At 33.6% G+C, this 120,020-nt stretch overlaps 12 protein-coding genes, 1 long non-coding RNA gene and 1 other non-coding gene across 24 annotated transcripts; 5 read left to right on the plus strand and 9 right to left on the minus strand.

The window, feature by feature from the left end:
- Positions 1 to 4,999: 4,999 nt before the first annotated feature.
- Positions 5,000 to 5,071, minus strand: TRNAD-GUC (transfer RNA aspartic acid (anticodon GUC)). Its single transcript has one exon. It is a non-coding gene; the product is annotated as a tRNA-Asp (tRNA).
- A 3,210-nt stretch (positions 5,072 to 8,281) lies between these two features.
- LOC144566980 (binding partner of ACD11 1-like) lies at positions 8,282 to 12,122 on the minus strand. Of its 3 annotated transcripts, none has more exons than XM_078316988.1 (6): positions 11,918 to 12,122; positions 11,312 to 11,415; positions 11,141 to 11,216; positions 10,547 to 10,630; positions 9,409 to 9,675; positions 8,282 to 8,656 (listed from the first exon to the last, which is right to left on the minus strand). In XM_078316988.1, the coding sequence occupies exons 1-6, from the start codon at positions 11,921 to 11,923 to the stop codon at positions 8,438 to 8,440; spliced, it is 756 nt and encodes a 251-aa protein (XP_078173114.1). In that variant the 5' UTR covers positions 11,924 to 12,122; the 3' UTR covers positions 8,282 to 8,437. The 3 variants fall into 3 exon arrangements, with proteins under 3 accessions (XP_078173114.1, XP_078173113.1, XP_078173112.1); XM_078316987.1 differs by having other exon boundaries at positions 11,312 to 11,433; positions 11,918 to 12,086; XM_078316986.1 differs by lacking the exon at positions 11,918 to 12,122 and having other exon boundaries at positions 11,312 to 11,572.
- A 2,699-nt stretch (positions 12,123 to 14,821) lies between these two features.
- On the minus strand, positions 14,822 to 16,594 carry LOC144566981 (binding partner of ACD11 1-like). 2 transcript variants are annotated; one of them, XM_078316989.1, is made up of 4 exons: positions 16,425 to 16,565; positions 15,819 to 15,940; positions 15,648 to 15,723; positions 14,822 to 15,137 (listed from the first exon to the last, which is right to left on the minus strand). In XM_078316989.1, the coding sequence occupies exons 1-4, from the start codon at positions 16,428 to 16,430 to the stop codon at positions 14,919 to 14,921; spliced, it is 423 nt and encodes a 140-aa protein (XP_078173115.1). In that variant the 5' UTR covers positions 16,431 to 16,565; the 3' UTR covers positions 14,822 to 14,918. The 2 variants fall into 2 exon arrangements, with proteins under 2 accessions (XP_078173115.1, XP_078173116.1); XM_078316990.1 differs by having other exon boundaries at positions 14,833 to 15,137; positions 15,819 to 15,922; positions 16,425 to 16,594.
- Positions 16,595 to 18,130: 1,536 nt separating this feature from the next.
- LOC144567827 (uncharacterized) lies at positions 18,131 to 19,558 on the plus strand. The gene is made up of 3 exons (XR_013515517.1): positions 18,131 to 18,338; positions 18,445 to 18,498; positions 19,056 to 19,558. It is a non-coding gene; the product is annotated as an uncharacterized LOC144567827 (long non-coding RNA).
- A 2,668-nt stretch (positions 19,559 to 22,226) lies between these two features.
- On the minus strand, positions 22,227 to 109,880 carry LOC144566983 (5'-methylthioadenosine/S-adenosylhomocysteine nucleosidase-like). The gene is made up of 9 exons (XM_078316992.1): positions 109,876 to 109,880; positions 25,406 to 25,512; positions 24,817 to 24,883; positions 24,617 to 24,708; positions 23,964 to 24,070; positions 23,747 to 23,821; positions 23,439 to 23,513; positions 23,051 to 23,143; positions 22,227 to 22,648 (listed from the first exon to the last, which is right to left on the minus strand). The coding sequence occupies exons 2-9, from the start codon at positions 25,500 to 25,502 to the stop codon at positions 22,451 to 22,453; spliced, it is 804 nt and encodes a 267-aa protein (XP_078173118.1). The 5' UTR covers positions 25,503 to 25,512; positions 109,876 to 109,880; the 3' UTR covers positions 22,227 to 22,450.
- Positions 26,352 to 29,083, minus strand: LOC144567431 (putative xyloglucan endotransglucosylase/hydrolase protein 30). The gene is made up of 4 exons (XM_078317567.1): positions 28,796 to 29,083; positions 28,371 to 28,471; positions 27,309 to 27,517; positions 26,352 to 27,098 (listed from the first exon to the last, which is right to left on the minus strand). The coding sequence occupies exons 1-4, from the start codon at positions 28,974 to 28,976 to the stop codon at positions 26,570 to 26,572; spliced, it is 1,020 nt and encodes a 339-aa protein (XP_078173693.1). The 5' UTR covers positions 28,977 to 29,083; the 3' UTR covers positions 26,352 to 26,569.
- Positions 34,926 to 39,414, minus strand: KAN2 (Homeodomain-like superfamily protein). Its single transcript, XM_078317568.1, has 6 exons — positions 38,585 to 39,414; positions 37,612 to 37,688; positions 36,839 to 36,884; positions 36,603 to 36,741; positions 35,381 to 35,444; positions 34,926 to 35,275 (listed from the first exon to the last, which is right to left on the minus strand). Exons 1-6 carry the CDS (start codon positions 39,138 to 39,140, stop codon positions 35,162 to 35,164), a joined length of 996 nt encoding a protein of 331 aa, XP_078173694.1. The 5' UTR covers positions 39,141 to 39,414; the 3' UTR covers positions 34,926 to 35,161.
- Positions 58,633 to 60,836, minus strand: LOC144567526 (dolichyl-diphosphooligosaccharide--protein glycosyltransferase subunit DAD1). 2 transcript variants are annotated; one of them, XM_078317680.1, is made up of 6 exons: positions 60,674 to 60,836; positions 60,415 to 60,504; positions 60,221 to 60,268; positions 59,489 to 59,576; positions 59,321 to 59,364; positions 58,633 to 58,935 (listed from the first exon to the last, which is right to left on the minus strand). In XM_078317680.1, exons 2-6 carry the CDS (start codon positions 60,493 to 60,495, stop codon positions 58,852 to 58,854), a joined length of 345 nt encoding a protein of 114 aa, XP_078173806.1. In that variant the 5' UTR covers positions 60,496 to 60,504; positions 60,674 to 60,836; the 3' UTR covers positions 58,633 to 58,851. The 2 variants fall into 2 exon arrangements, with proteins under 2 accessions (XP_078173806.1, XP_078173807.1); XM_078317681.1 differs by having other exon boundaries at positions 60,415 to 60,495; positions 60,674 to 60,781.
- LOC144567527 (cellulose synthase-like protein D2) lies at positions 79,907 to 85,710 on the plus strand. 2 transcript variants are annotated; one of them, XM_078317682.1, is made up of 5 exons: positions 79,907 to 80,239; positions 80,740 to 81,282; positions 81,952 to 82,316; positions 82,537 to 83,344; positions 83,743 to 85,710. In XM_078317682.1, exons 2-5 carry the CDS (start codon positions 80,776 to 80,778, stop codon positions 85,507 to 85,509), a joined length of 3,447 nt encoding a protein of 1,148 aa, XP_078173808.1. In that variant the 5' UTR covers positions 79,907 to 80,239; positions 80,740 to 80,775; the 3' UTR covers positions 85,510 to 85,710. The 2 variants fall into 2 exon arrangements, with proteins under 2 accessions (XP_078173808.1, XP_078173809.1); XM_078317683.1 differs by having other exon boundaries at positions 79,945 to 80,058.
- Positions 87,651 to 89,952, plus strand: CRR22 (Pentatricopeptide repeat (PPR) superfamily protein). The gene has a single exon (XM_078317795.1). The coding sequence runs from the start codon at positions 87,711 to 87,713 to the stop codon at positions 89,763 to 89,765; it is 2,055 nt and encodes a 684-aa protein (XP_078173921.1). The 5' UTR covers positions 87,651 to 87,710; the 3' UTR covers positions 89,766 to 89,952.
- LOC144567621 (bark storage protein A-like) lies at positions 90,336 to 94,640 on the minus strand. Its single transcript, XM_078317796.1, has 6 exons — positions 94,218 to 94,640; positions 93,799 to 93,866; positions 93,447 to 93,602; positions 93,109 to 93,309; positions 92,686 to 92,862; positions 90,336 to 90,751 (listed from the first exon to the last, which is right to left on the minus strand). Exons 1-6 carry the CDS (start codon positions 94,435 to 94,437, stop codon positions 90,575 to 90,577), a joined length of 999 nt encoding a protein of 332 aa, XP_078173922.1. The 5' UTR covers positions 94,438 to 94,640; the 3' UTR covers positions 90,336 to 90,574.
- Positions 97,691 to 101,830, minus strand: LOC144567528 (bZIP transcription factor 1-B-like). Of its 6 annotated transcripts, none has more exons than XM_078317687.1 (13): positions 101,717 to 101,830; positions 101,522 to 101,635; positions 101,211 to 101,276; positions 100,721 to 100,801; positions 100,480 to 100,560; positions 100,331 to 100,390; positions 100,090 to 100,253; positions 99,940 to 99,994; positions 99,649 to 99,691; positions 98,821 to 99,035; positions 98,553 to 98,630; positions 98,180 to 98,305; positions 97,691 to 98,086 (listed from the first exon to the last, which is right to left on the minus strand). In XM_078317687.1, exons 2-13 carry the CDS (start codon positions 101,576 to 101,578, stop codon positions 97,994 to 97,996), a joined length of 1,119 nt encoding a protein of 372 aa, XP_078173813.1. In that variant the 5' UTR covers positions 101,579 to 101,635; positions 101,717 to 101,830; the 3' UTR covers positions 97,691 to 97,993. The 6 variants fall into 6 exon arrangements, with proteins under 6 accessions (XP_078173813.1, XP_078173811.1, XP_078173815.1 ...); XM_078317685.1 differs by having other exon boundaries at positions 101,211 to 101,282; XM_078317689.1 differs by having other exon boundaries at positions 101,722 to 101,740.
- LOC144566982 (uncharacterized) lies at positions 107,004 to 109,879 on the plus strand. The gene is made up of 2 exons (XM_078316991.1): positions 107,004 to 107,689; positions 108,347 to 109,879. The coding sequence occupies exons 1-2, from the start codon at positions 107,081 to 107,083 to the stop codon at positions 109,412 to 109,414; spliced, it is 1,677 nt and encodes a 558-aa protein (XP_078173117.1). The 5' UTR covers positions 107,004 to 107,080; the 3' UTR covers positions 109,415 to 109,879.
- Positions 109,881 to 118,322: 8,442 nt separating the features above from the next.
- Positions 118,323 to 118,893, plus strand: LOC144567799 (uncharacterized). The gene has a single exon (XM_078317981.1). It carries the CDS (start codon positions 118,399 to 118,401, stop codon positions 118,798 to 118,800), a length of 402 nt encoding a protein of 133 aa, XP_078174107.1. The 5' UTR covers positions 118,323 to 118,398; the 3' UTR covers positions 118,801 to 118,893.
- The last annotated feature ends 1,127 nt before the right edge of the window (positions 118,894 to 120,020 follow it).

Here is a 120,020-nt window from a genome sequence, read left to right on the forward strand (position 1 = left end):
TTTTGAATAGAAAAATATCGATAGTTTATGATATTAGTTAATATGGATATTTTGAGTCGCAATTTGAACTTTGTATTGGTTCAATATGAATATTATAATTTTTTAATTAATTTGATGTTTGTTTTTTTGAAAGAAGTGGCATAGCCACCGATTTCCATTAAAATGAAAATCACAAATTTACACAAACAAAAGTATAACACATACCTACAAAAGAGATTACGTACCAAATCAACACAAAATAACCTAGAGCTATGGCTAATCACAAAACAACCAACACCTACAACTATAACCTGCAACAAACAACAGTAAAGTAAAATGCAAGTGAAATGATCAGTTAAAACGACTTTCTGTTGAGATGCCCAAAAGAAAGCAAGTGAAATGATCTTGGAAGATTTAATATTCAAAATATTGCCATCACGAAAAACTATCATGTTTTTATCCAACCAAATTGTCCACAGTACTGCCCCTCTAATTATTTCCACTAGGTTTGCATTCTTTAAAGGAATATGATAATCAAGTTTTCATAAATTGACCACCCCTAAACAATCAAAAACAAAATTATTATAAAAAGCAATCTAGCTCCCAATAAAATGGGCCACCGGATAAGACACAAAAAGATGGTCAACGGATTCCAATTGACACATTTTTGGTCTCCCTGCCAACCTCGAACAGCCAAGTTCACCTTAGTGAGAATCCTATTTTGTTTGAGTAATCACAAGAAAATTTTAATTTTTAAGGGAATAGTAGCTGCCCAAATGGAATCAAAATCTGTTATATGAACACCTCCAAATTCTAACCATTTATACATAGAATTCACTGTAAAGTTACCATGAGTTGTCCACCTCCAGACAATCTGATCCAAATCAGTACCTAAGCGAAAATTTGAAAAGTGTTCTACTAAAGAACACCATTCATTAAGTGTATTACCATTCAACTGTCATGCAAAACTAATATCTATAACATTATTTCGAAACACATCAGCAACTAATATATCCTTGTCATAAGCTATAAGAAACAGATTAGGATAAACATCCGATAAAGGTAACTCACCTGTCCATCTATCCAACCAAAAATGGACTAAAGTATTTGTCCCTATTTTCCAATCAGAACTAAACTGAACAATCGATTTAATGGAAAGAATATCTTTCCAAAGAGCTGATTGTACTCTATAATCACCTATAAGAGAATATTTATCAATTAAAATCTTTTTCTAATTACCCTATTCGTGTGCATCATAAATCAATCATTTGGCTATTAAAGCCAAGTTCATCTTTTGTAAATCCAAAACACCAAGTCCACCCTGATTCTTGCTACAACAGACTCTATCCCAAGTGATAAGAGAGTGTTTTTTCCTAACTGTATTGCCCCCATACCATAAAAACTTTCTTCTAAGACGATCAATTTTGTATCTAATTTTACTTGGCATTTTATACAAAGACAGCCAATACAAAGGTATAGCTGAAAATATATGATATAATTTTTATAAAAATAAAAAAATGCTATGTAGCATAACTTTCGCAATAGCGACGCTATTCGCTATAGTTTTTTTTATAGGCTTCCCGCTATGACGCGATAAACACTATTTAAAACCTTGTTACATGTTATTCTAGGGTAGTGCTTAGAAAGTCACCAAGTGAATCTTGTTTAAAACTACAAATTTCTCGTGAATTTGAATTGTTGTACTATATTATTGAGGTTTATTTACATCAAATTAAAAGAATATAAAAAATGATTTTGTCATAATTTATATTTATTTGTAACTATATTTTTTAAACAAAAAAAATTACGAACTAGTCTTATAAAGTTATAAGTAAAAGTGTTTCTTATCTAGCTTTATTGATGGGATGATCAAAACTATTTTTTTAATATTGTTTCCAATAAAATGCGACATACAGAGAGTAGCTCAAAAAAATTAATGAGATATATTTGTATTAATTAAACGACCTTGGACATATTTGACTAGAATAATTTAGTAACATGTGTCTTAGACTTGAAGAAAAAAAAACAGGATAGGTGGCTTAGACTAATTTGATAGCAGATCCGTGCACGGAAACAATTAATGATTATATATGTGTCACTGGCAATATAAATAAGGAACTGTTATATACTTATACTGACAAAGGTATGGCAGAGGATAACACACTCGGAATTAACTTAGAACTGCATATTTTGCATTTCATCAACCCTAAAAAAAATGTTGACCAAATAATAAATTATCTGCAGAACAGTTTTGTCTAATAATTTATTTGTGGGGTAAAAGAATCTTTTAAACAATAAGGAGAAAATCTCAGACCTCATACAAATCATGGTTAGGCACTTGTTAGTTAAGCATAGTTGGGATTTAGATATCCACTTGGGACAAAAATGTAGTGTACTTTATTTATGAGTGCATGCTGCATGCCTCCGTGCAATTCAAAATCAAAATAATTAAGGAACTGTTCTTTGACTGTCAATTAAAAGATTTCCGACAAGAATGCATCAAAACGAACTAAAAAAATGGAAAATTCAAAGCGTTTTAATATGCACACATCACCCATGAGATTATTTCAAAGCTTAACACTGGTGAATGTTTGGAATATTATAGTTATCAGCAGAGTTTTAATAGCTTGAATATTTCAGACTGTTGACTAAATTTTCCAAAAGAAAAAAAAAAAATAAGTATATATTTTGTTAAAACCAGAGTTTATTTTGCTTCAAATAAATATTTATTTTTATGTAGATAAGTGTGTATTTTAGGATGGTTTGAATAATTAATGAGTTCGAAAATTCAGGACATCAAATAATTTAAATGGTGTTAATTTTTCTTGAAACAAGTGGTCATAATTTTAGCCGGACAAATATGCATTTAGAGATGATTGAAACAATGAATTAGAAGTTCAAACCACATAGAATAATTTTGGATTTGGATAAGTATTTATTTCGGTTTAGACAAGTGTGCATTTGGAAAGATTCTACATGAGTATAAAGTTAAAAGACGGTTATCAATTAATAATTGTTATACTAAAATATGAAAGTTTTTATTTTGATTTATTAATTTGTGCATTTAGTATAGTCAAATATATATATATTAGGCTAAAGTTAAGTGTGCATTTAACATGAGGGAAAGTTATTGCTGTAAACCTTATAATGAGCTTATCAGATATGATTAAACATGTTTTTTTACTATCAACAGGATTTAGATTGACACTTTCTTTGCATTGTAAGCCCTATATCACTTGGCATCTTAAGATTGTTATTATAAATAATCTTCAAGGGATTCCTCCAGTAATTAAATTATTTATTGGTAATCAAGTTGAACACTCAAAGAAGGAATGGTACAAGGAACCCCCCCCCCCCCCCCCCCCCCCCCCCCCAAAAAAAAAAAAAAAAAAAAAAGGGTCCTATGTAAGATTGACAACCTTTAATTCATATCGTTCTCAATGTGTGATGTTTCTTTTTGTCATGGCTCATGCAAAATTAAATGATTTGGCATAAGCAATACAATATGATGGCCAAATATAAGTCTGATTTAATATGGCGAGTCGCCGAGTTGGAATGCAATAATAAATTTATTTTTAATGTAAGAACTAAATAGTATTGATTTATGTTAGTTAATAATTGAAATACTAATAGTAGAGACTACTTTTCAAAAAAAAAAAAAAATTATGTTTGAATGTTAATAGAAATAAAGGGGGTATGTTTGAATTTTTTTTTTATTAAGAAAGGAAGCGTCTAATTGTCCACAGCTTTTTGTCCACCATTTGTCCACAGCTTTGACTTGCGCGAATACTGTAAAATTACTTCTACATGCTATATAATTATACAATATATCACATAAAATATATCAGTTAATCACAAAACATCCAGCAACTATTTGAAGTGGTCCCATGATAGTTAGAAAAAGATTACAACTTGCACAACATGACAAAATAAATGTACTTTCAAACTGTACTTTCGGAAATTACAGTTATAGGAAGTTATTGGCAGTTAGAGTTAGTTATTAGCGGTTATTGGCAGTTAGAATTAATTATTAGCGTCCGCACTGGGTTGAATCTTGTATACTGTAAAATTGAATATTGTATACAGTAAAATTTTCAATTGAATCTTGTATACTGTAAAATTGAATCTTTTACACAGTAAAATTTACAATTGAATCTTGTATACTGTAAAATTGAATCAGCAGAACTGTAAAATTGAATCTTGTATACAGTAGAATTTTCAATTGAATCTTGTATACTGTAAAAGTTAAATCTTGTATACAGTAGAATTTTCAATTGAATCTTGCATACTGTAAAATTGAATCTTGCATACTGTAAAATTGAATCTCGTATAATGTAAAATTTTCAAATAATACTGTAAATTTTCAATTGAATCTTGTATACTGTAAAAAGACAGTTAGATGGGAGTGGATAAGATTGTGGACAAATGGTAGACAAAACCCAGTGGATAGAAACCTTTTCTCATTTTTTAAATGTAGGGAGGTGTTTGAGACTTGGATACAAATGTGACGAGTCCTTTGTTTTTGTTTTTTTCCTAAAATGATTTATTATTTGTGAGATATTAATTTTGATTCTAGCGACATCAAGCAATAATTATATTATTTACTGGTAAGTTGACACGGTTTGATGATATAATATATAAGAATGAACTCTTTAGAGGATTTCTTATTACTACAAATTTTAAAACCAGAGACATTAAGCAAGTCTCAGTTATAATTAAATTTAGAGTAGAAATTTTGGTTTTGTGGACTCTAACAATCGCCATCACCTCTAACTTGTCAATGTGAATGTTGTTTGATCCTGCGATATTTTCACAACTTACCTAATCTGTTAGAGGTGATGGCGATTGTTAAAGTCCACAAGTGGTGAAAGTTGTTCGTTATTATTTTATAATGGTCCCTGAGAGTTGTTCGAGATCCAAAAGTGGACGGAACCAATTCGCGTAACACAGAGCGTTAGCTCATTTATTCTCACATATTATGGGATAAATTTTAATTCATCTGAAAGAAAAATTTAACTAACGCCGTTGCCGGGGATCGAACCCGGGTCACCCGCGTGACAGGCGGGAATACTCACCACTATACTACAACGACATAGTTGTTATAGCAGCGATAATGTTATTAATAACATCAAACAAAAGGGAATTTAACGATTCAGATCTATGTAATGTAATATAAATCGATTAACGGTTTTCGCACAAAATAACACATTCCCGGGCATGATACCATCAATAATAACAGTACTTGACACGTACTCGAATAAATGAAATGTCTTCCTAAAGGGAAACGCTAATAGAAAAGAGAAATAGAATTTTCAATATTCATTATTGTCTGTTTTTGATACATGTACATTGAGGTATTTATAGAGTATACATCCTCTTGTATAACAGAGATCTAACAATGATTAATTGCCAACCGAACATCTAACAACTATGATTAATATCCATTCTTATATTAAGCACATAGATATTCTGATCTGTCAATAATTTTGATTAAAAGATGAAATTTCAGATTGAATATTAACCCTCCGATCATATATTTTGATTCTATGCATCTTTTTTATGTAATTTTACGTGCAGAAGTCTAAAATTAACTCATCACACGTACTCTCCATATGCAAATTGTATAATTTTTCTATTTGTTCATAATTTCTTTCTATTTTTTAAATGTTATTTGAATTGATTGATAATTGATTAATCATGTCTTCATTTTTTTTATATCATTTAAGGAATGTAATTTGTCATTTAATATGTTGTTTTGTTTGAGATTATTTTTATGAAAATATGTCAAGAAGATATATATATAGAGAGAGAGAGATGGGCTACGGTGAGTTGCGAAGTAAAGCGACTATTTTACTTCACGCTCATATTTTGCGATTTTAAAGTTCAAAACGTCGATCCGAACCGTTCATCTTGTTCTCCATATTGAAATGTGGTTGGAAACCAAATTTTACATTTTTTGGAATTTTTTTACTATTTATTAAACAATTTTGAAAGTCGCTGATCTGATGGTCCAGAAAATTTTACTGTTTTTACTGTTCACAGCAAAACAGCAATTTTAAAAAATGCTTAATAAATAGTAAAAAAATTTCAAAAAATGTAAAATTTGGTCTCCAAGCACATTTCAATATGGATTAAACATCTAACGGTTCGGATCGGTCGTTTGAACTTTCAAAATAAAAATACGGCGTGAAGTAGAAACGCGTTTTACTTCGCAACTCACCGTAGCCCATCTCTCTCTCTCTCTCTCTCTATCTATATATATATATATATATGAGGAGGGTTCAAATGCACTCTATCTTTCAAATCTTTTTTCTCCGTTTTCAAAGTCCAAATAGTCAATCCGAACCGTTAGATGCGATCTACATATTAAGATGTGCTTGGAGACCAAATTTTATATTTTTTGGAATTTTATTACTATTTATTAAGCCACTTTGAAAATCGCTGATTTTACATTTTCTAGACCATTAGATCAGCGATTTTTCAAAGTGGCTTAATAAATAGTAAAACAATTTCCAAAAAATGTAAAATTTGGTCTCCAAGCACATCTTAATATGTAGATCGCATCTAACAGTTCGGATTGACTATTCGAACTTTGAAAACGGAGAAAAAGGATAGTGTGCATTTGAACCCTCCTCTCTCTCTCTCTCTCTCTCTCTCTATATATATATATATATATATATATATATATATATGTGTGTGTGTGTGTGTGTGTTGGCTACTCTACTTCCATAAGCATATGTGAGCAAATGCTTATAACTCGTTTTTACGTTTTCAATATCCAAATGGTCAATCTAAAGCGCTCAACATGTTCTCCATACTAATATGTGCTTGGAGACCAAATTTTATATTTTTTGGAATTTTTTTACTATTTGTTCAGAATTTTTCAAAATAGTCATAAAAAATATTAAAAAATAATAATAACAAAATATGAAAAATCCTGTTTTGAAAAATTCTGAAAAAATAGCAAAAAATGTAAAATTTGGTCTCCAACCACATATTAGTATGGAGAACATGTTAAGCGCTTCAAATCGATCATTTGGACATTGAAAACACAAAAACGAGTTAGAAGCATATGCTCTCATATGCTTATGAAAGTAAAATAACCAACCTCATATATAGATATACATATATATCAGGGTTCTAAATAGCTAGCTATAGCTTTTTCGAACCATAAACGCTAAGCTATGAGATAAAATTGCGCTAACTCAGCTACGACCGCTATAGCTATAATAGTTGACCACTATTACCGCTATATGAGACCCGCTATAGCTACCGCTATGCTACATGATTTTTTTTTTTGCAATTTATATGGACTTCTGTACTTCTATTCTTATTTCTAATGCTACATGGTCTTCTACGATAAGTATACTAAACCAAACTATATGCTTCTATTTTTATTTGTGATTTATTCTATCATTCTATATCGAGAAATATTCAAATACTAATTCTTCATTTTGATTACTCTTTTTATAGTATTCATTTGTAAAATTATTATCGTTCGTTTCAATTGAAAGCTGATTTTGATTATTATTATAATTATAAAATGTTTAAATATGTATATTGACTTTATTTACCTTATAAAATTAATTGCTCTTTGTCTATTATAATATGCAATACCATGAAGTATAAACTATTAAATAATGTTACTTTTTAGATTTTTTTCCTTCTTATTTGCGTAATTGATAAAAAATATAGACTTGGATTAGTTGTCATTTAGTTGTTACATCAAATCTCTAATATTGATTATGTTGATAATTAGTAGAAATATAGAATATAAAGTTTGAAAAGGAAAAATCGCTATGTGTGATAGTTTCCGCTATAGTTACGCTATTCGCAATGGCTTTTTTTTTTGGTCTCCCCGCTATGCCGCTATAATCGCCATTTAGAACCTTGATATATATGTGTGTGTGTCATTTAAATGTTATTTGAGGAATGCTATTTACATATAAATATTTAAAAAAATATTATTTATCAATTAATCTAAACTTCTTATAAAAATATGTCTTTTATATGATATTTTTTTTTTCCTCTCGTAATATATCTCCGTTGCAACTAGTTCCCAAACATCTCACGGAATTAGTATCTGAGTCGCATAACAGCTTCTTCAGTTATGCTTCTTCATTGCCTGATCTGGTTGTCCAGTAAGCTCATGATTGGAGGCGTCCATTGCAATCCTATTACTTCCAAGCTAGATTCTTACTTTCCTGAAAAGACCCATCATTCCATCAAAGTTAACCGTATTCCCAAAAGAAAAAAAAAAAGGTCTGTAAAAAGAGCAGAAGATATGAAGTAACAAATAACCTCACAAGAGAAAAGGTCTGTAAAAAGAGCAGAAGATATGAAGTATAACAAGAATTCACCCAAAACAAGAGTTACTTCAACACCTCCATCATCAGACCCACAAATAAAACACAAAACTTTATACAATAAAAATAAATGAACTACAAAAGCAAGCAGATCAGTGGGGCCCACTACCAGAACCCTTGTGCTGCTCCTCGGCAGCCATCTTTTCCTTGGTCTTGTTGCTGACATCACTGGCGGCCTCAGTAACCTTGCTGAAGGCGCCGGAGACCCAAGAGACGCCTGTGAAAACGAACCGGTTTTTCATTATGGCTGACCCTGCATTGCTTGCGCTCTGCTTTGCTGTAGCAAGTGCTGACCTGGTCTTTTCTGACACCTGGAAAAGAGGTCCATTAATCCATGTCTATGCATCACCTAAAAAACCTACTACCATATAGGTGTTACTGGCTAATTTAATTGACCTTTGTTGCTACATTTAACAAACATTTCTCTGCCATTTGCAGCTTACACACAACAGCCTTTATACTTGTAAGCAACACCCAAGTGCTAGAAACTAGGTCAACTGAGCAAAAAAATGACTTCGATGCTCCTGACCTTTCTTTGATGCAAATCATTTATTAAATATATCACATAAACTTTGATGTTCAAATCTTTCAGCCAAACCCTCTTAATTTAGAATAAAATTTAAATCAGCAAAGTCATCAACAACACAGTATTTTACATTTTTTATTACACAAGACTTAAAAATTTGATATTATATACAAATACACAATGAACCCATAATGGGGTGGCTAATAGTTGCAGGTATGAGAACTACTAATATGAAATTATTTGCTGAAATGATCAAGCCTTCGATAACTTGTGAGGCTAAACCACAAAACCAAAGCGCAAAAAATTCAAACCAACAGGGTTCAATTGTTTACAAAATAAAAGAGTGGCAACTTCATTTTGGTGCTTAGTACTGAAAGGCCCAAAGAGCCGAAGCTTTAAGGGCTAGAATCTCAGGCCTATATTTCCCCTCAGAGGCAGGTCCAATAGTCCAAAACCAGCACCAAAAAGCCCAAACAAAGAAACTACTGTAAGAAATAGTTACACCTTACAAGCACATAGGTCCATATCAGCAAGTACCTGGAATTTGTCGTCGACCTCTCTGACCTTGCCATTGACAGCTGAGGTGCCCATGGAGAACTTCTCACTCAGCCCAATCTTCCTGTCCAGGGTAGCCACCTTGGCAGAGGCGGTCGATGTCAGCTGGTGCTTCTGGTCAAACGACTTGGCTTTGCCCACAGCGTCTTTTCCCAGGACAAATCCCTTCGCCAGCATTGTGCTCACCACATCCTCTGCCTTCTGCACTGCATTTGATGACGTAGCAGGCTTTGATGTGGGTCCTTCTGTCTGAGAAATGAAAGGTTATCTAGTTAGATAAATAAGGAAAGAGAAAGAATAAATGGAGAGGTTAAAGAAATGGTTTTGAGGTCTCATATGACCCTTAATAATTATAGAGCTTTTGACAAACTGTTATAGCATCAGTACTGCATTGATGGGGTTTTGTACTGGTTCAGATTTTTTTTTTTGAATTGGATGGTTCAGATGCTATAGCAGCTGCTGGGAGGGGTGTTTCATTTGGCAATTGTTTGAACCAGACCAGAATTAGTTGAAACAAACTATATTTTCATCTTGCACATATATAAACCAAGCCAAACCAATTACACAGAATTTTAATATGGTTTAACCAAATCAGTATGAAAACTATGTTAAAAGCAATAATATAGTTAGTAACTAGCTATTTATGCATAAGTATGCTTAATTTTGCAATATTAGGATCATATTAACAGTACATTAGGTTATTTGGACAGTTCAGTTATTTTGCTTTTCAATAGAAAGAGCCAAACTGAAAGCCAAGAAACCCAACCATCATAACTGGACCGAAACAACAAAACGTAAGTGTTTTGACCAAAGAAATTTTGGTTCTTCAGCAAATTTATCATATACCTCATGAACACTCCAAGTTGCCGTTTGAGATCATTTTCGTTTTCGTTTAGTGGGCTTTATTATCATTTTTTTTTTGCTTGGCGGGGGAGGAGGAGGGTGGCTGTCTATATGAGTTCAACCTTTTGCGCAAGTTAATTAGGTTAAGAGTAAACAAAGTTAACTTCCCATAATAAATGGAAATAATTAAACAACGGCTAACAAAATAATAGATAGTAAAAGGCAATATTATATTATTCAGGTAACTGTGGGATGTAAAATGGCAAAAGAACATTACGTAAGGTGGAGGAGAGGAAGATGGCGGCGGCTTGTATTCTGGGGCTGCAGTTATTATAACAGACATATCAACAATTGTAGCCCCCTGGAAATACAATAAAATAATGATGGAAAATTATCAATAAAAAAGATTAATTCAAACATACATCTAAATTAGTAGGGGAAGAGGCAGAAATTTTCAAAGGGGGGCAGTGTTAGCAAGCTTTTGAATTATACGCATTCATAATTGTTTGAATTTACCATCTTTAACAGTATGGAGGTCAACAGTGGAGGCATTTAGTCAACAATGTGGGTCAATCATGGTTAAAACAATAAATTTTTCCAAAAATTTGAAAAATAACGCATAGAAGCACAATTAATTGAGATTATAATGGGGGTCAATTGACCCCCATTCCTCTTAACTGGATTTGCCTCTATAAATTAGCATCTTAATAAGAGTCCTGAAATTTAATGATAGATACTGGTACTGTGAATTTAGATGCTATTTCTCTCTACCATAGATTTTGTGGTTAAAGAGGTGGATGGAATATTAATTAGGCTTTAAACTTTTCTCTGTTTCGAACAACTTTTAAAAGCAACTTAAGAAATGACTCACAGAAAGGAGAAGTGCAGTGTCAGCTCCCTGAGCATCCTTAAAAGTCACATATGCAATTTGAGACCATTCATCACCGCTACAAAAAGAGATTATCCACACTAGGATCTAAGATCAAATCATGGAACTCAAAACAACAAACTATCAAATCAAATAAATGGATTTGAATTATACCCTTGCATCTCAACATGCTCGATTTCCCCCGAGAAGGAAAAGAATTCCCTGATATCTTGCTCTGATGCACCATGAGATAAATTTGAGACCTTAACCGTCCTTACCTGAAAATGTTCATTCAACTTCACAACCATTTAGTTAATTAGCTACCACACTCCCATGCAAACCTCAGTTATGTTTTCTAAACTAATAAAGCCATCAAAGTAACAATTTCAACATATTTCTCAGAAAAAGTTCTTCCATACTGAATTATTGTTTTTTTTTTTTCGCTTGACTTGGACAATATAGGATATTTTTAGTTACAATTTTTTGGGCTTATTTTTACCTTTTTGAAGGATTAATTATAATTTCGAAAACAATAATTTGTCATTTCAACTTCCATATAATATATGGACATGACTAAGTCGCGAGAAGTATAGAAAAGTCTAATTTCAACACTAGTAAAAAAAAGAGTCCACTTCAATCTTTGAATCAATTAGATCTCTTTTTTGTTAATTAAAATAAAATACTAATCGCAGTTCAATCGCCATGAACTGCGAAGCTGCGAATATCGAATTCGTGCTCGATTAAAGACGGAAGAAGGAGAGAAAACGTAAAAGTACTAACCGACATGGGGACTTGTTGGTGGTTAGATGCAAGATCGCTTGAACTATTAATCGCTATTGGAAGTAAACCCTAGATTTGAGAGAGAAGAAATAGAGAGGCTCCCCGGCTGAAAGAAAAAAGAGCAGCGACTGACGAATGAAACAAGCAAGACCGGAAAACAAGAGAGAAGGTGGAGAGCTACTTACCTGATTTTCTCCATTTAAAACGACAGGAATCGTCTGTTCATCCTATGATTATTTTAGCTGATTGTCTGTGGCAAGACGTGTATACTTTTAGATGTTGAGGAGGATGCCCACTTAATATGAACACCCAGAAAAATGAAAATATGAATGGGCCCACGTGACCGCGTTACGTTATATTGTTTTAAAGATAAAAAAAAAAAAAAAAAAAAAAACTGCAGCAAAATAGAATTAAGAAAAATAACAGAAAACATAATTTTATTGTTAAATTAAATTAATTTAAGCGCAGCACGATTGACCCGTGTAGGGCCCAGAAGAATCCTCCGACTGAACAGATGCGAGTCCGCATCGTCTGCATTAACTCAAAAGAGCATCTTTTGAGTTAATAGATATCGACCGTCCGATTGTAAACGGAGCCCGTCCGGCCTATGTCTAAAACATAGGAGGTCTTCAATATTAGTGCGGATTTAATTCACACGAATCTTAAAACTGATCGGATGGTCCAGATGGATTAACTCAAAAGATTCATTTTTGAGTTAATGCAGAGGAAACGAATTCAACAGAGTACATTGCATTGCATACGTCATAAAAAAGTTATCTTAGCCGCAAATAATCATTAGGATCCCTAGATTCTAGAATAGGTTACCTCTGTTCAGCTTCAGCCTTCAGGGTAACTAATTTATTTAGAGTCCGAATCTGCTGTTACAGGGACCTGAAATTTAATATCAATCGTTCAAATTTTTTCTGCACAGATCTTGAAAAAAATAAGTTTTCATGCACAAATCTCGAGAAAGATCAACGGTTCAGATTGGAATTACAGGTCCTGTAATTCCTCAAGAATTACAGCAGATTTATTTTCATTTATTTAATTTTAAACACGAGTGTTTAAATGTTTCACATTTTTTTTGTGTGTTTTCAAGATGTCTTTATTATTTTATAAATATAAAATTTATATTTTTAAATAAATAATAAGATAGGTCATAGGTGTGATTGATATTATTATTTTTACATACATATTAAAATTTATCGTCTTTTTATATGAACCGGTCAAGTGCCCGTGCGTTGCAACGGGGATCGAAATATTATTTTGATTAATTTTTTAAATGTGATTAATTTAGGGCATTTTACTTTAAATTGATCATCAAACTATGTGTAAACATAACATTAACAGTAGAGGCTTAGAGCCCAATTAACCATTGAGGGAGTTTCACAATATAGGGTTGTTTTTGCAAGATTTAGAATTTAGGGTATTTTTTTTACAAAATTGTGCCCTACCCTGACAATAATTAACAATCTAAGAAGCTATGAATCTTTCTTCTTATTTTTTTATAATAAGGAATCTTTCTACCATTAAGATTCTGGACAGTATCCCTTCTTTTATTAGTTGCCTGAGTTACATACCCAACCACATACAACAAAGCTATTATTTGCTTACACTCTAAATAATTAATTTGGAGAAAAGAGCTCTGCTGATCTGTACATCTTGTTGGTTCGAAAATATAAGAGAATAATGCCAAATGTCTACCCTAGCTTTTGAGCTTGCCTTACATTACATATACTGCTAATAGAATTTGGAAGCTAATCATTAACCAACAACAAAAGGCTGTGTGCAAGTTCCTCCTTTCTTTCAATTTATCTCTATTTTTGTTTCATGAATAGATTTCAGTTCAAATGCTCAAACTAAAAAAAAATAAAAAAAAAATTAAATGTAAAACTTCACAGAATTGCTTTTCCAGTTGAAATACAGGCCCATTATTCTTAGCTGGGCCCACATGTCTAAGGAACATATACATAAAAAGAGAAAAATAAAGGAACAGATACAGGCCCATTATTTTCCACATGGCGTCGTCGGAAAAGAGAAAAGGAACACGCAGGTTGCGTGGGGAAGGAGGAAAAGAAAAGGACGCGTTTTCTGTCTCGGGGAAGGAAAAAGGAGAAAACGCGTGAAAAAAGGAGATTTAGGTGATACAATTTCTGTGTGGTATTGTATATAGCACGGATCTAACTAACTAAATTTAGACTTCTACACGTTTGATAACAGAAAACAGATACATAAAATCAGAATTAATGATTAATGGCTAAGATTGAGATCTGTTTTGATGAGTGGCTGAGATTTATAGAATGAACGGCTCAGATTTCCTCTTGACAGATAGAAGATTGGATTCCAATAAAATATACGTGATTTTAGTAGTCCGGATGACAAACTGTTATAGCATCAGTACCGCATTGATGGGGTTTTGTACTGGTTCAGATTTTTTTTTTTGAATTGGATGGTTCAGATGCTATAGCAGCTGCTGGGAGGGGTGTTTCATTTGGCAATTGTTTGAACCAGACCAGAATTAGTTAAAACAAACTATATTTTCATCTTGCACATATATAAACCAAGCCAAACCAATTACACAGAATTTTAATATGGTTTAACCAAATCAGTATGAAAACTATGTTAAAAGCAATAATATAGTTAGTAACTAGCTATTTATGCATAAGTATGCTTAATTTTGCAATATTAGGATCATATTAACAGTACATTAGGTTATTTGGACAGTTCAGTTATTTTGCTTTTCAATAGAAAGAGCCAAACTGAAAGCCAAGAAACCCAACCATCATAACTGGACCGAAACAACAAAACGTAAGTGTTTTGACCAAAGAAATTTTGGTTCTTCGGCAAATTTATCATATACCTCATGAACACTCCAAGTTGCCGTTTGAGATCATTTTCGTTTTCGTTTAGTGGGCTTTATTATCATTTTTTTTTTTGCTTGGCGGGGGAGGAGGAGGGTGGCTGTCTATATGAGTTCAACCTTTTGCGCAAGTTAATTAGGTTAAAGAGTAAACAAAGTTAACTTCCCATAATAAATGGAAATAATTAAACAACGGCTAACAAAATAATAGATAGTAAAAGGCAATATTATATTATTCAGGTAACTGTGGGATGTAAAATGGCAAAAGAACATTACGTAAGGTGGAGGAGAGGAAGATGGCGGCGGCTTGTATTCTGGGGCTGCAGTTATTATAACAGACATATCAACAATTGTAGCCCCCTGGAAATACAATAAAATAATGATGGAAAATTATCAATAAAAAAGATTAATTCAAACATACATCTAAATTAGTAGGGGAAGAGGCAGAAATTTTCAAAGGGGGGCAGTGTTAGCAAGCTTTTGAATTATACGCATTCATAATTGTTTGAATTTACCATCTTTAACAGTATGGAGGTCAACAGTGGAGGCATTTAGTCAACAATGTGGGTCAATCATGGTTAAAACAATAAATTTTTCCAAAAATTTGAAAAATAACGCATAGAAGCACAATTAATTGAGATTATAATGGGGGTCAATTGACCCCCATTCCTCTTAACTGGATTTGCCTCTATAAATTAGCATCTTAATAAGAGTCCTGAAATTTAATGATAGATACTGGTACTGTGAATTTAGATGCTATTTCTCTCTACCATAGATTTTGTGGTTAAAGAGGTGGATGGAATATTAATTAGGCTTTAAACTTTTCTCTGTTTCGAACAACTTTTAAAAGCAACTTAAGAAATGACTCACAGAAAGGAGAAGTGCAGTGTCAGCTCCCTGAGCATCCTTAAAAGTCACATATGCAATTTGAGACCATTCATCACCGCTACAAAAAGAGATTATCCACACTAGGATCTAAGATCAAATCATGGAACTCAAAACAACAAACTATCAAATCAAATAAATGGATTTGAATTATACCCTTGCATCTCAACATGCTCGATTTCCCCCGAGAAGGAAAAGAATTCCCTGATATCTTGCTCTGATGCACCATGAGATAAATTTGAGACCTTAACCGTCCTTACCTGAAAATGTTCATTCAACTTCACAACCATTTAGTTAATTAGCTACCACACTCCCATGCAAACCTCAGTTATGTTTTCTAAACTAATAAAGCCATCAAAGTAACAATTTCAACATATTTCTCAGAAAAAGTTCTTCCATACTGAATTATTGTTTTTTTTTTTTCGCTTGACTTGGACAATATAGGATATTTTTAGTTACAATTTTTTGGGCTTATTTTTACCTTTTTGAAGGATTAATTATAATTTCGAAAACAATAATTTGTCATTTCAACTTCCATATAATATATGGACATGACTAAGTCGCGAGAAGTATAGAAAAGTCTAATTTCAACACTAGTAAAAAAAAGAGTCCCCTTCAATCTTTGAATCAATTAGATCTCTTTTTTGTTAATGAAAATAAAATACTAATCGCAGTTCAATCGCCATGAACTGCGAAGCTGCGAATATCGAATTCGTGCTCGATTAAAGACGGAAGAAGGAGAGAAAACGTAAAAGTACTAACCGACATCGGGACTTGTTGGTGGTTAGATGCAAGATCGCTTGAACTATTAATCGCTATTGGAAGTAAACCCTAGATTTGAGAGAGAAGAAATAGAGAGGCTTCCCGGCTGAAAGAAAAAAGAGCAGCGACTGACGAATGAAACAAGCAAGACCGGAAAACAAGAGAGAAGGTGGAGAGCTACTTACCTGATTTTCTCCATTTAAAACGACAGGAATCGTCCGTTCATCCTATGATTATTTTAGCTGATTGTCTGTGGCAAGACGTGTATACTTTTAGATGTTGAGGAGGATGCCCACTTAATATGAACACCCAGAAAAATGGAAATATGAATGGGCCCACGTGACCGCGTTACGTTATATTGTTTTAAAGATAAAAAAAAAAAAAAAAAAAACTGCAGCAAAATAGAATTAAGAAAAATAACAGAAAACATAATTTTATTGTTAAATTAAATTAATTTAAGCGCAGCACGATTGACCCGTGTAGGGCCCAGAAGAATCCTCCGACTGAACAGATGCGAGTCCGCATCGTCTGCATTAACTCAAAAGAGCATCTTTTGAGTTAATAGATATTGACCGTCCGATTGTAAACGGAGCCCGTCCGGCCTACGTCTAAAACATAGGAGGTCTTCAATATTAGTGCGGATTTAATTCACACGAATCTTAAAACTGATCGGATGGTCCAGATGTATTAACTCAAAAGATTCATTTTTGAGTTAATGCAGAGGAAACGAATTCAACAGGAGCAGGAGTATATTGCATACGTCATAAAAAAGTTATCTTAGCCGCAAATAATCATCAGGATCCCTAGATTCTAGAATAGGTTACCTCTGTTCAGGTTCAGCCTTCAGGGTAACTTATTTATTTAATTTTAAACACGAGTGTTTAAATGTTTCACATTTTTTTTTTTTTTTTGTGTTTTCAAGGTGTCTTTATTATTTTATAAATATAAAATTTATACTTTTAAATAAATAATAAGATAGGTCATAGGTGTGATTGATATTATTATTTTTACATACATATTAAAATTTATCATCTTTTTATATGAATTAGAAAAATAATCAAGGTGTCTTTTTAATTATTCACATGAGTGTATTTTATAAATTCTAGATAATAATCAAAATATTAAAATTTCATATATATTTTAGAATATGTATAGAAAAATAATATTTTTATTTTGATGTTTAAAATTTAATTTTTAAGTTATTTTTAAACATATAGACATAATGATGATATTTCAACCATCTCTTCAAACATAATCAGCGAAATAAATGTAGCCCAATTGTTGAAAATAATTGAATATATCATGGTTGCAAATGGGATGAAGCAGGACCAGGAAAAACTTGACAGAGGACTCAAATGCTTATAGTTTTTGTACACATAATGTGGCTTGGGATTATGAAAAGTTAATAAAATCTAATATTCGAATAACAAAAATATCATTAGGGGCATGTTCGCCAGGGTTGAAATAAGATAATTTAATGGAATTAAAGAATTATTCTTGCTGAACAGGAAAACAATGAGTGGGAATAAAGGAGCGGAATAAAGAGGTTTTTCCTCTTTTCTCAATTCCGAGGGAGAGCTGGAATTGAAGAATTAGGCTAAAAGTGGTGGGAGAATAGAGCATTTTCCCACTTTTTACTCTTATTTCACTATTGTAGCACTTTAGTTATTATTTAATATTGTTTCATTCTTCTTCTTCTTCCTGCACGTTTCCAGAGGAGAAAAACCTTATTTCTCCATCTACTCCAATCAAGATATCCGATGATTTGTTGAGCGATTTGTGAAACTAAAAGTACCAATGAGATGAACGTGAATTCTTCTTTCAAATGAGATCTACCTTGTTAAAGCAATTTTAATACTTCGTAACCGTCACGCTTGATAGCCTCTTTGTCGCTGCTCCGTCGAATCTCCACAGGTAAAAAGACTACTTTAATTGTTTATTACAAAGTTAGAATTTTTGTCGCTGCTCCGTCCAATCACCATGGCCTTTTTGAACTAATATTTTTATTTTTGCTATGCAGCTTGTGACGCTCGAATCATGAATTTTATTATTGCTTGAGTCTGGAAGCTTCATTGTAAGTTGATTATGGTAATTTAGATTTTTTTTTTGTTGTTGTTGTTGTTTCTTTTACTTTTATTTTGTGAAAATTTCTTAGTTGTTAGTACTATTGACGATAGTAAAAAATTATTTTTACTTTGAATTGCATGAAAACAAATTATTTTTAGTACTTAGATACTTTGAAATTGGTCTAACCAGCAACTTAGGTTTATTACCCTGATGCATAAATTTATTATCAGGTCAACTTCAATTTTTACTTGATTCCAAGGATGAGTGGTATTTCATACTTTCGCAAAATTTACCAATTGTATTGTCTTTAGCAATATTTCATACCAATTGTACAGTGGAGGTGGGTGTATCAGTTATTCTGGTACAGAAGGCCTTGTAAACAAACAAATTAATTTAGAATGATTGAAATGGCAATTTGGTACCTCGTATTAGATCATTACCAGTACCAACCTCAGGTACACAACCTACAATTGTAGAAAAAGTCTTTATTGTCTAAGATACACAATGTAGAAGGTATCATGCATATATATTTTTTTAAATAATTTCTCTTTATTTTTTTCGAAGGATAAGTTTCATGGATTCAAATATAAGTTCATCAAGTGCAAGGATGGGTGGCAATGGCAGAAAGAAGGGGTCTGGGAAGGGTGCAAACGACCAATCTGAGCTAACAAATGAGAAGTATCGAGCACCACAATCTCCAGAATTTACTCGACAAGAGACTGAACTACTTATAATTCTAGTAGGTGACAGGTTAAAAGCAAGGAATAATAGAAATGAAGGCAGCCTTGACCCTACTCCAGACGACTGGAATTACATTGGAAGCCAATTTAACTATAGAAGTGCTCAAAACAAACGTCACGTGCAAGTTTTGAAATTGTTGGTACGACATGTGTTAAAACTGTGCCTATAATATTATTTTTATTTCATAATTTTTTCCCAGCCAGGATAGGTACTGGTATTTTGAGTTTAAATGTAGTTGCATAGGAAGACAGAGAAATGTAATTTGATCTTAGGAAGTGTCTTTTAGGTAAAAGAAGGATGATTGTAACAGCCTAAGGGCCTTTGTCTACACGAAAAAATAATAATAAATAAATAAATAATAATAATTTTATCTGTTAAACTTGTGTTCAACATTTTACTGAAAATTATAATCAAGTAATAGCATTCAACGTGTGTTGTTGTATTAACAAAACTCAACAAGGGCATAGGAGTCATTTCCTAATATTCTTATATTTTAGTAATATTCATTTTTACTATTCCAATCATTGAGTTTACCAAACACAATTGGAATAGAAAAGAAGAGTGATCAATTCTCAATTCCACAATTCCTCTATTCTCTTACTATTCTATGGCTTGCCGAGCAAACCCCTAGATGAATTCACATGATCTTTGTATGGTTGCAGGAAAAGGTATCGGTTGTTTGATTTCGTTTTCTCCACTTAAAGACAAGTTGATGAGAGACCGACATTCACAATAGCATCTGCATTTCAATTGCAAATCAAATTATAAATGTCGATGTGATTATTACAACATCGGTTACAAAAATATGAAATGATTGTTTATTTAGTAAACTTATTTAGAAATGGACTTTTGATGCCAACATTTGTTATTTTTTTTTATAATTGCCAGTAGTAAGGATGTAAAATTAAAATACAATATATTAAATTATTGTATGAATCTTACAAATTAGAATTGAGGGTTAACCAATAACCAGAGAAGCAGATTGCTTGAAATTATTTCAGAGAATTGATAAAGTTGTTGTTTTAAAAGAAAAATAATATCTTTGCAATTATATAGATAAAAAAGTTCTAACATGAACTATTGTTTAGCAGCTCCCAAAAATTTTACACTTTTAATTATTTGTTACCTATGAATCTGTACAAGGATTATCCCTGTTAATTTGCACGGCACTCCTTCAGTTGTGAATACTGAATAGTGATGTTTATTCAAGAACTTTTAAAAAATATATATATCCTTTTTGCTCTTTCTTAAGAGCTAAGACATTGCTTTCTAGACCCCAGAGTCTAGTCTGACAAATAGTTCTTTAAAAGCAACTAAATAAGAGAATAATAATACCAAGGTTATTATTAAGACTATGTAACACTAAATTATTATTTTTTTATTACGTTAACATCAAAGAACATAATTATATTTTAGGAGGAATATAATTATTTCATCCCCCAATTATATTCCCAGTATTAAGCATTCAAGAGAAGAGAGGCCCAGCAGTACCTTACGATATATAAAATAATTGTCTGGATTTAATTTCAACCGGACTAAATGAAATTCGGAGTCTGCTTTAAATTTCATGCCAAGTTAAAGAACATACTGAATTTAGTAATTCTACCTTAGGTAATATCAGTGTTGTAAATAACTGTATGCGGTCGTCGGACGGACGGGGTACCGCCAAGCGATTAATCGGTATGCGGCCGATTAATCAGAATTATGCAGACAATTTAACGTTTTTATTAAATTTATGTATATATATCATAACTTATTAAAAATAATTTATTTAACTCATTAAACTTATCAAATAAACTTAATTTAACTTAATTTCATTATTATAACATGACACTACACTTATTTTTTTTAACGCATAAGCACTTTACATGTGTCGGTAACACATTTATTTAATGAAAAAATCAATTCAAGAGTTAAACTTTTTTCAAATACTAATAACATATTATGTGAAAGAAATGAAACATTCTAACATAAAATCACTAAATTTAGTTTATAATAACAACTTAGATAAATGAATATGTCGTACTAATTGAAAAAATTATATCAGTAATTAGTAAGAAAAATATATGATAAATAAATAGAAGAAAAATTAATCAATTTTAAAGTAAGTAAGAAGAAAAAACATATATAAAAAATATTGAATGTATGTTCAAGCACAAAAAAAACTGCAATACATAATTTATAAAACTTATTATCACACACTATCACATAAAAAAAAAATCAATTTTAAAAAAAAATTACTGAAATAAATTGGAATAAACGGGAATAATCAACCGATTAATCAGTAAAACGCCTGATTAAACATTTTCCACCTCAAACATAGCTCCGTTAAGAGTATGCGTGACGGTTTAGCCACCACTGATTAATCGGCCGTCACGGACGTTTTTTACAACAGTGGGTAATATGAAGATACGGATTCTAGCAGAGTGAAGTAATCAAATCACAGGAATAGCAAAAATAAAATAAGAGGTATGATAACTAGGCCTTATGGTTTACTGGGCTTAACAAGTATTAAGGGCTCATGGATCTTGTTGGGTTGGGGAAGGCCAGTACCTATGACCGACTTAAAAACCTTTCAAAACTTCGTATGTACAAAGTACACGATCTTTGAATCAATGCGTAAATTCTTACATTTCTACAGAAAATATTGCATGTGAAGAAGAATAAACAACAATAATTAAGTCTTTAGTTTCAAACAAGTAACATCATATATATATTTTTTTAAGGCAAACCAAGATTTACCAGCTTGTCTTTTAAGGTGTGCTTCAGAACCAGCGTCCGTAGAGGAAGGAGAAGGGATGGGCTATCTCCGAACTGTAAATCCTACATTATGAATCGGGAATGACAAATTTCGCCAAAAACTAACACCACATCTCTCATTTCTCTCCTCCGAACAATTAACTTTTGGACAATCCGTCGTTTTCAAGCTCTCTCCTTCCTTTCCTTTAATGAAGAGATTCTAGGATATGGAGCACACCCTTAGAAAACTAGATCTCAAGTAATTCACGAAAGAGTATAAATAAATAAATTTGAACTGAGGGCAAAAACCCAGAAGTTAATACAACATCATTAAATTTTCAAATATCTAAGAGCATCTTATATATCTCGAATGAGCTCATCTCCCCTCCGATTTCAAGCCACTTCAAAGGCTCTCCCAATTGAAATCAAATTATTCCTCACAAATAAAATACACTACAACTGTCTATCCGACACAGTTTCTAAAGATCCTCTATGCATTTTCCACTAATAAAATCTACAGCTTGGGTCACGGCTTGGTCTAATGCCGCAGTAACAATCACCAAATTTTGCAAGAATTCTTCAGCAGTCGGTTTTTCTCCATCTATAATGTCAGTCACAGCTTTCACAAAGATGGCGGGTACTGATAGTAAGTCCGCTACATAGGCAACAGCTGCTCCCTGGATGATCACGTAAAAACAAAATTCTTATTAAAAAAGTAGCAAAATATTTTTAATATACCCCTTCAAAACATGTAAATACAATGCATGCCCCTGCAAAATGAAGGATCACACATACAATGCGGATGCATCATTTCTCAAAAGGGATACAGCAAGCCTTATTAATTTATATTGTATGTTTTTGTCTGGAAAAGAATAATATATTTACAAAAGTAAAACAAAATGTTGACTATTGGTGAATCAGAACTTATATGTTTGGTTGGTTATACAAAAGATAACAGAAAGTTTAAGAATCGATCATTTAAATCACAAAATTTTAAAATTTTAAATATTTTTACAAATTCACATATTTAAATGGATTAAATAATATGTATTTATAGGCCTTCAATAACGTGAAAGTACCTCCATATCCTTGAGAGTAGCATCATTTGCCAAAATTGCCGACTCATCGTGAGGTGACATGTCCAATGAATCACCAGTTGACAATTTACCAACCTAACAAGAAATTAACTGATCATTACTAATGGTTTAAAAAAAAATATCGCAGTGAAATATACTGTGCCAGTGAGAATCACTGCTGATAACCAAACCAGATAGCAAATTTTTGTTTCTTGTTGTTGGTTTGTTGAAGGCAGGAATAAAACATTAAATTAAAAAGAACTAACAACAACAAAGACAACTCTAATAATAAATAAATAACTCTATGTCACAATCTCATGTGGGTTTAATCTGGTTTATATAACCAGTAAGTCCCAAATGGAGAAAGTGAACTAGTAGCAGGGGCATCTACCTTTAAGTTGAGTTTTTCAAGAAGCTTGGGACAGGAGAAGGTTTCTTTTGCGCCGATCCCATACAAATCAAAAACCTACATTATTCCATTTCAGAAATTGCAACATAACTAAAATGATGACACTGCTATAGAAGAAAATTAGATAAAAAAAAAATAAGGTGCTAAGAATCCAAAACCAAAAAAAAAAGTCCAATTAAGAACCTTAGGATTAACAATTAGGGTTATCTGATTACTATTCTTGTTGCAATTTATTTTCCAATAGATATTTCTTTTTTTCATTATGAAGTGACTCCTGGATGGAAACTCACAGGAATAGGTATTCTTCTGTCATGGAAAGCAACTGCCGAGGTAAGATATACCTCTCCAACAGATGCTCCTTTGGCCTGTTTATCCGCAATCAAAGTAAACAAAATTAAAGATCATATATTACAGAGAAATTCATCTATTAAAAAGAATGATCAAACCGCATAAATCAGTGAATAATATTGATGTTAAAAAGAGGGAAAGAAAGATAGATATGCATACTTTGAAGCCACCAGCCGTACCAGCATTAATAACAAGGTCAGGTTTGAATGCTTGGATGGAAGCATATGTAACAAGAGAAGCTGAAACAGTACCAACACTATCAACTCCTGAAAAATGGCCACAAAACAGTAAAACAATCTATATTTCACAAATGTGATATATAACAGGTACATAAATTAGCTCTTTCAATCAGGGACCAGTATGTACATGTCTGTACAAATATCACATCATATAAATATGAAACAAAGAGTAACGGTTTCCTTTCTCCTCTTTCTTCCTCAACTAGATACTCGAGTCGAGTATCAGTTGATATCTAACTGTAACAGAATCAAAACCTTCAGTACATACAGTAGTTTATATAGCCTAAAGGGCGATTTGTACAGAAGAAATCTGGACCATTAGAATAATCTTGACCGACGTATCTGAACTGTTTATAGTGTTTCTTAGTAACCCTCAACACCCACCCACTCTACTTGTCAGTTACAGTTGAAAACACCTGACTCATACCTGTTACTAATTAACTATGCTGTCCCCCAAATAAAAACAAAAATAAAAATTGTTCTTAATCAACTCCTCAGATAAGTATTTTTATTGTTCTTAATTTTCCCTACTGCAACTCCTAAACCATATACCAGTAAGTATGAGAAACATACCATGAGCTGGATCTTTCCCCGGCCAAATTAGGTTGATGTAGAGGTCCTTGTATTTGCCACAATATCTAACCCATGGGACCCCTTTAGGAAACCTACAATTTTTACAACCAAATTGAAGTAAAGCAACAACCAAAGAAAGTAATAGCAGTGAATAAACCATGGAAAGCAAAAGTATTGAAATTTGAAAGTACTAAATTTACATTGATTTATCACTGTCTTCAACAAGTTCGAACTTGCTCACAAGGGGTGCTGCTTCAGTGTGCATAGCTACAAATTACAGAACCAAACATAATGAAACAACTCATCCAATATACTAATCTCTAACAATGGACAATAATTCAATTTTTCACATTTCCCAGTTATGAAAGGAGAGATAATTTTCCGAACCCGTATCCTCTCAGGTATTGCACAATTATTGCAGAGGATCACTTACTTTACGGTTTGAGATTAAATCTCAACCGGCTTGGGATTCGGGTCACTGTAGGGGCCCCATTTTTGGGCTTTGAGATTCGTGCCAAGTTAAAAAGTACGGTTCAGATCTAGTAATTGTAAAAGATTCCCTTATCAGGTATTGGAGAGGATGTGAATTCTAATTTTCCAGGGGCAATAGCCCAAACAAATTATTTTTTATTTTGAGAATTCCTATAAATGTACAACCTTCTCCCAAGGATCCTCACGATTCCAAGCACACACGATTATACTACTTAAAGATCAGATATCGCACGGGCTATTTGCGAGAAGGACCAGAACTCAGCAAAAAAAATAAAATGAAATACAAAAAAGGAGAACCTATGACGATGAGAACAGTGGAGATAGGCGCTCCGGCGGAGGCGGTCTCCTCCACCTCCGGCGGCGGATTAGCGACTATGTCCTCTGGGGGAGCCATACTTTTCGAAACGAATTTGTTCTCTGAGTTCTCTCTCGCTCTTCAGAGAGATCAAAGCTGATTGTCTACGAATCTACGATTGTTTCTTTCCTCCACGTGGAGCCTAGTTAATCGTTGATTTTACTCGCGTGGGCCCGGCGGCGCCAATAAGAACCTTAATCCCTAAATATAGAGAGTCAGCAAGACACTCCGCGTTAACGTACCATTTGAGTTAGATCCGGACCGTCCGATTAGAATCCAGTCCACACTTGTAATGCACGGGACCTTGAATATTCGCGCGAATTCCAATCAGACGGTTTGTATGTAAACTCAAACGGTATGTTAATGTAGTGGATAAGAATTCCGCTCAAGTGCCTGTCATGCTAGAAGAAAAATATATCCTTTCTCCCTGGATCGTCCAGTACTATTATTTTTCTCCCTGGATCGATGACAACGCAGCCAACTCTATTAAATAAATATAGTTATTGATCAATATTAAACAGAGTTCATATTATTAGTACTTGATTTTTGTAATTTTAGATTGACGAAACCTTTCTAGGGTCATCTCGACTGGTACTAACTGATTTTTTACCTGGGCAGCTGGGCTAATGCGCAGATGGACCTGCCGGATTTGCTTTTGTAGGCATACATACCTGATAGATCTTGAGTCGTATGGGCCGGCCGCTACTGAGCAATAATGCTCAACTGGCCCTTTTCCTGTTTTGGTTGCAGTATTTCGGGTTGGTACTTAAGACGGGTACGGGGTACCAGTCAAAATATACATTACTTTTCTTCTTTTTAATATATAATAAAAGACATACTGCTTTCTTTCAAAAAAAAAAAACATTTATAAATCGTCACACAGCTTCATCCCAATTTATAAATCGGATCTAACATTTGCATTATGCTAATCCACCAATACAATTTAAGTTTGTTGAGCTTTAGCAAACACTATAGCACAAGTACTAACGATTAACAATTTTTCAACATTTTTTTGAACATGTTACCGGCCAACTCATACGAATGACATGAAATAAGCTGCATCCGTCAAGCAACAGAATCAATGTACGTACACATGCTCTCAATTCTCACATAGACGAGTGCTTGCTAGGATCAGGATCAGTAGCCGTTGAACGCCTAGCACGGCTGCTTCTGTGCCGACGGTGATGACTGAACTTGAGGTGTCCACTCTCCTTGAACCTCCTTTTCTCTGCCTCTACAATCTCACACTCTGGCAGCTTCTCGGGATACCTCAACGTGTCATAGCACACAGAGTAAGTCATAAACTTCTCACGGAATGCACGCATTGCCTTCCTTTTATCCGGGGTTATGACAGTCAAGCCAGTGTTCATCAGATCTGAATTTGCTGCCGTGCAATTTTCGGTGGAGGTGGGGAGCATCTGGATGGGGTCCACGCGACAGCCAACAAGGGAAAGATCATGAAATTCAGAAGTGAAGGGGCTGTATTTGTAGTTGACCTTGTACTTTCCGCCTGAGGTTGCCCAGTTGGATGCATCCCAGATGGTAGCATAGAGCGACATTGGCTTTGATGGGTAGTCGCCTCCCATGGCCTCAGTGCGGCGTACCTCCCGGATTGGCATTTCATCAATGTAGAAGCTGTTTATAGAAACATGAAAATTCAACCGAGTTTGGCTTAATTTCATCAGATTGCCAATATCTTGATAGTAAACCAAGGATTTGGGTAATGAGATACTTGGCTCGATTAAATGTCAATTTGGGATTTTGAATTTGCATTTTGTACATAGTAATTAATGCACAAAAATATGGAAGATAAGCGAGAAAAACGTAACTAAAAAAGATTCATACATGATGGTCTCATTCGTCCAAAGAATAGAGTAGCGGTGGAATTCCTTGGTGGGGTCAAATGGCATGAGATAGCGCTCCTCACGGCCTCGGCTGGTGCTGCCATTGCCGTAGATGTTTGTTTGCACCCTCCATTCCTTTCCTTTAATGTTTCCCAAGAACTCAAAGTCCAGTTCGTCATGAGTTTTCTCAAACATGTCCCCGTTGGAAGTCTGATTTTATCAAATTACAACACTAATCAGTTCCCTGTTAGACACTCGCAAGAACTAATAAAAAGTAAAGCTGCAGGTTCTAGATTACTTATTCATTTATTTATTTTAAGAGAAAAGGTCTCATTTAAGTTTAATCCATCCATAAAACGTAACGAAAGCATATTGAGGTTTTCCTTTAACAACAGAAAACACATTGTTAATATTAATAATAACTGATCCAGAAGTACTAAAAGAAAGACTAAACACAGTAAAACCTGTCGACCAGCTTACTGGTACAGCTGGGACTTTTGCCACAATGAGACAAATTTTCTTAATTAAACAGTCTTTGGGCCTAACTGGTTTCCTGTGACATTAATTCTGTTTTCAGTACAAGATTAGGTAGAATTAAAAAAGAAGACAATCCGTTACTAAAAGCTCTAATATTAGCAACCTCTTAATTTAGTAGTAATCATCCGCACCGGATAAAACTACCTCTTGACAACCGTGTGGATAATATAAAAACTGTTCCGGTGTTTATGCTGCAATCCATGGTTGTTTTTGGATAATTTCTAATTATACACATCAAATATGAATTATGTTATTTTTATGCCTCGCTATACAAATCATCTGTCTATAATTTTCAAAGTTCTTTAGATGCCATAGAGTTCTAATTTTTGTCATCTGTATCATAGCAAAAGAGTACAATTGACAATTTTAGGACATCATCTAAAATACAAAAAGTACAATTGACAATTTTAAGTATTCCGATTCTTTGCATATATATAGCAGTCGATATAAATGAAGTAAAATAGAGTAATGTGCCCGCAAGAAGAGAAAAAAAAAAAAAAAAACAGAGGAGAACATTCAGACTTACGTAGAACGCAACAACCACACCGGCGGTGTAGTCTGATGGCAGTTTGATTAATGCACTGAACAAGCCATGCTGGTACATGTCCGATGAAATGAAGCCCGAACCTAAAAGATTTTTCCTTAGAAATGTGAAACTAATTTTATAATAATCATATGGTACAAGCCGCATTATTAGATGTATTCAATCTCTTTTCTTAAAAATTGGTATACTCTTAGTAAATTCAGTGTAAATTTTGTTTTTCTGGTACAACTTGAGGTGTGTCAAACAAATCTGCATTAAAACAACTCACAGAAAAGAGAATAAATAATTATAGATCATCTCGCTCGTTCCTGCAAAAATAGGTATACAATGACAATAACATACCTTGTATTGTTTTTTACTTTTTAGGATGATATTTTTGGATTCAGGCTAACTGACTAAAATCATACCGCTTGAACGGTCTAGCAGGAGGCGAACATGGCGGTCGTCGTCCGAGCGGTGTATATTATGATGTCCGAAAAGCGGCGAATACGCCTCATTGAATGCAAGAGTTCTTGTATTGATTGCCATGGCAGAGGAAACAAGCCCAGATAGCATGATAGAGATCAAAATTTTAATTTTGCAATCCATGTTGAAAGATTCTTCTTTTCTCAATTCTGTTGTTTCCAAACCTTTTCTTTTTCTTCCTTCAATTTCACAAATTGCAATCCTCCTTCCTTATTCCAGGAGGAGATGGAAAGAGGATAAACTCGCGTTCTCTTTGTATTCTAATTCTATCGCTTTTGTAACGGCATTGGAGGTGGGATCTGTTGTAATCGAATGGTACAGTAAGCGTGTAGTGGGTGGTGTAATTAGACCTGAACCAGACCTGTTACACGGATTACTCCAGTCTAATATTTGAGAAAAGCCCAAAAAGAAAGACTCGTAATTTTCATTAGCTGGATTGATCTGTTAATTTTGTTAGAATGCAATGGGTTTGACAACCTCTCTCGGTTTGTATTAGTTATTGAACATGCCGTTTATAACTTGGGGTACATCGTATTAACCGAAAAAAGCAAGGGGAAAAAGGATAAAGATGTTTCTTTGGATTGAAATTAAATTAATTAATAATCTCATGCCAGCTATGCATTACAAAAATTTGGATTAGAATTACATTGGCTATAAAAAATTTACAATCTCAAAATGTCAACAAAAGAAAATGCATCCAAATAGATTATTTTAATTTTGGAAAAGACATTTAAGAATCATAGCCACCATCTTAGGCCAAGTTCGGTAAACATGGCCCGTTTTGAAAAGGCAACAAGTGGTGGATTCAAATTCAAATAAGTAAACAGGAGATCATTTCAGCAGTAATATATATCTAATATATGTGCCATTAAGGAGGCCTAACAAGCCGACAAGTAAGATAAACTCCTAAAAATGGGCCGGCTAGTAAAGCCCAGTTAAAATAGGAGCGCCTGGTATTTGGGCCCCACCTACTTTTGTAAACATATCTGAAACAAAAGGCTGTGCTTGTTGTGTGTTTGTTTGTGGGCCTGAATTTAAAATCCATCTTTTACATTTTTTACAAAGATGAAAATTTCACTTTGGGAAAAAGTGGAAATGTGACTGACACTGATTTTGTTGAACGAAATGCATGGGGAAGGAGCAAAGGGCCACAACTGAACTCATAAGGAGAGCATTAAATTCTCTGCGGCATGTTCCGCGTGTCTAATCGTGTAGCGAAGAAGGTAACATTTAAAACTTCTGAAAGCAATCCGTCCGTGTGTATAAATTATAATTAGTTAGAGGGTTAAAGGAAACAGAGAATCGGAAGGCGTGCGAGATAAATAAAATGTTGGTAGTTCAGCTCATCAGCTGGGGTGGAGCGGTGACAACGAGGGGATGAAAGATGCGTCAATTCAGTGTCTGACAACACAGCACAAACGGCCATGGCGTTGGGATAGTTGGATAGTTGCATAGTTGGATGGATAGACAGCAGTAGTAGGATTCAAACACCAGTGCTACACAATGTACATCCCCTACCTTTAGCCTATTTTGTCTTCCTCGTCTCGTACCCGGCGAAATAATAGGGGGGCATTTCCTCTAAATTACTGTAATAATCATTTTCTTGCATCAACCCACCACACCATTCTTCCAATAGAACAGAGCTCATGCTGCTTATTAATTAGTATAATTATTTTAACAAGTTTAAATATAATCCATTTAATATGTAACTGAGACGGGATACAAGACCTTGCTTACAATTATATTCAAATCCAACTCCTTCAATATCTATCCGAATTTAAATAAACTTCAAATAACCCACCAAAAAAAAGAGAAAAAGGTAATGTCCCTGGGCTACAGTCCCTCCAAAATCCCCGTGTATAAAAGCCTTCCTTTTTTAGCTTAGTTCTGACGCGTTTTTAACTGCCACAACTGCCATAATTTCAACTGCTATAATTTCAAGTACACTATGTATGTTTACATAATAATATGTGTATGTTTACAGGATAATATGTGTATGTTTACAGGATATTATGTGTATGTTAACAGAAATAAAATGTAATGTTTACAGAATTATATGTGTATGTTTATAGGATAACATATGTATGTTTACAGGATATTATGTGTATGTTCACAGAAGGTGGTCCCCAACAGCTGTCACGCGTTTTTATGTTTACATGATTTGTTGAATTAGTTTACAGGATTTAGTATTGATGTTTACAGGATTTAGTATTGATGTTTACATAATTAGTTGAAAATTTTCGGGAATTTTTGAGGAACTGGAGTTGGGAGACTGTTAGCTGCTTCCCAAAAAAAATTACATTAATGATCAAATCAGTCATTTTTTTTCTATTTTTTTTCTCTATTTTGCTACTAAATATTTTTATTACCAAGTATATATGAACAAACAATGCTGGTAGCCACTACCAACCGTTTAAAAAAAAAAAAAAAAAGAGTATATATGAACAAAGCTTCTTAATTAAATTTGATGGACTAAGAGTATCCAGAAAATTTGGTTCTAGTAGAACAATAAATTGGGGCCTGCCATTAATTCAGCTATATCATCATGGGGTAATGATTCTTTTATAATTTGAAATGGGGCCCACCAAGCTGCAAATTTGAGAGATGGAGAGAGAGAGACAGACAGAGACAGAGACGGACAGAGATATATAGAGAGAAGGGAAGAGAGAGAACAGGAGTTTTGTTTCTTTGTGAGTAGCTAGCTGCTGCTCTCTTTAAAGCTGTATCAGTGGCTGTACCATGAGGTCTGAAAAAAGATAGTGCTTCTTTAATGACCAGATAGATAAAAGGTTAAATGCAATAAAGAGCGGGGAGTAAGGGTGAATATTAAAAGTTTACATCTTATTTATATTTATATATTGCAAATAAAGCTTGTTACTTTGCTCTTTTTCTATTAAATTGTTTTGCTCCCCAGCAATTTCTCCCTAACTTTACACCAAATTAAAAAGTGTAATTAATCTGTCAAAAATAAAAAAAATTGACTGTCTAATTAAATGACTAGCAAAAAGCAAGTGTATAAAGAGAAAGCATAAAAAAAATTCATGCCATGCCAAAAAAGAGAGGAGCAAAATTATTATTAGGTTTAAAATAGTTATTTAATCAAATAATTTTCTTGTAGGAGGCCACAAGTTAGGTAACCATCACCATCTAGGATTAATCCTAGGGTCATGCCCGAGCAGTTAATGCGGACATATTGTAAATTCGTTGACGATATATATGTCTATGTTGGTTCAAATTCATCTTGGCTCAATAAAATTACTTTATATAGTGGACTTTGAATCTTTTATTCACTATTTACAGGGGCAGTATTTTTAAATGCGCATGTACTGCATATGCGGCTACATATGCATATGCAATTGGAAGCCGCATCTATAATTCCTTGTAATCCATTTTATTTGGTTTTGAATGTGCGGCTTCATATGCAATCTACATGTTTGGATATGCGGATGCGGTTGCTCTCAAATCCAATAAAGTCCCACGGAAATATTGCGTTAGAGTAGACTTGAACCCATGACCTATGGGGGGTGTGGTAAAAAACACAAACCATTAGATTAAAACACTATTGTACTATAAATTAGTTTTATTTATATATATTCTTTTAACAATTCATAGTAAAATCACATATTACTTTCACATTGAAATATGCATATGCAGATATGCGGTATGCAGTGGCTTTCCTCATGCATGAACAAAATCGCATTTAAAAACACTGCCTGATGAAGGACATAATATCGCTATTTTTGAGTTAGCGCTAACATGGTTCCCTATATTATGTTTAGACACGTTTTCTAATGTAATTTCAATCTTGAATTAGCGGTTATTATGTTATTCCAACAAAATGTTGAGTTATTGTTGGATTAGTGGCCATGTTTTAACTTGAATAAGCTACTAACTCAACTATTATGCTCCTTTTATTTAAAAAATACATCTCATTGATATACATAACAAACTTCTATTGCTAAAAAAATATAAAATATAAAAGTTACAATCAGTGTTGTGAAAACTGTCCGTTTAGGCTGATTAATCGGCCAATTAGTCGTTGGCGGTAGCCAAACCGTTATATATTTTTCCGACTAATCAGACGATTATTCCTGAATATGACCAATTATTCCTGATTAATCGCTTGGCAGTACCATGTCCGTCCGATGACCGCATACCGTTATTTACAACACTGGTTCCAATAACATTCCACAAAATGTATGATTCTCTTTAACTTTTTTTTATTATGTTTGATTAAATTGTCTTTTAAATTGACAATTCAACCCCATTAATAATTACATTTGTGATTGAAATAACATTAATTTACTTATAATATCTCCAAAAAAAAAAATACTCAACAATATTGCTCACAGCTATGAAAGGAGAAGAAAAGGCAAGATCTCTTTGATGAATGTGTGGCTTCTGATCACAGAAGTGCATGTGTGGCTTCTGATCAACAAGACTTTACGAACGTGAAGTATATATATATATTTCACATTTAATAAAACATATATGGCCTTCATTTCAATCGGAGCACGTTAGTTTTTATTTATGTAAATACATATATAGATGGTGATGTTGAAATAGAACAAGGAAATTAAATTAATTAATATGTTAAGTGACCCATAATGATTTTTGTCCGTTTAATTAACTTCATTTGAATTAATTTTGTGGAAAATAAAAAGAACGAAGATTAAATTATTTGTGGAGCAAATTCAAGGACGTGTATGAAAACACAGAAAATGCGCTTTGTACGTGCAGTTTTGAGAGATAAAACAAAGTAAGTCAAATATAGGAAGAAAAAGCATAGAGCTGCACTGCTGCAGCTAGCAGAATCAATTCAAAAGGTAGCAATAATTGCATTAAAAGGTAGAAGGCCATGCAAATATGCAATGCAGGTGCAAATATGAAATAATAGCCTTCTCTCTCTCTCTCTCTCTCTCTCTCTCTCTCTCTCTCTCTCTCTCTCTCTCTCTCTCCTGACACGTGACTACGTGTGTGATGGATGTATGGGTTGATTTATGGGCGTATAAATATAACCCAAACTCTGACTAAACAAGGACCACCGACACTTTTGTCAAGTAAATGTCCCAATAACAAAATTTTATATGATAATAAATAATGTTTAATCTAAATAAATGAGTAAATATTAGAAAGTCATGTTTACGTGTTTCGTGCATGTATATATTGTAGATTTTTATGCATATCTATACATGTCTTAGACAAGTTATATGATCGATCAGCTGGGTTCATGTAATAATTATAGAACCTTGATTTGTTGATTACTGACCTTACAAAAAAAAATATAAAAATGGTCAAATAATCATGCACAAAATATATTTCGTATAATCTAAAACAAGTTAAATCACTAATTCTGTGATTCAATGAAAAACACTGCGAACATGCTTCTCCTGAGCTAAAGAAATTCTCTCATTTTAGTGTCTAACTAACGACAGTACAAATGGAGTCACAGTCATGAGCCCTTTCACCACAAATTGAAAAATGATTTTGGAACTAAGAATCTCCATAGAATTAATTAAATGTGAGAAATGGAGATATGTTACGATTAGGATGAGGTGCAAGAGCTATATATCCAAAATTAGTTTTCGAATGTATATATGCTTGATGTCAAAGATTCTCGGTATTTAATAACCACAAAAGAAGTGAAATATAATAGCCTTTGCTTTCCAGCCATAGCAATTGACAAGTCAACAACCCGGACCTTAAAATTATTGCCAAATTGGAGTTGAATTAATTGCTGCCAAATAGCAAGTTAAATCACTTTCTGCCATATATATTTAAATAGAAGCATTATCGATCGTTTAATACAGCTCAATAACTAGCTAGCTAGGTTATGTTATGGAAATGACGATAAATAACTGTGCTAGTTTTCTTTACAAAAGATCTCTGTTTTTGAGATTTCAAAATTTCACAAATTCATCCCTTTCTTTTAGTTCTCAAGAAGCTTTGGAGCAAAGCACAACACGTGCAAGAGACAATGAACTTTCACCTTTTGTGCTTTATATCAGTAAAGCAAACAAAAGAAAAAGAAAGAAATTATCCCCTCTTCTCGTTTAATCAACTCTTTGAACAGGAAGAAGTAATACTTTAAAGCGCTTTCAAAAAAGAATATCTCCATGTCTACGACATCAATCTTTCTTTCTACAAAATATCCATAAATTCATCATAATCTTCATCATATCAGCTTGCATTGCATATGCCCTAATGGTGATGCTTTCTATATATCATCACACCATTAAATGGTTATTCTCAGTCTCCGTCCGGTTTCTAACTAACTAATTATGGATAGATTAAATATATCAATTATATCAAGGCGACCTTCCTAAAGTGAATTCAAGATTAGGTTTGATTGCAGGACTCGATAATTCGGACAGGCATGACGAATTCATATCTGATTTTTCCATGCTTTTGGATGCCATTTCCTGCATAGCCATGCATTCACACCAAGAGAAAATAACAACTTAAAATGAATGAAAAGGTCCTTCAAATAATGCAAGTCATTGAAGAAAAAAAGAGCATGCAGTTACCTTGTATGTTTCTGTGTTTGAAATAAGGGGCTCATTTGCCGAATCATTACACCAGTGTGCCTTACTGTAAAATTAGAGAAGATAAACAATAGCAAATTCAATCAGCAAACGACTAACCTTTTATTTCTGCATTAATATATAATCTTATTCTATTTCATTGATACATCACATTTCAGACAAAAATAAGCATAAAAAGATCCATCTTTTTAACTTTTTTTTACTTTGGGTATATACAAATTTGAAAAGCATTAGTGCATTGTTTTATACTTTTGTTCAGGACATCAGGTCATGATATATGATGACAAGACTAAAATGATTTGCTATATATTGCTTTTAACCTTTTACATCCATTACAAAAGGAAAGGAATTTGATTGAAGTGTGAGGGAGAAGCTAGGAGAGCCTTTTTCATGTAAAACGCAAAAGAGGTTCCCTCTGCCAGAGCTTGCTTCTTTTGTCAAAATCCTTTTTAATGTTTGCAACTTTGCATTAAAATACTCAAAAGTATCATTGAACCATCATATATTTTCATTGTTTCAACCCGCACAAGACAACTGGAACAAAGCCAAGGTCTCTTCTCCTTTTTGTGAGTAATAACATGGAGATTGATGGCAGAGAGAGAGAGAGAGAGAGAGAAATGGACCATGAATGAATGTGACAAGGCAGTGGACCTAGGAAATGGCGCACAGCTTTTGAGATAGACTCTAACCTAACGTCTGTGCAGACTCTCTCTCTCTCTTTGTTTTCTTTGATCAACTCTGTGCATACTATATCATCGGCTTCTTGGAAATATAAATATATGTATTGGTCAAAGATATCTCACTTTTTATCTTTTCTATATGTTGGTCATGAGAATAGAAGGGCTTGATGTTGCTTCTCTTTTAATATAGTTAATCTTCGGTGATTAGAATCCTAGGTAAATGCAAACAAAAGTAACGCAACGGAACCATCCATCCAACTAGTACAAGTTAATTAAGTATGCATTTCAATTTTCTTCTCTTCTCAAGTTTAGAATTTAGAAATCAATAAATTTAACAAACAATGAAAAATGAAACGAGAATTTTTTTGTTGAAAATTAATTAGTGGTTTCAAATACCTACTAACAATTCCATTGACACGAAACAAGAAATTAATAACAAAGAACTGCTTGTATCAAGTAGAATAAATATTCAGGGCAAAAGAGGTACATAATTCAAATTTTAAATATGATAGATATATATGTACCTTGAGGAATTGCTCCATAGAGCGCCATTGCTAGTAACACTCGGGCTGTTAATCGCCGTTCTCTGATCAGAATGAAAGAGTGAATCGACCAAACTGTCATCAGAAATCTCTCCAGATGACCCATTTTCAAATCCATCGCCTTGCCACAGAAACACATAAATTTTAGGAAATTAACTAACCATGACATAATTAAAAACATATGGTTTCCTTTTCTTGGAGTAGGACATGTAATTTACCTGAAGATAATGTCGGCTTATCAGTATTCTTCACAGTGCGATACATCTACAACAATTAAAAAATGCAAACAAATATTACTGTTAAGATATATATATTCCATTAGTATTTGTTAATACAAATAATATGCATGGAATAAGGTACTAGCTAGTTACTGTCATCAAACAAGTTCTAGACTTCTAGCTAGTTGTAGTTCGCTTCAAATCTCATCAAGTAATTAAATTGCATTACTATCTACTCATGATAGAATAACCATTATTTGTTCACAACGTTTTCTTTTCACCAATATGCAAATCCATTAAACGTTAATTTTCAATTGTTTTTTTCTTAGGATAAGTATGTGACATAATTGCACTTGGTACTTGTACAGAAATTGAATATTAGGCATGCACCACAGAGTATCCTTTCAACTTTTTTTTTTCAGAAGGAAGCTTTTCTGCTTCTCTGGTCAAAAAAGCTGTTGCAAGCATACTTCTTTTGATTGTACAAAGCATACTTCTTTTGTTATTTGTGCAGTTGTGCTAATACACGCTATGAATGAGTAATATAGAGGACAGAGAGAAAAAAAACAAAGTTACATCAAGGAAACTAGAGAAGTTCTCTTCTACAAGCATGGATTGATTGTTTTGCTCCAGAAATGACTAAACCAACTATCAACAGAAAAAAGAAACTAGCTAGCATCTAAAGAGAAACAAACAATAATGAGATGCCCACTGGAGGCCCCATTTCTTTTATTCTCTTTTAAATATATTTTGGAATTTGTTTACTGAATTACCTGCAAGTGAGATTTCACATGGGCCAATGTGAGATCCTTCACATCCATTAGCTCAAGAACAGATTTTGGTGTGGCTCCTGGGTTGAAATCAAATCAAGACAAATAGAAACAGATATATATCATTCACCTCAAAAAAAGAAAAAGAAACAGATATCATTTTCACAAGATCCTAAAACAATAAAGCATTACTGCTCACACTTAAAGTTTAACGAATGCTTATCAACCTAATTAAAGCTCATTTGATTAATATATAAGACTACTGACTAATTAAACTGTACTGGTTCTATTTCTAATTATAAGTATTCATAGAAAACTGCAAAGATGATCTCCTTGGATCTCTTATAACAAAAGTGACAACGGACCAAGGGAAAGTTTTAAAAGAAAAAAATAAACAAGAGAACACCTTCAGAGAAAATAGAACTGTAACATATTGTAAGTGACGACTGCACACTCATGCATAGTTCATTAAATAATTTATTTAGGAAAAAAAAATAAAAAAATAGGACACAACATATATAGCTTACTACACAATCCATAATTATTAAAATAGAGCCTAAATCAAAACAACTGCGGATAGTATCTCATAAAGCAAATCCATGTCCCTAGCTAGATGCCTTGAATAAGTAATAATCTAATACTCTTCGTTAGAAATATTGTAACGTCGAGTACTTTCAAGTTTCAATTGATGGAAATAAAAAAACTATCAAGGTGTGTGGTGGTTTATATATGATATCTGCTAGATCACAATCTAATTTTAACAAAAAGTAACATTTCAAATTGAGAATAATGGAAGAAACTTGGGTCCCGTTTATTCAATTCAAAAGAAAAAAACAAACTTTTTTGTTTCAAAAGAGGAGAAGAAAATTAGGAAATCACAAGTAAAACATCAATATCAATATAAGAAGCCATCAATTAAACAAATAGAAGTAGGTAGCGTAACAAAGGAGGAAGAGAAAGAAAGCTACAAACATACTCTCATGGCCTCCCAAGAGCTCAACCGCATGCACAAATCGTGCATGAAGGGTAGTCGTCCACCTCATCCTTGGCGCCCGTACACTGCGCTTTGGTGGAAATCTGGCCATGAACCTCGATTTTGTTGCCGGCCCGGGGCCTGCACCAAACGGCACGAAGCAATTGGTCGGGTTTGGTGTACTGTCGCAAAGTTGTGGATGTGCAGGAGCAAAAGGAAAGGGGTAGTAATTAGGCGTGTGTTGATAAATTGGAATTCCCTTAATAGGCCTGAGCATGGGGATGTCTTGATGGTGCAGTAGAGATGCATTGTGGTGGTGGTGGAAATGGAGGTGGAGGTTATTATTTGTTGCACTGGAGTACTGCGAGGGGTTGGAGAGGGAGAGATCAAAGGCGTTTATTTGTTTGGTTTTGTTCATGGAGGAGGAAGAGGAGGGTGAATTAGCGGTGCTGTTGTCTAGGGTTTTTCTCCAAAACCTGAGATTTATGTTTTCTTCTTGATCTATGCTCGGAGGGCTGATTTGGAGTGTTAAATCCGGTTGAGGAGGAAAGAGCTCCATTGTGTAATTAATTTATTAATTAGGTCTCTCTCTCGATCTCTCTCTATCTCTCTCGATCTCTCTATGAGTTGAATTTTGTCTTCTCTAATGGTAGCTAGCTAAGCTAAGCTAGGTACGTAGTGTTGAAGTGAGGAGGTGTGATTATGAGGAGCGAGAGAAGAGAACGCAGATGTGGTGGTGAGAGAGAGAGACTGAGAGGCAAGAGAAGGGAGAGGTGGGTAGGATGTGCAAGTGTTGTGGAGACTGGGGAATAAATGGATATTGAGTCTTGAGTGACTGAAAGAGATGCCTGATTTCATTCATGTATAGTTGTAGTAATGCGAGTTGTTTGTATTTGTACCAGTAATAACTAGACTCTAGCTAAGAATGGAGGGACAAGACATGAATGGATGGATGTGGTTAATTAAAATAACTGCTCTCTGTTTATGTAGACTGTAGAGGTATAATAAGGAATCAGATCACCTGTCTTCAGAGTCACTGCGGAGTAAAATCAGTTACTGTTAAAGAAATTAAGTACTGTTACTGTTTTTAAATAAGGGCCCACCAGCAGTGACTCTAGGAGCTGAAATTTCCTGTCCCGGAGGCAGACAATTCGGTCTCGTATAATAAATGTATAATCTCTCAAAGAAAAAAAAAATGTATAATCTCTCCGAATAGGGAGGGGAGCGAGGCTTGTTTTTTATTTATTTTATGGGATTTTTGCAGAACTACCCGGTAAAGAGAACCTTATTAATTACTTTCTTAGCTGTTGGATATTTACAGGACTACCCAGTAATTTATTAAAAATTCACATCAAATGTTCAAATATTTAATGTGCGAAAAACTTTGTTGAATGTCAAAAGGACTGAACTAATTTTTCTATTCTAGACTCGTTAAATTGTTATGTATGTTTTGATGTAAATTTTTTTATCGATTATAATAATTAAGTGGATGAATTTCACATTGAAACAATCACAAAAATACATCGCAGAATAAAATTTTAAAAACTTAATTTAAAAGTAGAAAAAAGATTTTACGTAGCAGATTTTTCCAAGTAGAAAAGGGCCGTACTTTAGAAGTATATATATATAGGCGCCCTTTTTTGTTATATTATTATTGGCTTTCAATTTACGCAAGATTTTTCCCCTTTTTTTTTTTTTGTAAAACTCTAAATCAAAAAAAAAAAAAAAAATTTACTATTAGATCCTTGAGAATATAGTGTTTCGAATCAATATCGAAACGATAATTTTTAGAGTCATTCTCATCCACGTGCAAGGTTAGATTTTGGTTCTTTTTTTTTAATAATGTAGGGTTTATTAATTAATTTAGGTTATCATGTAGTTCGATGTAATAAGTCAAGTTAAAGTTGGATACATTTTTAGATTGGCATGTAATTTTCTTTGATTATTAGAAATTGTTTGTCTTTTGTAGAATAGATCAGTAATAATAATGTTGAAATTTATGATGTATGGTAAATATTTTGAATACAGAATATTAAAATGATAGAAGTTTTTAGGATTTTTTTTTTCATAATATGCTTTTTTAAATTGTTTATTTATAATTTGTAGTGTTTAGTGTCTCGCAATATGCATAAATATACATTATCTTTGTTTTTTTTTGCTAGTTTGCATTAGAAAAAATTTAACGTGCTCAGGAAGCAACGAAAATTTAAAATTGGAATTAATTAATTTTTATTTGTCTATTTTGTCATATCTTGCACAAGTATATAAGTTACAGGGGTCACTTGAATTCTTTGTTTTAATAATTTTGGCAATTTTTACAAAATAGAGTCTTAATATCCACATAATAAGCATTATATATTATCCACATATGATATATGATGTCTATAAAAAAAAATAATGAGATACGGTGTATGTTTCACCTTACATGAAAGTGATTTGAAAATTCAACGGTCCAAAATAACAATCTTTGATGTGTCATTAAATAACATTAAAATTGCATGAAATTTGATGGTTAGTCTCTCTATATTATCAATAACATATATACCTTAAAGTTCAAATTTAAATTATTAAATTTTCAAATTTCAAAATTGTCAAAAAAAAACTTTGTCAAGTGATCCCTCAATTACTTTTACTATATATTTTTTTTTCAAATTGTAAATAATTATTACTTGCATGTTTCTTTTGTCAAAAATATATTTTTTTTCCCCAAATTTTTTTTTTTGTCAAAGATAACAAATCTACAATAAATCATTACATGTTTCTTACCCTGTTAATACTGTGCACGACCACCACCTTTTGTGTAATTTCTTACCCCTATTAATCGCTAGTTCTAGAGCACAATTTTAGTGACTTTCCAACCACCCTTGTTGCTTTAACTACTTGCTTCTATTCATTTTTATTTTTGTGTAAATGTAACGGAAGGTAAAGATAAAGTCTTTCTCTTGCTTGCTCGCTCTCTCTCTCTCTCTCATCTCAACAACATAAGGTGATCTGTTAATATTTAATTAGAAGTAGAAGTAGAGTGTTCTGAGCTTAATTTTAAAATATATTGAATGGATGAATTTAAATTGTTAAAATCTTTATTTTATGAGTGATATATTTAATTGCAAAATTTATAAATCAATTATATATGTTTAAAGTCAGTGGTAAAAAAAAGTAAGTTTATACTTAAATAATTTATAAATTTTGCATGTAAAGACATTGATTGTGAAGAATATCAATTTTAATAGTTTTGATTCATCGTTTTGAAATTAATTCGATAGATTTTGGTGTTGAATTTAACAAATCCTTTGTGAGCTTAAGAACATCCTAGTCTACTTGTCTTAATGATATTTAGGAATTAATCTCTAATTTTGTATTTTTGTGATAACTATATGGGATGGAGGGATATGTTCATGAATCATGCCTGTTGAGTAATTAATCATAAATTCCAGTTACCTGAAATCATTGTTAGCGTTTTAACAGTATAAGATATCTGCGCAACTAATGCATATCAAACATAAATTTTGATCAATCGGATTTAAATAATTTGCACTATACAATTGAGATTAAGTTTTGATCAAACATAAATTGTCTTATTTAAAGTGCAAGGTTCTCATTTCACATATATGTTACAAATTTGTTATTAATTAAAGATCCGATTCAGTCTGTTACAACTTTTTTTATCTGAAATTTTCAAACAGAAGAAATATATTATTATCATCAGAGCGGGATATATGTGGGAGAATTTTTATCTATAAAAAATATTAAAAAAAAAATAGAGAGAAACTGAAAACAAAATGTCGGTTTTTTATGGATAGAAAGATTGTTAGAAATTGTACCAATACAAATTATATATATATATTATTATATTTTGTTCAAAAGAAACAGAGATATGGACGATAGTCTGTTCCTATGCATAAAAAATTCAACAATATATTTTTTTTCTCTCTTGGTTTTCAAATTTTCTTTACATAAAAAAAATTATAAGGGGCAAGTAATATATATATGAGGACGGTTCAAATGCACCCAAATGCACCCTATCTTTCAAAATTTTTTTCTCCATTTTCAAAGTCCGAATAGTCAATCCGAACCGTTAGATGCGATCTATATAATAAGATGTGCTTGGAGACAAAATTTTACATGTTTTGGAATTTTTTTACTATATATTAAGCCACTTTGAAAATCGCTGATTTTACATTTTCTGGACCATTGGATCAGCGATTTTTCAAAGTGGCTTAATAAATAGTAAACAAAATTCCAAAAAATGTAAAATTTGGTCTCCAAGTACATCTTAATATATAGATCGCATCTAACGGTTCAGATTGACTATTCGGACTTTGAAAACGGAGAAAAATAATAGGGTGCATTTGGGTGCACAAAAATTTGGGTGCATTTGAACCCTCCTCTATATATATATATAGAGAGAGAGAGAGATGGGCTATGGTGCATTGCAATGCATGGAGGGGTTGGTACATTGGACCATAAATCTAAAATTCAAAACCCAAATGGCCGATCCAAACCGTTCATCTTGTTCTCCATATTAATATGTGCTTGGAGACCAAATTTTACATTTTTCTGAATTTTTTTACTATTTAAGTATTTTACAAAATTGTTGATCCAACGGTGGCTGCTGATTTTACTGTTTTGTTAAGCCACCGTTGGATCAACAATTTTGTAAAATACTTAATAAATAGTAAAAAAAATCAGAAAAATGTAAAATTTGGTCTCCAAGCACATATTAATATGAAGAACAAGAACGGTTTGGATCGGTCATTTGGATTTTAAATTTTAGATTTATGGTCCAATGCACAAACCCCTCCATGCATTGCAATGCACCATAGCCCATCTTTATATATATATATATATATTTAGTATGGCTAAATTGCTACTGGTAGCACTTCAACCTAAGTGCTTACGGGATCATATCTTCGTATTTGATGTTCAAACAGCAAATCCAAACCATTAGATGTTCAATCTATATTAAAATGTGCTTGGAGACCAAATTTTATATTTTTTTGGGATTTTTTTACTATTTATTAAGATGGTTTGAAATTGTTATTTTTTAATGGTGCAGAATTTTAATTAAAACAGCGATTTTCAAAACATCTTAATAAATAGTAAAAAAATTTCAAAAAATATAAAATTTGGTCTTCAAGCACATTTTAATATAGATTGAACATTTAATGGTTTAGATTTGTTGTTTGAACATCATATACTAAGATATGACCCCGTAAGCACTTAAGTCGAATTGCTACCAGTAGCAATTTAGTCATACTCTCTCTCTATATATAAATAGAGAGAGAGAGAGATGGGCTGTCGTACATTGCAATGCATGAGCATTTTTGTACATTGGACCATAAATCACCGATTCAAGGTCCAATGTACATTGGACCTTGAATCGGTGATTTATGGTCCAATGCACAAAAATGCCTATGCATTGCAATGTACCATAGCCCATCTCTCTCTCTCTCTCTCTCTCTCTATATATATATATATATATATATATATATCCACTTACACTTTGTTTTGTGGCACCGGATTACACTCTATATTTTTAAAGTCTAAGCAATTGAACCAGACCATTCTTCATGATGGATATATTAAAATGTGCTTGCAGATCAAATTTTACATTTTTTGAATTTTTTTTTAATATTTATTAAGATGGGTACAAAAATTAAATAGTCTCAAAAATAATGATTTTGGAAAATACTTAATTAATAGTAAAAAAATCAAAAAAATGTAAAATTTAATATGCAAGTAGAGTGAAAAAAATGTGTCGTAAAATATATAATGAAATAACATAATAAATAAAATATCATAATAATAATGATGATAAATAAATAATGTAAAATAATAATAAGCTTATTCGCTATTAATTGAACTCATTTTGCTATGATATATGAATTATTTAATCTGTGTTTTGTAACTTTTTTTTTAGTTGGATCAAAATCCTTTTTTTTTTTTTTTATTTAATGGTTACGAAGTGAGCTTTAAAATTTAAGCAATCAATAATAAGGTCCTAATTATTTACATTAATGAAGCTGCTAACAGTATATGAAGTGATTGAGCAATTAGCATATTTTATTGAAGCAGCATCAAATCCTGTATAGACAAAATTCATATGTTAATTAAAAATATTTTAATAAATGCATCATATATTATAATGATATTTTTAAAGATACAAATGCAAACAATTTTAGCAAATAAACTTTAAAAATACTTTAAATCTTTTTGTACAGATTGGTACATAATTTTTTTTTTAAAAGAAAACCATGAAAACATTGCTATAACTGTAATTTTTAAAAATGAAAAATAATTGTAAAGTAAGTGTAAAAGAGTGGAACGGAGGGAAAGAGAGGAAAAAAGTGGAGTTTCCAATGGTATTTTGTTAATAATTTTGGAAAGATGTATTTTATTTGTTGATTTGAAAAGGAAAAAGGTATTTTATAAAATTTCTCATTTTCTCCGTTTCATTTCTCTTTTTTCCTCTATAATTTTGACAAATGAAAATAGAAACAATTATATATTTTCAAATTTTGTTTAGGACTACTGTATTTTTGTGAATAGATGAATAACAGATCTTGTACTGATGGAAACAATAATATATTTCTAATCTGGGAAAAAAATGAAGAATATCTAGAACTTCCGTGTACATAAATGATCTGTAGAGAAAATAATTCATTGTTAAAATAATTCTCATCAAAAATATATATGTAGCGAAAATCCTTATTTGAATTATTTAATCATATATTTCTCAATTTTGTTTTTCTTTACATATCATTTCTCCTCTAAATCGTTTAATGATATATCTTGCTTGTGGAGAAAATTAGAAATTAAATCGCAATGGTACTTTAAGAATTTTTTTCATATTATATTTGATCTATTTTTTTTTCATTTTTTTTGTTTCTTTTATTGTTATATATTATTTGGATTTACTCTTTTTTTTCATTTGTGTCTTTTATTTTCATTTAAATATATTTATACTTAATTTTATGTGAATGTCAAACAAAAATATCTCTTTATATTTTATTCAAACTTATAATATATTCCCGTTGCAACGCACGGGCACGATACTAGTATATATATATAGAAGTTGGCTACTCTACTTACATAAACATATGAGGGTAATATGCTTATAAGTCATTTTTTCGTTTTCAAAATTCAAAAAGTCGATCTGAACCATTAGATGTTTAATCTATGTTGAAATGTGCTTGGAGACCAAATTTTACATTTTTCTGAATTTGTTTACTATTTCTTTAGATTTATTGACAATCGTTGTTTTTTTATGGTCCAGATTTGCTGAAAACAGCGATTTTCAATAAATCTAAAGAAATAGTAAAAAAAAATCCAAAAAATGTAAAATTTGGTCCCCAAACACATATTAATATGGAGAACAAGATGAACGGTTCGGATCGACCGTCAGGATTTTGAAATGTCGAAATCCAAGGCATTGCATGGAGGGGCTCTATGCTATGCATAGCATGCTAGCATATTCCTATATATATATATATATATATAGGCTGTGGCTAATTTGCTGCCGGCAGCATTTTTGTCGGCGGTGCTGCCTTTCATTTTTTTGTTTTGTGATGTCCAAACAACAAATCCAAACCATTAGATGTTTAATCTATATTATAATCTACTTGAAGACCAAATTTTACATTTTTTGGAATTTTTTTACTATATATTAAGCTGGTTTGAAAACCGCTGATTTCAATGCTGCAGAAATTTACTGAAATCAGCAGTTTTCAAACCAGCTTAATATATAGTAAAAAAATTCCAAAAAATGTAAAATTTGGTCTCCAAGTAGATTATAATATAGATTAAACATCTAACGATTTGGATTTGATGTTTGGACATCACACGGCTAAATATAGCCCCGGCAGCACCTCTGCTAAAATGCTGCTAGCAACAATTTAGACAAACCCTATATATATATATAGCATGGCTAATTTGCTGCCGGCAACACTTCGACGAAGTGCTTACAGGGCTATATCTTAGTATTTGATGTTCAAACGACAAATGCAAACCGTTAGATGTTCAATCTATATTAAAAACTGCTTGGAGACCAAATTTTATATTTTTTGGAATTTTTTTACTATTTATTAAGCTGGTTTGAAAACCGCTGTTTTTATTAAATGGTTCCAGCATTGAAAACAGCAGTTTTCAAACCAGCTTAATAAATAGTAAAAAAATTTCAAAAAATGTAAAATTTGGTCTCTAAGCAGATTTTTAATATATATTGAACATCTAACGATTTGAATTTGTTGTTTGAACATCAAATACTAATTTATGGTCTCGTAAGCACTTCGGTGGAAGTGCTGCCGGCAGCAAATTAGCCATGCTATATATATATATATAGAGAGAGAGAGAGTTAGGCTAGGTGCTATGGATAGCATAGTGGCCTCTATGCTACGGCTCAATATTCGAGTTTTCAAAATCCAAACGGTCGATCCGAACCGTTCATCTTATTCTCCATATTAATATCTGCTTGGAGACCAAATTTTATAATTTTCTGAATTTTTTTACTATTTATTAAGCCACTTTGAAAATCGCTAATCCAACGGTTTTACTGTTTTCAGCATCCACCGTTGGATCAACAATTTTGTAAAATACTTAATAAATAGTAAAAAAATTCAGAAAAATGTAAAATTTGGTCTCCAAGCAGATATTAATATGGAGAATAAGATGAACGGTTCGGATCGACCGTTTGGATTTTAGAAACTCAAATATTAAGCCGTAGCATAGAGGCCGCTATGCTATCCATAGCACCCAGCCTAACTCTATATATATATATAAATACTGGCTCGTACCTTTACACCGCAGTGGACATGTCGTTGGTTACTGCACCTAGACTCAATATTGGGTGCGATTTAAGTCCATAGACCGGGTCCAGGTTGTATGATTTGACACCTCTCAGAGACTAAGACCACATGTCATGTGCATACAATTATCTTCAAAAGTGGACAGGACTACATTTTCATGAACCAGGTGGGCATGGAAGACGCCGGTCCATTGTGTACGGTCAACAATTTACCTAATTTAGTGGGATGCTTGGGTCAAACTACCAATACCATATCACAGAAATACAATCTAAAATTAATAAATCAGCAAGGCATCTTGATTGTTTTGATGACATGACAAAACGGGTGTAGGCTTTTGGCATTTGGCACTTTCAGATAACAATCCCCCTTTTTTGTTTGAGTCACTTTCTCTCTTTTTTTTTATTCCTTCTCTTTTCAAAGCAAATACGGTTGGAATAGAAAGTCTGAAAAGCCTCCCTCTCCCATTTATAATACCAAACAATATACCACTTTGTTTGGGTGCCTTTCAATGTCCATTTCAAACTTATGTTTGATAGTGAGACATGATTGTTACAGATCCTTTTTTTTTTTTTTTTGAATTACAAGAAATTTCACAACAATATATTCACCTGAGTTTCTACGGTAGAATTCTACCCTTTTATTATTAGTTAATTTAGTTCATAATCTATTTGTACAAGGAGGGTTCAAATGACACATTGTGTCTCATATGTTTTATCTTTATTTTAAAGTTCAAACAGTCGATTCAAACTAAACAACCTAATATCTCTGTTAAAATGTGATTGAAGATCAAATTTTTATAGTTTTTAAAAAATTTTTTAACTATTTGTTTGAATAGATACAAAATCCCTGTTTCAGAACCATCCAAAAACAGTTTCTTGTACTTGTACCCTTTTATTAATAGTTAATTGCCAATAGGCTAATAAATCTATTTATATGAGACATGGTTAATTGATTGATAGACACTGTACTGTACATCCAAAGCTGATGAAGACTGAAGAGCATGGGAAATGAGAACCAATAATAAAGGGCTCCACTTGGATTAAATACTTTGTACCCCTGCCAACTGCATTCATTCACTAGGCCCAAACAGAAGCAGTACTCTCCTTGTATAATTGCTTGTTACAACTATATTATAAAGAGTAGTGGCTCCAGCTCCACTAGTGGCGGGGGCTAACATTCTCAATCAAGTCAAAATATATAATTTAGATGAGGATGGTTTCAATATTATGATTTTTAAGTCATAAAATATTATCTTTATATTTTAATATTTGGAACTTAAATATCAAAATCTAAGCATTTATCTTGTTCAATTTTATGAGAAATATATCTACCAAATTTGAAATTTTATTTTATACTAGACTATGAAATCAAAATGATCGAAGAGATAGTGTATTTGGTAGGAACCTGCTAGCATGCTACGCGTAGCATAGCTTCCGTGCAACGGCTCAATATTCGACTTTTTAAAATCCTAACTGTTGATTTGAACCGTTCATCTTGTTCTCCATATTAATATGTATTTGGAGACCAAATTTTACATTTTTTGAAAAAATTTTACTATTTTTTTAGATTTATTGAAAATTGCTGTTTTTTATTGTCCAAATTTGCTGAAAACAGTGATTTTCAATAAATCTAAAAAAATAGTAAAAAAATTCCAAAAAATGTAAAATTTGGTCTCTAAACACATATTAATATGGAAAAATAAGATGAACGGTTCGGATCGACCGTTAGAATTTTGAAAAGTTAAATATTGAGCCGTTGCACGGAGGCCCTCTATGCTACGCGTAACATGCTAGCATATTCCGTATTTGGTATGTTTGAATGTGTTTGAGTTAGTCATTAGGAATTATTTTTTTTTTGTTTTTTTGAATTAGCATGCTATTTTACTAGTCCAATTAAAAGTTGAGTTAGTGACTATTTTCAATTGTGAATTAGCTCACTATTATACACTGATAGCCGCTATCAGTTTTTCAAAAAAAAAGAATTAGCTCACTATTCTTGCACTTTGCAATATTATTCTGAAATTCAAAAAAAGGAGATATTAATTGTTATATTGTATTACTCAAACTCAAAACAGTATTGTTTTTACTAGTATTTGAGACAAACATAGTTTAATAGAATTTCAAATTTGCATCCTATGATTAATTAATTAATTTAATTTACAAGCTAAGAAGCAATACAAGTTATACAAAATATATCCCAAAAATATTATCAGATAGGATAACTGTCCTTTATAAATTTATCTCCTAAATATATCTAATAAAGTTTTTCATCTATGCATACATGGTTCTTGCAGTATACATATTTTTATTTATTTATTTAAACATGGTTGTTTACAGCTAGCTATCGTATATTTCCTCCAGTCGAAAGGTAGCTTTAAATTGCTATATCTTGAACATTCAAACCATCATTTCAATTTTTTATGACGAGCACTCGGTTATAAATGCACATTCAGTTATTATAATAGTATACATATTTACTTCATGCATTCATTGTTCCAACCGCTCTTAAAAATTATGTAATTAATAGAAAATAATTTACAATAGAATTTTTTTTTTCTTCTTCTTCTCCCAAATAGTAAATCAGTTCTTGACAACATTTTTCGTGTGAAGTAGCACTGCTCGAGTGTCACATCTCATCACACTTCTTGACTCCGGAGCGTGCTTATAATATCATCATCGTACTTTTTCTTGATTGTTCCAACCTACATCACCAATAGAAAGAAAAACAAAATAACAAAACGGAGTCAGCTATAAAGCTAAGTAACCTGTTATTAATTTAACGACGCACTTATCTATAATTGACTTAATTCAACAACCATTCAAATAAGCCAAATTAATTCACACATATATGCATCAAATTATGCATGAATATTTAACCAGCGATAGTATGTCAGTCTAGATTATCCATAAAAAAAGTCACATCATATTTACACATGTGTAATCCCTGCCACACAGACGATTCTCACATTCTCATAACACAATTCCTTAAGAGCCTGTTAGGTGGAAGATCAAATTTTACTGTTCACATGGGGGAAAAAATGTGAATAGTAAAAACTAGTTCAAAAATTTTGCAACTCATTCTTATTCTCATTCCCTTAGGCCCCGCCGAACAGACCCTAAACCACCAATCAAATGAAAAATTCATCCAACATTGAAAGGTTGCTAACTCACTGGAAAATCCAACTAATAGTGAGATGCTACAATCACATATCAAATTCCAACTTCAGACCTACTATCACATTAAATATGTCATCATAATCTAATATGCAATATCAATATTTAAATCAACTATACAAAATGAAAATACATATTATAAAAAAGTCTAGTTACCTGATAGTGAGATATTTGAAATTTTAAATCGGATTGACAAATCGGAATTGCTGCAACGTAGTCAGAGTTTGATTGGGCGCACAATCGAATAATCATCGATCTCACAAATTTTATTTACAAAATATTCCTTTTATTTTCTTTCTTTTGGATATGGAAATTTATATGGGATAAATTAAAATGGGGAACGGTAAGACCAAACAAATGCGGCAGTAATGAAATGAAATAAAGGGGTGCGGTTCAAACAGAGATTTATTTACAGAGGAGTTCAATTTTAAGGATAACCGCCTAAAGTCGTTTTTTCTTTTTTCTTTTTTGTTTTTTTTTTAACATGAAAATCAATCTAGCGGACCGACAAGTAATTGGGAAAAAAAAATAATGAATATAAATTTGATCGAATTAATGATTTTGAAAATCAAACTAAAAATGACAAATTTCGTATTTCCATATTTTTATTTCTGTTATATTAATTGGTTAAGAAATTTTTTTTTTCCAACAGTGATGCATATAGTATTTTGTACATGAGTATGGTTAAATTGCTATTGATAGCACTTCGATCTAAGTAATATATTTTTTTCTCTCTTGTTTTTCAAATTTTCTTTACATAAAAAAAAATATAAGGGGCAAGTACTATATATATATATAGTATGGCTAAATTGCTACTGGTAGCACTTCGACCTAAGTGCTTACGGGGTCATATATTCGTATTTGATGTTCAAACAACAAATTCAAACCGTTAGATGTTCAATCTATATTAAAATGTGCTTGGAGACCAAATTTTACATTTTTTGAAATTTTTTACTATTTATTAAGATGGTTTGAAAATCGCTATTTTATTAAAATTCTGCACCATTAAAAAACAGCATTTCAAATCATCTTAATAAATAGTAAAAAAATTTCAAAAAATATAAAATTTGGTCTCCAAGCACATTTTAATATATATTAAATATCTAACGGTTTGAATTTGTTGTTTGAACATCAAATACGAAGATATGATCTCGTAAACACTTATGTCGAAGTGCTACCGGTAGCAATTTAGCCATACTCTTTATACATTATTAATAAAATCTATTTAAACATAAATAACACTTATTCAATTTTTCGAGATGTTACATAGAGTTATTTAAATAATAGTAAGAATAGAAGCTAGGATCATAACCCATTTACTTGTCGTGACTTATATATATTTATAAAACTTATTTATCCCGGAATCAATTGTAACGGATCAGGTATAAATTGACCCGTAAATTATCGGATCGGGTATGTCAAGAAAAGATTAAACCCATCCAAGGAGTGATATATATAATATATGTTCCTAGAAATAATAAATGTATGAGGTCAGCGTGGATGTTTCTTAGGAGAAGAAGACAATACCTTTTGCTTGGAAGAAAACAATGCTGTCTTTCATCAAAAAAAAAAACAATGCTGTCTGCATAGGAAACTACCACCGCTTCATATATCTCCGTTTTTGACAGGCAATGGAGATCTCCTGGATTTGTAAATAAGATTAGGAGTAATCAGATTCTAAGAGGCGGAGTCAGAATTTTCGTCAAGGAGATAAAAAAAAATATCGAATTGGATTTAATAGCTTATTAAATTTTAAAAAATTATTTTAGTTTTGACTCTAAATTTAACCCGAATTTCAAATAAAAATTCAGAGTGAGACAAATAATTTTTCAGAGGAGACAAAGTCGGTCAAAACCGGTAGATCACTATTAAAACTCAAAATCTAAGGGAGCAGTCCGCCCATGCATATTATTGCTTCTATAACCGCTCAAGTTGTGATACATACAAATTAAAAATTTAAAAGTAGCTTCATTACTCTAGAAGAACTCTAATTGCATCAATTTGATGCTAATCAAATCCACATCCAACAAAAATTTCTTTATATTGTACCTCAAAATAAAAAATTAATTATCTCAGAAAGAAAAAGAAAGAAAAATAAAATAGAGTTTCATACAATTTTATAGTGGTACAATTGCCTGATGTATAATTTATAGTATATGAACAAAAGGTTTAAAAAAATGTATCTTAAATACTTGGATTTTTGAGCTAAAATTTAACTAAAGATTATAATTTGAGCCAGGAACACATAAAATGTACATAATTTCTAGAGTAATCAGTAATTTCAAAGTAAAATATGAACTTTGAAAGGACATCAATTGTCATATTATATATCAATAACTAACACCTGCTCAAAAACTTACATGGTATCAGCATCTAACAATATATACATAATAACATTGTATCACATGTAATCCTATTTAAGATAGTAGATATAAATTTTATCCCCCAAATATAATAAAATAGTAAATTTATCTAAGATGCAACTTGTAAGGAAAATGAACTATTGATAAGTACTCCCAACAGTAAGTGAGAATCTGGAGAGAGAGAGAGGCCCAACACAAAGAGCACATAGTCTTCAAGAGAATTAATGACAAGACATTGGAGACATTGGAGGTCTATACTTTGGGTGTTTGTGGTATAGCTATGTATTTTTAAATGGTGGTACAGGTCCCTAGCCAAGCACCTACTAGAAACCTTGAAGTGATGCTTTGTCGTTGCTCTCCTCCCTGGCCATCAATGCATAAGAAAAGGAATAATAATATATATATATAATCAATGTCAACACTTACACTCATGGGAATGTGAAACTAAATCTAAAGATAATGCTTTTCTCTTAACAAGAAGGGTTGGTTCTTCTGTGGAACTTGCTCATGCATGTGCTCTCTGGTGCGTTAATTCTACTGACAAAAATGGGGAGAATTTAACAAATTGTATTTTGTTCTCTTCAGTTGACACTCAAAATCAAGCATGAATAGGCCACAAAAAATCTGGAGAAGCGATTTAGAAGGATGCAGCATTTGACCACCTTGATAAATAAGAAGCTAATTAATGTGCCAAGTTTCCCGATGTCATGTCTTTGATAGACCCTAGGAGGAATCTTGATCTGATTTATTCTCAAGATTTGAGCTTGTTTATTTTAGATTTGACTAAAATGAATGGAATGATCATGTCACATGCATGTTTATGTTAAGTACTAATGCCTCTGAATCTTGGTCTATCATCGTCTAATCTAACTATGAATTGAATAAATATTATTATTCATCCGTGAACGAATTTTAATCACTTTCGTACGTAAGCACATGTATATACTAACAGTACATCGTGATGAAATATTATCTTGTGCTTAGTTTTCTTTAAGCAAAATGATTTATTTCAATGCCGCCCATTAAGCTGCTCACCACGTTTTAATAAAGAAAACCTCATGTGTGTGTGTATCACTAAATGCTACTTTTAGCATTAGAAAATAGTGATCAAATTATTGTTTTCATATGTGTGTGTATCACGGCTTCAACAATTCGTAGAAAACATTTATACTAGCATGATCACTATTTTGGATGGTAATTTGAAAACAATAATTTTGTACCTCTTTAAAAATGCAATACAAAAGTTCTCAAAAAACATATAACTAATTTGGTCTTCAAGCGCATTTTAATATGAAGATTATACTGAGTGTTCAGATCGACTGTTGGAACTTTGAAAACAGAGATAAGGATATAGAGCATTATTGGAGTACAAAACCATTTGGTGGATTTTAACCCTACACGTATTAACGTATACTAAAGCAGTGTTCAAATGTCTCATGTCTTTCGTGCCTCATCATGTCTCACATCTTTTTATCTCCATTATCAAAGTCCAAACAGTCAATCTGAACCACTCAACATGATCTTCATATTAAAATATGGTTACAGACCAAATTTCTTCCTTTTTTTTGGGAAATTGTTTGCTATTGTTTTAGGTATGTACAAAATCTGTGTTTTTGGATGATTCATAAATGGTGATTTTGTGTCTATCTAAAATATAGTTAAAAATTTTCAAAAAAAATATAAAATTTGGTTTCATTTTAGTATGGAGAACATATTGAGCGGTTTGGGTCGATTATTTGAATTTTAATATGAAGCACAATGAAGCATGAAATATAGACATGAGGCATATATATAAATCCTCCCCCGTATACTATTCGTCTTTGATATTTCTTTGTCTTGCTCTTGAGTTAGTGCCTTAATATCTTATATTGCAAAGGACAATAGTAGTCTCCACTAACCAGAATATAATTTGAAAAACTCGATCCATGTTCTGGCATGTTTTATGAGCCTCAAGGGACTTCGTATGTTTATATAGAATAGGCAAAAACAAAAAAATCAAAATATTGTTTGGGTTTTGCATGCAGAAAACCTAATGGAGAGCAAAACAAATTAGACACAATGAATCCTTTTATTCTTTATCTGAGGAGACATGATAAGTTGTAATTGACAAATATTCTACATATCTCAGAAAAGAACATCATGGAAAGAGAGCATTAAGAGCGGAATTATAAGAGAACTTTTAATGAGGTCCTTTAATTTGTTTCGCTTTGTGGATTGGAATAAACGACCACTTTATGCACCATGTGCCATCAAAAGTCCGATTTCATCAAATATATATACACTTGCTCTCCAAAAAAATATCATGGATACCATTTCATTTTCTTTTGATGAGGACACCATTTTATTTTCAAAAGCATATTACTAGAATACTGACATCAGTGGCATTAAAATGCCTATTATGTTTTTCTTTGTAGAAAATGTATCGCAAAACATATGCATGATTCACACAAAGTACTTGACTAATACGATTGACGAAGCAACGTCATGTACTATATCTATTTGTAAGAAGCACGAGCTATGATGGAATACGTAGGTTACTGTTGAAAACTAAGCCCATCTTATACTAAATATTTCTTGGACTTAAATAATTATTAAACATAGTAGCCTAGAAAAGGATTAGATTAGCAAGGCCCAATACTTCCGGTCCATTTATAATTTTGAATTGGGCTGAGCCTCATTTGGGCAAGCCTACTTTGACCCAATAAAATGTCTGACAATCTAGATTAAAAATAGAAGCGTTATTTTCCAACAACTAATTAAACAGGTTACATGTGGATTCTTCTTCTGCACAAAAAGGACAAGCAAGGTCCCTTTCGTCCCGGCAGTGAGTGGAAGTAACCTCTCAAAAATCAAAAGATTTTCAAACTTGCTTTCTATATCCAATACCTGAATGTCACATTGAATACGAGTGATCAATGTTAAGTCTGATCAGCAATGCAACACGTGGTTTGAATCATCCAATTCTTTTGATTGTTTTCATATTTCACGAGAAAGAAAGATTAAAATTTTGGGATGTTATTAAGGATGATTTAGTTAAAATTTTTAATGCTTTCTTCAAACATGAGTTGAATGTATCTAAATTTAATTTAGCTACCATTTGTTTAATTCCTAAGAAATGTGATGCCATTACAGTTAAGAACTTTCGACCCATTAGTTTAATAAATTGTAGTTATAAGATTATTACCAAATTATTAGCTAATCGAATTGCATTGGTTATGGATACTATTATTGATCCTTCTCAAACTGCTTATATTAAGGGTAGGTTTATTCTTGATAATGTTGTCGTTGCACATGAAGTATTGCATCATGTAAAGATTAAAAAACATAAAGGGGTTTTGTTCAAACTAGATTTTGAGAAGGCTTTTGATCATGTTAATTGGGATTTTCTATTTGAAGTGATGCATGCTAGGGGTTTTGGTCATAGATTTATTACATGGATTAGATTAATTTTAGAAGGCAGTAGAACATGTATTAATTTAAATGGTACTTTAGGTCCTTACTTTTCTTGTAAGAGGGGGGTTAGACAGGGTGACCCACTATCACCTTTCCTTTTTATTCTAGTTACTGATGTTTTAAATAAGATTCTACAAAGGGCAAAGGTAGGAGGATATATCGAGGGCTTAGGAAACTTTCCAAATTTTGGAAATATTTTGAATTTACATTTTGCGGATGATACTTTGTTGTTCCTTAAAGCTGACAAGGCCGTCTTGAATTATATTAAATGGCTTCTATTAGCTTTTGAGAATGTTTCAGGTCTTAAGATAAATTTTGAGAAAAGTGAGATGTATCCTCTCAATTTATCTATATCGGAATGTGATGAATTATCTTCTGTGTTAGGATGTAAAGTAGTTAATTTTTCGCTTACTTATTTAGGTGTTCCAATCAATAATAAGTCTATTACGGATATAGATTGGCAACTTTTAATTGATAAAATTAAAAAAACGACTTCAAAGTTGGAAGGGCTCTTTATTATCTTTAGGGGGTCGAGTTACCCTTTTAAATTCAGTTTTGTCAGCGATTCCTTTATATTGGATGTCCATCTATAGATTACCCGCAAAAATTAGGCATAGAATAGATAAGATTAGAAGGAAATTTTTATGGCATGGAGGTAATTCTACTAGGAAAAAATATTCTTTGGTTAGATGGACTGCAGTATGTAAGAGTAAAGACCAAGGTGGTCTTGGTATCTTAGATCTGAAAATTATGAATAAGGCTCTTCTAGCCAAGTGGTGGATAAGATTCCATGACAATTCCATTATTGGTATATGGAAAGATATTCTTCACTGTAAATATGGTTTTAGAACTACCCCTTTTGTATGTTCTCCTTTTTGGAGATCTATTCTCAAAGATCATGCGGTAATTAATTTAGGCCTTAATAAAGAAATAGGTAATGGTAGAACAACTGCGTTTTGGTTAGACAGATGGTTTACTGAACATGCTTTGCAACATTTATATCCCAATTTGTTTTCAATTGTTTATAATAGGTTTATTTCTGTGGCAGATGCTTTTGTTAACTCCTTCTTACAATTGTCTTTCAAGAGACAACTTACGGGTATTTACTTAATAGAATGGAATGCTTTGCAATTTCTTTTTCAACATTTTACTTTATCTGATCAGCTAGAGGATAAGCTTATATGGCGTTGGTCTAAGGACGATAATTTTACTGTTCATTCTTTTTATAAGTGGTTGGAATATGGGGGAATACCAAATAAAGAGTATTCAACCATTTGGAAATCTCATATGCCTTTGAAAATTAAAATTTTTTTATGGTTGGTTAGAAGGGACAAAATACTTACCAAACTCAATTTAGCCGCTAAAGGGTGGCAAGGGGATACTACGTGTGTTTTTTGTGATCAACCAGAGAGCACTGATCATTTGTTCACTCAATGCTCTTTTATTAAATTAATTTGGATCTGGATTGCAAATCATAATAATTTTGTTTATAATTGTCATACTTTAGATGAATTATGGATGATTGATGCTTCTATCTCTTTAAAAGATAGACTATTAGTTGAATTATTGAGAGGGGTTGTTTTATGGATCATTTGGTTGGAACGAAATAGATTATGCTTTAATGATAGTTCTTCATGTTCTATTAGGGTTATTGGTACTAAGATTATTTCTCTTACTCAATTTTGATGTAAATCTAGAGGGGACAATTCTTTCTTTAAATTAAATCTCATAATGTCTTTTGATGTTAAGGATCTCCCAGATCTCATTATGTTGGAGGAAGAAAGACGTCCCGATACGACCCAAGTGATGGACCTTCTGTTGTCCCTGTCTCAGGAAACACTAGTGGGAGATATGCAGGGTTTTGGCAATGGCAACCCTCCATCTCCAATGTTTGGAGAAGAGAAGGATGATGAAGACCTTTTAGATATGTAGTACTTAGTTTTTTGTGTGCATGTTATGCTGTTTAGATATTTTCTTAGATTGTTGTCTTATGTTTTTGCTACTTTCTCATGTTGCTACTTTTGTTTTGACCTGTTGTAAAGACTTGCCACATTTGATTTTGGTACCAATTTTAAGTACCAGATCGATTGTGCTAAGGATTCTGATTTCAATGAAATCGGTGGTATATACCACTATTTTTCAAAAATAAGATTATAAGTTCTAAGAATTATTCTTATCACTATGCCAATTTTTTGTTCGATGCTACAACTTCCCAGCAATGAACGTAAATATTCAGGCAACACACTCTTCAAATCTCAAATTAAGAACAATAACCATTATGTTTTATAAATTGTTAAACAAAAAGCTTCAAGTTTCCTAAGGTCAATTGATACCACCAAAATAGATATAAAGTATTTAATAATCTGAACTAGAGTCAACTTCCTCAATGAAAAGAATTCCCAATAATTTATCAAAATTTGCTCAAAGCTTGTAATTCCATTAGAATGTTACCACTCGATCTTTCATTACTGTGAAAATCAACCGAGGAAATTCATAATGACTAGATGGAGCACCAGGTTGCACAGCACGAAATCAGCAAAAGCGCGTTCTGGCGGCAGATCCTACCAGAAAACAATTTTATAGCACTTGAATAGAAAAACAACAAAAAAAAATTATGAAGGGATGCATTCTTTTATGCATAACCCTGGAAGAACAATACTTAGTACTGTCAATATTAAGAGGACCTTATCTGACCAAAACCCTCTATTGGTTGGACAAAATAAATACAAGAAAGATTAACTATTAGGAGAAGGATGCTAATTTAGGTCAGACCTCTTATTAGCATAGTTAACGACCACAAACCAAACAGGAATGCAACAGAACAAGACCATTATAAATAGAGATGAAGAAGCAAAATGGTAAACTCTGAAATCTTGAAGATTTCAAATAGATAGTCAATATGTTACCCAAGAGAACAAGACCATTACACACAAATAGGTATAGTACCTTAAATTCCTTGTTATCTTTGTTGACCTGAATGCGAAGACAGACTGCATCAAAATAGGAGGAAAAAAGGTTCAATAAAAAATCAGCTATGAACATATTTAGCTAATTAAAGGTCAAATTTAGTTGGCCGGTGCAGGAAAAAGTAGAAAACATGGAAAGACAACAAACCAGCTAAAACAGCAGTGCCAACACAAGAAAGGATGCCCGATAGGAAGGAGTTGAATGGAAATGAGCCCACCATTGCCATGTAAACCACCTGATACACACAGTGTTGTTAGAAAAGAATATGAAATAATATACTACTTATCAACTTATGCCTTTCTTTCAATATATGGCTTGTAGCAGACCTGGAGAGGATATGGTACAGTGCTGATAGCTTTACCGGCTATGGTAGGTGCCAGTCTGGCCTACCCTGTACCATAGTGAACCAGCCAAAATTGAAACCCATTACCTTATCCTATCCTGCCTAAATTTGAACATAAATGGAAACTTAAAGAGGAAGTTATTTTAAAGCATGTTCACAAATTCTTTCGCCATAGGGTATCGACATTGGCCAATGGAAGTTAAGTTAATCACTCAATAAAGAATATAAGCAATAGATTATCGAAATATTTTTTTATGATGCTAGTTCGTATGCATGAGTTTGTTTGTTGGGTGAGATTTCTTTGTTAGCTTCGTCAAATTATGAAACATTCGTAAACAAATTGCAGGACCAGTGCAATGAAGACCCAACAATGATCTTTTGTATTTTTGTATACTTGCAATGCAAAAATTCTAAGCTAAGACAGCATGCTATTGTGAGGAGAAGCCACGGCAAGGCTTTGTTTTGAGCAGCAATACAGGGATGGAACTCTATTGTTCTCTTTTGAAAAATAAAAATAAATAGGAACAGAAACGTACCTGAATTAGAGCTGTCATAACAGCATACACCACATAAAGATCAATGATCTGCATATAATTAGCAACAAAAAAAAGTGTAAGTGTAATTGTGTTTAGTACAGATCAAGTTCCATTAATCGTCCTTCAAAAAATGCAAAAATCACAAACAATATAACGGTTGAAAGTGTTTGCAGAAAAAAGTTGTCCAGTTTTACCTTGAGGTTTGTAGGAGTGGCAGCGTAAGCCTTGTGAATGGACTGGATGAGAAGCTGCGCATCATTTGTAGCTTTCGCCATCTCTATCACCTAAATTTTAAAATTCAAATACTGTTTAGTTTCCCGAAATCAATTGTTCAACGAGGAAAACAAACAGATCAATACTAATCTATCGCATAAACAAAATTGAATAAAAAAAATGATGATTTGTTTCCATGAGCTTATTAAAACCGAAGAGAGTAGAAAAGAAAGCACGCACTTGGTTTTCTCTCGGATCTAGATCTGCGGCAGATTGGATCGAATGGAGATTATCTGACAAAGATGAAATCCAGCATGAAAAACCCTGCGAGCGAGACGAAGAGAAGACCTTCACCGTTGATTTGGAGGAAACCTTTGATGGGCTTGTAATAGGCTGAGCTGGCCCAATAGTCCATACAACTTTCAATAAAGCCACTTTCTCACGCTTATTCGGCCCGCTTATTCCTAATAGAGTCTAATTTTTAATATTTTATACTTTTAACGGAGTCTGATAATGGCAAGTATGATAATATCTTACAGGTTTACAGCACAGATATCCTTTTTTTTATAATTGTTAAGAAGTCAAATATGATAATGACAAATGACAGAGAGAAGATGAAGTTATCGGCTTGACATAATTATTTTAAAATACATGGTTTAATTCTCAGTAATAAGTTTGATATGGATTACGTAATGCTAAGTTTAAGATTAATTTTAAGATTAAAAATCCCTTCAAAGACCTTACATGCTAAGTTTCCACGCGTAACAGAAAAATGTTAAGGACCGTTCAAATATTCAATAATAATAAGATATTATGAAATGCGTGAAAACAGGTGACGTGAAAGTTCAAAACTCAAAGACTAGGGTCGGTCTCTGGCCCACTGCTGCCTGTTACATCATGGTATTGGTGCCGCCATCTCTATTCAAACATAATTAGAATATTGTAAATTTGTAGCCTCTATTGCTAATTTTACCGAATTTTTTTTATTTACCATTTTACAAAAAGAAAGAATTGATGAAGTTAACATGGATTTAGTAAAAAAAGAATTTTTTTTTAGTAGAATTTGATACAATTCAGGGATGCACGGCAGCAAGGGTAATACCGTCCATGTTTTTCCAAACCCACGTTAATTCCGTCCATGTTTCCTATAAAATGGAAACTAAAAAAAATCGACAAATTTTACAACTTGTTCTTAAAGACCGAATTTTATATTCAAAAAATATAAAATCTGATCTCTAAACACATTTTAATTGAAGATCATGTAGAATGGTTTGAATCGCTTGTTTGAATTTTTAAAACGAAGATAAAAATAAGAGACGTAATTGGATCACGAAAACAATAAACACTTGAGCCCTCTTCGTCGTTGATATACTTATCGAAAGGTTTCAAAACAACTATTTCCCCATCAAACACTTAAATTTCTTTATTTCTTTTTTAATTAGGACAATTGTTATCATGCCCATAAAAACCTTTTAAATATTCAATTTTTCAATCAAAACTTGAAATTGCTTATTTCTACACTAAAAACATACAATCTTTCTAATTTCTCTTTTCTTGATATGAATTTAATTTTTATTAGATTTTATTGTATTATTTTAAGATGAATGGACTAATTTATCTTAGAACACAATGTTTTTCCAATTACAATCAATATTCTTAATTAGTCAAATATGTGAGAGATAATAGGACAAAAATAAATATCTATAAATACTTTTCCTCAGCTCAGTATTTTAATTATTCTCACTTACATGATATCCCAGGGACCAAATTATATCTCTTCCTTCGTTTTAAGTTTTAAGTTTTAACTGTCCACTGATGAAGCTTATATATCGGGAATTAAAATGTTTATCTAAATGTTTAGATGTTTGTTAACAGTTAAAATTTGAAGATGAAATCTACTGCTCTTATTTTCTCTTCAAAATATGAACGGTTGAAAATATTTGAACAATTGCATGAATAAAAAAACAGATCCTTGCTTATTGAAAGAAGGGAAAATTGATTATTTGTCACTCCAAATCTTTCAAATTTGAAAAATGTCATTTTAAACTTCATTAATTTTTAAATTTGCCACTCCAAATAATTAATGACTAAAATGTCTTTCCTTCTTTTCCTCTTCTTCTTCTTTTTCTCCTGCCTCCTCTTCTTCTCCTGTCATGGTCATGGCGAAAAGCTTAATTTCCATGATAAAATAGTTAACCAGAAAATATGTTTCGTACTGCTCGTAATCTATGAAACAATTACTGTATTAACAAACCGTCCAACCTTACGCCACATACACAATACTCTCACTACTCAAAACAAAATATCATATATCTTCCTCTCTCTCTTCTTTTTATTTATTCAATTTCTATTTCTCTTCCAAAATTGGAATTATATTAAGAAGCTGTGAGAATTGCTGTTTGTGACACAATCTTGTTATATCTTGTTATTCGGGCCTTTGTGACACAATCTTGTGAGAATTGAACTGGATTGCACCTGTCAATTTTTTTTAAGGCACACAAAATCAAATCATTTGCTGTGTTTTCACTAGACATTTGCTAACGGGTTACCCGTTACGGGTAACGGGTAGGACGGGTAAAGGGGTAGGTCGGGTACGGGTAAAACCCGTAACGGGTAGACGGGTAATTTTTTCAAAACCTCTATCCGGTCCGTTTATTACCCGTACCCGTTGCGGGTTGACGGGTACGGGTACCGCAAGTACGGATCCGGGTACGGGTCCGGTCCGCCCGGTTTTTTTTTTTTTTTTCTGTTTTTTCCCTTTTTTTTCTGTTTTTTTCAAAAAAATTCAAATTTTTTTGAAGTGAAACGGGTCGGGTACGGGTAACGGGTACGGGTATGCGGGTAGATGGGTACGGGTATGCGGGTAGATGGGTACGGGTAGGCGGGTACGGGTAGACGGGTACGGGTATAACGGGTTTTTTTTCAAATTAGGTTGTCCGGTCCGTTTATTACCCGTACCCGTCTACCTGTCTACCTGTCTACCCGTTTGTACCCGGGCAACGGGTACGGGTACCACGGGTAACGGGTACGGGCCGGGCAAAACGGGTTCTACCCGTTCCGGGTTTAGCAAATGCCTAGTTTTCACCAAATCAGTCTCTGTTACAGATATGGCAAAGTTTTTCGTCATGACATGAGAAGAAGAGATGGTATTTTAGTCATTAATTATTTAAAGTGATAAAATTAGAAATTAATGAAGTTCAGAGTGGCATTATTATAATTTCAAATTTTGAAATGGTATTTTTTTTTAATTTGAAAATTTTGGAGTTGCAAATAACTAATTTTCCCTTGAAAGAAATAGCAGATTCTGACCCTATATATCGGGATTTGTCTGTGAACTCAAATTTCAATTTTCAGATATCAGTAGACACCATAGTTTTCCGTATTCATCAACTTCCGTGGTAATTTCTTTATATTTTATTGTTTTATTGCTATCTAGTCATTTTTAAGTCTGAACTCTCATCTTTATCATTTAATTTTTTTTATTTTGATAATGCTAGCTCAAATCTACATTGATCCGTTGAGTATTCATTTAATGTCCGGTTTATAGAAGTATTTTGTTCAGGTTGTTAATTGTCACACCCCGCGGCCACGGGTCGCAACAGTCCCCTGCCGCCACGGGTCGCAACAGTTCCCCGCCGTAAGCATACAACGCCGTGTATGCTTACAAGGCAACTCACAATTCAAACAGAACAACAAGTAATACAAAGCAAGTTTCTAAATATATAATCAGAGTACACAGTCTGGACAGAAATTAATACAACAAAAGTATCTCATCCGGATACCAACCATGAGGCCTACCCTAAATCTATTCAACAAAACAAATCTAGGGTCATGTAATGGTAAGCTACTAAGGCCTACTACTCGCGTGCCTCTCCGGGATCAGTCGCACCAGTACCTGTAAAATAACCCAAGGGGTGGGGGTAAGAATAAAATTCTCAGTGCGAATTTGCCACAGTTTATATTATTGGACTTGTAATCAAACTCTATATTCAACAATGAAACCCAAACCAAAACAGTTCAAACAGATATATATTCATAAATAACAGAATGTCAATGCTCGACAACAATTAATCCAATTTGAACCACAGTTAACGGAATTTCCAAGATAAATTTCAAACACAACATATATTTTGGCTTAACTCGATTCCTTAGGACTGGTAGCAACTACAGATGTTCTTTCGAGCTAGACCCTTTATCAAACCCTCGTCTGTAGGGTTACTGACACCTACACACGCTCCACCGAGCTGGACCCTTTATCTGACACTCATCTGTAATCGCTTGGCTTAACCGTTTATTAAAGTCTGGTCCAAATCATATAAAGAAAATCCTCGTTGGAATCATTCCAATGTTCGTAATATTCAATTGACCATCCAAATGCATTAACACGTAGGAGAATGCCACCGAGCCACAGACGTTACACACTAGTCACCCACGATTTCATAGAGCCCAACTTTGCAAATTCATTGGATCCAAGTGCTTAACTTCATAAATCCATTCACATACATATCAAATCGTGGTGACTTTCAATCAAATCAGATCATAATAAATCGACACAACCCACAACCATACCAGCATGCAAATCACTCAAGTCACATCAATTCGAGTTTAATTCGATTGGGATATGCAAATGCTTTACACAATTCAATGATGCAATCAATCAGATATTCAACATGACAAACGAATACACAGTTTAATTCCTGAAAATAAAGTATCAAACAAGTCCAAGAATCCCGCACCTGATTACGACGAGCGTACCGCTTAAATTATGGTTCAGACGTCTCGAAATGTCCAGCAAAGTCTTGCTCGACCGAGTCTACACCTATATGACAAGTAGGCCTGGTTTAATTCGGGTTCAGTGGTCTATACGTTTACTTTAATTTACTAATAGTTTATACAGTCCTAAATCAATTCTTATGCTTTGGTACCGATTCTTGTCGGTTCCTTCTTTCTTATTAACCATCTCTATAACTGAGCACATTTGCATCTATGCCCTCTAGCCATATACAATTTCACTTTGGTAACACTTCACTTACTAGTTCACCAATTTGGTTCTCATAGCAATTCAATTTACCGATTGGTTAAACCCTAATTTGGTCAAAACCTCAAATTAACCGTTAAACGTTCTAGAAATTCAAGATCAAGAGGTAACCCTACCGATTACAAGTCTAATCGGATGGATTAAACAAATCAATTCACGATTATGCCCAATTTCAGCTTTGCCACGAAAACCCTAAAAATCAAAATCCAAAATCGAGCTGAAATCGGGAAGGAATCGGCAAATAAACGGTCAAAGAAGCTCAAGGAGCTAGTCTACAAGAAATTCAAATACAAATCTCGAGTTTAAAACGAAAATCTGAGAAATCGAGAAATCTGAGTTTTTCAAGAGAGAGAAGGAGAGAAAAGAATACCGAATCAGAAAGTTAGGAGAGATCTACGGCCAATTTCTCGGCTCCGCCTTCGATTTCCCGAGCTTTAGCGTGATTTGGCGTCACTTGGAGCTCTCTCTCTCTCTCTTTGGCTTAATCACACTTAAAAATGGGGAAATGGGGAAATGGGGCTGTGGGAAGAGAGAGAGGATTGGATTTGAGTTTTAGGGTTAAAAACACCCTGAGTGCGGACGCACCCATCCGCAGTGCGGGTGGCTTCACCCGCACTCGACACTTGAGCGGTTTTCAGAAAATGAAATTTAACACAGAAATCTCCGAGTGTGAACGCACTCATCCGCAGTGCGGGTCACTTCACTCGCAGTGCGGGTCACTTCACCCGCACTCGGAACTTAGTAAATTTTCGACAAAATTTCAGGAAAAGTCCGAGCGTAATGCGGACGCACCCACTCGCAGTGCGGGTCCTCCCATCCGCACTCAGTACTTAGCCAATTTCAGGGAAGTTCAGCTCAACACAGCAAATCATGAGTGCGGACGCACCCACCCTTAGTGCGGGTCAATCCATCCGCACTCACAGAAATTTCAAAAGAAATTTTAGGAAAACAGAAGCCAGTGCGGGTCAGTCACCCGCACTCACCACCAGTGCGGACGCACTGGACCTAAAAAGATTCAGAACTTCGAAATTTCGACGCGGTTTCGATTCACACTTAACTTACTTATTTAGAGGAACCTTAATTAAGGTTTAAACTTCCATTTTGTTAGCACGATTTTCGATTCTTGCCTTTAAATCATTAAAAATTAATTGTAAAAATTTCGTAACGTAACATTAATTGCGGTCATTTTTATTAAAATCCTAAAAAAAAAGGTTTTTACATATTTGCTCTCAAATTCAGCTTTTTATTAAAATACCGATCGTTACATGTCTACCGTCGAACAAAAACTTAAATTGAATTTTTGAGACACTTAACGACGTTTTTTTGAAATTATGATGCTTCGGATGCCCAGGGGTTTCTCTCGAGGCAAAATTTGGATCCATCTCATTCCCCCTCTTTCCAAAAAGTGGTCATACGCGCAAATTCGACTTTTATAGCCAAAGTTATTGCTGTTTAAAGTTTTTTCAAAAGCTGAACTTTGGAAATTCATAACTAACTGTAGAAAAATCCAAATAAATTGAAATTTGTGTCAATTCTGTATATTTTTGAATGCTCTATATGCTGGTATAATTACTTTTGCAGTTTGGTCCCTGTTGTTTTAGTATCAGAAATAAAGAGAAGACGATCAATAAGTTGTCAGAGCTTGGAAATTTTTGAATCAATGCTAAGTCCTTAATTAGTGTTATATTTAGACTTGTGATATCCAACTGACAAATCAAATCAAAGTTATAAAGAGTAACGACATCTCACTTATAAATATATCAAATGTCTTATTTTTTTGGCATACACCCTAAACAAGAAAATCAAAACTTCACAAAATTATTTAAATCAACTAGTGGACCACCCGTAGGCCTAGCGGTCTAGTATGGAAACTGGGCCGCCCGTGGGTTTGACGGTTGGGCCAGTTTTAAAAAAAAAAACTGAATTTGAGAACAAATATGTAAAAATCTTTTTTTTAGGGTTTTAATAAAAATGGCCGTGTTAATTGCCTTGTCTTTTTCAATGTCATGTCATGTTTATCATGATATATATTACATGAAATCGGATTTTTCCAAGATAATTTTTATTTGATTTAATATTCATTATCATGTTGTTTTGAATATCATGATTTTTATTTGATTTAAATTTATCGTGATATATTTACGAGCTTTTATTTTTTTTTGTGCCCTCATAATGCTTTCAGCTTTTAATTTTCTAATAATAATTTTTTTTATGTATAAATCTAATGATTGGTATTATTTTATTTACTTGCATGTGAAATATTATTATTTTTTATTTTAATTTTATATGAATTAATAAGTTGAAAAATCAACGTTCATAATTTATTTACGTTGGTATATTTTTGCAAGTTTTTTATGCTAATTAAAAAAATCGAAATGTCGTGATTTTTTGTGTGTGCATAGAAAAAATAATACTCTCTATATTTATTATCATGTCAAGGTTGGTACTCGATTATTCGTCATGTCGCATCAATTGAGTTAATAGTTTGTAAATTGATTTCTTCTAAAATTTTGCTTGGGAATTATACATGACAATTAGTGGTAATTCATTTGTAAAACTCGCATAAATATTATATGTTTAATTGTTATATGTGCACCTATAATTACAATTATTGCATTTAGTTGCACATTTGAAACAAAGATTTTGCAAGCTATGAATTCCAGAGGAAAAAAAAAATAGTTAATTGAAAGTTAACTACAACAAAGTAGATACTTTTTGCGAAGAAAAAAACGCATTTATGACGGTCGTCCGTCGCAAAAAGAAAAAAATTGAATAATGAGAGTAGTCCGTCGCAAAAAGTCACTTTTTTATCCTCGCAAAAAGTCACTTTTTTATCCTCGCAAAAAGTGTCTCATTCTTGTTGTACGTTGCAGGCTTTATTAATACATGGATTGATATTATAATATAAAACTCGAACTATATATAGACTCATTTATAAAAATGAAATATTAATTGTTTTCGCAGTACAAACATGCATTTGAACATTGCTTGCTTGTGAACAAAAAGATAGCACTCGGACAGTCGGACCATATAGTGTGGAAATCTGTTTCAATGTTTTGCATTTTTTAAGAAATAATTATGATACTATGTATAGCACGATTTTATTCATAATACGGATCAATATGATTATGTACTTGTAGATCAAATTTTAATTATTTTTTTAAGATAGTTAAAATTACTGTTTTTGAATGGTTCATAATTTTCAGATTAGATGATTTTCTATCTTAAAAAATAGTAAAAAAAATTCTAAAATATATAAAACTAGGTCTGCAAGTACATATAAAATATTTATATGGGGATCATGATGGACAATTCGGATTAATCATTAGAATTTTAAAAATAAAAATATTGATCTATATTATCGACCAATTCGTAATATAATATTTATATGGGGATCATAGTGTTCGATAGTGAGGAATTGTTTACAAAAATGTTTTATTGTACAAGTAGTTGAACATTGGACTATAATATTTTTTTAAAATATTTCCACGAAAGAAATGACATCTAAGAGCTTACAAATTATTTGGTGAATTTGAGCAATAAGATTAGTTTTGCAATATCCTCGGAGTGGAAGTGTGGAACTACAAAATTAAGATTAGATTGAGAAAATAAGTTATCCTAGTGTAATTTTGTTTTATAAGAGGAACTAAAATGTATAAGTACTTAGATATTGGCTAATATATCAACATTAGTATACAACAGTTCATCATACCAAGTGAGTTATGTGATTTTGAAGTCTAAATAATTCAAAATACAATTTAAAATGCTCAATGCGTTCTCCATATTAAAATGTGTTTGGAGACTAAATTTTATATATATTTTTTAAAAATACTATTTTTTATTTTTGAAATCACGGTTTTAATATGTTAAAAAAATAATAATAAAAAATACATGAAAACTGGGATTTTCAAAAATAGTAAAAAATTATAATATTTGGTCTTCAAGTACATTTTAATACGGAGAACACGTTGAGCACTTAAAATGGTTTATTTGAACTTTGAAATCATAAAAACTCATTCAGTGTAACAAATTGCTCTGTACCAACATTAATATATTAGTCAACCTCTACATAAACATTATAAAATATAAAAGTTTAAAGTGCTAATTTCTAATTTACAGAGGTGGCTAACCAATACATAATTCCGCCATTGAATTGAGAATTAGAATATAATAATTTTATAAATATTTTCATAAAAGAAATCAATATTAGAAGTCTTGAAGATTATTTTTTACATTTCACTCGTACAATTACTATTTAAAATATATATGAAGAAAGAAGTCATTAATTAATCGGTTATTGAGCTTTTAAGCGGATTTGTTTTGTTATTTTTTTTATTGTTGGCTACGTAGATTGACGAGTCAAAGACAAATGTGAATATGTTGTTTTAATCACACTAAAAAAGATCAAAATTCTGAATATGACAAAAAGTCAAACAAATCTGGTGTGTTTGATTCGAATCATGCGTCAATCTTAAACCATTTGAAGGACTTAGAGTTTTTAATGTAGGGTTGCAAATGGATCGGATATTATCCGATTGTATTCTAATCTATATGAAAAATAGATACATATATAGTTTTAAATTTTAATTAGTTGTATCTAAATAATAAATATATATCATATAGTTTAATATATATTATGAAAAAAATTATGTATATATTTACGAGTATTAAATCCATATTCGTTAATCTGTATCTGTACCGTTAAAATAATTTATCCAAAAATAAAAGCATATAGATATAATAGTTTTACCACTGTGCGGATATGGTTTTGGAATGATTTTCGAACTACATGATGTATTGCGTTAGAAAATCTGAAACTTCAATTTATGCGAGTCAAAGGAAACAGAGATTTTAATTTCTCTCCTTCTGATTTATTTCTTTCGGAGGGTACAATTACAAACTATAAAGGTACTTTTTTTGTATATGATATGCTTTTATCCGGGAATTTTTTATTTGTAGTAATTATAAAATTCAGATGTACAGAAACAGATATAGTACTTCGTTTTCAGCTAATATAGTAAGATCGTCGGCATTGATCGCGATCTAACATTTTATTGGTCTAAGGCAATGCCCACAATCCATCTTTTTTTTTTTTTTGGTAGAACAGTTTAAAACTGCATTGCCTCAGATCCGTTGTCTAAGTTTAAAACAAAAAAAAAAGATAGATCGTGGATATTACCTCAGATTCATAAAATATTGAATAACGATCAATGCTAACCATCTTATTATATTGATTGAAAAAAAAAATACTTTCCGTACATCTGAATTTTATAATTTATATGAATAAAAAATTGTGCTTTCATCCTGGATTGACGCAAATCAATTGAGGAAATGAACGCACCGCCGCATGTGCTCACGTGCTTGTCTCTTACAGTGGGCCCCACACTGAGATCGGTGCTGGGCCCATCAGTCCTCCCCGCGTGAGATCTACTCGTTGGTCCAACTGCAACAGGCACCTGACCTAATCAACGTTCTCAGATCACAAATTCTCATGTTGTTGTCCCACTCTTATTTTTCCAGGAAGTGCTGGCTGTTCCTGTTCGGACTTGGGAGTCCATGTCCCCTGAGGTAACACAGCATTTATGCTCCAACAAAGAGCTAGCGGGATAGAATGCACACTCTTTAATATTCATATGAACTCTAGCTGTCCGAATCTAAATACAAATATTATGTTACCTTAGTGACATGAATTCAGTTATTCGTAAGTCTAGTTCTTATGAAGAAATTTAAAATTTGTATTTGAATTTGGAATGTCTGTTAAGAATTCCAATTTGATCTGAAATAGCGTGTGTGGATTATCTTTAATATTCGTACCAAAACAGATTGGGTGGTCCGGATGTAAACTTTAAATTAGAGGTACCTTGGGTGATATGAATTCCGATGTTGGGTACTTTCCCAAAATTTCGTGATCTGACTTAATTTATCTCGTAGTGTCTTAATTAATTATTTATTTTTATCATGAGGAGGGTTCAAATGCACCTAAATATTTGTGTACTCAAATGCACTCTATTTTTTTTCTCCGTTTTCAAAATCCGAATAGTAAATCCGAACCGTTAGATGCGATCTATATATTAAGATGTGCTTGGAGATCATATTTTACATTTTTTGAAATTTTTTTACTATTTATTAAGTCACTTTGAAAATCGCTGATCCAATTATCCAGAAAATGAAAAATCAACGATTTTCAAAGTGACTTAATAAATAGTAAAAAAATTTCAAAAAATGTAAAATTTGGTCTCCAAGCACATCTTAATATATAGATCGCATCTAATGGTTCGGATTGACTATTCGGACTTTAAAAACAGAGAAAAAGAATTTGAAAGATAGGGTGCATTTGGGTGCACAAAAATTTGGGTGCATTTGAACCCTCGTCTTTTATCATATAATATATCGAGTAGAACTAGGGTGTTCTTAAGCTCACCAAAGTGTTTGGTGAGCTTGACTCCAAAACCCGTCAAATCGGTTTCAAATGATGAATCCGAACCATTGGAACCCGTCTATTTTACGTGTGATGCGTCTACATGTGAATTTTTTTAACTTTCGAATTAGTTTAGTATAAAGTCAATAGGTCAAAATTAGAAGGTTAATAAATTAATTTTAGTGCATTCATTTTTTGAACATGTTTTGACCGCTTGACTTTATACTAAACTAATTCGAAAGTTTAAAAATTTCACATGTAGACGCATCACACGTAAAATAGGCGGGTTCCAACGGTTCGGATTCGTCATTTGAAACCGATTTGACGGATTTTGAAGTCAAGCTCACCAAACACTTTGGTGAGCTTAAGAACACCCTAGTTCTACTCTAATATATCAACATAATCCAAATTGACAGATGTATCTGATTCAATTTGTTTAAAAACTGTATGACCAGTAAATGAATTGAGTATGAATGAAATATTTTTTTATCTGTGAGACTGATGGATTAGAAAGGAAATGACGTGTTAATTTTTTATATTAAAAGATAATCGGTCCGATTCATTCTAGATTGGACGTCTGCATCGATCTAAAATATCATTTTTCCAAAATGAATGCATTTATTATTTGATGCATAATATATTATGATTATTCATTTTCTCCTTCTATGGCGTCTGTTTAAAATTAAATAGATCTGATCAATCGAAATCCACTGTTACCATAAAATCAATAAATTATACCAGATCCGATTAAACAATCTTTGTCGAGGGAGTGTTTGGTGAAAAGAAATAGTTGGAAAATATTTTTTCTATGATAATTGATTGTTTTGCTTTTATAAAAAAAAAATATTAAAAATCAACCATTACGAATCCAACAAAATTCTCAAGCAGGCCTATCAAGTAGTAAAAACACCACTATAATAATAATAAAAAGAATGTGGGTTCGGAAGAAAAAATTTCTCCAGAGCAACAGAGAACAATGTAATATAAAGAAATGAAGGCATTGACCTTTTTTTTTTGCTTCATTAATTATTCATCCAGTTGTCTGACTGTTAGAACATACATGACTACCCTGCACATTTGGTTCACGTTGCAGTGCATGTGCAACGAGACAATTGTTGGTGCGCGACAGTTTTTCATGGAAACTTCTGTTCACGAAATATATACTCTTGGTAAAATTAAACCCCTTGGGGGTAAGGCTACGCTGCTGTGGGTTGCATAAAGGCTACGGTGCTATGGTTCAATATTTGAGTTTTCAAAATTTTAATGGTTGATCTGAATTGTTCATTCTGTTCTTGATATTAATATGTGTTTGGAGATCAAATTTTACATTTTTTTTTGAAAATTTTTTTACTATTTTTTTAGATATGTAGAAAATCAAATATCTGAATGGTGCAGAATTTTTTAAATCAACTGATTTTCTATCTATTTAAAAAAATAGTAATTTTTTTTCAAAGAATATAAAATTTTGATCTCCAAACACACATTAATATGGAGGACAAGATGAACGGTTCGGATCGACCGTTAGAATTTTGAAAACTCGAATATTAAGCCGTAGCACCGTAGCCCTCTATGCAACCCATAGCACCGTAGCCTTACCCTTAAATTGGATCCATTACTTATAATTTTACTTTCTAGTGCATTTTTGGTGGAACCACTGGCTGACACAAATGCAAGTTGGAATCGGTAGTTGTATGTATATACTTGCGTTGAATCATTAATTCAATTATACTAACTCGGAGAATTTAGCATTTATACTTGTTGATGCGCGCCATAAAAAAAACTCACCCGGTGAATTCAGCAACATCTTTTTTTAAAGTAGACTATTCAAATAAAGCAAAAAAAGGAACGCGTAGCATATCGACTCTGTTTTAGTCAATGATGGCTAACAACTCCATACTCCATAGTCATTATTAAAATTTTGTAATGGTTGCCGCCTTCTAATGCGGTGCATAATTTATATCCTATAATCGCAATGATGAAGATGCTCAACTTTAGATGAACGAAAATTGGTTTAATATATATCTCGTATTCGGGTCTTCAAAAGCCGCATAAATCACAAGTCAAAAATCAAAATATTATTTATTGTTAAAAAAGAAAATGAACAATCAAACTATGGATTTCTGGAGTTCTGGTACTCGTCGAGGCTTTTACTGTTTCCGTCTTAAAACCAACAGATTTATTCTCAAAAAAGAAGAAAATTACAGCAAGTAGAATAGTCAATCACTTTAACTTCGAAGTGGTCCCTGGAAATACTTTTTTTGGTTCTTTTCTGGAATTGACCGTACGCCAGAAGTATTCAAGTTTCAGACGACCGTTGCTTCGCTCGTCTACTTTTGCCTTTCATTGTCCGAGACCACGTCTCGATTTTCCCGTTATATCCACTTTCGTAATTATGTGGAAAAACAAGGCCAAGGCCAAGGGTGTTGCTCTCTATAGAAAGAAACTGGACGCTCTAACGCAAATACGCAATGCTTTGCGTTCCCCAACGGCGACCCCTTAATTGAACCCTGGTGCCAAAACTTGACCAAGTTCATCTACTGATTTTAATGTGCCACAACCACATGTGATTCTTGCGGTCCTGCCAAGCAACTAAGGACCTGTTCCGCCTCTGGTTGGAAATAGGAATAGGAACTGAAAATTACTGTTTATGTGGAAAAAAAAAATTTAGTCTGAGTAAATTTTTTTTTCTCACGTAAACAGTAACACGCTGAACAGGGCCTAATAGCATAAAATCTTAGATGTGGAGGGTTCAAATGCCTCCATTTTTTGTGCCTTCATTGTGTCTTTATTTTTTAAAACTTTAATAACTTAAACGTCAAAATAAAACAGTTAGATGTGATTTATGTTGGTTTCTCTATGTGCTCATAAAAAATTATCACATTTCAATTTTGCTTTTATGTAAATTAATAAATTGAAAAATCAACGTCTATAAATTATCCACATTACTGTACATTTTTATAAGCTCAAGATGACAACCGAAATAAAGTTCAAATACTATAATTTTTTACATATGCATAGATAAAATGATGTAGTTCATATCCAATAATTTTAATTTTAATTTTAAGTTTTAATTTTTGAGTTATTAATGTTTTTAAAAATGAAGGTATTTGAAACCTCCTAATCTTAAATTGGCCATATAATTTGTATTTTGGTGATTAGGTCACTGGTATTAACGAGAAGAGATGAAACACGTTATATATTTTAAATTTTTCACGCATCTGACGATTTAGTAGTTATCTCACTTGCAGTTATTCAAATATAATTATAATTTTCTTCGTTAATTTTAAGTGCACGATATCCTTAACAAGAGTAAGAACTTAGATAGCGCACTATAATTATTTATTAATTCAAATAAAATATTTTTTTATCATTTCTTAAAGAGTGTGACGTTGAAACATTTTTTTTTTATTAATAAACAGTGCTGAAACTAACTTAATAACACAACGTCTTATTAAAATTTAACAAATCAACCGAAATAATGAAGTGGTACATGACATAATTACGTATTTAAAATATGTTGAAATACTTGACAACCATAATATTCTACAGAAATTTGTTATTCACAGTATTTAAATTTTATAATGCATTATGTTCCATTTTGGCATGCATACACGAAAGATTCGTCATAAGCGAAAATTTTATCCTCACACCCATAGTGACAAGGTACCCGAATTATACCCGTTTAATTCTTTTTTGGGGTGATGCCGAACCGAACACCGAATTATTCGGTTGACCGAACTTTGACCGAATTAAACCCGAATAATTCCCAAATTTTACGAACTTTTCCCGAATTTTACGAATTATTCATGAATTATTCATGAATTTTTCTAAGAACAATTATTTTTTTGGTTTTTTATTTTTTTGCTCCCTTGCAGGACTGAGATTTATGATCCGGATAATTCCGAATCATTCCCAAATTATACCCGAATCACGAATTTTTGATCTCGCCGAACCGAACCCGAATAATTCATTTGTCACTATGCTCACACCTGACTTTCTCTTGGGTCTGCTCTCAACTAGGAGATAAAAACGATAAAAATGAGAAAGAAAATTAAATTTACTATTATATCTGAAATGAACGAACTTTCTAAGTTAAAAAATTTAGAGAGATCGTGTTTAGCTTTGTTTATTTAATTAATTTTTTTAAAGTCAGGAGCAAGGTGAATAATCTCTTTTTCACTTTTTTTTTTTTTTTACGAAAATATTTTATTCATAGAAATTAATGAGTGAGAGAGGAGAATAAAAAAAGTATCTTCATTCTCACGCCAATATAAATGTCGGAGTAGGGGTGCACAAAAAAAATTCACAACTCGAAACTTAGTTCGGATTCAACTCGCTAATAACTCAAGTTGAAATTGACTCGGTTGATTTATAAGTTGAATTCAGTTACTCCCAACTCAGTTCGGAATTAACTCGGTTGGATTCACACCAAACTCTAATTCATGTATTCCTAATTTTTGTGTCCCAAATCTTATATATGTTTCCTACAATATACTATATTGTTGCTTAAGACTAAAAAAAAAATGCCGCTTTCTCAAACAATCAAACCTTATATGTTTGGTCATTTTTAATTATGATATTTACTTAATTTTTAATTGTGTATTGGCTACTGTCTAATTATGTATTATTTTGATAAACTATGTAATATTTTTTTTGTTAGAATTAAATTAGATTGTCTTACTATGTACTACATTATGAGTCACGAATCGACTCGCCTCGACTCGAGTTGCTCTTGAATTGATTCTAAATTGGAGTTTCTGACTCATAACTGAATTAGCAACTCGGACTCAACTCGACTCATGAGCAACCCTATGTTGGGGTCATCGTTCCTGATTAGGGGTGAAAACGGAGTGGATAATGCTAATACCGTATCAGTATCCTCTTTTCAATGAGCAAATACGGATACGGATAGTAAACGTATATCAAAATTTAAAACCAAAATTTTCTTGAACGGATACAAATATGAAGCAAATAATCTACGAATATTGATTCAAATACATATACGAAACAAATAACTGTCGGACAATTGAGTTTACACTTTAAGATACAAATAAAAATATAATAAATAAAAAAGTTATAATTAACTAATAAAAAATAATATAAAAGACAAACAAGCGCTTGGGTGTTGTCTTGAAACAAGGGCTAAACCAATTTAACAGAGGGTAAAAGCAGACTACAGTCACAGGCTAAAGTCTTGAATGGAAAAGAATGGAGAGTGAAGAAATCCCGAATTTTTTAAATATACCATACTCCCAAAAAAGATAAACCAAACAACCATAATTTCTGAAAAATTTGAATTTTGACACGGCCGCATCCCCTAGGTGTGGCCACCCTTTTTCGGGCCGCATCTAGGGGATGCGGCCACCCTTTTTCTCCTGTTCAGATTGAACTGCACGAGAAGGGGGAAAAAAAGGTGGCCGCATTTTGGGATGTGGCCGTGTCAAAATTCGAATTTTTCAGAAAATGTGGTGGTTTGGTTTATCTTTTTTTGGGTTATGGTATATTTAAAAATTTCGGAAAGAAATCGAAGTAAAAACGAAAGAAAATAACACTATTGTGGCACCATCACTAGCAAAAAAAGATATTAAATTAGAAACTGGATCGTATTGTCATATATCCCACAATCATAATTGAAATAAATATGAGATAATCATATAACAAATTCTATTCGAAGCAGTAAAATCGAAGCCGATTGAGAGCAATTTCAAATCCGAATACATACAGATATCTGCTCCGTTTACATCTTCATGAAACTATATCTATTCATATCTGCCATTATTATTATTTTTTTTTGAAAATCCATATCTGACATTATTTCACCAGCAAAAATTATCCGTACCCGTTTACACCCCTATTCCGGATTCAAAGTTCCTTTGATTCAAATCTATTTTTTTATTCCGTAACATATTGTCAGGATTTTATGTGACTTTATTTCTCTCTCGACCTCTCACACGCAATTGTACTCACCATAGTGACAAATGAATTATTCGGGTTCGGTTCGACGAGATCAAAAATTCGTGATTCGGGTATAATTCGGGTACAATTCGGATATAATTCGGGAATGATTCGGAATTATCTGGATAAAAAATCTCAGTCCTGCAAGGGAGCAAAAAAATAAAAAACCAAAAAAAAATTGTTCTTTGAAAAATTCAGGAAAAATTCGTGAATAATTCATAAAATTCGGAAAAAGTTCGTAAAATTCGGGAATTATTCGAATTTAATTCAGTCAAAGTTCGGTAAACCGAATAATTCGGTGTTCGGTTCGGCATCACCCCAAAAAAGAATTAAACGGGTATAATTCGAGTATCTTGTCACTATGGTACTCACAAGTCACAATTATACAGTAGAAAGTAAATGCTTCCTCTCTCTCTAGATTGGACTGTTTTTCTTAGTAAAAACAAAATAAACTACAAACAATTTTAACAACCAGTTATAAAAAAACAAAGATTTGGATCGAAGACATTGTTTCAGATCCAAACTTTGGACAGTGAACAATGACTCCGATAATTTTATTGTTGTAAGAATAAAAATACTCTTTCTATTTCCCCTTCTTATTTTTTTATTAATTTCTATGAATAAAAAAAAAATGCAGAACTATAAGTCTCTCTATTTTTGCCTTTGTCACTCATTTGCATATACATACCGATATCAAAATGAAGGATAATGACAAAATGTTACGTCGCCGTTAGATGTACAAGCAGCTGCAAAACAAATATTACGTGACAAGACATGCTGTGCAAATATGCAATTCTCCCACTAGCAGTAGCAGATTGGTTAATGATAATAATATTATATAGCCACTCTGATACGAATTGATAATTTTTAAAGATTAGTGTAGAATAAGAGAAGGAAGGAAATAATAATTAGGTGCGTTTGGATGCTCAAAGAATAGAGCTATTCTCAGAATAGCGGAGCTATTCTTAGAAGAGGGTCATCCAAACGTGAAACGAAGATTAAGAATAGCTCCGGATTAGCTCTATTCCGCTATTCCGTGAAAACGTTGGGTTAGCGATTTAGCACCCGCAAGAATAGCGATTTAGCACCCGCTGGCCTTTGCTATTCCTAACATACAATCCAAACAACATTTCTACAAATCCGGAATAGCCAAAGTTAGTGCTATTCTTGAATCTCTTGGGTTAGCACTATTCTCAATCACTAATCCAAAAATCGCTATTCTTGAGCTATTCCTTGCACGATCCAAACGTACTACATCTATGGGAAGCACTCTATCTGGATGTGCAAAATAATGAATAATTTACTCTTACTATATATGCTCGTATGAATATAATACTGTTAAATAATTAATCAAAACTAATTAAAAATAGTTAATTATAATCAGAAATTACTGATCGATTATTTAGAAAACTCCTTAACAGTTTGATTATTGTCAACAATTAATTAGCTTCAACTGAGGCTTTTAACAATTCTAGATATACAGGTAAACAACGCCGGACTTTTGTTCCCCCATTTTGTATTTTTTCCCTTCTTTATTGGTCAGCCACAGCTGTTTGCTGTACAAAACTGCGCACTAGATCCATATCAGGAAGCAATCAATTTTTCTCGGATAGCCCTGAACATTTAATATTTCATAAATCAACTAAAAATAGACAGATCCTTTTTGCCTTAATCCCGATATCTATCTGCGAAATGCCAAGCAGAAACAGATAATAAATTCTCTCTCACGCTAGTCATGTGATTTGAACCACTTTAATGCAATTTCTGTGCACCAATTTGTTAGCATAAATTAGCATTTATTTTGTTAATGTTACATTCTATATTTCCTTTTCTCTCTGGTTTTTTATTTTTTTTTATTTTTTTGAGGAAAGCATATTTCCTGGAGATGTCCCTGATTTTGCTTTACATAAAAAATAAAGAACCAGTGAACAAAATGTAAATGCACGCTGTCAGTGAGAGAGAGAATTAATTTCCGAAAAAGAACCTTTGACGCGCTTTTCTATGATGTGTTAAAATAATATAAATAATCACCTCCTCCATGTGGGCTTGAGGCTTCCTTCTTGGACTATTCCTCCTCTCCATTTCTCTTTCAAAAGACCGGGTCTCTCTAAAACCCACACACAACACTCCTTCTCACAAGTCACAAGCGCAAGTTTTTCCAGTTGTTCTGTCTTAGGCAAGTACAGAGCTTTGAATAGAATTGGTCGTCTAATGGTAACTATGTCTTTTTGATAGCAACGCTCCTCTCTGCTCTTTGGTTGCTCTGTTTGTTATTTAATTAATTTCGCCTCAAGCTTACAAAGGGCCAGATCTTTGATTTCAGTTCTTTACTTTTAGCGACCTCAGTGTAGATCTTTGGTGATTAGTTTTTCTCACCTTGTAAGGCCTTAGATTGGTGAGAATTTTTGCTTCTTAGCTCTTAGTTTGGTAACCTTTTTTACTTCCAAAAAAAAAGTTGGGCGATTTTTTATCGAAAGGTTGCTCTTAAGCATTTTTTCTCGGTGTTTTTAGTTTAACAAGAGCAGATTCTTAGCTCATGAAACCCTAGGTTGGTACTTTTTGTATCTCTAAGCTGCTGGGTTGATCTCTACTTTTTGAAAAACAAAACAAGTTGATTTACACTCCCATTGGTGTCTCTAGCCACTAACAGCATTTGCCTGATTTCAATTTAAGGTTTTGCTAGAACCGATTTTCTGGAATACTTTCTTTTTTTCTGATTTTTTCCTAAAAAGGGAAAAAATGATTTCTTAATCTAGCCACCACCGTTTGAAAGATCCCCAGCAATGACCTTTCAAGCACTATTTTTTTAATTTAAAAGTTTAAACGTTGCCCTTTTCCCCTAAATTTACCTCCGTTTAAGTTTCTACAGCTAAATTTTTTTGTGTCTTTCAACAGATCAAGTGAAGATTCTAGAAAATTCCAGCACCAACGATGGCAAACAACAGATCATTTCACAATTCATCTTTCAACAATTCCCAGTCAGGCCCTGGTGTGAGGTTCATACGCCGGACCAGCACTGGTCGGTATGTTAATTACTCACAAGGTGATCAAGACAGTGAATTTGGATCCGTTGATTATACAAATTCATCTCCACAAGAATATGTAAATTACCATGTCCAAATCCCGGCCACGCCTGATAACCAACCAATGGCCAGCATGGAGATCACAATGGAGCCATCCATTTCAGCCCGTGTTGAAGAACAGTATGTCTCAAACTCATTGTTCACCGGAGGGTTCAATACCATGACACGGGCCCACTTGATGGATAAAGTGATTGAATCAGAGACAGCACATCCGCAAATGGCAGGGGCAAAAGGATCGTCTTGCGCAGTTGAAGGGTGTAATTCAAAGGTCATGAGTGATGAGAGGGGAATGGATATTTTGCCTTGTGAGTGTGGCTTTAAGATTTGTGCAGATTGCTTCAATGATGCAGTCAAGGTGAGATTTGAATTTGCATGATGCTGACTAATTATCTAATTTGACATAGCCTAAGTAGTGTGCTTTGTTTTACCCAGTATTGTTGAGAATGTAGATTTCTCGTTCCAAATGCATGGAAAAATATCTCTTATTACATGCTTTTCAAAGATTGACGCCATCAATATTTATTTTAATAATATGGTATTTGGATTTATTTTAAAATTATTAATAAATTGATTGAAGGGCCATGATTCTCATAGAAATGGTCAAAGAAGGTTGTTTTCATTAATGTGTCTGAAAACATGAGCTTTTACCGAGTCTTATTCTTTAATATTTGTTACACCTAACTCTTACTCAGTCTTTACATGCTTCTATGATTACCAGCTCATAACTTGCTGGGGGTAGGGGACATATTTATAGTCCAAGGAAGTTCCTCTGTTTTATAAAATTTCAAAATAGAATGTCCTGATATATCAATTAATTAACTTTCGCATGCATAATTGGTGAATCTGGATATCTATAGTTCAACTTATTAAGGACCACTCAACATACACATAGTAGAGTGCAGAATTGGTGGCTGCAGGTTTAATGTTCTTTCTTTTTCACACTCTCTCTCTCTCATTCATGGACACAGTATAGTTTTTTTTTTTTACATTAGTCTTACTTTATTATTGTATATTGGTTTTTCAGGCAGGAGGTACCTGCCCCGGTTGCAAGGAACCATACCGGGTGACGGATCTAGAAGAAATGGGCAATGTAGATGCCGATGGTGGGACTATGACATTGCCGCCGCCACCTGGTGCAGGCAATAAGATGGCACGTAGACTATCACTGGTGAAATCCATGAGGCGCAGCCAGACTGGCGACTGGGACCAGAACAAGTGGTTGTTTGAGACCAAGGGCACTTATGGATACGGCAATGCGATTTGGCCGGCCGAAAACGGAGGGGATGGTGCAGGGGGTGATGGAATGAATCCTGCAGAGTTGAACAATAAGCCCTGGCGGCCGCTCACCCGCAAAATAAAGGTGCCTGCTGCAATTCTGAGCCCTTACCGGTATGGCCTTTGTACTTAGAGTTGCTTTTGACATTATTACTTTAGTTTTGTACATTGTGCAGTTTGGTGTTCAAAAATAATGATTGAAGAGACTCCTCAAACACACATTTATTCTAATTACCTTGAAGTCCAACATTGTGTTTTTAAAACTATTAAGTCCTTGATAATTTCTTCTTAGATGTCCACTAGATTAATTAAGTGTTTTTCTATCTTTGATCAGGCTACTTGTTTTGATACGATTTGTGGTTTTGGGACTATTTCTTGCATGGCGTGTACAGCACAAAAATGAGGATGCAGTGTGGCTTTGGGGCATGTCAGTTGTGTGTGAAATATGGTTTGCCTTCTCCTGGATCCTTGACCAGCTTCCAAAACTTTGCCCCGTAAACCGTGCAACTGACTTAGCTGTCCTCAAAGAAAAATTTGAGACTCCATCTGCTGCCAACCCAACCGGCAAGTCTGACCTACCTGGTCTAGACATTTTTGTGTCGACTGCTGATCCAGATAAGGAACCTGTTTTGGTCACAGCCAACACGATTCTCTCTATTCTTGCAGCTGATTATCCTGTTGACAAATTATCTTGCTATGTATCTGATGATGGTGGGGCCCTCTTGACATTTGAAGCCATGGCAGAGGCTGCTAGCTTTGCTAACTTATGGGTGCCTTTTTGTAGAAAGCATGACATCGAGCCCCGTAATCCGGATAGTTACTTTAACTTGAAGAAAGACCCATACAAGAACAAGGTCAGACCCGATTTTGTCAAGGATAGAAGACGTGTGAAAAGGGAGTATGATGAATTTAAGGTGCGCATTAACGGGTTACCTGATTCGATCCGGAGGCGTTCAGATGCTTACCATGCCCGTGAAGAGATCAGTGCTATGAAGCGTCAGAGAAATACGCTTGGGGGTGAACCAGCTGAGGCTATTAAGATACCGAAGGCCACTTGGATGGCAGATGGGACCCACTGGCCTGGTACATGGATCACTTCTGCTCCAGAGCATACACGTGGCGACCATGCTGGGATCATTCAGGTATATATTAATTTCTTTTGCTAGACTTTGCAATTTTGACTTTTTGATTCTTGAATTTATAAAGCTACCTTGCTTCATGATTCTTTAGATATCCTTGACTTCCGAGTTCTGACTGCCATGTTGATTTAACTTAGGTGACCCTGTCAGCTTTTACAGTGGTGTGGTCCACACAATTTCATTACGAAAATTAAAAATTGCAACCATTAGGCATAAAAAGTATTTGGCAAAACAATGTTTCAATTATTGTGTAGAATATGTCTAGCATAACCAATATACTTTTCTCCCCATCAAGCACTCTACATTCTTAGACCTAGATCAGAAGAACATAATTATTAGATCATCTACATTTAAATCCTTGACAATCTTTTGACTAAAATATGATCTTAATTTATCTTCAGGTTATGCTGAAGCCTCCTAGTGATGAGCCACTGTATGGCAACATTTCTGACGAGGAAATCCCCACCTCACTTGACTTCACTGAGGTAGACATTCGTCTGCCAATGCTGGTGTACGTCTCTCGTGAGAAGCGTCCCGGCTATGACCACAACAAGAAGGCGGGTGCCATGAATGCCCTTGTGCGTTCCTCGGCTGTCATGTCAAACGGTCCCTTCATCCTCAACTTGGACTGTGATCACTATGTTTACAACTCCCAGGCCTTTCGCGAAGGTATGTGCTTCATGATGGATCGTGGCGGGGACCGCCTCTGCTACGTGCAGTTCCCACAGCGGTTCGAGGGTATTGATCCGTCGGATCGCTATGCAAACCACAACACTGTCTTTTTTGATGGCAACATGCGAGCATTAGATGGGCTCATGGGGCCGGTTTATGTTGGTACCGGCTGCTTGTTCCGTCGGATTGCTTTGTACGGGTTTGACCCGCCTCGTTCGAAGGAACACGGATCTGGCTGTTGTGGATGCTGCTTCCCACAGAAGAAGAGCCCATCAAAGGTATCCTCATCAGAGGAGACTCGTGCGCTTCGCATGGCAGATTTTGATGAGGAGGAGATGAACCTAGCAACCTTCCCCAAGAAATTCGGCAACTCAAGTGTCTTGATTGATTCTATTCCGGTTGCTGAATATCAAGGCCGGCCATTGGCAGATCACCCTGCAGTTAAAAATGGCCGCCCCCCTGGTGCACTTACCATCCCTCGGGATCTTCTTGATGCCGCCACTGTCGCTGAGGCAATCAGTGTGATATCTTGTTGGTACGAGGATAAGACTGAATGGGGCCTGCGTGTTGGGTGGATTTATGGATCGGTAACTGAGGATGTGGTAACGGGTTATCGGATGCACAATAGGGGGTGGAAATCTGTGTATTGTGTGACTAAGCGTGATGCATTCCGTGGGAGTGCTCCGATCAACCTGACAGACCGGCTGCACCAGGTGCTGAGGTGGGCTACAGGTTCTGTTGAGATCTTCTTTTCTCGAAATAATGCTCTCCTTGCAAGCACCAGAATGAAATTTTTACAAAGAATTGCATACCTCAATGTGGGTATCTACCCATTCACCTCTATCTTCCTGATAGTTTATTGCTTCCTCCCAGCTCTCTCACTTTTCTCGGGTCAATTCATTGTACAAACCCTAAATGTAACCTTCCTCACCTACCTTCTGATCATAACCTTAACCCTAATGATGCTTGCTATACTAGAAATCAAATGGTCGGGTATCAATCTCGAGGAATGGTGGCGCAATGAGCAGTTTTGGTTGATTGGTGGTACCAGTGCGCACTTGGCAGCTGTGATCCAAGGCCTTCTCAAAGTAATTGCGGGTATTGAGATATCATTCACGCTTACCTCAAAGTCAGGTGGTGATGATGAAAATGATGAGTTTGCTGATCTTTACATTGTCAAATGGACATCCTTGATGATCCCACCAATTGTTATCATGATGGTTAACCTAATAGGTATAGCAGTTGGATTTAGCCGCACCATATACAGCACGATACCACAGTGGAGCAAGCTACTTGGTGGTGTTTTCTTCAGCTTTTGGGTGTTGGCGCATCTTTATCCTTTTGCAAAGGGGCTTATGGGAAGGAGAGGGAGAACACCTACAATTGTCTTTGTTTGGTCAGGCCTTATTGCCATTACCATCTCTCTACTTTGGGTTTCAATCAGCCCGCCTTCTGGAAATTCGTCGACGATTGGTGGATCATTTACTTTCCCATGATATGGAAAGAATGGTGATCATGTGTCCCGTAAAGGTGGGAGGGGGAAGGGGTAGTGGCTGCTATGATTTTTAAGCTTTTTTTCCTTTTTTTTTTTAAACAGCTCCGATGATGTTATAGTTCTTTTATTTATTGGTAACTTGGTTACTTATAAAAGTGATTTTGTTTATTCGGCTCATAATATATTGACCAGATTTTCTTCATTGATCCCAGATAAGAAAATCCATTAGAGGTTTAAACTTAAAATAAGTCATATAATGTGAAATGTCTGTCTGGGATTCAGCCTATTTTCATTTTCATTTTCTCAAGTCAGATAGCCCAAGGGTTGCCCAGACCCTTTTCTGAATCTTCTCTGAAATTTTAGGTATCGATTGTGCAACGGTTTATTAGAGGTTTATTCTTCTGTTTAGCTAGTTGCTGTAAAAATTGTATGTTTGAAAATGCGTCAATCTACTAGTAAAAGTTTAAAACAGTGCAAACCATACTAGCCTGAGAGTTACCAGAGTTCAAATGTATGTTTAGCTAATTAAGTGTTAATTTTTGTTTTTGATGAATTTGTCAACATAGATTGTTAAAATAAGAAGGAAAATTGATCAATAAAGATGGAAGTTTTTATGGCTAGGAATTAGTGGTGCTAGGACAAAAAAGAGAATTTCTAGTGTGCCCACTCAAATCTTAAAAATAGCCAATTTTTCCATAAATACATCATAATATTCAATTTTCCCATATAAATTTAACTTTCTTTCTTCTAACCCCTTTTTATCTATTTTATCTTTTATTTAATTATTTTACAAATTATATTAACCAATATACCCTTTCTCTCCACCTCTCTTCCTTCCTCACTGCAAATTAAGCAATACCTTTCATTGACTTCGAAGTATACTGTAATAGGCGGAGCTACCCAGTATTGTCTAAAGCAGCTCATTGACTGAAGCAAAGTCAGAGTGTCGTACTAATCAATTTGTGACAACGTCAGCTTATTATTTTCTCAAGCAATTGAATTATATTTTCCTGATGGCCAATACCGACATGGGTACCAGTACCGGTTTCCTGCTTTCCATTTCTTTCTTTTATTTGTATCTTTTCAATTTCAGTTAGAATGATTTAGGGATTGTCGGTGTATACATTTTTAAGTTAGCTATTTAATTTGATGGAGTAAGTATGGTGTATTCACCATGACGTAAGGTACTGAGTACCAGTTCATAATTTTTGGGATGGGTACTGTTATACGTATCCTTTTTCAAGGCTAATAATTGAGTAGTTTAAGTATTTGTCAATCATGCCACTGTGGTTTCAATTTTTAATGATTTTAACCATGAATGTTCTCATCTCACTCTTATTCACTGATTTCAGGAAAAAAAAAAAAAGGATTATTGCGTCTTGATCATGAAATTTAAGTTTCTGACAATGTGTATAAAAGAAATGTGCATCAATAAAAACTGGATGAAAATGAGGATTAAACTAGTCCAAGTTTTGAATGTTATCAAAAAAATTATATCAAAATTTAATAAAATAATGGAAAAAGAGGGATACATTGATCTGACATTCGCTCTTATGGACTTGTGCAAGTCCTGCTCATTAGCAAGCTTTGCTCCAGTGAGGAGCGAATATAAAAAATGTGAAAATGAAATTAAAAAAAAGAGGGATATAGTTATACTTGAAAGATATCAAACAATGCAACTTGCAACATAATCTGTCTTATTTACTTGACATTCGTTTGCCCTTTTCGCAATTTAATTTTTCGCAATTTAATTCAAGGTTGGACTGCTCTAGTTTCTTTCTTTTTGTCTGATTCAATAGTCTACTTAATTTCTTAGCAGTAAACTCATCCCTACTTAATTTCAATAGTATTTTCTTCTCATCTAAAAAAATAAAAAAAATGTAAAATTTTGTTTACAAATACATTCATATTGATACGATATTGAACGGTTTGGATCGATCATTGAGATTTTCAAATTGAAAATTTGAGTCCATCGCGCGGGCCATTATTTCCATTTTTCCATCTAAACCGGTTTTAGTGGGATGGGTTGGGCTGGTTTTGGGGGCCGGGTCAGATTTCCTTAGCTTATAGTTTCCAGCCTAAGCCGGGTTCTGAATTCTGATAAGAGGATAAGAGAAAGAAACGAATAGCCATCTGCAAGGCTCCCAACGTCCCGCGCTCTCTCTCTCCAACGAGCAAAAGATCTCTGTTTCTTCCTCTTCGATGCACAGCTCTCTTGGTGAGCTGAAAGGTAGCCACTTTACTTCTCTTCTCAAATTATGCAGTAAAAAATCTGACTTGAAAACGGGACGACAGATCCATGCTCAGTTGTTAGTTCGTGGGTTTGCATCCAATGTCGTGGCCGTAACTGCTGTGATGAACATGTATGCAAAATGTTGCCAGATAGAGGATGCTCAGAAGGTGTTCGATGGAATGCCTTACAGAGACTTGGTTTCCTGGAATGTCATGGTCTCTGGCTATGTGCAAAATACTATGCACGAAATGGCCTTGGAGATGGTGCGGAGAATTGGAGAGTCTGGTGGGACCCCCGATCAGGTTACTCTGGTCTCAGTTCTGCCTGCTTGTACAAATTTAAAGGCACTACATTTAGGGACATCAATTCATGGGTTTGCAATTCGTTGTGGGCTCGACTCACTGGTTAATATATCAGCTGCACTTGTGGATATGTATGCCAAGTGCAACAACGTGAGAAAGTCTCGGCTTGTGTTTGATAGAATGCCCACTAGAAATGTGGTTCCATGGAATTCAATGATAGATGGTTATGTGCAAAATGGTAATTTCAAAGAAGCATTCGAGCTATATAAGATGTTGCTTGAAGAAGGCATTGCACCAAATGAGGTCACCTTTATGGGGGCTCTGCATGCATGTGGTGAGCTAGCCAATCTTGATGAGGGGAAACGGGTCCACAAGTTGCTTGTGAAGTTTGGATTTGGGTCCAATTCGTCAGTGATGAATGCTTTAATCAGTATGTATTGCAAGTGTAAGAGTGTGGATCTTGCATATAAGGTGTTTGAGACTTTGCCTCACAAAACTCTAGTTTCGTGGAATGCTATGATTTTGGGTTGCGCGCAAAATGGGGCTCCTGACAAAGCAATCACTCTCTTTATAGATTTGCAAAGAGAGAAAATGAAGCTTAATACCTTCACAATTGTAAGTGTGATCCCTGCACTAGCCGACTTGTCAAGCCTAAGACAAGCAAAGGTAATCCACGGCTACTGTATTAGGCATGGATTTGACTGTAATATCTATGTGTTGACCGGCCTTGTTGACTTGTATTCAAAATGTGGAAGTGCCAAACTAGCCTGGATGCTCTTTGACCTGATCCAAGACAAGAATGTTGCCACATGGAATGCAATGATTGATGGTTATGGGTCCCATGGTCTTGGTAAGTCTGCAATTGAATTATTTGAGAAGATGAGAAGAGGTCCTTTGAAGCCAAATGATGTAACATTTCTTTCAGTATTGTCGGCGTGTAGCCACACTGGTTTGTTAGAAGAGGGATGGAAGTACTTCCGTTCTATGAAACCGGAGTTTGGGCTTGAACCAAAGATAGGCCACTATGGCTCGATGGTTCACCTACTTGGTCGTGCTGGGAAGTTAAATGAAGCATGGGATTTTATCCAAAATATGCCAATAGAACCCAGTATTGCCATATACGGGGCGCTATTGGGTGCATGTAAGGTACACGGTGATGTACACTTGGCTGCGCGAATTGCTAATAAAATATTTGAGCTGGGGCCAGATAATGGTGGGTACCATATGCTATTGGCCAATATATATGCAAATGCTTCTATGTGGGATGACATGGCAAGAGTGCGAAAAATGATGGAGAGAGAGGGTTTGTTGAAGATACCGGGTCATACAATCATCGAATTGAGAAATGAGCTCCACACATTTTATTCGGGTGACACGACTCACCCACAAGCAAATCGAATCTATGCCCGGTTGGACCGGCTCATAGATGAAATAAAGAAGATTGGTTACATGCCAGATACTAAATCAATAGATGATGTGGAAGATGATGTGAAAGAGAAGTTGGTGAGTAGTCATAGTGAGAAATTGGCTATTGCATTTGGGCTCATAAGTACAGCACCAGGGACCACAATTCAGATTCGAAAAAATTTGAGGGTTTGTAATGATTGCCATAATGCGACTAAGTTCATCTCTAAGTTGACTGGCCGGGAGATTATTGTCAGAGATATGCAGCGGTTTCATCATTTCAGGGGAGGCTTTTGTTCCTGTGGTGATTACTGGTAATTGAGGCCAGGGCCGGAGCCAGACTTTCTATGACAATCGTGAATAAGAGTCAATTATAAAAAAAAATTATGCTGTGAATAGGGGTTAATTTTACAGTACCTGTAGCATTTTACTCTAGATTACATAGAATACCGTGTATAAGTACAAAATTTAAACAAAAAAATGGACCCCCATTAGGTTTTACTCCCTCCGCCTTTGATTGAGGCAATATCCAGCTGCTTTCATTATTTCCATCCCACACATTTTATATCAAAAAATGTTAAGTTATTGCAGTGAATTTTAATTTGCTGAAAATCATTAGCGAAAACAGTAACAAAATTCCTTCTCCTTGTCTCATTTAATAGGCAATAAATACTCGGGCAAAAAAATTAACATAAAGCAGATCACTGGATCATTTTGAAACTTCCACTGCAATAGTCTAGTTATATTTCTCTATTGGTTTCATTTTGGGAAAGCCAAGGCAGGGCCCAAATCCTGCTCATTGTGGATTACTAAATAAAAATAATAAAATTCAAATTTAAACGAAACTGTTAATAAACTATTTCACCATTCTAACAAGTAAAGAAGGCATAGTCAGATTTAATTCTTAAGAACAAATAAATATGATTATTTCTTACCAACTTTGTTGTTGGTACAAAACAACTACACTACACTCTGTTGTCTTGCAAAACTTGTACAATTACATTAAAAGTAATTAAACCAGAATCATAAAGAAAAAGAAAAATAAGCCAATAATAATGAATCTAGAAAATATCAAATCATCTTATTCACAACTTAATTATGATTCTAGCATCAATAACTCGATCACCTCAGGTATAAACTAAGTTTTTTTGTTTGCCAAGTACACCTATGAATTCTATCGCTGCTTTGAGAGCATTAATGGAAGCTAAATCCATTAAACTTGTTGATGACCTTGTTGCTTCTCCTCCTGCCAAGTCAGAAACTCCCCTGAAGACTATCACTGGCACACCCGGTGACATGGCTGTCTGTTTAACAAAAATAGAAATGCACGATATCACAGATGTAAACAAGTTATTTTATTTAATTAAATATATAATTTACTCAATGATAGAGGAATGCATTGTGAGTATCAACGGCAACTCTGGAAGATCAAGGCGCCACTCAAGGTGCGTGTTTTCCCGTGGGTTGCTCTATTCGATAAGCTACTGACGCAACAGACTTTGGCCACTACGGGTTGCAACATCACACCGAGATGCGTATTATGCGGGACCAACATCCTAGAAACAAGGGATCATATTCTATGCTCATGCCCTTATTTAATTACCTTGCGGAGAGGTATACTGGTATGGTATGCAGTATCAGTACTGAACTTAGCACTACACACCATTTTCAATGTGTCGGTGATTGCCTCTAAGAGCGAGCCAGGTTGATGTCGTGTGGGCAGCTGGGGCTTGGGCCTTATGGCTCGAAAGGAACCGGAGGGTCTTTTTAAATGAGAGCAAGCCAGTAAAACATGTTTATACTCCACACAATATCTTCATTTTCAAAGTTCAAAACGTCGATTCGAACTGCTCAACATGATCTCCATAATAAAATATTCTTGGAAACTAAATTTTACATTTTTTGAATTTTTTTTTTACTATTTATTAAGCCACTTTGAAAATCTGAAAATCCGGGTGAACAGTAAAAAACGGTAAAAAAATTTGGACCACCGGATCGGCGATTTTCAAAATGGCTTAATAAATAGTAAAAAAATTCAAAAAAATGTAAAATTTGGTCTCCAATCACATTTCAATATGGAGATCATGTTGAGCAGTTCGGATCGACGTTTTGAACTTTAAAATCGCAAAATAGGAGTGTGAAGTAAAATAGTCGCTTTATTTCGTAACTCACCATAGCCTGTCTCTCTCTCTCTCTCTCTCTCTATATATATATATATATGAGTAAGGCTTGGGTGCTATGGATAACATAAGGCCATTCCATGCTACAGCCTCAAAAACTTATCGTATAATATTCAAACTTCTATTTAAATAGCTCAATAAATTGGTTATATAATAAACTTGGAGAATACTAATTTTTACTATTTATTTGAATTTTTTTTACTATTTATTATGATTTATGAAAGACGGCAAAAAATAAACTAAATTTTCTTTTATTTTCCTATTCATTTTTGGCCATCTTTCATAAATCATAATAAATAGTAAAAATTAGTATTATACAAGTTTATTATATAACCAATTTATTGAGCTATTTAAATCGAAGTTTGAAGGTTATACGATAAGTTTTTGAGACCGCAGCACGGGATGGCCTTATGCTATCCATAGCACCCAAGCCTTACTCTCTCTCTCTCTATATATATATAGAAACCTGCTAGCATGCTACGCGTAGCATAGAGGGCTTCTGTGCAACGGCTCAATATTCGACTTTTAAAAATTCTAACGGTTGATCCGAACCGTTCATCTTGTTCTCCATATTAATATGTGTTTGGAGACCAAATTTTACATTTTTTGAATTTTTTTTACTATTTTTTTAGATTTATTGAAAATCGCTGTTTTTTTATGGTCCAGATTTGCTGAAAATAGTGATTTTCAATAAATCTAAAAAAATAGTAAACAAATTCCAAAAGATGTAAAATTTGGTCTCCAAACACATATTAATATGGAGAATAAGATGAACGGTTCAGATTGACTGTTAGAATTTTGAAAAGTCGAATATTGAGCCGTTGCACGGAGGCCCTCTATGCTACGCGTAGCATGCTAGCATATTCCTATATATATATATAATTTATCCTTCGCAATACAACCCTTTGAAATGGAAATGAAAAATAGCTTCCAATTCTCTGGTTCAGTAAATAAGTAAAACCTAAATGGCTCTTCTACTAAAAAAAAAAACATACAAAGAAACATAATTTGGAAGGTTTTTTTTTTCTGGAAAAGAAAGGCTTGACAAATCAAATTACCATGACTATAGCTGAACTCTCCTCATCCACAGTTGAAACACCAAATTTCTCAAAGAGAAACTGCCTGTATGCGGCATTATCACAGAAGATGTCAGCTGTTGATGCTCTTAGTCCAGTGACTAACTTTGGAGTTGTCGGCAAGCAGTAGCTCTCATTTGAGCATCTCTCCAGTTTAACCTGTGATAACCATCTTATGCTCGACACTAAATTCATTTGAAACATATAATTTGTACAGTTATTGCTTAATTTACCAAAGAAACCAGTCAGGTACCTAGATCCTAGACTCGAAAGGCTACATATAAAAAGATCAATAAATAAAAGGACTAAAAAAAGGGCCTCACACAGTCCTTTTTATCAAGTTATTATAAGCTTCGAAATTGGTTTAATTCAGTACTTTAAAAAAAAAAAAAAAGGTTATCTTACTTTGAGATTCTGTGCAATTTGGAGCCAATTGCTGTTTATCTCAAGCCAGAAGACTTCCTCCATAGACTTACCAACTGCATAAAATTCCTCCGTTTTAAATTTGACCCCTGATAACAAGTTCTCGCCTCCATTAGGTACGTTGTACTCCCCAAATGTCAGTACACTTGATGAATCGTCATTCTTTATATCAGAATTAAATTTCTGTTTTCACGCATGCAACAAACCTGTTAACACCTGCTTGAGAAACTACGATTTCAACCTTTTCTTCAGTGGCTATAATGTTCATAATTTAGTTACTAATAAATGAACATCAGTTTGAGCAAGAGGAAATGAAGTACCATCCATGTCCAGGATCCGGTGAAAGCAACGTACTTGGGAACACTGACATCACCAAATGACATCGAGTTGTTGGCACTTCCTGCTGTTCCGTAATGCACAATCCCGTCAACCTTAAAACGGTCCAACAGGATTTGCACAGTGATTCCGGCATTGAGCTAAAACAAAAAAATTAATGTATTTTTAAAGTCAGAACTGTCATGTATTTATATTTGTCATGGTTGAAGTTGAATAAGAAGAAGAACAAGAACAAGAAGAGTGATGTACTGATGTATAAGTTCCTTGAGAAAAATATACAAAAAGAGTGAAGTACAAAAAATGTAATGGAAATAATAAAATAAATAAATTTCTTACCCTTCGTTGACCAGTCAGAACATAGACAACACTAGCATTGCGGATGGTCCCAATGTGGAATCTTCGGCCTTGCACCAGTATATAAATTCACCAAGTGAAAATTTGATATTATTATTATTATTATAAGATGAAAAAGGTAAAAGTTATGGAGAGGTCTGCAGAAAAGAAAAAGTTAAGCCGACGGCCTTAATTAATAAAACTGGACGTGGCCCAGTAAAGCCTATTATATTATATATCTACTGAACTGAATGAGCAGTGAAACCCATCGCTCTTCGCTCAGCCGTTCGATCTCGTTATGATTGTATCTGGAAAAATCACAAGGAGATCTGACTCGGGGAGCTCGGAGCTCAACTTCACAACTTGCAAGGGCAGATCAGAAAAAAAGAACGAACGGTGACGATTTAACTATATATCCATACCATAGAGGTCGACGAAGGGGATCTTGGAGCTGGGCACGAACTCGCCGGACGATCCAACGGCCTCGGCCTCTGTAATGTAAGACATCACCAGCCCAATCAACGGCCTTCGCGCGTTGACCGGGTCCACCGAGAGTGTTAGTGTTCTCCCTGATGTGGGCTTGAAACAGAGCACGGAGAAGAAGAGAACGAGCAACGGCAGCCGTTGGATTTTAATCTCCATGGTTAGTGCTCGCTTGTGCTGGATTGGTGGAGAGTTCTGATATTATAAAGAGTGATGTATAGAGAGAGAGGAGTTGTTTAATTTGTAAATGATGAACCAGATAGTAGTCAAATTGGATAGGATATGTGAAATCATTGCAGAGAGGGCAAGACAGGGTGTTACATCAAATTTTAAAATAGACTTCTGATATTATAATATCTGCAATTTTATTATTAATATGGGAGCTGAAAGCAACGTACTAACATGTGCAATATATCGACATATTTATTTAATTAGTATTAGTATTTACAGATTGGATTGTTTGGGACTTTGGGTATATATTTTTTATATAATTAAAATAGGGAAAATTTCTAGTGTGCCCATGTAAAATCTTAAAATAGCCAATATCCCCATCAAAACAACATAATAGCTAATATCTCTATCAAAACTTTGCATTATTTCTTCTATCCCCATTTTACATATTTAACTCTTTATTTAATTATTTTAATATTAAATTGACAAATTTACCCTCTCCTTCTTCAAACGTTCAGATAATAACTAACTCCTAAGATATCTGGACCATTCAAATCCTTAATACACGAATCTCAAAGGACAAGAATACTGGCCCTCTGCATATCGATTAGGCATCGAAATTTTTTTGGCCCAGCTTTAGATAAAGTAAATATTTGAGATATCTCAGAGGATACAAACTCACAAGACAACACATAAAAGGATTGGTTTGGCGGTTCATGTCGTGAGCCGTTCTAGTCATCAAATTGATTATGCTCAAATGAAATCATTGTTGACAGTTGACACCAGCAACAATAACAACCCCATCTGGTGATCCGTCTAGATGCCAGAATAACACCCCAAATATAAAGTCAAGTAGCATGACTCCGTGAGCTATGTAAAGAATTGTTGGGCATGCACAATTAATGTATTAACAAACTAGCACCCTGTAACAATGAATGCCTGTGGAGGCAGCTAGTTAGTTCATATATAACTTTGAATTAAGACATGTACTTTTCTGATTGTTTCAATTTTTTAGTGGTTGGTTTCCAATCTTTACCAGAAAAAAATTATGCGACTCCACTATGTTTTATCCATTTATTTAGAAAAAAGAGAGAGAATGTAATAGCTGCTAATATGAAGTTCTTTTAACTTTTGTTTGATTCCGTAAGAGTCTGTTTTTGGAACAATTAGTTAATCTGGATTGCTTAACTGGTGACATTTTACCAGTACCTAACTGGTACCAGAAGGGTCTATAAAATTGGAGACAGTCCCTTCTGGAAAAAAAAATAATTTTATTTGATGCTTGACGCTAAGAGTAAGAGAAGAAGGCAGAAGATGAATTTGACGATTAAAGGTTCAATGAGAGGGGAGGGCAGGAGAAGAGGTCGAGGAAGATAGTGGGCATGAAAAAAAATTAGCTGTAGGAAAATGTATTGAACGTTTGAAGAAGGAGAGGGTAAATTTGTCAATTTAATATCAAAATAATTAAATAAAGAGTTAAATATATAAAATGAGGATAGAAGAAATAATGCAAAGTTTTGATAGAGATATTGGCTATTATGTTGTTTTGATGGGAATATTGACTATTTTAAAATTTTACATGGGTACACTAGAAATTTTCCCATTAAAATATTATCTGATAGTTTATCATATACTATTAATTAAATATTAAATATTGATCGCTGTACTGTAACTTTTATATTATTTGATAAATGATGAAATTAATTAACAAAATAAATTATAATGTTATATATATATATATAGAGAGAGAGAGAGAGAGAGTTGAGCTATGGTGCATTGCAATGTATAGTCTCTTTTGTACATTGGACTATAAATCACCGGATTCAAAATTCAAATAACCGATCCAAACTGTTCATCTTGTTTTCTATATTAATATGTGTTTGGAGATCGAATTTTAAATTTTTTGAAAATTTTTTACTATTTTTTTTAGATTTATTGAAAATGACTGTTTTTTTATGGTCCAGATTTGTCTGAAAACAACAATTTGGTAAAGTATGCATCAACCCTTTATTTGATCCAAAAAATAATTATCAAGGCTCTAAGTTTTTTCTTATTTGATGCACATATTTTGTTTTGACCTGATTTGATGATGAAACTTAAATTGGAACTAACAACAGAAAAAGTATTAGGGAACCTACAGTTCAACAAATTGGGAACCGATCTAGAATTTTTAAAGACGAAAAGAGAAAAAAAAAAAAAAAAAAAAGAACAACTATACATCGCCATGCCAATAACATGAACCAAATAGTAGTTGAGGCAGCACCAAAGCATGTAAAAGCTTGATTCAATAAAACCAAACTATACACGTCCCAAACGGCCAAACAAATTCACCTATTCTATTATACTCAGAAAATGGCCAATTATCTCTCTCAAATCCTCTTGGTACCGTTTCTGGTAAGCGCCTTATTCTTGTACACTAATGCACAGATAGAAATCAATCGTTCTTTGAATATTGCAATCCAAGACATGCAAAAGGCTCGGTATTTCACCTTCGTCATGCTCGTAAAAATGGTCGGTACCAAAATACCCCCAAACACAACCTTTTTGATGCCGAATGACCGTATGCTTTCTGCTGCAGTAATTCCTGAAAACCAAGTTTTGAATTTCATTCTCCTTCATTCCATACCTTCTCCGATGCTGTACAAGGACCTCTTAAATCTACCGAATCGGACAATTTTACCCTCCTCTCAGACAAACTACCTTTTTAAAACAGTTCATAGGGATGACGGGAAGATTTACATCAACAATGCCGAGCTGGTAGCACAGGATGTATGTAATAATGAGAGTTCATATAGGTGTCATGGTATAAGTACAGTTTTTAGGTGGCCAATGCACGAGAAGGCTCCTGCAGGGGCCGCATGTCAATCACCACATATCGTGGCATCTCCACCGGCTCCCATGCCTTCTAGTCCTCCTACCAGTATGATTTCTCCTGCTCCCAGCCCTGAAACAGGGACTGATGATGGACCCCAAAAGTCAGCTACATCGGATATCCAACGGAGGAGGTTGTTTGTTTATTGTCTTGTTTCTTCCTGGTTTGTTTTCAGTACAGTAATATGAAGTTTAGGAATGAGATCTATTAAATTTTATTCTATACACTTAAAGAAAAAGAGGAGAATCACATGATAGTATCAAATTTTTATAGGAACTATGTACCGGTAAAATGTTTTGCATAATAATTTAGTACTAACAATCATGTGTTGACAATAAATAAAGAGAGACTACAAATCAAGGCAGCACATCATATATAAGATATATTTATAAATAGAACTACTACTAAAGTTCAATTATTGTTTTAGTATTACAAGACACCAACAGTTAAAAGTTTACATGCACGGTTAAAAGCTTTGTCGCCATCAGCAAATATCCAATACATGCTCAATTAGGTTACATAATGATCCTTGTGTTCCCTGAACCGTTAAAAGATAAGCCCAGTGAACCAGTTTTAAAACGAGATTGAGACAATTAATCAAAGCATAAAACCTAGTTTTAGTTAAATACTTCTAATAACCAGACAACAAATGGGAAGCCAGAGGTCTTCTAGTTAAGAGTTTTTCTGATTATGGCTGTCAGGGTTTTCATCCTTCCTGTTGGATCTAGTTTCGTCAGAATTTGGGTCTGTCTGTCCCAGTTTCTCCTGCCAAATTAAAAATTAATAATAATTTCAAATTCAAACAAAAGAAATAAAATAACACATCATCCTTTTAAAGGGAAGAAATGATAGAACTACCTTGAGAGAACTGTTTTGAGCAAGAAGGTCATCATACTCCTTTCTGATACACTCAACTTCTGCTCTTAATGCTGCATTTTCTTGCTTAAGAACGTCTGCTCGCTGACCCAGCTCTTCACATTCAGCCTGGAAAAATAATAAATAAAATTGTACTTTGAAATCAGGTATAACCCGCTTCTATAAAAAAATTGTACTATGATTGCTATTTGCCGAAACAAGATTATCTGTCTTATTATCATACTCAAATTCTTACATCAATGATTGCATGTAAGCAATCAGTAGCATAAATAGCCCCAAGTTGAGCCTAACATATGCAATGGAAAAAAATAAGGAGCAAAAGAAAGTAAAACATGCACTGCATGAAAATGATTACCTGTTTGCGCAATCTTGATCTGCGTGCCGATTCCCTATTAGACTGTTTTCTTCTCTGCCGTTTAAGTTCCCTTTCATCCTATATTTAACAACAAAGTTACCATCAAATTTAACTAGTTCATGCTAACCATTTACGTAGATTACATATACCATTAAGAAAAAGAACAAAATACTTGCACAAAGATCAAAAAGAATTTTGACACATGGTACTTTACATAATAAACAGAGAAAAGCTGTTCAAAGAAAAAAAATATTCAAAGGCTATAAACCTGAATCCAATGCTCAGGAACCACGGCATTGGATGAAGGAACTTTCCCATGTAATGCAGGAGTGCCAGGAGTCGAGTTTTGAGAACCCCAATAATCCATTCCTATGTTCAAGTTTGTGGCAGGACCCGCTGCCACAGACACCACAGCTGTGGATTGATTCAGCATTGCCTGTGACGGAGTTCTAGCCATGCCATTCTCTGAACTCCGACCAGAACCTGCTCCATAAAAATAAAAAAGTTGAAGTTCCAGACATGCCCTTAATAACAAGTTATTGCTTAATCTTGCTTTGTCAAAGATGAATGCAAACTTAACAATTGAAGAGGATAAGTTTGAATAATTCCATTGCAAGGGAGGAGGCTTAAACACAACTGACAATAGTTAAATATCCCATTTACTAACTTTGTGATATGCAGCTCTTAAGATAATCATTTCCTCTAACTTCGTCAACAAGGTTTAACTATATAATATTTCTAAAAAGAAGTAATATGTAAGAGTCAGCAACAATAAATTCTATTTTGGTAGCCACTTAAATTTTTCCATGAGCCTGAGAAAGGAGTCACATCTGCAGCTAACTATGGCACGCAATATGATCCGTCTGATTTAGATTGAATACACCAAATCCAGTGTAACCTTGTAGGTAGTTTGGAAATTATAGTCAGACCCAAATTGGATGGTTCATATCGCGTGCCATAGTTATGGCATCGTTGCAGCTATGGTAGTGGTTGTGAACTCGCCTGAGCAATATAAAACTACATAGCAGTCATCAACAATGCTTATCAAACAAATACAAAATTGGTATTTCTACATAGCTGTCTCAAAAATGCCTACCTCCATGTGGTTCTTCTCCACCACTTCCTTTTGGTGTTGAGTCCTGTGAATACAAGAACCACATATCACAAATTTGTTTATACAATAATATGAATCCTCCCACATCAACTTTACCTCGGTAGATAACAACATATCAAATATATAGGCAAATCTGCATTTGACTGTTTTTCTAGAGTTATGAATCTAACATGCTGACTAGTGACTTCAACTAAAAGCATATTAGACAGTATATAAAACTGTTTGTGAGATTTAGGCAAAATAAATAAATAATTTCAACAAATATAAACTCACATTTTGTGAGTTGGCATCACTTCCTTCAGTTGAGCTGTCACTTCCACTGTCACCACTACACAGTGAGAAGAGGAAAAAAGTATCATTTTAATTTTCAGAATCACAGATAGGATTCCAGTGAACAAGTTAGAAACAGTTACAGAATAAAACCTATGCGAGAGACCACCATTGGCAGAAGTACCGGAAGTTTTACCGGGCTCAGTGCCATTGTTCTTCCCAGTAATCATGTTAAGGCTACCTAAACTGCCCTTTGATCGCTTAATCAAGCTCTTTTCTTTAAGTTCTGAAGACTTCCTATCTGTTTCCTGACCACTCTGCAAAATTTGAATACATCAGACATGCCAAGTATTGAATGACAAGGCAGAGTAAATTAAAAAAAATAGACTTTTACAGGTGCTTCAGCATTGCCGTTGGCAGCAGGCATAGCATAAGGGCTAAATGGATGTGAGCCCTGTTAAATGACAGGCATTGATGAGATATTGGAATTTGTCACATTTTGAATTGCAAAATTCACATTAAATGCTGATTAAAAATATGTACCGGAGGCATAGATGGGTGTGCATATATCCCTCCTGGAGGGTACATGACATATGGTGGTGGAGTACCATATGGCATCATTGGCTACAAACAGAAAAAATTAAAAAAATAATTTTAATAATAAAGATTTCCCCTTTTAGAATTTGGTAATGCTTTCACTGTTATAACTTACAACCATGTTAAGGATGAATTGAAGTATCAATAAATATTAAATAGATAACAAGTAAAAAGTTTAAACAAGCACCTGTGCTCCCCACATGTATGGGTGTGCTTGAGATGCCACGCCTGAAGGGAAGAAGCCATGTGGTGGCACTGGAGAGTAAGCCTAAAATATTACAAGAATAATTGACATGCAGAAAATGTTACAAAATAACTTCAGATCTTGACAATGGTTTTTCAAATCAATTCAAATAAAGTTGAAAATAAAAAATAAACTCATAAATACGTCATTGAAGATATAGATGGCCCAACAATCAAATTTCAGGCAATTTGAGCATCGTTTCATGTTGCATCAAGAACCCTTAATTTCAGACCGTCACTCGATGTACAGTGAAATATACATAAAATCTCATCATTTTTTATAGAAATGATGTGTGCATCATATTGATCATTTTTATAATGTTGGATTTCAAATTTAAGCTTTATCTTTAAAGATTGTCAATATATATGATTGCCAAGGTTTTTGTAATTAAAGAGGGAAGCATTTTTGAAATGGAGCACAAAAGACTATGTACCTGAAAATTAGACCAATCAGGGTACACTGGTGTGGCCGGGGCTGTACTAGCAACAGATGGCTGCTCCTGCAGCTGCAAGTAGAGTACTAGATTTACAATTTTCCTTTTTGAGATATGCTACACTTTTATTGTACATGCTTTAAATTAGATATTACTTTAGTAAATATGGTAGGTGTGTGGGGGCTAACTTTCCTTCATTATAATTCAAATTTGGAATCTGAGCTGATACCAGTTACGATTGAAAGGTCAAATTTAGCTCAATTGAAGTAAGAAAACCAAGAGACTGTTTTCAGAGGGGTCAGAACGGATACCTGAGCAGGTGACTTCTTAGGCGATTTGGAGGGATTATCCCCTTCGTTACTTGTCATCTCGCTACAATTACTCCCTCCTCTCTTATGCAAAGCACAGGCTAAGCCAATTCATCACTTCGCTAGAACAAGTAGCTGCCGTAATTAAGCGAATATTTAGTAGGATATTAGATCTATTCGACAGACAAAGAGGCAAACCGTTCCTTGTTACAAAAAGTAAACCAAGAGACGGCGACAATTAAGTAAAGAGGAAAGTGATGGAGTTGTTGAACTTTGGACCGGGGTTTTAAGTTTGGTCAATTTCAGCTACGGAGAAAGAGAGCAGGGCAAATTTGGAATTACACTTCCACTTGGGGAATCAAACGCTGAAACGTGACAGGCCGGTCTCGGCATTTCAACGAATCAGATCAGATTTCTCTCTGTCAAATTCTGTAAAGAATACCATATATAGCAAGTCTATTGTTCGTAGCTCCGTTTCAATTATTATCTTGGGCCTGAAATGGCCCGATATTTTTATTAATATCAAAAAAAAAAAAAAAAATACTGCAATTGCCTCCAGTTTTCAAATATTTTGAAATACTCTCCCCGCTTCAATTTGTTCGATTGCCTCATTGTGAGGCAGTTAGCGGTCAGTTATGATTTTTTTTTAAGGGAGATTGTTTAGTATATATAGAATGATTTTGGTCTCACTGTTTCTATGATTTCTATTTTTTTTTTTTTTTTGATACTCTTATTGTTTGATTTTGATCAATATTGGTCTAACAGTAAATCTAATACAATCTGAATTCAAAATCCATTGAAAATAAGTAAATAAATAAATATTATTTGAGTTATTTTAAAACAAAATGTATCACGTACATTCAATTTGAAATCCGAATGGATTTGTCTAAAATAGCTCAAATTGAGGGGGGCTAACTTTGACCGAATTTTAGCCGAACTTTGACAGACTATAACTTTTTGTAGGAAACTTTGTTTTGATCGTTTGATGACTTTCCGGAAGCTTAAGATGAGGAGATATGGATTTTAAGATTAAACTAATGTTTACATTACAAAATATCCTGCACACTCATAATTAAAAAAAAAACATCATTTACGGCCTCAAAACTACAATTGAAGTTTCTGAAAAATAACGATAAGTCAAAAACCTATCGTATAAACTTTAAACTTCAAACTTCTATCTAAGTAGTTCAGTAAATTGGTTATATAATGAACTTGTTTATGTTGGGTTTCGGGGTAACCAAAACCCGTTTAGGCTTAAGCTGCGGAAAGAACGTAAAACAAAAATTTTACTTCTAACTTAAGCCAAGGATTAAACGGGGTATGTCAGAAAACTTTTCAAGGCGGTCCACCTTCAGTATTCATTTGACATCAAAACCCAATTTAATCCTTTTACAGATCTACTTCATGATTGATTTCTAAAACTTTAATCTACTTACCAATTAAATAGATTAATATAACATATTTATACCTTGTTTCCAAATCACAGTTGGAATGCAGACCGAGCGAGTAGAGCTACATCACGGGAATGATTCTACTCGGAGCACCAAACGTATGGTGCCTCTATAGGTTATCCACCAGGACTAACTAGAGAGCGGTTTATTTCTTTTGTCAGGAATACTATAAACCGCGGTATTATGCAAAAACACTATTCATGAGGAAAAGACGAAAACCTGTAAACACGAATTTTCAGCTACTCAGTTTCACAAATAAGCAAAACTGACATACCGCGAAATTCGGGAAAACACTATTCATCGATCCTGTAAATATACTTCACAACAACCAGCAAGATTATACGTCAACTACGTATAACTTTCTTTTCTCAATCGAAACACTATTTGGGAGAGAAACCGAGAAAGAGAGAAAATACCGATTCGTTTCGACACGAAATGATACGAGTGAATTAGTGGTTTTTCTCTCTACATTCACCCCTCTATTTATAGGCTTTTGAGGAGGTTCGCAAAAGACCGAAATACCCCTCAACATATGCCTATTTACAAGATATGCCATTGAATGGATAAGGATGATGACATGTCATTTGGATAAGATCGATGACGTGTCATGTGGATAAGGATGACATGTGAAAAGACCAAAATGCCCTCGGCCCGAATACAAATAATATTCGTATAATTATTTTGAACAATTATATTTCTTGCGGTTGTTGTTTCGACAATTTATACAACGTGTCATGCACATTTATAAATTAACCGGTTAACTTTTATACAACGTGTCACACACGTTTATAAATTAACCAATGTTTTTGCTTGTTATTTTTACATAATATTTATAATTTAATTATAACACGTATAATTAATTATAACCATCTTACTATTGATCATAACCAATTTATAATCAATCACAATAAGATTCTCCGATTAACTCCTATATGGTGTGACCCAATAGGATCTGTGTTATGTTGGTAAAATAGAGTTAAAACTGTTTTAACTTCTATAATCATGAGCGGTATCTGGCAGTATACATCATGACCATCCAATTACACAGATGATGCTGTACAGTACAATATCATGATCCAGTAAACAATTTACTTGTGTCTGTTCTTCTGTCTCATAGCTATCAGATTAGTTTCAAGGTAGGTGTGTGTCATCCTTGTAAACTTAATATTTTCTTGATCTTGAGTAGATTATCAAATATGATTACTCTTGTAATCATACCGCGCACTGATAATTTTACTCTATCAAGGGGCCCAGTGATGCTATAGCTCGTATAGAGATACGAGGGACAATAGTACTTTTGGTAAACCATCACTACCTCAGCTAAGCCATGTATATCGAAGAGCTACCGTTATAACTGCATTTTACCGACAGCGTTTGATAACAATCACACATATACATTTCTTAGTAGGAAAGATGAATACCTCATACTTTAGAACTTAACACTGAATGAAAACATTAATGACACGAACACAATTCTGTATAATGTTTCATTCGGGGTCTGTCAGATATCATGTTCCTGGAACATATATCTATGTGATTAAAATGACAACTCCTTGTCTATGGTCTGTAAAACTTGACCATCATTTAATCCACATACTAACCTTACATCGGTAATTAGTGTTCCTGCTAATTACCTTGGTCAGTGACATTTTAAGAGTATATATCATCTATATTATGGAGTTTCACAATTTCAGTCATGAACTCGAAATGATCCATAAATGCAATAATACTCAAGGCAACAAAATGATATTAATCATCCAATTCATGAACAAAGCTTCATATATAATCAATTATCGTATTATTGACTTCTAGATTATTACACTAACAGTTTAATACCAATTTTTACTATTTTCTAGGATTTATGAAATATGACACAAAATGACTTAAAAATAAAAAAAATTGCTAATTTTTTTTATCAAAGAGAACAAAAGTATATTTTCTTGGTACATGGGTTTTATATAATATCAAAGGTTCAACTCTAGTTTGACACATATATTTTATTTACAAAATCAAAGGATATGAGTATCTAAAAAGAGAGAAAAAAAATCATAAAAACAGTGAGATCAAATTACTATCAGTGTGTCTATATGTAAAACATTCATTCTATACATACTAAACATCTCTAAAAAAAAATTATAGTAAATTGCTCACTGTGGGGTGGTCAGGGCATTTTTCGAAATATTTCAAAACCGATAGCATATTCAATAATATTTTTGTTCGAGGGTATTAAAAAAAATCTGTGAAAAGGATAAATGAAAGAAAAAACAAATTAACTCCCGCAAAAAAAATATATTATATTTTACAGTGTTGTTAAAACCGGACTGGATTGCCAGTCGCTAGTCCGCTTAAGGATCGTTTACGCTATTGAACTGGCTAAAACCGGTTAAATCGACCGATTTTACTAAAAACCCATCAACCCATTTCGAGGAAAAACCCAGTTAAAAGAAATTCAATTGGAGTTTTCATATTAGAAGTGATTTTGGTTGGAGAAAATAGATCGCAAACAAGAAAAGGAAGAAAGAGAAATGGAAAAAGAAGGCGAATATGATAGTGGGACACATAACTTTTAAGATCCAAGATATCTCAGGAAACTCAATTAAAAAAGTGGGCCCATTAATTTATCTTTTTAAACTTTAATATCAAGTGCATCCGAAATTGAAGTCATTAGTTTTTCATATATTACAAAAATAATTTATTAATTCTTCTTTTTTTCGTATATTAAGATGAATTTTTTTATCGCACAAAAAAATTATGTTGCGTTTTTTTTCAAACATGTTTATTTTTAAAGTGAATTATATGAATATAGTATTGACTTAAACTTTTTGAAATCAATAAAAAAATTAATATTGGCTGTAAATATTGTATTGACACGATCATATAAAAATGACATACGGGTGTATGATATTATAAATAAATAAAAAAAACTAAAAAATGTTCTTTGATGATTTATATAGTAAATTATAAAAAAAAGCTGATTTATACCAATCTAATTTAGAAAAATAATATAAATATTATACTTTGGATTATTTATGTAATTAATATTGTAAAAATTAAGCTTTATGCACATGATATTATAATAAGATGATAGATAATAATTCAAGAGTGAGTCTATGGTACTATGCATATTACGATTGGGCACCGTGCTACGGCTCTATATTTGAGTTTTCAAATCCTAACGGTTGATCCGAACCGTTCATCTTGTTCTCCATATTAATATGTGTTTGGAGACCAAATTTTACATTTTTTGAAATTTTTTTACTATTTTTTTTAGATTTATTAAAAATCACTGTTTTTGGATGGTCCAGAATTTTCAGATCAAGTGATTTTCTAAATATCTAAAAAAATAGTAAAAAAATTTCAAAAAATGTAAAATTTGGTCTCCAAACACATATTAATATGGAGAACAAGATGAACGGTTCGGATCAACCGTTAGGATTTGAAAACTCGAATATAGAGCCGCACGGTAACAACTCGTGATATGCATAGTACCATAGACTCACTCATAATTCAATATCATACTTAGAGTAAAGCTAGCGTGTGACATGCTCACCAAGAAAGTTTGGTGAGCATAACTCCAAAAGTATATCGGATCAATGTCAAATGCCAAATCCAAACCGTTGAAATCCATGTACTTCATGAGTGATGCATATATATGCAAAATTTTGAAAGTTTCGAGTTTATTTGCTACACGGTCAAGTGGTCAAAGAAATGAACATTTTATTATAAGTTATTTTATATATTCAATTTTTATTATTTATTTGACCACTTGACCGTGTAGCAAATAAACTCGAAACTTTCAAAATTTTGCATGTATATGCATCACTCATGAAGTACATGAATTTCAACGGTTTGGATTTGACATTTGACGTCGATCCAATATACTTTTGGAGTTATGCTCACCAAACTCTCTTGGTAAGCATGTCACACGCTAGCTTTACTCTCATACTTGACTGTTTAAAAAAATCAGCAGTTGAGATAAATCAGTGACCCGAAACCTCAAGGCCCAATTTGGCCCATTTCAATATGTTATTTACTTATTTATCGTAATCGAATATGACCTCGCCTCCAGTACTTCATCGTACTTCTCCAGTCGCTAAACCTCTTGTACCGAATGGCCACCGAATCGACTCCGCCGCTGCCGGAGGCGGAGGGGAATCCACAGACACCACCATCTACAGAAGATCCACCACCGTCCTCCGTCTCTCAGTCCGAAGCGCTCCGCCTACGCGAGCTGGCTGAGCTGAAGCTCCGGTCCTCCTCCTACGCCTCTGCTTTGAAGTACGCCAAGCGCGCGTCGCACCTCTCTCCCGGACTCCCTGGTCTCTCCGATCTGATCAACATGTGCAATATCCTCTCCTGCGACCCATCTGACCCTTACAAAACCCTCTCCCTGGTCCCAACCTCCTCCCTCACATCCGTACGCCGCCGCTACAAAACTCTAGCGCTTTCTCTGCACCCAGATAAGCTCTCTGACGTGGCGGCCGAGGAGGCTTTCAAGCGGGTCTCAGCCGCATTTCAACTCCTGACAGAGAGCCACAAAAAAGGGGCGGCATTGACATTTTGGACGGCTTGTGGTGCATGCCGTCTGCTGCATATGTTCGATAGGAAGTATGTGGGCTACCGGCTTGTGTGCCCGAGGTGCCGAAAGAGCTTTCTGGCAAAAGAGGTACCGGCACCAGCAGATGCGGATGTTCGAAAGGATGGCAATGCCTCTGATAAGGTTAGGCTTTTCTTGTGCATATTCTCTAGTTCTTTAAATTTTTTCTTTCCTTTTGTGGATATGGACACGGCAAAAGCCAATTTGTTCATGGTGTCAGCTTGAAGTAATGTTATATAATAATGGACAAGTTTTACAAATATCTAATAGCTTGAAGTAATTTCCAAATATCCAGTGTTGTTGGATGATACCTTCATCAGTATCCATTGCGTTATTATTGTGCCTGTAAACTACACAGTAAAATTTTGGTTGGAGCCTTATTGTCTTTGTTATTTTCGTTGTAGCACCTGTCATGCTAGAAGTTATAGTTAAATACCTGTCAGATAATCCATGCTAGAAATTCTTTTGAGAGTTAATCCAAATTAAATGTCGTATGTTTTCTATTTTTTTTATATGCATTGCTGAAATGGCAGTTCATTAAATCTCTGTTGATCCCCAGACCGATATAGAGCCTCATAACATGAATCAAAGAGACTGATTACCACTAACCTTTTTGCACCAATCTCCTATCCTTGACCTCTTGCACATATCATGCATGACCTAATGTTTAGTAATAGAGTTTTAAATGAAATCCACTGCAATCAGTTACTTCTCCATCCAGTTGTCTATAGCCGATTTACAATGACACAGATAATCACAGTTTGGTTTTAGTGTTGACAGGTTAGCAAGCCCATGTCTGCTGCAGAGCCAGTTAAATCATGCAACCAAATGAGGCAACAGTTCAAATCAAGTGTTTCCATGCCATCCAAAAACTCTAAAAGGAAAGCAGAGAAAACCCTAGCTGAGATACAAGTTGAGCTCACAAAGATGAAAATGAAAAAGAAACCAAAAGAAAAGGAGAATAAAAAGAAGAAAAAAGAGAATAGTGAAATGGAGGAAAATAATGATGAAGAAGATGAAGGAGAAGATGAAGAAGATGAAGGAGAAGATGATGATGATGAAGAAAATGGAACTAATATGGCTTTAACCCGTACGAAATATAAAGGTTCGCACTTGGGTCTGATGGCAGTGGAAGATTCTGATTTCTACAACTTTGACAAGGATCGGGATGAAAAAAGCTTCAGAAAAGGGCAAATTTGGGCTATTTATGATGACGATGATGGCATGCCCCGTCATTATGGGTTGATTGAAGAAGTTTTGAATTCCAAACCGTTTACAGTCAGGCTACACTGGTTGGATCTACATAACCAAACAGACAGAAAACATGTTCTCTTAGTAGAGAAATCAGGTAACCGAATTTCTTGTGGCCAGTTTAAGGTGGGAAAGATGGTTGATTTGGACTCGGTAAATCTATTTTCTCACTCAGTTTGGTTTGAAAGAGCTGCAAGGGAGTTGTACAGGATTTACCCCAAAAAAGGCTCGATTTGGGCTGTGTACAGTGGGAAAAAGGAATTACATGGTGTGGTTGTTGGAGGGGCGAGACGGGAATATGATATAGTTTTGGCTCTTACAAGTTACAGTGAGGCATTTGGGCTGAGTTTTGCATACTTGGAAAAGGTTGAGGGGTACAAGACTATCTTTAAAAGGCGTGCTTTAGGAAGTGATGCAGTGAGATGTGTTGACAAGGAAGGTGTCAGGGATTTCTCGCACCAGATTCCAGCGAGGCTGTTAACAAAAGAAGATGCTGTGGCGGGTTTGGAGGGGTTGGATTGCTGGGAGCTGGACCCTGCTTCACTGCCACCTCAGCTATTGCGGCTTGGTTGGGACAGAGAGAAGCTCCTGAATTAATTCACCTCTCTGAATGTCATTGAAGAATTAATCAAATGATAGAGGTTGTACGTGCTTTGTTGCAGATGAAATGTGATATCCAACGATACAAGAAAAGTTTTCAGAAAATGAAATATGAGATCAAATGATACGGTACTGGCGATACTAGTAAAGTTTTGAGAAAACGAAACTAACATGAACTTTAAATAACAGTTTGTGGCTTCTTTAATTGCAAGGTCCAGAAAAGGAGCCTAGCAGTGGCTTGCATAAGGGTTTCTACTTAGAACTACATATTTTGAGACCTGATAAGTGATAACTTGTCTCAAGCTTAATTTTCTGCTTAATCTCTCTTCGGTCTAAATGTGGAAAGCATGACAGATCCAGTATTTACCCAGAAAGGTAAGTCCGCTCAGTCTGCACAATTAAAATGTTGGATGTACTGGAAATTTCCTTGTTAGTTTAGATTCCGGTCTTTTAGCATGCTAATTTTTTCCCCCTTTTTCAATGCTTCATCCTGTAATTCACGTTTAACTAGTATCGAGCCCGGCGATGCATTGGAATATATTGTAAGAAAACAAACAAAAATCTCATACAAAATGATTTTTTTTCATAAAACAAATTTAGACAAAATGACAAATAACATTTCTAAATAATATATTAAATAACATCTAGTGTAAAGGGCTAATGGTACATGTCTTCCACATAAAGGTACATGTTTCTCACGTGGGAGGTTATGGATTTGAAATTTGGATAAAGAAAATCATTTGTTGTAATAACAAGTGTTTGGTAGCTTGATCGGTTGATCCTCAACCCTTTCATTAAAAAAAAAATCTATATGTAAATTATAATTTTTAAATGACATACATTTTTTTTTAATCTTTCTAACATGTTTTTACACAAAAATCTCATACAAAATGACAAATAATATTTCTTAAAAAATATAAAAATGGAAAGAAATAAATACATGACCAATCAATTATCAATATATCTAAAAATTACTTAAATGATATTTAAAAATGGAAAGAAATCAGAACCAATTAGAAATATTGTACAATTTGCATGTAGCGAATAATTTTAGACTTCTACATGTAGAAAAATATAAAAAAAGATGCATAAAATCAAAAGAAGGCAACCCATTTGATTAGAGAGTCAATATTTAATTTGAAATTTTATGTTTTAATCATAGTCATTGTCAAGACATCTATGTTCTTAATATAATTGATTTTTAATATTAATTCATTTTCATCGTGCTAATTCATTTATTAACAAATGCTGGGAGATAATTTATGATCCAAGCCTCCATACCAAATATGGGTCTCAAGCTCTAGCATGAACTGTCATCTACAATTCACTCATAAACTGGCCAGAGAATAATTGAAGAAATAAGATTTATCCTAAGATAAAATTTTATTCCTCCCTTGTTTTGTCTTATTGTCAGAGAAGCTGTAGGATAGTAGTTGCATGAAACAGGACCTTGCGGAATTAGTTCACTGTTGTTGGATCCAGTGGCGGATCCAAATGAATTCAAGGGTAGACAAGTGTCTATCCTTGAATTCAAAAAAATTTTTAGACTCAGTGATATTTTATACTTGTGTCTACTCTTGAATAGATATAGTGTATACTTCTAAATTTTACTCAGGATTCACTATTCGATTAAGATCTAACGATCTTAATTATACGTGACTTCACGTGTTGTGTTGTGACTAAATCTTTTACATGATGTGCCTTGTCGTATCAAATTTTTGAAAGGTGGTCATGACATAGGACACGCGAGTCATAGCACGTAACAAGCACATGTGCTTTGACGGATCCGTATCATGCTGTGACTTTTATAGATCCCTATATACTACTCTGCTCTGATTCATCAAGAGAAAAAAAAAATGTACTTTTGTTAATATTTTGTGTCTATCCCTGATTAAAATCCTGGATCTGCCTCTGGTTGGACCCCTGACAATTTTCATTTTTTTTTTATGAAATACAATTTTCAGTTTTCAAGGAATGAATGCGTGACTGGATGCGGTTGAAGCTAACCTGTTGTGTTGCTATGATCGATTCAGGTCCAATCCAGACTATATTCTTTTTTGGGGGCCATATTAGAAATCAGATGTCCAATCATCTTTGTAAAACTAGGTGTGTATAGAAAACCTTTACATACAGAAAAGAATTAACTTTTAGTAGCAAATGTTTACAATAATTCACTGTGAAGGAAACGGTCCGCTGTGAAGTGTGGGGTCCAGCTCCAGTTTTTTATACATTCATAATTGTTTATGAATGATAGTGGATAGGTTTAAACAAGTGACTTGTAATGTTGTTAATGGAAACAATCATACAGATATAACCTGTACGAGCACCGGTGGCACTTCAATATGATATGACATTGAATGTTTGGCAAAAATCAAGAAATTTTACTGACGTGTTATTCTATAATGCTGGAAATTTGACTAGAAAAATGAAGATTTTCATTACTATCAGTAGTAACTATTTCTGACATGCCAACAATTCTCCAGAGCAGTCAGCACACTTATCACGTGTACCCACAAACAGGAACCACGTACAAAATCAAACGGTCCCGACGTGTTCATCTTCCGTGTGAACTTTGTAGTGCTTCACTATTTAAGAAGTTTAATTTACTCTCAATAGAAATCGACGGTATAGCTTAATTAGTCCGTATCATAATTCATAAGGATGTCTTGTCTCAGGTATTGGAGGGATACATCATACAATATCTAAATGACGATTTGGATTAAACTCAATTTGGTGTCTATATATAGGAGATACATGAGATACGTTTTGAGATTCATGCAAGGTTAACAATAACGATCCAGATTAATTTAGTTATTGTACCCTCAGGTACGTACGTGGGGGAATGCGAATTGGGTATCGACTATCGAAAGCAGCCCCTTTCCTGCGAATCCGTATCCTCTCAGGTATTGCACAGATATTGCAGATGATCACTTACTTTACGGTTTGAGATTAAATCTCAATCAGCTTGGGATTCGGGTCACTGTAGGGGGCTGTATTTTTGGGCTTTGAGATTCGTGCCAAGTTAAAAAGTACGGTTCAGATCTAGTAATTGTAAAAGATTCCCTTATCAGGTATTGGAGAGGATGTGAATTCCTTTCCTGCTGCTTAGGTTCATTCAATTATCCCTTTTTTACGGGAACAAACTTTAAACCATCTGATGCATCATGTTGAAATATATAATTAACCTGGATACTCGTGTGCTAGCACATCTTATTTCTATGTTTGTTCAATCATTCGTGCAAACCTTGGTCCAATCCAACGAACTGGAAAAAAAATGATGACGCTACATTAAAAAATAATGAATTAAATTAATAACATAAATTTTGAAAGTTCTTTTGATTGACTTAAGATCCGCCCGTCTCTTGTCACTTTTTTCATAAAGTTGAAAATCTATGATCCAATCATGACCCTTCTACTGTTCAGTTTTTATCACTCATGCTTTGAGCGCACAGTAAATAGCAAAGGAACAACAACAAAACAACAAAAGGATGGAAGTCGGCAGTGGTACTGCACTAGGTGATCGATTCTTCCCTGAACAACTGGAAATTTGCACCGAAATTTTTATTAATAGAAAATATATTAATTAAATATTGAGATTAGATAACTTTTTTGCGTTTTTTCGAGATATAGGGAAAACGTGATGGTTAATCACGTCCACTGACCGTTATAGACCATTACGGCCAGGTTTAGCACTAATCACCGTACTTCTTAAAAACAAAAAACAAAAAAAAAATTCCTGGCTGTGATTATCAATCACGGCCAGACATGCATGCCATATTAAAATGGACAAACTCAGATCTCATTCTATACATCAGATCTCATTCTACACGGTCGGATATTGCACTGGATTTGAATTCTGGCCGTGATTATAAATCACGGTCAGGAATTTTTTTTTTTTTTTTTTTTAAGAAGTGCGGTGATTAGTGCTAAACCTGGCCGTAATAGTCTATAACGGCCAGTGGACGTGATTAACCATCACGTTTTCTCTATATCTCGAAAAAACGCAAAAGCATTCTTCATTTTGGATTTTATTTAATTAATTTTCTATTAATAAAAATTTCGAGAAACTTGCAACCAATAAAAAAAAGCCCAATAAGGGGACGACAAATCAACGCGTTATCATCTCACACCTGCCAGAATTTACTCAAACCTGGGCCCATTTTATGTTTTATTTAAGGGACCAGGATGAATGGATGATGCATACACCTTTCGAAATTTAGGATTTTCTGTGACACGCATAAAACAAGTTACATCCTGTGACTCATCACAGCATAGTGACAAATGAATTATTCGGGTTCGGTTCGGTGAGGTCAAAAATTCGTGATTCGGAAATAATTCGGATATAATTCAGGAATGATTCGGAATTATCCGGACCAGAGATCCCAGTCCTACAAGAGAAAAAAAACAAAAAAAAAATATATTCTGAGAAAAATTTGGAAAAAGTTTGTGAAAAATTCATAAAATTCGCGAATTATTCTGGTTTAAGTCGGTCAAAGTTCGATAAACCGAATAATTCGACGTTCGATTCGGCATCACCAAAAAATAAATTATTCGGATATAATACGCAAATCTTGTTACTATGCATCACAGATAATCAATATCACAAAATTTATTCATATATTAGCATTTTTACATTGCATGATGGTCACATCCGCCTCAGAGGAACCGAGTTGTTATATCAAATTTCAATCCCCGAAAAAGAGAGCTTGACAAAACTGACAAATTATGAGCCACTAATTCCTGGGCTTGACCCGACTTTTGATGGTAACCATTCTTCTCAAATCTTCTTTATTTATTTATTTTTGAATGAAAAAGAGGTCAAGCCTCAAATCTTCTTTATTGGATTTTATTGATTGTGACTGCATAATAATATAAATGGCACGAGGATTGATAAGTTGTGCAACTCTGAAATTGGCTATTTGATCGTGCTAGAAGCAATGAACTTTTTTGCAAGAAATAGAAATAGAAATATGAATATTCCTTTTGAGTTCATTATTTTTCTTCAGTTCTCTTGATGTTCATCATATTCAACATATGGTAAATTTTTTTACGGCATAAAATATGAGAAAAGTATAGTCCGATGGATATCAAAAATACTTTGAGTTCAATGGGCACCAGAGCCGTTCGATGCACTTTAAGTTACGTTCGTACTCCACTTTGAGATTAGTGTGCACAAATTTTAAAATATATCATACAGTTTCGGTATCCATTAGACCTTACTGCGGTCATAAAATATTAATATGAGTCATTGAGCTTTTAATTTTGCGGAAGCACCTATGAGTCGAGCAACTTTAGGATTTTTTAATGGAATTTCAGTAATTTGAATATGGTTTCTCATTTTTTCTGGGATTGAAGTATGATTTCTCACTTAAATTTGCATAATGTACAAAACTCTGCTTTTTTTTCTTGTGGAATTCTACCTAGAATTATTCTATAGATGCGGTCTCCGCTTTTGCGCCTCTTAAAGCCAAGTGGCTCCTATTGCTCCACAATCCACATGGACCACATTACAGTGCTTTAGATTAGGATGGATGATTAATTATTGGTTAGTGGTAAGTAATTATCTGAATATTGCTGGATACCCAATAGACCTGCGCTGCTCCAGAAATTATTCAAAGATAATATTAATCGTTCCGTCATTTATTCGTGCCGTATTCGATAAAATGAGGATGGATAAGTTTTAATTTTATTTTTTTAATTTATCAGAGATAATGTTAAAGTTTTTTTTGGTTAACATAACAGATAATGGTACAGATAAAAACTATTGTTATATAGAGTAGAACTAGGGTGCTCTTAAGCTCACCAAAGTTTTGGTGAGCTTAACTCTAAAACTCATCAAATTGATTTCAAATGACGAATCCAAACCGTTGAAATCCGCCTACCTTACGTGTGATGCATCTACATGTGAAATTTTTAAACATTCGAATTAATTTAGTATAAAGTCAAGCGGTCAAAATTAGAAGGTTAATAAATTAATTTTAGTGCATTCATTTTTTGAACGTTTTTTGACCGCTTGACTTTATACTAAATTAATTTGAATGTTTAAAAATTTCACATGTAGATGCATCACACATAAGGTAGACGAGTTTCAACGGTTCGGATTCATCATTTGAAATCGATTTGATGAGTTATAGAGTTAAGCTTACCAAAACTTTGGTGAGCTTAAGAGCACCCTAGTTCTACATATATATATATATATATATATAGGAGGGATCAAGTTACAACAAGCATTTTCTACATTTTCAAAGTCCAAATCGTCGATCCAAACCGTTAGATGTGATCTCTATAATAAAATGTGCTTGGAGACCAAATTTTATATTTTTTGGAATTTTTTTACTATTTATTAAGATGGGTACAAAAACTAGTCAAATTCAAACCATTGAATTTTGTACCCATCTTAATAAATAGTAAAAAAATTTCAAAAAATATAAAATTTGATCTCCAAGCACATTTTATTGTGGAGATCACATCTAACGGTTTGGATCGACGATTTGGACTTTGAAAATTTAGAAAATAGTTGTGATAACTTGTTGTAACTCAAAAATTATTGTAACTTGATCCCTCCTCATATATATATATATAGTAAAGCTAGGGTGTGATATGCTCACCAAAGAAGTTTGGTGAGCACAACTCCAAAAGTATATCGGATCGATGTCAAATGTCGAATCCAAACCGTTGAAATCCATGTACTTCATGAGTGATGCATGTACATACAAAATTTTGAAAGTTTTGAGTTTATTTGCTACACGGTCAAGCGGTCAAAGAAATGAACATATTATAAGTTAATTTATAAGTTGTTTTATATATTCAATTTTTATTATTTATTTGGCTGCTTGACCTTGTAGCAATAAACTCGAAACTTCCAAAATTTTGCATGTACATGCATCACTCATGAAGTACATGGATTTCAACGGTTTGGATTCGACGTTTGAAGTCGATCCGATGAACTTTTTGGAGTTGTGCTCACCAAACTCTCTTGGTGAGCACATCACACCCTAGCTTTACTCACACACACACACACACACACACATATATATATATATAGGAATATGCTAGCATACTACACGTAGCATAAAGGACCTCCGTGCAACGGCTCAATATTCGACTTTTCAAAATCCTAACGGTCGATCCGAACTGTTCATCTTGTTCTTCATATTAATATGTGTTTGGAGACCAAATTTTACATTTTTTGAAATTTTTTTACTATTTTTTTAGATTTATTGAAAATCTCTGTTTTTTTATGGTCCAGATTTGCTGAAAACAACGATTTTCAATAAATCTAAAAAAATAGTAAAAAATTCCCAAAAATGTAAAATTTGGTCTCCAAACACATATTAATATGGAGAACAAGATGAACGGTTCGGATCGACCATTAGGATTTTGAAAAGTTGAATATTGAGCCGTTGCACGGAGGGCCTCTATGCTACGCGTAGAATGCTAGCATATTCCTATATATATATATATATGGAGAGTGACTAATGTGCATTAGAATGTATATGGGCCGAAATACATACAGTCCAAATTTGACTTTTCAAAATCCAAAAGATCGATCCAAACCGTTCATCTTGTTCTCCATATTAATATGTGCTTGGAGACCAAATTTTACAATTTTCTAAATTGTTGTAACTCAAAAATTGTTGTATATATATATCTTAAGACTTGGATGCGATGGATAGCATAACGTCATCCGTGCTACGGCCTAAAAAATCTATCGTATAAATTTCAAATTTCGATCTAAGTAGCTTAATAATTTTTTATATAATAAACTTGTAAAATACTATTTTTTATTTTTTATGATTTATGAAATATGGCAAAAAGTAATTTAAAATATTGAAAATTTTCTTTTATTTTTTGGTCATTTTTGACCATCTTTCATAAATCATAAAAAATAAAAAAATTTCAAAAATAGTAAAAATTAGTATTTTACAAGTTTATTATATAATCAATTTATTGAGCTACTTAAATCGAAGTTTGAAATTTATACAATAGATTTTTTAGACCGTAGCACGGATGACGTTAGCTTATCTCTAAAGCATGAGCTGGTTCTAAAGAACTATCTCGCTTGGTTGGAACATACGGCTAAGGATAAGTTTGTTTCGTTAATTTAATGGATAAAAGATTGAAAATGCTCTCATTAGACTCATTTTCATTAAACTCTGACACCCCTACTTTTTGTAATGAGGAGAGAGAAGGAAGAAAATGAAAGATGGTTGGACTTTAGATTCTCTCTTTTTCTCATTGCTTGATTTATTATTTTGTTTTATATAAAATAATTCGCGCACTAGATTTTATACGAGTCATTTTCAACATTAATGTTACATTTATAGTCATCTAAATACCCTTAAATCTACTTCAATGATTATACTAATTAGAAACTTATATATCACAAATATTAATTTAATATAAATATTATAACAAAAGTCTTAATTTCAACAATTTGAACATCCTTCGTTAATTAATGTAATAAGTGTGCACTGGTATTACTACTATTTGTTAGAATGTTAGCAAACAATATGGGAAACAGAGTAGGTCCGATGGGCATTGGACCTACTTTGGTTTCAACGGATTTACTCACCGTCGGATTGACTTTAGGATTCGCGCCACAACTTTTGTGTTTGCTTTAATTTTCGTGTGCACAAATTTTGAAGCAAATTAGACGGTAGATCTGTCCATCGGAACCAAATTAGGTCCGATGGGCATCGGACCTACACCTTTCCCAACAATATGTACTTATTATTTGACATAGTTTGTCCGAAAACCAATTTAATTTGTCCCCGTCTCCGGAGACCAGAGGTAGTTAATTCCATGTAAACTGAAGGTCTGAAGCGCTTGCAAATATTTTGGGGTAAAGAAATGTTTATTAATAAGTCTCTTTATTCTCCGCCTAATTAACCCCTTTAAATCTTCAATCTTTCTACACGTCTCTCCCTCTCCCTCTCCCTCTCTCTATCTCACCTCACCCCTAACACAATCCCCCAACCATGGCATACTATGATAGAAGAAATGATTCATCCATCATAGACTCTTTCACACTCTCTCCCCTCCCCTATCCAGTGATACTAATCCTACTAATGGTGTTTTTCTTCCTTGGCATCTCCTGGTACTTCACTTATGAAGATTTCTTCGAAACGGTCGAAGAAGAGTTCAATTGGGTCCTGCTTGTTGTGCCTCTTATATTGATCTTGTTGATTCAGTGGCTCTCATCCATGGAGAGTTTTGATGGGTTTCTAGGGTTCTTTTATCCAAACCACCGCAACCAACGGACCAACTATGGCTACTCGAATGAAGGCGGGTCGTCACCATGGGGTGTGGCGGCTTTGGTGGTTTTGGTTTTGATCTTGGCATCCTTTCACTCTACTTTTGAAGACATGTGGAAGCCATGAATCTACGTATATCTTTAATTGCTGTTACTTTTTTTTCTTCTTCTAATTTTCTGTGTAATTATTGTTATTGAGTGACCAATTATAATTGCTTTATCTTCTTCTTTTTTTCTTCTTTTTTTTTTCTTTTGCTTTATTATGTATATATGCATTCCCTAATATCCTTGAGGTATTATCAATATTAGTTATGTATCTGCTGAAGAAATTTCATACAACTTTAATTACCCTATCCAACTACCCAAGCCACTATTAGAAAGGCAATCCACTATTATTAAGGAATAATTATGAATTTTTTTCATAAATCATAATTAATAAAACGAATTTTACGGAACCAATATGATTGATTTTTTTTTTTCAAAAACCATAAGGACCGTATACGTATGGTCCCTACGGTTTCCAAAATTGCATTTTTTGAGACCGTATGGACCATACGGTCTTACCTTTTTCTTTTTAAAAAAAAAAAGCAGAAAAATTTTAAATTTTTTTATTTTTTGTATTAAAATATTAGAAATATTGAATATATTTCTTTGAAAATAGATGAAATATAATATAATTTGTTTTATTAGAAAGACTGAAATAAATAATCCGGATCAATATTTTTTAGATCGGATTTTTCGCGGTTGTAAGAAAAATTAATATATTTTTTTTATGTGTTATTGGAAAAAAAAATGCTTAGATTCTGAGTTATTGATCCCGGTTCAAAAGTCACTTCTAGATAATCTAGAAAATATTGTGATCCTTCTAGGACATTTAATTTATAAAAAGTTGTATCTGTTTTGAGAATTCTTTTTGAATAACAATCATTAAATAACTTAAAGTTTTTATTTTTTTTTCAAAAATAGATACAACTTTTCATAAATGAAATGTACTAGAAGGATCACAATATTTTCTGAATTACCTAGAAGTGACTTTTGAACCGGGATCAATAACTCAGAATCTAAGCATTTTTATTTTTTTACAATAACACATAAAGAAATATATTAATTTTTCTTACAGCCGCGAAAAATTCGACCTGAAAAATATTGATCCGGGTTATTTGTTGCAGTCTTTCTAATAAATAAAATTATATTATATTTCATCTATTTTCAAAGAAATATATTCAATATTTCTAATATTTTAATACAAAAAATAAAAAAATTCTGTTTAAAAAAAAAGAAAAGAAGGTAAGACCGTATGGTCCATACGGTCTTAAAAAATGCAATTTTGGAGACCGTAGGGACCAT

Source organism: Carex rostrata, chromosome 16 (genome assembly GCF_964058835.1).
Source record: "Carex rostrata chromosome 16, lpCarRost1.2, whole genome shotgun sequence".
NCBI lineage: Eukaryota > Viridiplantae > Streptophyta > Magnoliopsida > Poales > Cyperaceae > Carex > Carex rostrata.

Excerpts from the sequence above, each read along its gene's own strand:
- LOC144566981 (XM_078316989.1), bottom strand. Across the intron at positions 15,724-15,818 it reads GAGCATGTTGAGATGCAAGG|CGGTGATGAATGGTCTCAAA; the intron begins GTATAATTCAAA and ends CTCTTTTTGTAG. Across the intron at positions 15,138-15,647 it reads ACACTGCACTTCTCCTTTCT|GGGGCTACAATTGTTGATAT; the intron begins GTGAGTCATTTC and ends TTGTATTTCCAG.
- LOC144566983 (XM_078316992.1), bottom strand. The coding sequence starts at position 25,502 with ATGGCTCCCCCAGAGGACATAGTCGCTAATCCGCCGCCGGAGGTGGAG. Across the intron at positions 24,709-24,816 it reads GAAGACAGTGATAAATCAAT|GTTTCCTAAAGGGGTCCCAT; the intron begins GTAAATTTAGTA and ends TAAAAATTGTAG. Across the intron at positions 23,144-23,438 it reads TTGAAAAACTCAACTTAAAG|GTTGGTAAATTGTCAACTGG; the intron begins GTAGATGCCCCT and ends ATTTCTTGTTAG.
- LOC144566982 (XM_078316991.1), top strand. The coding sequence starts at position 107,081 with ATGGCCACCGAATCGACTCCGCCGCTGCCGGAGGCGGAGGGGAATCCA. Across the intron at positions 107,690-108,346 it reads ATGGCAATGCCTCTGATAAG|GTTAGCAAGCCCATGTCTGC; the intron begins GTTAGGCTTTTC and ends TAGTGTTGACAG.
- LOC144567527 (XM_078317682.1), top strand. The coding sequence starts at position 80,776 with ATGGCAAACAACAGATCATTTCACAATTCATCTTTCAACAATTCCCAG. Across the intron at positions 82,317-82,536 it reads GCAATTCTGAGCCCTTACCG|GCTACTTGTTTTGATACGAT; the intron begins GTATGGCCTTTG and ends ATCTTTGATCAG. Across the intron at positions 83,345-83,742 it reads ACCATGCTGGGATCATTCAG|GTTATGCTGAAGCCTCCTAG; the intron begins GTATATATTAAT and ends ATTTATCTTCAG.
- LOC144567621 (XM_078317796.1), bottom strand. The coding sequence starts at position 94,437 with ATGGAGATTAAAATCCAACGGCTGCCGTTGCTCGTTCTCTTCTTCTCC. Across the intron at positions 93,310-93,446 it reads CCGGATCCTGGACATGGATG|AAATTTAATTCTGATATAAA; the intron begins GTACTTCATTTC and ends GCGTGAAAACAG. Across the intron at positions 90,752-92,685 it reads AGAGTTCAGCTATAGTCATG|ACAGCCATGTCACCGGGTGT; the intron begins GTAATTTGATTT and ends TTTGTTAAACAG.
- LOC144567528 (XM_078317685.1), bottom strand. The coding sequence starts at position 101,578 with ATGACAAGTAACGAAGGGGATAATCCCTCCAAATCGCCTAAGAAGTCA. Across the intron at positions 99,036-99,648 it reads TGGAGAAGAACCACATGGAG|GTTCTGGTCGGAGTTCAGAG; the intron begins GTAGGCATTTTT and ends TTTATGGAGCAG. Across the intron at positions 98,631-98,820 it reads TTCCTGAGCATTGGATTCAG|GATGAAAGGGAACTTAAACG; the intron begins GTTTATAGCCTT and ends TGTTAAATATAG.
- CRR22 (XM_078317795.1), top strand. The coding sequence starts at position 87,711 with ATGCACAGCTCTCTTGGTGAGCTGAAAGGTAGCCACTTTACTTCTCTT.
- KAN2 (XM_078317568.1), bottom strand. The coding sequence starts at position 39,140 with ATGGAGCTCTTTCCTCCTCAACCGGATTTAACACTCCAAATCAGCCCT. Across the intron at positions 36,885-37,611 it reads ATGTGAAATCTCACTTGCAG|ATGTATCGCACTGTGAAGAA; the intron begins GTAATTCAGTAA and ends TAATTGTTGTAG. Across the intron at positions 35,445-36,602 it reads CTATGGAGCAATTCCTCAAG|TAAGGCACACTGGTGTAATG; the intron begins GTACATATATAT and ends CTAATTTTACAG.
- LOC144567526 (XM_078317680.1), bottom strand. The coding sequence starts at position 60,495 with ATGGCGAAAGCTACAAATGATGCGCAGCTTCTCATCCAGTCCATTCAC. Across the intron at positions 60,269-60,414 it reads CCACTCCTACAAACCTCAAG|ATCATTGATCTTTATGTGGT; the intron begins GTAAAACTGGAC and ends AATTATATGCAG. Across the intron at positions 59,577-60,220 it reads TTATGACAGCTCTAATTCAG|GTGGTTTACATGGCAATGGT; the intron begins GTACGTTTCTGT and ends TGTGTGTATCAG.
- LOC144567431 (XM_078317567.1), bottom strand. The coding sequence starts at position 28,976 with ATGGATTGCAAAATTAAAATTTTGATCTCTATCATGCTATCTGGGCTT. Across the intron at positions 28,472-28,795 it reads CCTGCTAGACCGTTCAAGCG|GTTCGGGCTTCATTTCATCG; the intron begins GTATGATTTTAG and ends AAAATCTTTTAG. Across the intron at positions 27,518-28,370 it reads GTGTGGTTGTTGCGTTCTAC|ACTTCCAACGGGGACATGTT; the intron begins GTAAGTCTGAAT and ends TGATAAAATCAG.
- LOC144566980 (XM_078316986.1), bottom strand. The coding sequence starts at position 11,445 with ATGGTTGTGAAGTTGAATGAACATTTTCAGGTAAGGACGGTTAAGGTC. Across the intron at positions 10,631-11,140 it reads ACACTGCACTTCTCCTTTCT|GGGGCTACAATTGTTGATAT; the intron begins GTGAGTCATTTC and ends TTGTATTTCCAG. Across the intron at positions 8,657-9,408 it reads AGGTCGACGACAAATTCCAG|GTGTCAGAAAAGACCAGGTC; the intron begins GTACTTGCTGAT and ends CCTCTTTTCCAG.
- LOC144567799 (XM_078317981.1), top strand. The coding sequence starts at position 118,399 with ATGGCATACTATGATAGAAGAAATGATTCATCCATCATAGACTCTTTC.